The sequence below is a fragment of the Muscardinus avellanarius genome (assembly GCF_963383645.1).
Source record: "Muscardinus avellanarius genome assembly, chromosome: 1".
In the NCBI taxonomy this organism is placed as follows: domain Eukaryota; kingdom Metazoa; phylum Chordata; class Mammalia; order Rodentia; family Gliridae; genus Muscardinus; species Muscardinus avellanarius.
The window spans coordinates 226,313,455-226,457,633 of NC_137786.1; the positions used below are offsets into that span (position 1 = coordinate 226,313,455).

A 144,179-nucleotide genomic window follows, 5' to 3' on the forward strand; every position below is an offset into this window, starting at 1 on the left:
ATCATCACCATCATCACCATCATCATCATCACCACCATCATCACCATCACCATTATCACCATCATCATCACCATTATCATCACCATCATCAGCATCAGCATCATCATCATCACCATTATCATCACCATCATCATCATCAGCATCATCATCATCACCATTATCATCACCATCACCATCATCATCATCAACATCATTGTTATTATCTCTGACTACAATTAAGGAAATTGAGACATGGAGAAATTAAATAAATCTAAGGTTGCAGATAGAACCGCTATTTAAATAAATCCAAGGTTGCAAATAATGATAGAACTGCTATTTGACCCCGACTGTCTGGTTCCACAGGCTGGTCATGCAACTGCTAGCTCTCACAGCCCTTTATCACTATCCTTTGTGACCTTAGGAAAATCACCTCATTTTTATGTACTTAATTATAATAGAATGTGGACAATACCTACTCTAACTCCCTCCCTGAGTTATTGGGAGATAGCATGGAAACTATAAAAGTACAGAAAAAGATTCAGTATGGCTATGCAAACATCCGAATAGAGAAATATGCTGGATGGCTTACCTACTTAATTATGACAAGGTCAAAGCCATTAATTATCCCTGTGTCTTTCATTTGTACTTCATCAGGATTATCCTGCTGCTCTCCCCCCCGCCTCCCCGCGTTACTGGGGATGGAACCCAGGGGCCTTCTAACCTCTGAGCGAAATCCCCAGCCCTATTTTTTAATTCTTTACTTTGAAACAGGGTCTCACTGTGTTGCAAAGGGCCTCACTAAGTTTTAGCCGAGGCTGTCTGTGCACCGCGCTCTTCCTGTCTCAGCCTCCCGAATGCTGGGATTATAAGCGTGCCCACCACGCCCGGCTTACCCTGCTGCTCTTGATGTGGTTGCAAAGGTGCTGTAAGAAATGGGCAGCGGCGAGACTTCCGGGAAGATGGCGACCAAGAAAAGCGGGGCTTAAGAGCCCCGCTAACAACCAATCTCCATTACCGCAAAATCAGCGCCTTTCATAGCCAGAAAACACCATCACCAGAGAAACAAAAAACCCACCAGGGTCCAGAGAGAAAGCGGACTGAGAACAGAGCTCAGAGCCACAGAGGAGATACACCGGCCTCACACCCAAGGACGCGGCAGCAGCGCCATACTGCCGGCGGCAGTGGCGAGTTCACCGGACGGCTACAGCAAGCCGAGGTGAGCTGCTGCGGAACAGCCAGGCGGGATTTTTCAGCGCAGGGAGCATCTAAAGCTCCCAGTGGCTGAGCTCAGCACACGCTGCAGGGACTCAGAGTGGAACTCAAAACCAAGAAGAAATAAACCAGCCTCACGGCCGAGGGCATAGCAATGGCGCCATATTGCCACCGGCGGCAGCAGCAGCAGCGAATTCACCGAGTCCAGTACAGCTTAATCTGCGAACTCAAGAACAGTGAGTCAAATTGCGGGCCCTGGAGGAGAAATTCCAGTACTGTACTCACTGGGACTTGACCCAGTGGGGGAGTGGTGGTGGCAGAGATATCACACCATAGGAGAGCGTGCAACCTGGCACCCCCAATAGTTTAAAGCAGCCTCTATCGACTCCCTGGGTCGGAGACTCTGTGATACAACCCAGTAAAGGAGTAGTGGGGTCTGAGATACTACAGACTCGAGATCCAGAGCACCTTAAGTGAAGTCATAGTGACCCAAGAGAAGAACCCAGAGAAGGCACAAACTTCCGAAATCATGGGAAAGAGGAATAACACTGGAGCAATGAATGCCCACAACCCCACAACATCAGAACCCGATAAAACTGAAAATCAGAGATTTCTAGAAGATCAAATCAGGAAAATAACTGTAGAAATAATAGAGGTGCTTCGAAAAGAACTCAGAGAGAGCCAAAAAGAGATAAAGGATACAATTAATTAAGTAAAGTCCTCATTTTAAAGCACAAACAACCGATTGGACCACATGGAGAACAGAATCTCGCTCTTAGAAGATGATCATTCCAAAAATGAACGCATAGTTTCTAATTTAGAAAAAAAATCCAACAGCAGGAATCTGACATTGAAGAAATATGGGCCCATTTTAAGAGAGCTAACCTAAGAATAATTGGAATAGAGGAGGGAAAAGAAGGTGAAACCAAAGAGATCAACAATCTCTTCAAGGAAGTAATAGCAGAAAATTTTCCAAACATAGAGCAAGAGGTTGATACACAGATCCAGGAAACTTATAGAACTCCCTTTAGACAGGACCAGAGAAGAGGATCCCCATGCCACATAATTGTCAAAATGACCAATGTGGAAGCCAAGCAGAGAATCTTAAAGGCAACAAAAGCAAAGGGCCAAGTGACATTCAGAGGCAAACCAATTAGAATCACTCCAGACTTCCCAATCCAAATCATGAGAGCCAGAAGGGCTTGGAGTAACATATTCCAAACTCTGAAAGAAAACAACTTCCAGCCAAAAATTTCCTACTCAGCAAAACTTTCTATCAAATTAGATGGAAAAATAAGAAGCTTCCATGACAAACAGAAACTGAAGGAATTTATGTCTTCAAAACCAGCGCTAGAGAAAATACTCAAAGAGATTAACTACAAAGAAGAAATAGGTAACACACACCAGAACCAGAGAAACAAGATTTTTCATCCAACAGACAACTAAGATTGGTTATCTGTGGAGATTCATTATTTATGTTAGTCTTTTACCTATCTCTAAATGGTATTGTTTGCCTTTATTGTTGTTAATTTTTAGGATGTCTAGTTGGAATATTAATATACCTTCAGATGTAGCATTTGGAAATATTTTATCCAATTCTATTAGTAACTTTTAACTCTGTTTACATTGTCTTTGGATATACAATATTTTTTTATTTTTTAGGGAGTTTGTATACTCTTCTGTTGCCTGTGCCATTGAAATCATATCCAAGAAATCACTGCCAATTCAATGTTGTGAGGTTTTATGACCCAGATTTTCTTCTAAAAGTTTATAGTGTTAAGATTTATATTTAGGTCTTTTATCTATTTTGAGTTAATATTTGTATATGGGATTAGGTAAGGGTCCAATTTTATTCTTTTCCATGTAATTATTATTTTTCAACAATATTTAGTTAAAAGATTATTATTTCCACCACCAAATGTTCGTGGAAACCTTGTCAAAAATAACTTGACAATATAGGGAAGAATTTAGCTCTAGGCTTTTATTTAACTCCAATGGTTTATATATCTGCCTTTAGAATAGTACTACACTGTTTCAATTATTGTAGCTTTATATGGTTTGAAATCAGAAAATATATATCTTCTAGCTTTGTTCTTTTTCAAGATCGTTTTGGGTATCTAGAATCCATACTCCATATTAGGATAGATTTTTTTCTGAAAAATAAATATATAAATATATGATAGTTTCACCTAAAAAAATAGAAAAAAATATTGTCTGGTAAGAAAGAAAGCAAAAAGAAATATTGAAATGTTATCTTTAAGTCATCAAAAGCTTGGTATCAGACAAATGAAACTGTTATGTGAGATTATCATTTTTAATTTTGGATAAATTGCTATAATACTAGATGTCAACCACTAAGCCAAGCATGGGAAGGAGGGATGGGGAGAGAATGGGGTGGGGATCGGGTGGGGGCTGACTGGGCAATGTGTGCATGTATGTCTACAAAAGTTTGTATCCCACTATGATGTATGAATACAGTGCACCAATAAAAAAAAATAATAATAATGTTGAAAGTAAAAAAAAAAAAAAAAAGAAAAAATAGGCAGCGGCTTCTTCGCCGAGTCTTCGTGTTTTCCTTGCCAAGCTCTTCGGTGTAGTGTTTTATGCTTTAGGGCTCCAGGGATTGAGGCGTGCACAAAAATATGACACGAAGTGTGGCACAGATAATTTTATTTTTTTTGCGGGTCTGGGGATGGAACCCAGGGGCATTCAACCTCTGAACTACACCCCCTGCCCTTTTTATTATTCTTTATTTTGAAACAGGGTCTCACTGAGTTGCAGAGGGCCTCACTAAGTAGCTGAGGCTGTCCACTAACGGTAATCTTCTGGTCTCAGCCTCCCAAATGCTGGGATTACAAGCGTGCGCCACCACGCCCAGCCGGTATAGATCATGTAGCTTGAAAGTTGTAGGCAGAGATGCATGGCATGTGAAGTTTAGCGTAAGGAAGACATCTGATGAACATGATGCATAATATCTTTATCAAGAAAGTACATTATTTCATTTGCGGTGCTCAGGATTGAACCCAGGCATTCTATGTTCAAGATACCTTCCCAGCCTGATTTTATTTTATTTTTATATGGAAATGGGGTTTTGCTAATTTGCTGAGAGCCTCACTAAGTTGCTGGGGCTGGCTTCGAACCTGCGATCCTCCTGTCTCAGCCTCCCAAGTACTGGGATTAGAGGTGTGTGCCACCGTGCCTCACTACATTATTTTAAATACAATATTCAGTTCAGCGACACAAAATTCATCCTTCGTGTATGTGGAGTTGCCATTGCCTTTAGTGTTAAGAGCCAGGAGCCAGGAAAGATTCTCTTCTCCACCTGGAGAGGGGGAAGGATCCCCAAGGAATATGTATGTCTGCGGGTGTCATTAGCCAATAGTCTTTTGATTTATTCTCCAAATATCTGCAGCACACCTGCTTCATAGTTGCTGCGGCGGAGGATGCTGCCCCGTTGTTACTCTCAATGCAGTTCGTGGTCCAGACAGGGAGATAGTTTGTATGAGCAATGAAACAACATAGGGTGTGTTTTAAAAAGAGGCTTGGCCAGGCGTGGTGGCGCACGCTTGTAATCCCCATGCTTGGGAGGTGGAGACAGGAGGATCATGCTGGTTCGAAGCCAGCTGTGCTGGCGTAAGAGACCCTTTTTCCAAATAAAAAAGTATTTAAAAAATAGGTCTGGGAGTGTAGCCTGGAGGTAGAAGGGTTTCCAGGAAGTCCAGTACCACCACCACCAAAAAAAAAAAAAAAAAAAAAAAAAGAGGCTTGAACACGTTGAGGGGTTGTGTACAGAGAGACAAACATCGAGGTCGCCGGGGTGAACTGGAGAAGGTGTCTGTCTTGAGCAAGGAGTAGAATCTGCTGGCTGTGACTTGGAAGAAGGACATAGCAGGCAGACAGAGGTGAGAAGTCGTGAGAGGAGGAGTTAGGCACAGAGAAGAAATGGTGGCTGGGTGAGGCTGAGGGTACAGCTGTGTGTCTTGAGGTGAAAGTGTGCAAGGCTGGGGCCAGACTGGGCCAGATCCTGAGTGCCATTCTTTTTTTATTTATTTTTATTTTATTTTTTTAACAATTTTTTATTGAACATACATAGTATACATTTAAACTATATTTGGTGCCCTCTCCCCCCCACCCCCGTTTTCCCTTCCCCCCTCCCACCAATGGTTGTCCAGGTTAACCATGTCTTATTCATAATTTTACACATGTTCAGGTGTAGACCCTCATTAATCAAGATTGGCCTTCCTCCTCTCCTATCTTTCCATTCAAACTTAGCTAGTATTTCCCCTCTAATATCTGGAGTCCCACTGGTATCCTTTGTGTTTCCTAGTTTGGGCATATTAGAGGAAACATATGTACCTTCTCCTTCTGTGCTTGGCTGATCTCACTTAACCCTGAGTGCCATTCTAAGGAGAGAGTGTGGGCTCCCTTCTCTTTGAAATTAGAGCCACTGGTGAATTTTTAATAAGAAATACATAAGAGAGCTGGGGCGGTGGCGCACGCTTATAATTCCAGTACTTGGGAGGCTGAGACAGGAGTATCACAGGTTTGAGGACAGCCTCAGTAAGTAGTGAGACTCTCATCAATCTGGTGAGACCTTGTTTCGAAATAAAAATGGAAAAAATAGGGCTGGGGGTGTAGCTCAGAGGTAGAATGCCCAAGTTCAATTCCCAGTGACACACACACACACACACACGCACACACACACACACACGCACACATACACACACACACACACACACACACACACACACACACACACACGCAAGACACAAGAAGCCGGTCGTGGTGGCACACGCTTGTAATCCCAGCATTTGGGAGACTGAGAAAGGAGGATCGTGGTTTGCAGCCAGCCTCAGCTACTGAGTGAGGTCCTTTGCAAGTCAGTGAGACCCTGTTTCAAAAATAAAGAATAAAAAGTAGGGCTGGGGGTGTAGCTTGGCTGTAGAATGCCCCTGGGTTCTAACCCCAGTGCCAGAAGGAAAGAAGGAAAGAAAGAAAGTCATATTTGAAGAAGCTTCATTTCATAAACTTAGTAAGTACTTACTGGGTATCTAGCACCTTTGGTCCTTTGCTCAGGTCTGGGAACCCATCAGTGACCAGGAGACAAGGCTGCTGCCTTCACAGAGGCCACAGGAGGTGCAGGAGGCAAACAGGTGGCCAGGTGATTATGTAATGTGTGTTAGGGTCTGATGGAAGAATCTGATGGCAGAAAGGACCATTGGAGGGATACTTACCTCTGTCCAGGAGGGTGAAGTGCTTCTCCTCAAAGCATCTACTCTGAGGCCTGGAGAATGGGTTGGAGTTTTCCAAGTTAGATACAGGAGGAGAAGAGAGCTCTAAAAGTTGAAATTGCAAAACTCAGCCCTATCTGGCTATGAATATGTGGTAGGTAGGCAGCCACGGAGTTGCTTCCTGGTCTTCATGCCCTTGTGTAATGAATGCCCCTGCCTTGACAACCTAGTGACTTAGTTCTAATGACCGAAGTCAGCCGAAGTCATAGAATGTTACATCTGAGGTTAAGTTACAGAAACACTTTGGCTTCTACTCATCTCTCTTTCTCTACTGTGCTCACGTGTGTGTGTGTGTGCGTGTGTGCACGTGCATGTGTGTGTGGTACTAGGGATGGAACCCCGTGGCATTCTACTACTGACCTACACTCTCAGCCCTTTTATTTTTTAATTTTGAAATAGGGCCTTGCTAAGTTGCTGAGGCTGGCCTAGAACCTATGATTCTCCTGTTTCAGCTTCTCAAAAACAGGTGTGTGCCACCGTGCCTGGCCCTTTTCATCTTCTTGCTTTGATAGAAGCCATCTGCTATGTTCTGAGCTGCCCAAGACACAGGACACCATGGCAAGGAACTGAGGATACCTCTGGCTAATAGCCAGCTCCAAGACCCTCACTTGAGGGACCGAAGTCACAGCACTTGAGGGACCGAATCCTGCCAACAAGCAGGATTCCAAGTGACCTTGGAAGCAGGATCTTGAACCCTGAGAGGAGACATCGGACCTGCAGTCTTGCAGTAGATCTTGAGGCTGTGCAATCCCTAGACTGGATCCGGATCCCTCAATCACAGGTACCGTGAGATAGTACATGTTTGTTGTTTGAAGTAGCAATCAATAACCAATGCCAACCATAAGGGGGAGAAAACTGTAAGTCAGGAAGTTTATTCTCCATCTTCTTAGCAGTGGGGAAGACTTGCTGTGGGGGAAGAGAAAGGATTTTCCTCTTCAATCCTAGCTCTCTGTATCTTTTTCTACTCAGCCCTGCACCCTGGGAATTCAACCTCAGGGTCCCCCAGCTAGAAAGTGGTCTCACCCGTCCCATAGCACCCCCAGATGACCTGACGAGGTTAGGGTTTGTCATTTTCTCTAGTAGGAAAGAAACAGCATCCAAGGGAAGAAAGAGAGGAAACTGAAGCTCCCCCCCCCATTCAAGATTCTCTTTTGGGTTTCTTAGTATAAGTGAGATTAAGCATTGGTAGTATGTATGTATGTATGTATGTATGTATGTATTGTGATATTGGGGATTGAACCCAGGTTGTTGTGCATCTGAGCTACACCCCCAACCCTATTTTATGTTTTAATTATTTATTTTTGGTGGTACTAGGAGTGGAACCCAGGAGCTTTTCTATCTCTGAGCTATACTCCCAGACCTATTTTATACTTTATTTGGAAACAGGGTCTCACTAAGTTGCTGAGAGCCTCACTAAGTAGCTGAGGTTGGCTTCGAACCTGTGTGATCCTCCTGTCTCAGACTCCCAAGCGCTAGGATTACAAGCATGCGCCACCATGCCTGGCTATTTTATGTTTTATTTTAAAACAGGGTCTCACTAAATTGCCATGCACTGGCCTCGAACCTCTGATCTTCCTGTCTCAGTCTCCCAAGACCCGGGATGACAGATGTGCACCACCACGCCTAGCTTGGTGATTTATTCATGACCCAAATGCAAACATTTGACTTAATCCGACTATATTTGTTTAATGGAGAAACAGCTACACCAAGACGTAGTAGTAATACCACCACAGGGCTGAAAAATAAAAATACATCAAAGAGAAAGGATTCCTGCTGAGCCAGGACCCTTAAGAGCTGTCTATCTACGTGGAGACCCTGTAGTCCCCTTGGGCTCAGCATCAGCGTTCCTCACCAGCCTCTGGACTCTCCCTCCCAGGAGTTTTTCATGTAGTTGGTACTATTCAGCCATGAAAGGTGCTACCTTGGGAGTGTTTGAAAAAACAGAAAAAATTGAAATGTCAAAAACACGAGGGGATATTTGGTGCTCTATGGTATGTTTTTTAAGGTGGTCTTGTCTAATATTCCTTTCTGGGTTATTATTACTATTATTATTTATGCTACTGATGTAGGATAGAAGAAATAAGTAGGTAGAAAGGAGACAGGAAGGAAAAGTAAAAATATAATTTTAATATAAGAACCTGGAGCTGAAGTGCTTCAGCCTCTAGTCCACAAACCATTTCTCTTTCCCAGGCCTGACTCTACCATAAATTCTTGGGAAACCTGTAGATCCTAGAGTTAACAATATCTCTGAGAAAACCTATAATTTAGGATATCCCAGCTTATCCGTCAATCAACTAATGAGGACCCCAATCAACCCAGATAATCCACCCTAGGGCTGCCAGACCACCTGCCCTCCATAAACCGCCTTGGGACTACGGGACTGAGCTCATCCTCATATACCGTCTCTAGCCCACCCTCACAAAAGTCCCCTTAAGAACCCTGAACTCCCCAAAATGCCTTCCTCATCTCGAGGGGCCTCATTCTCTCTTGAATGTGTATTTTCCTCCCCTTTTCCCCAATAAACCGCTGTCTATGTCTCCACTGGCGCGTGCTCAAATTCTTTTGTCACGTAGCCAAGGACCCTGCAGACCCTGAGTTTCTGAGCCGAGAACTTACCCCAACACTACTAGAAATTGAACCTAGGGGTGGTCTAGGTTAAGTTCCTCTATCCCGATTTTGTTTTTATTTGGAAACAGAGTCTTGCTAAGTTGCCGAGGCTGGTCTTGAACCTACGAGTCTCCTGCATTAGATTCCCAAGTACTGGGATTACAAGTGTGCTCCACCATGCCCAGTTCAGGTTATCTGATCGTTATAAATGCCTTTAATGGTCACATAGCTATTTTCCAATTCTGTAAGTTACAGAAAATTGACAGCCATGCAAATGTCTTTTGTCCATAGAGATGCAAATGGATTTTTGTCTGGCAGAAGAACAACCAGTCTCCTACCACCCCAAACCTGTTTTACATCACTTACCATATTCATTTCCGCACTCCAGGTGCCGAAACGTTTGTCTGATTTTTGAGTTCTTCTCTGGACATGTTTAACTCCTTACTGGCGCCCTTATTAATTAGTAAGCTGTATAAAAATCTTTGATGTGTGTTAATTTTATATTTGCACAAGGGCCATGGTTTTACCCTTTCGAAAGCAGTCTGTTTTAATGAGAACCCTTGGATGTGTTCAGGTGTGTCGTGTGTGTGTCTGTGTGTGGGATAAATGACCAGGTGCTGGTTGCAGGAATGGAAAGGATTGTTTAATCCTTACTGCTATGGTCCTTTTCAGAGTTCAGAAAAAAAAACCCACCGTAGAGCATCGTTAACTTCTCTATCTAGAAGACTCAGTTTCTCTGAAGAACCAGGACCTACCTGTCCCCACTAACAAAAATTTAAGGGACCGAGCTGGTGCATAATTTCTGACTTACCCACCTTTCCCACGTATGACCAGCAGGGGGCGCGCCCAGGGCGCCCCGGGGAATCCGGGAGGACGAGCGCCGCACGTCAGAGAGGATTAGGGCTGAGAACCGCAGGGCCAGTTCAAACAGCCCAACCCCTGCCATACAGACTGTATCTTTATGACAGCCGAGAAGGTCAGCCCGAAGCTTGCACATCGCAGAAGAGGGCAAAGTCCTGTTAGAATTACGACAATATTTATAGCCTGTTGACCCGAATGTGTGGAGCAATTTCTTTTCTCATTTGAGAATAAAATCTCCAGTTGGTTCGTAAGTCTCTTTTTATCGAGAGCTCCACTCCGTTCGACTTGTCATTTGCTCCCCAAAAGATAATCAGGAAAGGGAAGAGACTGGGATGGGTGGAGAAGGAGGAGATGGGATGAAGAAGGAGCCCAAAGAGACGGACCACTGTTTTCCTGGGAATCTCTACACCGCGTGGGAAGCGAGTAGGGCTTAATGCCCCAGTGCAAACTTCTTTAGCCTATTTCCCTGCTCCGAGGGTTATGAATCAGTCACTCCTGTCCCGTCAACTCCGAAGCAGGCAGAACCAAGGAGCCACAGACACGGAGGGGCGTCCTCTTGAGCACCCGCCTTCCCACAGCTATCTGCGTCGCTACTGGCAGGTGTCTGACTGCAACGCCGAGCTGTCCCCGTGTCTGACCCCCGATGCCGACATCATGAACCCCTGACTCCTCGCCCCAGACTCACCCACCCCCCTCCATCGCGGGCTAGTTCCCCCAGAACACCCCCTTTCAGCTCAGATCGGCCGTCCTCTCGCTGGGAATGCCCTTCCTCCCGCCGAGACTCTCTTGGAGGTCATCAGAACATTTTTTCCTCCCACCAAAGCCTCGCGAGCCACAGTGTGTTAAGGAGTTGTCTTCGGGAGAGTGTCCCTACCTAGAAACGAGCCTGCTGACGGATCCCCGGCCTCATCGGCTGACCTCCCCTTCCCCCTGTGGCACTGGGGATGGAACCCAGGGCCTTTCTACCTCTGAGCTACACCCCTGACCCTATTTTAAATTTTTTAAATTTCGAGACAGGGTCTCACTAAGTTGCGAGGGCTTCTGATTCTTCAGTGTCAGTCTTCTAAGTACTGAGTTTACAAGCGCCCGCCGCCACGCCTGGTTTACTGCTCCCCTTTAGAAATAACTAAGGGTCTCCTGGTGCCTTTCCGCTCAACGCCCCTCGATTGCACCCGAGGCCACACTGCCCCCCCATCGGTCCAGTGTCGCCTCGGGGCTGTGTCGCCACTGTGGAAGAGTCGAGGGCCCCCAAAATCCCCTCGCTTGCTTTTCTTGGTTTCTGGGGCATGATCTACCAGCTTTCGCCCCCCCCCCTTTCTTTCTTTCTTTTGGTACTGGGAATGGAACCCAGGGCATTCTGCCTTCGAGCTACACCCCCAGCCCCATTTTTTTATTCTTTATTTTGAAACAGGGGGTCTCACTGAGTTGCAAAGGGCCTCGCTAAGTAGCCGAGGCTGTCCGCGAACCGCGATCCTCTTGTCTCAGCCTCCCAAATGCTGGGATTACAAGCCTGCGCCACCACGCCCAGCTTCTTTCCTTCTTTTTTCCTCCTCCTCCTCCTCCTCCTCCTCCTCCTCCTCCTCCTCCTCCTCCTCCTCCTCCTCCTCCTCCTCCTCCTCCTCCTCCTCCTCCTCCTCCTCCTCCTCCTCCTCCTCCTCCTCGTACTTGGGATTGAACCCCGGGACATTCTACCCCTGAGCCATTTTATTTTTTTGCTTTGAAGAGGGTCTCGCTAGGTTGCCGAGAATCTCGCTAAGTTGTGGAGGCTGGTCTTGAGCCTACGACCCTCCGGTCTCAGCCGCCCAGGTACTGGGGTCGCAGCGCCTCTGCCTTTCGGGGCCGGGCAGCGGAGGTGCGCTCGGAGCCGGGGCTGCGGGGCGCGGGCCCTTTAAGCGGGCGCGGGCGCGGCCAGGTAAGGGGCGGGCCGGGGCGCCGAGCGCGCGCCCGCGCCGCCCGGGAGCCGGATTTGCGCGCGGCGCCGGCGGGGCCGGAGGGGGCGGCGCGGCGGAGCCTCGGTGGCCTGCGACGCTCCTCCTCGCCCGCGCCCCGGCCCGGCCGCCGCACTTCCGGCGCTGCGAGGGGCCCGGCTCACCTGGGGCGGCCGCCTGCCCCCACCCGGGCGCCAGGATGAAGGACCGGCTGGAGCAGCTGAAGGCCGTGAGTCCCGGGGCAGCCTGGAGGGGCTTCCCTGCGCCCCCAGACCAGGCCCGCAGCATCCCGCGCCGGGGCCGCCCCTCCCGCCCCCTCCCCTGCAGGGTCATGTGCCCGGTGATTCATGGCCGGGCAGCTATTTCCCCGGCCGCCTCCAACCTTCCCGCCCCGCGGCGGGCTGGACAGCGGGCGTCCCGCACCGACTGGGACCCGCGGAGGGGCTGCCGGGGCCTGGCTCCCTCCCCTCGGCCAGGTTTCCCTCCTGGGGCGGTGACGCCCCAGGGTCCCCTCCCCAGGGGGCAGCTCCGGGAGTTCCTGGTGACCTCTGGATCTGGGAGCCGGTCGCGTGCTGGGATGGGTCCAACTCCTAGACATCAGGGGGTCTGTAATCAGCACCCCCTCCCGGGAGACAGCTGTGACCCTGAGAAGGCTCCTAAGATAAGTGATAAGTTCCCTCCGGCCACAGAGGCTGTAAACCTCAGGCCACTCCACTCTTTGAGCCTGTCTCCTTGTCTGTCAAGTGGGAATGATCTTACCTTAGATATTGGTTGTGATGACCAAATGACATCACCTGGTATTATAGAGTAGTGTTAAAGCCCGAGTGTCCCGGCCTGGTATCCATTGACTCACTCAGTAAACAACTGTTGAGTGCATTCTACCGGACAGGCCCTGTGGGCGTTACACTTTGGGGACTCTGCCACAGGTGTGCCCTTAATGGAGTTTAAAATCCAGCCCTCCTGCCACTCACAGTGTAGTGCGTTCCTGGAGAGCCGGTGAGAAGTGTCCAGTCTCCACCTACAGAGTCTGTAAAGTTTCTCAGGTGGATTACAACTGGGGTTCCCCCCCACCCCCCACTGCTGTCCCTTAACCCCAAGCCTAAGTTTTGTTATCAATAAAACCAGTAGTTGTGAAACAAAAAGGAAGCCAGCCTGTAAAGGAATCCTCCGGACGGCACATGCACAAACTATTTAATAAACGGTAGATATTATGCTAATAACTAATAAGTGCTCTTTGAGAAGTACAGATGTTGGTGAGTGTTGGGATGGTATCGCAGTTTTTTTTTTTTTTTTTCCATTCGTCACTTGCTTGGGTGAGACCTTCATGACCAGTTCACATGTACGGGGTAGTTGGGCTGCAGAGGAGGTGACAGCTAGCTCGGGAAGGGAGAGAAGCCAAGGACAGTTTGCTCCCTGTGGGAGGAAACCTCCCTGCGCCATACTTGCTTTTTGTCTTCGGAGCCTCGGGGCGTCCTGGTTACCAGGGCAGACTTTATTGTCCCTGTTTTATAGATGCAGAGAAACTGGAGCTTGCCCTGGGTAGGAGGGATGCCCCAGGCCACGGATCTGGTCTGGGCACGGCCAGGAGAGAAGCCCAGATTCCCGATGCTCACCGGGAGCTGAGCTCTCTTTCCTTTGAAGCATGCTGGCTGGGGAGGCAGAAAGGAAAGAAAACCTTACAGATTTGTCTGTATCAGAACACCCAGTAATCATAATAAGTGCCCGAAGTAAACTGTAGACTGGGGCGCCTCCCTTCCTGTAGTTAGGAAGTCTATTTAAAGAGGAAGACACTCCTTGTGGCTCCTTTCAATAGCTCATTGTCATCGGAGTGGAGAGGCTTAACTGAGCTTTTGAGTTCCCAGAATAAAGGTAACTAGCTTTCCAGGTAACCCAAGCAGGTCCCTTAGCCTATCCGCTTTCTTGTTGCTCTCTGTAAAGGTAATGATAGGCTTCCTCCCTTCGCCCCTTAGGATGTAGGGAAAGTGAGCCTGCAGACTCAGTGCTGTTATTACGGGAGGGGGGCGTTGTCGGAATCACAGGCCGGCTGGCTGCTGGGGCTCTTTGGAGCAGGGTCTTCAGCAAAGAGGTGCAGAGAGAGGCCTGGGTTGCAGGCTCAAGGCTTCTAATTGTGGTCCTGCTGCTTCTCAGCTGTGTCCTTTTGTGCTTTACCTCTCTACTTCTTGATGTGTCTTGCAAAACAAGGACTTTGGTTGACCTCAGAGGCCCCTTCTGGCCTTATTAATGGCTCCCTGAGGTTTATGTGGATTCTGGTCTTTACACCACCTCCTGACTGACTCCCACCAGGAATCCACCTTCACTGCAAGCAAGATGGGCCTCCTTCCTTCTCTTATTCTTTTTTTTTTTTTTTATTGCGGGTCTAGGGATGGAAGTTGAGCTACACCCCCTGCCCTATTTTTTAATTTTTTTATTTTGAAACTGGGTCTCACTGAGTTGCGGAGGGCCTCACTAAGTAGCTGAGGCTGTCCGCGAACCGCGATCCTCCAGTCTCAGCCTCCCGAATGCTGGGATTACAGGCATGTGCCACCACGCCGGCTCCTTCTCTTATTCTTAATCGCAATGAAAAAATATTTGTTAACCAGCCTGCGCAACATCTTTCTAAACCCCGGGGGAGGGGCGGTGATAACTGTCTTGAGATAGCAGAAGGGGCGGTCACATGCACGAGATTAGCTTTGCTCTGTGCAGATAGGAAGAGAAGATGCCGGTGCAGGAGTGGAAATCAGGAATCTCCCAGAAAGCAGTTTTAGTAGTCAGAGCTGCTCAAGTATAGAGTAGGCTGGCTGGAGAGGTTGTGAGCCCTCCATTAGGAGAGGCAGTCAAGACGCTGGTTGAGGGGAGGCTGAGAGAGGAGGATCACAGGTTCGAGGTCACCTTCAGCTACTGAATGAGGCCCTCTGCGACTTAGTGAAATCTCGTTTCGAAATAAAGAATAAAATAATAGGACTGGGGGTGTAGCCCCGAGGTAGGATAGTGGTGCGTTCAATCCTCAGTACCAAAAAAAAAAAAAAACAAAACCCCAAAACAAAAAAACAACGAAGCTGGTTGAGATGTTGACTGCTGTGGAATTTGAGCATGTTTTTGAGGAGGAGAGGGTAAGCTAAGTTAAAGGCCTCCATGAACCCTGAGAATGTGTGATTCTTTAAAGTAGTTCATTGTGAGTGAGGCTGACCTCATCTCCCTTGCTTGAGTCTGTCCTCAGGGGCCTCAGATGGCGGGGAGCTAAGATCATCCACGGCGCTCACCCACCACAGTAAGTGTGAGAGCATTAGCCACGCTCGGGGTCTGTCTGCCTAGGCTGTGGTCCAAGCCCTGGTGTACCCCATCTCCTGCATTGCCTTTCCCGGTGGGCTCCTTCAGCTGCCCGCTTCTTCCACGACCCAGGAGAGACTGGCCGGGAATGTACAGTTCCTCCAGGCAGCCTTTCTCAGCAGTTCTGATTTCTTTGTAGCTGAACTTTGAATCTGCTGAGTCTGGACAGTTCCTGGTCTTGAGCCTGGCCCTGTTTTCATTCGGCAAACCCTTATTGAGTACCAACTATGTGCCAGTACCTGCAATGCGTGCTGGGCTGTATCAGTGATCTTATATCTTTTTAGTCCCTAGGGGTCCCAAGGTCAGGTAAAGAGACACTCAAGAAATAGACACTGTGATACACCGTCCTTGCCGTAGACACAACGTTGGCCTCTGGGGGATGAGAGAAGAGCCAGGAGGCGGGCTCCCAGAAGGGATGTTTGTGCTCGGGTGTCTCCTCAAATGCAGTCGAAGCTCTGCAGATGCGTGGAGGCTTCTTGAAAAGAAAGACAAGGATCCTAGACTTTTGTTACCCACTCTCCCATTGATGAAAGCTCTGGTTATCAACCATCAGAAACATAAAATATGCATCTGGGCATCCACAGAGGCACCCGTGTGTGGTACCCACCGACCACCGTGTCAGGGCCTTTTCACCTTCATTCTTGCATCCCGCTGGGTAGGATGTGAAGCAGAATCATCATAGAAAGTTCTGGCATTAAAGAGTACGTGGTCAGATAGGAGAAAGAAGGAAATCTATTTCATGAATAGACAACAGAAATCAATTTAAAAAGTCCAAACAAACAAAGGTAGATAATGATCATGAAGACACTGATCATGTGTGGGATAGAGGTCAAGGACTTTGGGCCCCCTTGGGGACTGATCTGTGCAGGGCTAGAAATGCCTGGGGGTGGACTGGACTCTCCCAGACCAGCACCAATGGGGATACACGAGTGGAATCAACTACTGGGGCTGGCTAAGTTGCTGAGGCTGACCTTAAACTTCTTACTCTCTCTGTCCCAGCTTGTGTCTTGCTACTTCCTAATGAGTTGAGCTTGCCCTTCTTTGCTGGGAATTCAAAGTCTCTGTGAGACCAAAGTTATTCAGGATAATATTAACCTCTTCAGAATTGGGGAGCTGTATTTCCCTGTCAAGCTTAATTCATTCGCCGAACGTTTACTGCGCCCCCGACTCTGTGATAGGTGCTTTGGGTCATAACCAAGTCTTAAAATGCCATCTTCACCTGAGATCCCATCTATTTTTTTTTTTTTTCCCTAGTCAGTGCCTTCCTCGCCTCCTCCTTGTGCCTGGTAGGATTCATTTCCTGGGAGAGCTATTTTGCTGTGAGCAGACGGGGAGCAGAGCTGAGAAGAGAGAGATGCGGATTGAGTGGGGATTATGGGCCCATCAGCCGCAGGCCAGAGAGTAAATGCTTGGATGAGAGAGGGGATTAATTTTATTTTTATTCCTGTGGGTGTGCGTGGGGGAGGTTGGGCCCTGCAGGAGCCAGTCCTGGGAGAGGAGAGACTTTGTTCACAGCATCCTCTACCCCTTCCAGCGCGTCCTCCCTACATGTTGTACAAACTCATTCTTTTCAAGTAACTACTTTCGGCTGCACCCTTCAGTTCTCTCCCTCCGGTTCTGCAGCTTGCCTTGGCTGTAGGCTGCCCTGCAATGGCTACTTTCCTATTAAGTCAGTGGGATTTTTTTTTTTTTTTAATTATTGTTATCCTGAAGTGGGTTTGAAACTACCTACCTTTCCTTTCTTCCTTCTTTCTTTTTGCGGTACTGGGGATGGAACCCAGGGGCATTCTACCTCTGAGCTACACCCTCAGCCCTATTTTTTATTCTTTATTTTGAACCAGGGTCTCACTGAGTCTCAAAGGGCCTCACTAAGTAGCCAAGGCTGACCGAGAACCCGGGTCCTCCTGTCTCAGCCTCCCAAATGCTGGGGTTACAAGTGTGCGCCATCACGCCCGCCAACTCCTCCTTTTACTTTTCCCTCTCATGAGTTGGACCCTTTTGTCTTCTATGTCCCATTGTGTTCAAGATCATCGATTGTCACTGTAGCAGCTACCATAACAGTTATCATTTATTGAATAGCTGCTTCCTGTTGGACAAGAATTCCATCAGTGCCTTACTTACCTGCCTTTGGTTCTCTTGATTGTGCAAGGCAGGCAGTGTTGCATAGTAGTCCCCTTTATTATTACTATTTTGTTATTATTATTATTATTATTATTATTTTTTTTTGTGTGTGTGTGTGTGGTACTGGGAGTAGAACCCAGGGTCTTTTCTATCTCCAGGCCATACTCCCAGATCTATTTTATACTTTATTTGGAAATGGGGTTTCACTGAGTTGCTGAGAGCCTCACTAAGTAGCTGAGGCTGGCTCTGAACCTGTGCCATCCTCCTGTCTCAGCCTCCCAAGTGCTGGGATTATAAGCATGCGCCACCACGCGCGGCTAGCAGTCCCCTTTAGTAGATGAGGGACTTGAGGTTCGCACTTGACTGTGCTCCCAACTGGGAAGAGTTGTGTTCCCAGCTGAGAAGTGGTGGGAACAAGAGTTGGATATGTTTTTCTTGCTTTTTTTTTTTTTTGGCAATACTGGGGATGGAACCCAGAAGCATTCTACCTCCAAGCTATAACACCTAGCCCTATTTTTTCTTCTTTATTTTGAAACAAGGTTTCACTAAGTTGCAGAGGGCCTCACTAAGTAGCTGAGGTCCACAAACCCAGTTCCTCCTGTCTGACTCCCAAGTACTGGGATGACAAGCGTGCATCACCACGCTGGGGTGACAAGTGTGTATCTCCACGCCCAGCTCTCTCTTGCTTATTTAATCGGCCTCCCGTGCAGTGCACAGCGATCCTTTCCCCCACTGCTCTGTATGTGGCAGCAGATAATGATATTCTTCTGGGGGCCCCAGTGCTGAGCTCTTTAAGTGGTAAACATGTGTTAAATATTTGTATTGAATATTTGTGTGCTGTGTCAATGAACAATAGCTTGGCTGTTAGGCATTCCTTATCCATTAATACAATTTACTTTTCTTGCTCCATTCCCTGTGGGTGGGTGAAACTACTTTACCTGCTTGAAGTGGACATTTACTTGAGAAATCCATAAGTCTGTGAATGAAGCCAGAAGTCACTGGTCCATCCCTACGGATAGATGAGTTGCAAGACTCCTGCCTGTACCTAAATGCTCAGCCCCAGAGGGCATGGAGGGTGAACACTGATCAGAAGGAAGGAGATGATGTAGAGATGTCAGTGAAAATCTAGCCGCCTTGTTTTTCCCTGGCAAAATCCTACTTATCCCTGAAGGCTGGGATCCAGCCTCGGAATGGTAGGGATGCTGCCCGGCTGACTACACTGACCCTGCCCTCCCTTGCCTCCCACACCCAGTTTTTATTGGTGGGTAGAAACAGCCACATTGCTACTGCAGTTCCAAAGCTTTCTGCCCCAATAGGTCCAGGGATCTGGGACAGAGCACAGACCCCCTATCTCGTGTGCCTCATTCTCTCCTGTGGCTGCCTTCCCAGCCTGGAAAGCTGCAAACCAAACCACACGGTGGACAAATGGGGCTGTTCTACTGGTGGGTTTACCTGAAAAGCTAAAAACCAAACCATTCAAGGAAGAACAGGGTTATTCTGCAGTTGGATTTACCGGTGGATTCCATAGTCCCTGAGGGGCCTTATCTCCAGCCCCCTTTAGACAAGACGTCTCTGGAGCCCCCTCCCCTGCCCTGTCTCCCCTGTGAGGTCACCTGCTTTCTGCTTTGGGCAGTTTCCATGGCAACGTCCCCAAGCTCTGAGGAGACTGAGCGAAGTTCAGCCCCCTCCTAAAGAGATTAGTGAAGCGTTTACTGTCTGGGTATGCTCAGCTGTCTGGGTTAGGGCAGCCTGGCATCAGGCTTTTGTTTAAGTAACTTTTATTTTAGGCTACTTTTAGGTTTATAGAAACATTACAAAGATACTCTGCATAGTTACAGAGATACTGCTTCTGTTCATTGTTAACATCTCACTTGACAGGGTATATTTATCAAAACTAAGAAAACGGACAGTGGCCCACACCATTCACTAAACACTGGACTTTATTTGGATTCCAGCACTGTCCCTTTTCTGTTCTAGGATCCAGTCCAGGGCACCTCGTGGTGCTTCCTTGGGGCAGACTGTCTGGCCTGCCACAGTCTCCCATGACCCGTCGGCATGGCATCTGTTTTATGGCTTATTGCAAGGGTGTTTCCTGTGGCTCTTGCCCTAGGCTGCAGCTGGGGTGGGGGGAGCAGCTGCTAGGAGGCATCTCTCCAGGATGGTTGGGAACGAAGGCTCTGGGCCAGCGCCCAGCCCTCTCCTGCACATCCTGTGGGCGCCATACCTGGCTGCTGTGTGTTCACTTTTCTCAGCTGTAAGGTGGGGGAGTGTCCCAGAGGATTAGGGATTAAATGCCATGGTAAATATAAAGTCTGTGTCTTAAAAGGATCCTCAGCTTGCGCCCAGTGTCCAATGAATGCTACCTGGGAAAACTATGATTGAGGGATTCCAGAAGGCCCGGGTGGGGGAGGGGCTGTGGGGCCCAAAGGAAGGGAGCTGTTGTGAGCCATCGTGGGTTCCTTCCTTCCTCCCTCCTCTCTGTACCCTTGAGAGCTGGGTGCTGCAGAGGTGTTGAGGGGCCGGGCCTGGAAGGTGGAGGAAGGGGCGATGAGGTGAGGAAGAATGAAGAATCCTGGGGGAGGAAGAAGGGACGAAAGGGAAGCCAGCTCTCTCCAGGAGGAAGAGGATGGTGTTCTTTGAATTCCCATGAATGGCTCCCGGGATGAGAGAGAGCAGGAAAGCAGCGTGGTCTTCTGACCTGGAATGGCCTCCCTCCTTTGGGTACAGCAACTCAGTCTTCCAGAGGTCCCTGAGGAGCCGCCCCTGCAGTGTTCTCTGCTGGGCTCTTCTCTTCCCCAGGCTCCACCTTGCATGAGGTTGGGCGCCCCGTCCTCTCCCAGGTCAGCCTCCGGGGACCGTGAGGCCATCACTGGTCTGTGTTGTCGGAATGCCCTTTCGCCTGTGTATCTCCGTCTGGGACAGTGCAGAGCTGGGGTGCCGAGTCCGCTCTGGGTCCTCTTTCATCTGTACTGTTGCTTGGCAAATGCTAGACGTTCTATAAGGACTGTTGGATGAACGATGAACACAGGGCTCTCTTACCCTGCACGGAGCCTCCTCGTAGTGAGGAGGAGGGGATTGTGGGTGTGGTGGCTGGTTATCCTCTAAACTAGGCAGTCATGAACCTTGGATCGGACCAAGGAGGGATCCTTATGAGAAGGGCTAGTCTTTGTAGGCACAGATCCCTCCTTTGTGTATGGAACATCTTTCCAGAAGGCCTCCCCCACCCGTTCATCTCTGGACAGTGTTCTCTGCTCCAGCTCTGGATCTAGCACAGGTCTTGAGAAGCAAAGCTGGTGGGAACCGACACCGCATGTGGGCCTGGGATTTTGCTGATGTCTTTATCCAACGAATAGCATGCAGGTTCTTTCAAAACTCACAGAGAAGATTGAGAAGTACTGACTCTGTATGAAGACACAAAATGTCAAACTCCACAGACTCTAAGTCACACAGGGCATGTCCCTGACAGTGATGTATTAGAAAGTAACAATATAGTAATAGTCTGACCTTACCCATCTCAGAAGCTTAAAAACATTTTTCTAGCAGGATGTGGTGGTGCACGTTTGTAATCCCAGTACATGGGAGACTGAGACAAGAGGATCACAAGTTCACGGCCAGCCTCAGCTACTTAGCGAGGTCCTCCACAACTTAGTGAGGCCCTGCTTCAAAGCAAAGAATAAGAAATAGGGCTAAGGAAGTAGTTTGGAGGTAGAGTGCCCCTGGGTTCAATCCCCAGTTCTACAAAAATAATAAAAATAAAAACTTTTCTAAATAATGCTTTGCTTAAAAATAAATCAAAACAGAAATAACAAGCCATTAAGAAGTGAACAACAATAATCATAGCAGTGTGTGTCCATAGATGTGAGAATATAGCTGAAGCAGAATTCAGAGGGAGCTTTATTTCTTTGCATGCATATAGTAGAGAAATGATAAATTTAAAATGCCTGAAGTAGCCAGGCTTGGTGGCTCATGCCTGTAATCCCAGTATTCGAGAGGCGGAGACAGAAGAATCACAATTTGGAGGTCAACCTCAGCAACTTCGTGAGATCCTATTTGAAAATAAAAAAAAATTAAAAAAGGTATAGGGGTGTAGCTCAGAGGTAGAATGTCCCTGGGCTCAAACTCTTGTACCAAAAAAAAAAAAAAAAAAAAGAAAGAAAGAAAAAGAAAATTACACGACGTAATTTCTGGTGATTACTTGAATTTCCCTCTCCCTGAGATACTTGCTATCACCTTCTGAGTTCTGGCACTGAAGGAGCATCTTCAGCAGGGACTCTCTTTAGAGAAAACAAGGCCCATCTGTGCTGTAGATGGTATGATCTTGGGCATTTAATATGTGCCCAAGCCAGGCATGGAAGTGAACACCTCAAATATCAGGACTTGAGAGACTGAGACAGGTGAATTACAAGTTCAGGGCCAACCCCAGCCATTTAGCAAGGCTCCCAGCAACTTAGGGAGACCTTGTTTCAAAATTAAAAAAAAAAAAATAGGGCTGGGGGTGTAGCTTCGGTTCAACCTCCAGTCAATTCACACACACACACACACAGTGCACCCAACATTGTACTAAGACAACATTGTACTATTGTACATGTGTAATAGCTTATTTAATTATCAACAATTCTATAAGCAGATTATTCTGTTCATGTCACAGACAAGGGAACTGAGGCAGAGAGAGATTAGGGATGGGCTCCCAGGCACGCAGCTACTAAGGCAGTGTGGGGTTTTCAGTGCAGGAAGTCAAGTGTATCTGAATCTGCACACATGCACACTTGTGGGATTGCATGAATATCATTTTCACTCATGCATTTAGGTTAATCCGTCTTAGATTTTTTTTTATGTGTGTGTGTGTGTGTGTGTGTGTGTGTGTGTGTGTGTGTATGGTATTGGGGTTGGAACCCAGGGCATTCTACTTCTGAGCTACACCCCCAGCCCTGTTTTTATTCTTTATTTTGAAACAGGGTTTCGCTGAGTTGCAAAGGGCCTCATTAAGTAGTAGCTGGGGCTGTCTGCAAACTGTGATCCTCCTGTCTCAGCCTCCCAAATGCTGGGATTACAAGCGTGCACCACCACGCTCGGCTCCAACTTAGATTTATTGACAGCACCACATCCTGTGAAATAGCAAGGGCCTGTCACCTGGCCAGCGTGGAAGGAAGTGTTCCCTCGGGAAGTATGTGGAGCTCAGAGCAGGGGCCCTGGACTGCCCTGTCTGCTGTTGGGTCCTAATGATGCCATTTAGTGGCTGAGTCAGCTTGGATAAATTATTTAGCATCATTAGACAATTACCTTATCTGCCAATGGGGAAGTGGTGCTTGTCCCACACAGGGTTGATGTGAGAATCAGATAATACATGTGAACCTGGGAGGGACAAAACAGATGCACACACATTGTCTGCTGTGACCCCTGGGGCAGGAGGAGTAGTGCGAGCCCTGAGGACTCTGGCTCTCGTCCAGGTGTCCACCGACTTGCTGACCGTGGACTGATCTTCAGCGCCTTTCACCAAGGGCGAATGCCCGCCTTCATCGGCTCAGCTAGAACAACATCATGCAAGTAAAAGCAGGAGGTGCACCGAGGCTGTCATTATCTGACCATTTCCTCTTGGTTCCTCTGGCCAGGGTGTTACAGAAGATGCATTTCCCCGAAAAGGGGAAGTGTTCCCTGGGGGAGGGTTTCACTGGAAGAGAAAACACAGTGTCCTGGGAGAACCAGGCAGTGGAGGAGGGTCAGTCACTCTTTAAATGGGGAACAGAGAGCACCGGGTGCCTGCCCAGAGCCCACACGCTCACTCAGAATCGTGGCTCTTTAAGTTAAAGAAGGGGGACTGAAGTGCCAGTTGTGGGGCTGCGCTTGTGCACGGGTGTGTGTCTGTGTGCTTAGAACCCTTGTGAGTGGTGATGTCTGACTTTGGGATGCAGAAGATCTCATCCTAGAGAAGGCAGGTGGGGGTGCGCACAGTGGGGATAACAAAAACCGATCGATGTCACTGTCTTCTCTGAACCAAATCCATCATGAGAAAGAAGTCTGGGCTTATACAGAAGAGTCTTTGTTTCTGGGTGAAGAACTGTGTGTGTGTGTGTGTGTGTGTGTGTGTGTGTGTGTGTGTGTGTGTTAGTTACTGGGGATGGAACCCAGGGGTATTCTACCTCTGGGCTATACCCTCACCTTGATTTTATTTTTTACTTTGGAACATGGTGTCACTAAGTTGCTAAGGGTCTAACTCAGTTGGTGCAACCCTCCTGTCTCAGCCTCCTAGATACTGGGATTACAGGTGTGCGTCCTCACAGCTGGCTTGAAGAAGCGTTTTAATTTGGGGAGAAGGTTCAGGCATTTCTGGTCACCTTCATGTGTCAGGAGGCTCCTGACCACCAGCCCCAGTCCTTCCTGCCATCCTGGGGGATGTCAAGGGCCCTTCCCCTCTGCTAGGAGTCTGGACGCTCCTTCCTGGGGGCTCCTGGGTCTTCTGGCTTGCCTGGGGACCCTCTCATCACTGAGGCTCTGGTGCCTACAATAGGGGGCTAGCCGGGCTGCCCGTGAACGGTGTGCTCTTTATTTGGGATGGCTTACTTTGTTTTTCTTCTCTCTTTCCTCTGTCTCTCTGCTCTGATTTGTAAAATCTTTAAGGAAATGCTGGCAATTTAATTTGAGTCCCAGCCAGGTTTCCACATAGAGGTGTGAGAGATTAATCTCTTTTTCTTCCTTCTTCTTAGAAGCATCTATTCATCTACGTCCATGGCTTTCCAGCTTCCTCTCTTTCTTCCTTTTTTTTTTTTTTTGACAACAATCCACTTTTTGTTTGTGTGTGTGGTGTCTAGTTAAAACCCAGGGCTTCACACATGCGAGGCGAGCGCTCTATGGCAGAGTTACATCTCCAGCCCAACACTGGGACACTTTCTTAAAACAAAACCTTATATTCAGCTCCTGTGTATAAAGCAAGTCAAAGTCAAGCTAGGCAGATGAAAGAGGGAGGTGGGGGCCAGGAGCCCCATGTGCAGGCCTCCCCTCTTCCTGACCACCTTGGGTGGTTTCTGAGGCATGTTTGAGGTATCCTGGGGTTTCCCCAAACCACAGTAGAAAGCTAACCTTACTTGGTGAGAAAACCACCCAAGATTTAACAAAGACAGGTGTCGTCCCCATGCACACAGTGCCTGCCCTCCAGCCTGGTTCTTTCTGCAGAGCTGGGATCTTGCTTTTATGGCTCCTGGCTGCTCTTGGAGGTGGGCCAGTGTGATAAGGCCATAGGAAGGAAGACCTGTGGCTGGGTGCTGGCCTTGAAGATCCGTAGCTGGAAGGGAGACCTTTATAACTTCTCTGACCTACAGTTTCTCAACTACAAAATGTAGAGGGGATTCCTTGCCATAGGATACAAAAGGAGCTAGGGTTGGGGGGCTCTAGTCACTTAGGAGGGTCCCCGTAGGTGGCTACTGTTTGTATTAACTCTATGAGCCAGTGAACAGGGGCCACGGTCAGACTCAAGATGGTAGAGAAGGCAGTTGAAAGCCGGGGGGAGGAACTGTGGGCTAGGTGGTGTGAGGTTGAGTTCTAGACCCCTCAACTCTTTCCACACTCTGTCTGGAGAGGCAGGCAAGGTCCTGACAACTGACAACTCTGAAATTTGGGGTCAGTTTGGGAGGTGGGGCAGAGGGACACAGATCCCCAGTTCAGCATTGCCTAAGTCATTGATGGTATCTCCCATCTCTTGACCTGAGAGGCATCAGGAGGCTGGGCAGGGAGGAAGTGGGCGGCTGGGCGTGTGGTTCTGCTCAGCAGTTGTTTTTTTTTTTTTTTTTTTTTTTTTGCTGTGGGTGATCATATAAAGCTATTTTAACAGTCCCGTAACCCCATGCCGCCATTCCTTGATAATGATGCTGGGTTCTCCTCTCAGCTAGGCTCGCCTGTGCCCTCTTTGTCTTTGGGGTTCCTGATGCACCTTGGTCGGCATGGCCCACCTGTGCTGGAAGGGAAAGTGCCCCCACCAGGAATCTGGTGGAACTCAAGCTGTAGGGAAGCATGGGGGAGCTCCAGGTTCCTGTGACCCCAGATAAGTCACCCTTATGGTCACCCTTCCTTGAATTCCCCAATTTGGGCCAAATGTTGTGTTTTTTTTTTAATATTTGGAAGCAGCATGCTGCATGGGAAACAAATATACAAACCCACAACCCTATGGGAAGATGGAAACCCAGAAGCCCAAGCTCTCTTCCTGTGTGGATCTGTCTTGAGCCTTATTCTCCTCTTATTATTCACTGAGTCCCAGGTGAGGGACTCAGTGGTCAGAGCTTTAGGGTATATTCAGCTCTCAGGGAGTGGGGGAGAGTCCTGTTGCTCCCCATTCCCTTTTCTCTTTGACGATACTTAGAGCCAGGGTAGAGCTATTGAAGAGCTGACTTGGCTAGATGTTCATTTTTCTTTTTTTTTGTGGTATTGAAAAGTAAACCCAGGGATATTCTACCTCTCAGCTATACCGCCAGCCCCTTCTATTTTTATTACTTGATTTGTTTTTGTATGTGGTGCTGGGAATTTTAATCTAGGGGCATTCTACCTCTAAGCTACACCCTCATCTAGATTTTTTTTTGTGTGTGTGATACTGGGGATGGAACCCAGGGGCATTCTACCTCTGAGTGACCCCCAGCCCTATTTTTTTTTTATTTTTTATTTTGAAACAGGGTCTCACTATGTTGCAGAAGGCCTCACTAAGTAGATGAGGCTGTCTTCAAACTGCGATCCTCCTTGTCTCAGCCTCTCAAATGCTGGGATTACAAGCATGTGCCATCACGCCTGGCTCTAGATTTTATTCATTTGGAGACAGGGTCTTGCTAAGTTGTAAAAGCCTCACTAATTACTGAGGCTAGCTTTGAACTAGCAATCCTCCTGTCTCAGCAATCTTTTTTTTTCTTTTTTGTGGGTTTGGGGATGGAACCCAGAGGCATTTGACCTCCGAGCTATACCCCTTGCCCAATTTTTTATTCTTTATTTTGAAACAGGGTCTCACTGAGTTGCAGAGGGCCTCACTAAGTAGCCGAGGCTGTCTGCGAACCGTGATCCTCCTGTCTCAGCCTCCCGAATGCTGGGATTACAAGCGTGCGCCGCCACGCCCGGCTCAGCATTCTTATTCCTGGGATTACAGGTGTGCATCACCACACCTGGCTCTATTTTAGTTTTCATTTGGAAACAAGATCTTGCTAAGTTGCTGAGGGTCTTGCTAAATTGTTGAGACTGGCCTCAAGCCTGTGATTTTCCTGTCTCAGCCTCCTAAGTACTGGGATTACAGGTGTGCACCACCATGTCCAGCATGCTGGACCTTATATATGGTTACTTGATTGAGTTCTTTTTTGTGATATATATTGTATATGGAACTTTAAAATATCTAGTTTGATCTTCTCAACAATCCTGAAAGGCTGTCTTAAATGGATGACTTTCATAGGTGACGGAGGCAGGGAAGGGGACGGTGGGCCTTTTGGGGAATCCTCCCTTGTTGCTATAAAACCCAGGAATAAATTTTGTCAGTGTTGGTAGGCGTGAAGCCACACAAAATGTGGCAAGTCATTGGACACCTACTTACTCTTCATGTGTCCAGCCTTGTCTCATGTGCGCCTCAGCTAGCTACTACGACTTATGTGAGCAGGTATGGTAGTGCACACCTGTGATCCCAGTATACTTGCGAGGCTGAGACAGGAGGATCCCAGGCTCAAGGCCACTTACTGAGCTACTTACTGAGGCCCTCAGCAACTGGTGAGAACTTGTTTCAAAACAAAAAAGTCAGAGCAGGGCATGGTGGGCTCCCAAGTACGAGAATTACACATCTGTAATGGAAACAGGAGGATTGTGTGTTCAGAGACAGCCTCAGCAAGTAGTGAGACTCTCATCAACCTAATGAGACCTTGTTTAAACATAAAATATAAAATGGGGCTGGATGTGTAGTTCAAAAGTAGAATGCCCTTGGGTTCAATTCCCAGTAAAACAGACACACACACACACACACACACCCCTTATGTGATACTAGCCCTGACCTCAAGTTGCTTAAAACTGAGGTTGAAAATTGAAATTGCAGTTCATCAAACTCTTGTACAAAAATGGGGACATTTTGTGGGGAAGATGCGCCCAGAACAAGACTCTGAAGGCGGAGTTGGGGCAGCAGGGGAGGCTGGGAGACAGTCCGGCTGTGTGCAGATTAGTGGTGGTGGGGAATGAGGATGCATGGTGCTCACAGAAGGCCCAGGGCCAGGCACAAACGTGACGTGCGCAGACAACGTGCACAGGCAACAGTGAGATGGGGTGACGGGAGGAGAAAGCTCAGGTAGAGAGCCGCGTAGATGACATCAAGGCATAGTCAATATGGCCAGCTTCCGAAGGACCTTGAAAGGCAGGCTGAACCCTTGGACTTGACCTATAGGTCATGGGCAACCACCCTCTATTGAGAAACGGGGATATAATGGTCTTGAAACAGAGAGACTGAGTGGGTGGGAGGCTGTTGCAATGGTGTAGAGCCTCATACTCAGACATGGTTGAGCAACACGCTATTATTTCTGTGTTGCAGATGAAATTGAGACTCAGAGATGTTAAACCATGTGTTTAAGGCTCAGTGACTAGCAGGTGATGGGGCCAGATATACCACCCTGGTCCTCATGATGTGGTTGATATATAGACTGGAGGTCTCTCTGCTCTGTGTGGCTCTCCAGATGACCCCCAAAGAAAGGACACTGTCAACACCAGCTTATTAACTCTCCTTCCCAGAGGAAGACTGGGTTCCTCTTGTTTGGTAGTAAGAATTGCAGAGATCTTCTTGGGAGACAGTACCCCATGGAGGCCTCTGGAAGACCTGAGCGTTAACCATGCTTGACCAAGGGGACATTTTGTCTCCAGCTTTAGAACTGATGGGTGAATCCAGGCTGCTGAGCTCCATGGTAACTAATTATTTGTTCAGCTAAAATTGATCCAGTTTCTGTTCATTGCCTAGTACATGGTAAGTACTCAGGAAATATGTGGAATACGTTAGCAACAAATACAGTGCTCTGATTTAAGGGCAAGTGACGAAGCCGGTTCTGGTTAAATGAACAAAAGAACTGCACGGGAAGGGAACTGTCCGATGCATTGAAAGAATACAGGGGAAGATTCACTGAACCTGGCCGAAGCCAGGGCCACTCCCAGGGGTGCTCAGGAATAGGAATGAGGACAGCTATGGTGGGTACTGCCATTGGTTGATTGAACTCCGTTCACTTCAGAATCTGCTCACAGTTCAAATTCCTCTGGGAGCTTAGGTCATGATTAATAGTATCCCCAGATTCATGTGGGAAGGTGAGGGATGGCTCTGTAGAAAGACAGACAGACAGACAGACACACACACACACAGCAGTTACTTTAGCAGATGTGTGAGGGCACCGTGGGCCCAGGAGCCTATAGTCAGTGGGGTAAGATGGGCAAGTAAAGAGCTGAGTAGGAATAGGCTGTGATGTCACTGTGGAAGGTTGTACATTTTGCACCAGGAGGCATGGGCCAGGTGAGGTACATCAGAGTTGGCTGAGATGAATTTTAGAGGGCGAGTGGGATTTTGCCAGTTGGACAGATGCCTTTCAGGAAGAAGCCCTTGTGTGACAGCAGTGACACGGAAGAATGCCTTGTCCAGGAAACTCAAGGAGTTCCAAGTGCTGGGTCTCGGGAGTGCATCCTAGAGGGAGAAATGTGGGTAGGGCGGATCTTTTTTTTTTTCTTTTATCTTTTTCAAACAAAGCATTGTTTTTGTTGATTTTTATTGGTGCATTGTAATCATACATGGTGGGGAGGTTCAGACTGATAGAGGCATACATGCACTTGCCAGCCCTCCCCAGCTCCTGCCCCACTCCCTCCCCGCCTTCCTGTGAGTGACACTGTGATTGGCTTTGATACATTTGTACATCATGTCTACCGAGGCGTTTCCTCTTCAGGTCTTCCTCCCCCTCCATCTCCCCCAGGTAGCTCCCCTCCTTCACTCCACCAAGATTTCCCCTCCTTTGTCCGGAGCCCCTCCTGTGTCCCAGTGTCTCCCTGGCTTCTGCACAGGAGGGAGACATCCGACCTTTCACTTGTTGTGACTGACTAATCTCACTCAGCATAGTATTCTCCAGTTCCATCCACTGCAAATGACAATTTTGTTCTTTATGGATGAGTAGAATTCCATTTTGTGTATAGCCCATAATTTTGCACCTCAGCAAACCTAAGAATAACAGGCATGGAAGGGGGTGGGTCTTAAAGGGCCCCCTGGTGTGCTCTGCTAGACATTGGGACTTTTAATTCTAGGAGAGGAGCTGTCATTAAATGCCTATAGGAGGAAGAGAGACATGATCAGTTCTGAGTTGGGGGGTGACCTTGGAGGCAGTAGTTAGGCCCCCGATCCCACTCCCTTGAACGTGGCTATTAAGTTTGGGGTGCTGATTGTTCCAGACCAGCCAGAGTAGGGGAGCCAGTCAAGAGACTTCCCAAGGCTGGGAAATAAATCCTCCTTCTGTGGATGGAGGGGGAGGTAGCAGTTGAAGAGAGGAGGCCCCTGGCTGTGGCTCTGATCGCCTGCGGAGTTCTGAGTGTCAGAGAGTGATTTGCTTTGGGGTAGAGGCCATGGGCCAAGGGCCTCCGAGGGTGTGAGGACCATGGAGGGTGTGAAGACGCAGGCGCACCGGCCCACCCCCACCCTCACTGAGCGGTTTCCTCTCTGTGGTGAGAAATTGTCAGGGCGCAGCTCAACAATTGACTGGGCAGGATGTAGAAACAGCTGGGGCCTGTGCTGCTGGGTGGGAATGGGACCACTTCCTCCAGATAGCCATTTTGTGATTTTCGTGGAGGAAGGTGAGTGAGATTGAGACATCCTAAGTTTCCAGAGGTTGCTGGGATGGGGGAAGGGAGAGAACTTCCTTTTCCTTATAAACACAGGCTCTCTGACAGCAGCATAGGGCTGTTCCCTTTTTAATAGTTATCTTCTAAAACCAGGAAACGCTACTTTTTCTTTGAGGCTCTGAAGTTCATGTTTTGGGTCTAGAATTGGCTCGAATGGGGTGAAGGAATCTAGATCCAGTAGATGGGTTAGACTCTGCCAGGCCTTGTGTTTTTGCTGGGTGCTTCTGGCTAAGTTACTAAACCGCCTTAGGTGTTAGCTTCCTCAGCTAGAGTGAGTTATACCCACTAATACCATCACGGCAACAGCTGCGAGACCGGCCCGGGGCTGGCCCTGTGGCTCAGGGGAGAGCACTTGCCTGGCTTGCATGAGGCCCAAGGTTTCATCCCCAGCACCACAGGACAGCACAACCAGCCCCCACCAACAGAAGCCCCCGGCATTTCCGTGTGTGAAGCCCTGTGCAAAAGTGTTTTAGGATATCTCCTCATTCCTTGGCTCTGTGGATTAAGTGTCGTTATTACCACCATGTAACAGATAAGGAAACCTAGGCATGATTTGTAACTCGTCCCTTCTTTCTTCTCTCCCCCTTTCCCTGTTGCAGACAATATTACACCAGTTTGATGCATCATAGAGCTGTTATGAGTTTACTTGGACAATAAATATTGTGATACTCAGTTGAACCCAGGGGCATTCTACGTCTGAGCTATATCCCCCGCCCCGTTTTTATTTTGATATTAATTAATTAATTAATTAATTTGTTTATTTATTTATTTATACCTGGGATTGAACCCAGGATATTGTACCTCCGAGCTACACCCCCAGCCCTATTTTTTAGTCTTTTACTTTTTTGGGGAAGCCTGGGGATGGAACCCAGGGGCATTCTACCTCCGAGCTACACCCCCTGCCCTATATTTTATTCTTCATTTTGAAACAGGCTCTCACTGAGTTGCAGAGGGCCTCACTAAGTAGCTGAGGCTGTCCGCGAACTACGATCCTCCAGTCTCAGCATCCCGAATGCTGGGATTACAAGCATGCGCCACCATGCCCTGCTGTCTTTTAATTTTTGATTCTTTATTTTGAAACAGGGTCTCACTGACTTGCGAAGGGCCTCACTAAGTAGCTGAGGCTGTCCGCGAACCACAATTCTCTGGTCTCTGCCTTCCAAATCCTGGAATTACAAGTGTGTGCCACCACACCCGGTCTTTTATTTTATTTTGAAACAGGGTCTCACTAAGTAGGCCCTGCGATCCTCCTGACTCAGCCTCTGAGTACTGGGATTATAGGCGTGAGCCACCATGCCCGGCTGAGCTATTATGAGATTTAAGAGAAATTATGGATAAAAAGCTTAGTATCGCTCCTGAGAGTGAGTGAGCCTTTGGTCATATTAGCTACTTACTGTGTTTTTAGTCTCACCCTGCTCCTCTTGTCTCTTACAGAAGCAGCTGACACAGGATGACGACGCTGACGAGGTGGAGATCGCGATCGACAACACCGCGTTCATGGACGAATTCTTTTCTGAGGTGGGCAGACTTCCTGTGTTTTCTTCTGAAGATACATAAGAGAACACAGCTTCCGTAGTAAGAGTAAGAAGCCTCAGATATTTCAAGGCTGTCTTTTGCTGGGGTGGGATGGCCACAGATGTTACAGGGAGATTTTCTTTTTAATTCTCACTCACAAGCATCTGGAATTTTAATCTTATTGAGAAAGTCAGCAGAGGATAAATTATGTGTAATTGAAAATGTGCTTTAAAATCTTTTGCCACATGACAGCATTTCCTCAATATCTTTTCTTGCCTAACGTATTTTTTGTGGTGTGTGCTAAGGATTGAATCCGGGGTATTTTACTTCTGAGCTAGACTCTCAGCTCTATTTTTTTGTTTGTTTGTTTTTGTTTGAAACAGGGTTTCACTAATTTGCTGAGAGCCTTGCTAAGTTTCTGAGGCTGGCCTTGAATGCTACTGTCTCAGCCTCTTAAGTACTGGGATTATAGGTTAGCACTACCACGCTTGGCTCTGAAGTGCTGATGTGCATGTTTTATTTTATTTACTTATTTTTTTGTGTGTGGTACTGGGGATTGAACCCAGGGGCATTCTACCTCTGAGCTACACCCTCAGACTTATTTTAATTCTTTATGTTGAAATCGGGTCTCACTAAGTTGCAGAGAAGGCTCACGAAGCAGCTGAGGCTGACTAGGAACCTGCGATCCTCCTGTCTCAGCCTCCCAAGTACTGGGATTATAAGTGTGCGCCACCACACCTGGCTTAAGGTGCATGTTTTAAATACAGAATCAACCATGGGGTGACAGCCATGAGTGTCAAAATCATTGCATCTTTAGGCCTATGATTCAACTCGATCAAATTTATTGTTTCAAAAAAAAATAGCCCTCATTAACTTAATTGATTCTAGTGGTAGCAGAGAAGCCAAGTAAACCACTAAGTTATTTTTGTAAAGTTCAACAGTGGCAAATATGGTTCTACAAATTTTCCTGCTGTTTGCTGTTGACAGCCTCGTGGGGCACTGCCACAGTAGATAGCGGTGCAGAGACTGGAGCGGGAGGCAGTAGCTACTGAGGACAGACACACTGGCTTTGGAGCCAGATAAACCTGGATTCAAATCTCAGCCTGCTTCTCATCAGCTGTTGCTTTTGTGAACATTTCCTAACATGCCGCACCTTTGTTTCCTCATCTGTAAATTTAGCTTGATAATATAACGATTCCTTGAAGGATTCTTATAAAGATTAAAGTGAGATAATGCTCATAAAACTCCCAGAGTGGTAGCAGGAGTATCTGTTCAGCTAATAGTACTTAAACACATTTATTTTTCTAAGTTTCTGCCATTATACTATGCTTTCTAGAGTAAGAAATGAAAGCTCGGACAGGTCAAGTCACTTGATCAAGATTAGACTATGTCTCCTGGGCCAAAACTCAGTATCTTCTCACCTCTCAAGAAATTATTATAAAATTATACCATGCTTTTTAAAATTTAGTCTCCCTCCCCTAGGTTGGAAACTTAAGAGACATCAAATTTATTTTGCAGTGAGAATCCAGGAGTCTCCTACCCTCTGGGTTACAGATTTCCTCTAAGTGGAGCAGAGTTGACTTGACTGTTCTGTCCACCTATTGGCTAGAGTAATAACCAGGTTGAAGCGCAGCCCTGAGCGTGTGCTGACCTGATGGGGAAGTTGACCGTAAACCTCCGCAGATCCCCATCCAGCCGGTGGATGGGTCTGGCCTTCTGGCTGAGGTCACAGTGAGATCAAACAACACTTGGGTTTTGTGTGTCCGCTGTTAATTCTGCCTATTGCTTGCAAGGAAAATGTTCTCCATTTAGTGGTGAAGGTGAACTTAAATTTTTTTTTGTTTTTGTTTTTTGTTTTGTTTTTTGTGGTACTAGGAGTGGAACCCAGAGGCTTTCTACCTCCGGTATATACTCCCAGCCCTATTTTTATATTTTATTTGGAAACAGTCTCACTAAGTTGCTGAGAGCCTAACTAAGTAGCTGAGGCTGGCTTCAAACCTGTGTGATCCTCCTGTCTCAGCCTCCCAAGTGTGGGGATTATGAGCGTGCATCACCATGCCCAGCTTAAAGAAATGTTTGAAGACATTGTAGCTTGTCCATATAGTCTTATCCTGGAGAACCACACACATTACAAATGTCTCCGTAAGGTAAGGAATCTCCTCCAGTAGCTGTGTCCTCATGAATCAGAGGGAGGGTCCCCGAGAGGTGGGAAGCTGTTGGGTTTTGGCCCATGACGGAGTCTGATCTTGATCAAGTGACTTAACGTGTCTGAGCTTTCATTTCTTACTCTGGAAATCAGAAATGTTAGCCTTTTCCCTTTCCCTTCCATGAGAATCACCCGAATGCACATGTATCTTGCATTATCTGGACAGGACAGCACTGGGTGGAAAAAACATGTTTGTGCAGCAAGCCCTCCAGGGCTGTTTCATTCTCATTCCTTTCTCTTGGCTAAATGCTTTTTTCTCATCCAGAATCCTCCATGCAGCCCTGTCATGTAGGGTGGAGAAGGGGATAGCATGGCGGGGTGGAGGGAGCAACTCTTTGGAAACTCTATGTGGCCTTGGCCATATTCCTGAAGGGCTTTAAGTCTCAAAGGGTTTATTGTGAAATTCGGAGGAAGATGTTCACTCAGAGATTTGCTGGGGAAGGTAGAATGCCCCTTGCTTCCATCTTCAGTACTGTAAAGCAACAACAACAAAATCCCAAACAAAACTAAGCAACCCTCAAACTCACTTTTCTCTCAAATGAGAATAGTACTATGACTTCTTGGTTATTATGAATGCAAAATGCGACAGTATATGGGCGTACCTGGCACAGTGCCTGACATGATAACGGTGTGTTCAGTAAATTTCGTTTTCATCTCTGTTCATTCTTTATGTGTTTGTGAATAAGTAGACGAAAGAGTTTATTTTATGGAATGTGGTCTGGAAATCTTAAAATGGGGATAAAGTACATTTCAGATAATAGGGATTTGGGGAAACGGAGGGGTTTCCCTCTGTGTGACTAGAGAACACTGTAGGATACCGCTGAGTGGATCTCTCAGGGCGGCACTCTGTGGTGAAACGTGCCTTTTGGAATGGCTCCCTGAGGTCGCCTTTGGTTATCTGCTGAGAACGGGTAGCGTAAGTCACGGCACAGTGATAGAAGCAATTGAAAGATGCAGAGCGAGCCACAGGACTTCAGAGTATCCTTTGCACTGTAACATCTGAGTGGCCCCTCTGTGTTCTCAGTAGTTAGAGAAAGGAGCTTGCCCTTGGGACTTCAGACTACCTCGGCCAATCAAGCCAGAGCCCGGTAAATGATAAACCCTAGGCTTTTGTCTAATTTGCAGTTGTCCATTTTCTGTGATCCCTGCTTAGTTGGAAGAGAGCAAGGTGTTTGAGGAAACAGGCCTGAATCTAGAGGAGGCTGTTGATTGTTCTCATTCATCTAAATGTACAGGGCTTGCCGCCGTTTGACCGTGTTGGGTGCTGGGGAGACAGCATTCTATGTGATGAGGTCCTTGCCGTCTGGTGTCTCCTCCGGGAATATAGCCCAGAGGTAGAAAAGCCCCTGGGTTCCACCCCCAGTACCACTAAACAAACAAACAAACAAACAAACAAACAAACAAATAAATAGTGATCACAGGCTGGGCAGTGGCACATAGCTAGAACTCCAGTACTTGGGAGGCTGAGACAGGAGGATCATAGGTTCAGTGACAGCCTCAGCCACGTAGTGAGACTCTCAGCAACCTAGTGAGACCCTGTTTCAAAATAAAAAGTAAACAGGACTGGGGGTGTAGCTTGGAGGTAGAATGCCCCTCAATTCACTCCCGTGTGTGTGTGTGTGTGTGTGTATCACATACACACAATTTATTCTAGCATAATAGACGTGTCCACAGGTTCTGGGGAAGCACAGGGAGGGGCATATATTCTGCCTAGAGGAAGGCAGGCTTCCATTCTCTGCTAGACTTGCACATCAGATTGCCCCTGGGGGCTTGGGCATGCACACACATAGTTCCTGGAGAATGGAATGGCTCAAATGGTAGTTTTCAGAGGGTCTTCCAGATGGTTTTGTCACCACTCCAGTCATGAACCACTGTGAAGTAATGGGGAGCTCTTGAGGGGTTTAAGCAAGTGTCAGAGTGTGTTTTAGAAAAATCAATCTGCGCAGTTTGTGGAGGTTAGGAAACCCCAAAGCCAGAAAGACCAACGCATTGGTGGGTGCGGCAGCCCAGGGAGAACAGGGTGAGAGTGTCCATCTGGGTGTGAGGCCCTGAGCAGTGGCATGGTATGTCCTGCAGGGATGTTTGTGACCAACTGGCTCAAGCGGTAAGGAATTTATATGAAGAAGTTTGGAGTTAGGGATGGCACAGGGACTCGGAGATACTAGAGCTTCAGGCTGGCATCTCTGTAATCCTCTGGGCCTTTCTCTTGGTACTGAGAGATCATGTCTGCTCTGATTGTTGCTGTATAACAAACCACTCCAACATTCAGTGGTGTAAAACAACTTTGTGATGCTGACAGGTCCTGTGGCATAGGAATCTGGACAGGATGCAGTAGGGGTGGCTTATCTCTGCTCGGTGTGTTCTCGGGGGCCTTGGTTGGGAAGAATAGAACCACGGGGGTTAGAGTCTTACAGAAACCTCTGTATTCTAGTGCCAGGTGCATCAGGAAAGCTCAGAAGACTGTCAGTCAAAGCACCTGCACTTGGCCCATGTCTGTGGCTTGGGCTTCTCCCGGTGTGGCCCAGTCAGGGGCATCGGTCTTGTTCCTGGGGCTCAGGGCTGTAGGGCAGTGTTCTGGCAACCGAAGTCAGATAACACATCATTTCTACTGTGCTCTTTAATGAAGCAGTCACAGCCCTGCCAGATTCCAGAGAGAAGAACGCAGATTTCACCTCTCCATGGGAGGAGCATTAAAGAATTTGTGTCTATGTTTTTTTTTCTCTTTTCTTTTTTTTTCTTCTTCTGGTGGCATTGAGTATTGAACCCAGGGGAATTCTACCTTGGAACTACACTCCCAGCCCTGTTTGATTTTTATTTTGAAACAAGGTCTTGTTAGGTGGGCGAGTCTCACTACTTACTGAGGCTGGTCTTAAACCAGTGATCCCTCTGTCTCAGCCTCCCAAGTACCAGAATTATAAGCATGCACCACCACGCCCAGCTTATGCCCACATTTCAAAACTATCACAGAGTTTCAGCTCCGTTAGACAGCACTTTGCAACAGCATCACCAGTAGTAAAAATGGGAGCTGCTAGAAAATCCCTGGATTTCCGTATCAGGGAGGAAAACTACCTACCCTTGAAGCTGACTTCCCCTGTGGCTCACTGGCTGGTCTGTGGGTCGTATGGTCATTACCGTCCCTAGCTGGAATGGAATGCCAGAAAAATGAGTACCACAGGGACAAGATTGCCAGGATCACCACAGAATAGATCATGATTCATTCTCGGGGGTGGCAACATTGCTGCCCAAACAAAATCAGCATTCTGTTAAGCAGAAAAAGGGCAGGGGCCAGGGTGTGGCTATTTGGTGGGTCGAAGTGCCTTCTCTGGATGGCAGCGTGGGATGCAGAAAGCCTTCTGTGATCAAGTCCGTTTGAGAAATTCCCATTTTTCTCTCTTGGAAATGTGAGACGGCACACTAACCTGTTAAGAGGCTCCAGGAAGTGTGACTGCGAGGAACCCTGCTTATCTTGGCAACCACAGCAGTTAGTTTTATACAGACCCCTTCTGACATGGGCTTCCATTCATAAGAATGAATGACTATGCTTTGGAAAAGCTATGAAAGGTTTTCTTTTTGGGCTCCTGCTGTTATAAAGTACCATAGACTGGGTGGCTTATTTAAAAAAAAAAAAAAGCCTTCATTTTCTACATTTTTGAAGCCTGGGTGCCTGGGCTCAGGGTGTGAGCATGAGGACCCGGTTGAGGGCCCTCTTCATGGCTAGCCATTATCAGCTGCTCGTGTCCTCACATGACAGGAAGAGAGGAAATCGAGCTCTTGACACACTGGTGGAGATCAAGTACTCTGAGATGAGAAGTTCAGCTCTTGAAAAGATGGAGCCAGGGCTAGAGCATGGGGAAAGCGAGGCAGAGCCTGCGTACAGGCCAGGGGTAGGGCGGGGTCTGGAGCCATGCCCAGCTAGAGGAACTGCAAGGGAGCCAGTCTTGAAGCAGTGGAACCTGCGAATTGGCTTGATTTCTGTGTTAGAACTAAGAAACCTCAACGTGAATGTAACCTGGAAATCTAGCATTAGGCGAAACCCAGCAAGTTAAATAGTTCTCAACTTTTTAAGTAGGATACGAGAACGACGGGGACCTTCTAGGCCAGTCTGCACTTCTGGGCTCTTTCAGTAGTGCAGGCAGGATGCCCTGGCCCATCCTTTGCCCCTGTTTGCACTTAGGCGCTTTGCCACCCTTCCTGGGCGCTGCATTTTCGCAGGGAGCTGCATCGCAGGGCTCCTTGCCACTGGCTCTTGGTACGTTTGGTGGAGGGCAGTGCCTTGGAGTGAGTATCTTCCCATCCCCTTTCATATGTTGAAGCCTAATGTAGATCTAGGATTTCCCAGCCTCTCTGGAACTAGGAGAAATATGTGCTTGCTGTTTAAGCCACCCAGTTTAGAGTATCGTTGATACAGGAACCTGAACAGGCGGATAGAGTTATTAGCAGAAGAGTCTCCTGGGTGACTCCTCTGTGTTCTCGGCACACACCGTAGGCCCTGCCTTCCGCCGTCCCAGTTCCGGGTCAGCTCCACCGTGGTCTAAAGCGGGGAGCCTGGGCTTTTGGTTCTGGTGACCCGCCTGGCTTCTTCATCCCCTCAGCTCACTCTTGCTCGTTTTCAAAATGTCTCTCCGTCCTTTGTCTGGCATCTTGCCCATCCATCCTTTTATAATCAGTTCTGTGTATCATACTACTTTGGCTTAAGTAACTAGAGGCTTTTTTTTTTTTTTTTTTTTACTGAATTTTGAGTGATTTAGAGCCCAGATACACTTAATTGATTTGAGATCATTGTCTAAGAAAAGTTGTTTTCACTGGCATTTTACCTGGAGAGCCTTTTTTTTCCCCCTGCATAAAAAGAGATTTGGAATGCTGGTGCCGGTCTTTATGAAACTCCTCCAGGACTGGCCGGCTGTTGCCTGGTTGACCAAGGTCACTTCTCTCTCCTTCCTCCACAGTGCTTGTTTTCTAAAGCAAAGATGCAAACAAAGCAGGGGCCTTGGCCCACAAGCTCTAACGTGAGGACAATTTCACATTATGCCATTTTGGAGGAAAAGTAAAAGATACATAGTTTATGAAAAGGAGGAATCACGTATTTGGCCGTACAACCACACTGGTCTGTCACATGAGAACGCTGGTACACGGTAGGTCTTTAATGACTAGGAGTGTCTGAATTAATGCCTAACCAGAGGCACAAGGTGCAGGGGAGGCGAGGGGAGGTGGAGACTAATTCTTAGGGAGAAGAAACAAAGCTTTTTGCTCAGTCAGTCTTCGGCCTCACGCCACGGTAGCCTGCCAGCTCTCTAAGTGGCACCTTGTCTGCTTTTTATTTTCTACTTAGATTCTACTTGCTAATTAAGTCCAGTGGGAAGGGGCTACCCATGCCTTCAAAGCTACTTCCTGTTAGTGAGATGACAGTGGTTAGTGTAAGATGGACCTTATCATTGGCAGCACCAACAGGAAGAGCAGTTGACCTGCTCTCCCTCGATCTCCTTGAGTGGCGTCTGACCACAGCAGAGTGCTTTGCTGTAAGAGTTAAAAGAGACAAGCCTGTGCCTGGCATATACTAACCATGCAGTAATTGCTGGCTGTTTTTCATATTTATCAGTCATCAGCTGATGTTTATTGAACATATATTTTGTGGTAAGCACTTGAAGACTGCTAAGAGGCAGAAAGAAACTTGAACTTGACCTGTATAATGCTAACTTGTTTTCTTAATCCTCTATGATCTGGAGTCCCACATTATGGCAGATCGTTCAAAATTACATGTTAGAAAGCAACATATAATAAGGTGGCATCGAAGATGGATTAGCTGCAAACTTAGCATGGTGATTAGAAAACACTTTTGGAGTGACGCCCTCTGTCAGCAACAGTGAGAGGGAGGGAGCAAAGCAGCGAGGCCCGTGGTCTCCGTGCAACACAGCTGAGCCAGTCTCAATACATGCAGGTTGAACGCGCACTAGCCTTCTGTGGGCTGAGTGCACAGTGATGCGGGAGAGACGAGGCGGGACCCTTCCATAGTGGCTCTTGCATGTCTGCCAGTTTAGGAGATAGTTTGGGTTAACAGCTGCCCGAGTTCAAACCTCAGTTTTGTCTGTTTCTGCAACATAGCTTGGAGTAAGTTCTTCCTCCTCCTCCTCCTCCTCCTCCTCCTCCTCCTCCTCCTCCTCGCCGCCTCCTCCTCCTCCTCCTCCTCCTCCTCCTCCTCCTCCTCCTCCTTCTTCTTCTTCTTCTTCTTCTTCTTCTTCTTCTTCTTCTCCTTCTCCTTCTCCTTCTCCTTCTCCTTCTCCTTCTTCTTCTTCTTCTTCACTGGGGTTGAACCCTAGGCATTCCAACTCCGAGCTACATCCTCAGCCCTTCTTATTTTTTTCCCCTCTATTATTTATTTATTTATTTTGGTGGTACTGGGGGTAGAACCCAGAGGCTTTCTACCTCCGGGCTATACTCCCAGACTTTTTTATATTTTATTTGGAAACAGGGTCTAAGTTGCTGAGAGCCTCACTAAGTAGGTGAGGCTGGCTTCGAACCCGTGCGATCCTCCTGTTGCGTGCGCCACCACGCCTGGCTAAGCCCTTCTTATTTTAAAACGAGCTCTCACAAAGTTGCTGAGGGTCTTCCTAAATTGCTGAGGCTGTCCTTGAACCTGTGATCCTCCCAGTCTCCCAAGTACTGGTATTACAGGTGTATGCCACTGTGCCTAGCTCCTCCTCTTCCTTGAACCTCAGTTTTTGTGTATAAAGAGATAATTATGGTGATCTCACAGAAGTACTGTGAGGGCCCAGCATCTTTTCTTACATAAAAATACATTCAATCAATTTTAATTCATAAATATATGATTATATGGGGTCATGTCAACATGCTTAACCCCAAACACACATATACAGTAGCTCATAAAATTTTATATTGGGCATGTGTCAATTTCCTACTAGGTTTCCCTCCTTTCCTTATAATTTTCTTTTCTTTCTTTCCTTTTTTTTAATGTAGTACTGGGGATTGAGCCCAGGGGCATTCTACTTCTGAGCTACATCTCCAGCCCTATTTTTTATTATTTTTTATTTTGAAACAGGTCTCACTAAGTTGTGGAGGGTTTCACTAAGTAGCTGATGCTGGCCACAAACCCAGATCTTCCTGTCTCAGCCTCCCAAGTACTAGGATTACAAGCGTGCACCACCGCACTGGCTTCCTTATAACCTTCTAGTTATCCAGCAATTGCTCTAAAGGAATTCACATGTAGCTGCCACCATTTGCAATACCTGGAAAGTCATCTTTGAGGAAAACCAACACTTCCAAGAAAAAGTAACAACACTAAGTTAAAAAAGAAAGAAAGAAAGCTCTGTGATTATTCACTTGCCCATCCTGAGCCCCTAAAGGTGTTTGTGAGTATTTGGTGAGGTCATCAAAGTGCTTTGAGAACCAAGACCCTGAAATGCCTCCAGATGTAATGTTGATGAGGCTTGGGGAGGGAGAGCAGTGAGGGTGGGTGGGAGTGAGATGCGCGTGTGCCCTGGGCCTGGGACATCAGGAGGCAGGTTGAGGCCTGGGCACACAGGACCCAACTCTCCTGGCATAAGGGCAGATCAGCACCTACCATCCAGCCTGGCGTGACTGAGAACTGGTGGCCCTGTGACCCATTCTAGCTCCTTCCCACGTCCTGTCTTCTGACCATTCACCAAAGTTTGGGTTCTTCACTTCATGTAATTTCCTAGAAGAGATTTCCTAAGATAATTAGTCTATCAGCCATCCAAAATCTAAGTTCTACGTCTTGTTAAAATTTGTTAGTGCATTTTATCCTAGAAAGCTTTCCCCCCTCAATTCCTTTAAATTGTAGTTCCTGCCGGGCGTGGTGGCACACGCTTAAAATCCCCGCGCTTGGGAGGCAGAGACAGGAGGATCGCGCTGGTTCGGAGCCAGCCTTGCTGGCTTGAGACGACACCCTGTTTCCACATTAAAAAAAAGTTAAAAAATAGGTCTGGGAGTGTAGCCCATGGGAGTGTATCCTGGAGGTAGAAGGGCTTCCAGGAACCCCAGTACCGCCAAAATAAATAAATAAATAAATAAATAAATAATAAATTGTAGTTCCTTGCATTTTATGAGCTATAGGAGAAGCCAGTATTTGAATGGCAGACAAAGGGGAAGGTGGAGGGCAGGTGGCAGTTTCTGGAGGGCAGTACACCTCCAGAGACCACCAGTGTTCACAGGTGGTAGCCAGGCCCTCCATATAGTTGAGCGGGCTCCAGGTTCTACTACATGTGGAGAGATTAGAGCGCACTCTACTTTCTATACTATGGAGTGCATTGCCACTTTCTACATTTCCCAGCAAGTCATTCTCCTGTCAGACTATGGCACATCTAAGCCAACATATTTATAGAGGGGAATAACTTCATACTCCAATGGTAAAAATACTAATTTAGGGTTAAAAAGCTCAAGTTTTATTTCTCCTATTTTCTGTCCAATTCGTTGAGTTGTATCGAGGGCTTTTAGAAGGGGGCGAGTCGTCCACTGGATGAAGGGGGCAAGGAAGCTGTGTATACGCTGAGTGGTGGTTCTGTGGCTTCCAGGGTGTTAGCCTGTCTGGCATTTTTCAGGGTTTCTGTTCATTAACTGTTGCAGGGCAGATGTGCCGCTCATTCTGGGATGAGGTGGACAGACACTGTGGGCGTTAAGGTCTGTTCTTCAGGTGCCATGTCTGTCCATCTGCTTCTACCACAGCAGGGGCCAGGGTGTCTGGGCAGCTTTGTCCCCCTTTGAAGAGGGAGCCGATGCTGCATTTTCTGTGCACACCATGTTGCCTTGTGAGGGTGTTCTGCTTGGGGATGACATGCTGCTGGAAATATTTCATGATGCCCAACACGTACAGTCCAGAACTTTAACACATGCAAAAATGGTGTAGAGCTGCCGGGTCTAGTGGTGCATGCTTGTAGTCCCAGTACTTGGGAGGCTGAGACAGGAGGAGCTGGGTTCACAGCCAGCCTCAGCTACTTAGTGAGGTCCTCTGCAATGCAGTGAGACCCTGTTTCAAAATAATTAAAAACAGGGCTGGGGGTATAGCTGGGAAGTAGAATGCTTGTGGGTTGAATCCCCAGTACCACAAAAAAAAAAAATTTTTTTTTTGGTCCAGAGTTCTAGTCTCTGAGTCCCGATGATCTGCAGGAATCAGCTCTTGAGGGATCTTTCACCAGAACATGTGTCCAAGAGAAGCTAAGATGTCTCCTGAGATGGCCATCGCTCAGTCTGTCTCTCTCCTTCTCATTTGTCTTCTCTTTCTTTTTCTTCCTCTTGTTCTTTTATTTTTCAGTCTCAAAGTTTTTTTCTCTTTCCTTGCACATCTCTCCTTCTCCCCTACTCTCTCTTCTGTTCTCATTTTTGGGGGCTCTGGGATCTGCCTGATACGGTTCGCTGACACCTTCCTGCTCATCTTTCTTGATGGGGTTTCCTTACCTTCTTGGCTCTGGTCCCATTTGAGATGGGTGAGTGGATCTTTCTCATGTTGAGATTAACTTCTCTGACTATGAAAGGGTGCTCACTGGGCAGCTAAGACTGTGAAGTCCTCAGCTTCTTCCCCAAACCCAGAAGGTGGGAGGCTCTCGCCAGCAAGCCCTGCTCAGCATCCATCATCCTAGCCGTGGGCACAGTCTTCCTCTTTGACAACGCAGGTTATTGTCTTTCTGGCTACAGATTGAGGAGACTCGGCTCAACATTGACAAGATCTCAGAGCACGTGGAGGAAGCTAAGAAGCTCTACAGTATCATTCTCTCTGCACCGATTCCAGAGCCAAGTGAGTGTGTCCGGAGATTTGAGTCACCCAGTGCGACTCTTTGTACTGGGCCTGGCCAGCCTGGTTTTCCTCGCTGTTGTGAACAGCAGGGGAGTGTACACATGACCTTGCACTAGTGCACACATCACATCGCCTCCTTATCTTCTTCACTGTAGCTGAGTTTCCACTGCCAGGATACCATCAGGTCTCCTTTTTTACCATCCCCCTCCAACCATGGAGCCAGACATTCCTCGGCTCCCGCGGGTCCCTCCCGAGACTAGCAGTGGCCTCACTGCCTCCTCCGGGCCCCATTCTCTGCCCACCTGGGCCTAGTGTGCACCCTGTTTCCCTCCCTGACATGTGTCCCCAGTCTCCTTTCTGAGTCCTACCAGATGAGGTCCATCTCGTCCCACAAGGCCACCAGGTTGTCTCAGATGGTTCATTTTCACAGGAATCCATCCCTCTGTCCCTAAAATGACTTTTTTTGTTTGTTTTGGTGGTACTGGGGCTCCTGGAAACCCTTCTACATCCAGACTACACTCCCAGACACCTATCTTTTATATTTTTATTTGGAAAAAGGGTCTCTTAAGCCAGCGCGGCTGGCTCGAACCTGCGCGATCCTCCTGTCTCCCAAGCGCAGGGATTACAAGCGAGCGCCACCACGCCCGGCTAAAATGACATTTTTAAAAAACCATTATTGAGGCTAACTTTTGCTCCCCTACATTTTGAGAGTAGAGTTTAGGGCTGTATTTTTCGTTCCTTAAGAACAGGGAGTGAGCCTGTTTACATCAGTTCTACTCTACCCCCTACCCCTGTGACCCTCTATTCTCTAGATTGTTCTAGCAGAGCATATGGGGATCGTCTCGGTCACGTTCCTGTCTTCTCCACCACCTTTTCTCCTGATCCCATGCTACCTGCACTTGAGCCAGCTTTCACTGGTGCGCTCCGGGCACTCTATTCCCTCCTACCTTTTGCACATGGTCCCCCCCCTGCTCCCCCCCCCCCCCCACACACACACACACTTCTACGCCTCCAGCTCTCAGTCTTGTTTGCTGCCTGGTTAACCCTTAGTCCTTTGAGGCTCAGTCCTACTGTCTGTGTCTTCAGAAGCTCTCTCCTGTCCCTCCAGGCTGCGCGGGCCCCTCACAACCCTCCGCCCCGTGCACGCCTGGACCAGAGCTCAAGCGCGCTCCCCGCTGCATGTCAGCGCTCCCGGTTTGTTACCTCCACCTTCAGGACAGATCTGTATCTTCCCCTGGGATTCCTTAGTTTCTAGCTCGGTTACAAGCTTGCAGTAGTTGCTGAAGGGCGGTGTGAATCACTGGTTGCAGCTAATCCTTATTTGCTCCATACCTCCCAGGACAGCTCAAGGCACGTAGCGGGCGCATCAGAGACATTTTACTTCATCCTCAGTTGATGAGTCTTGCGTGAAATCTAGTGCCCTCAGAACTCCTAGAGAAGCCTCTCCCAGCTTCTGACATGAAACCCTCATGCTAAACCAGACCTTGCTCGCAAGGCTCGCAAAAATTACTTGGGGAGGCTCATCAAAAATGGAGATTCCAGCTGGGCATGGTGTTGCATACTTGTAATCTCAGTCTTGGGAGGCTGAGACAGGAGGATCGTAAGTTCGCCACCAGCCTCAGCTACTTAGTGAGGCTCTCCACAACTTAGTGAGACCCTGTTTCAAAATAAAGAATAAAAAAAAATAGGGCTGGGGGGTAGCTTGGAGGTAGAACTCCCCTGGGCTCAATCCCTAGTACTGCAAAAAAGAAAAAAAAGGGGGGGAGGGATTCTAGGGCTCCAACTCTAGGTGTCTTTATTCTGTAGGTCTGGGGTGGGATACCTGGGAAATGCCTTTTATTCTAATTAAGAATTTATCTTAGGTGTGGGAGATTGAACCCAGGACTTTGTGCCTGCTCGGCACATGATCTACCACTAAGCTACACACCCAGCCCCAGAGAGCCTTCAAATGCAAGCTCTCTGTGACTGTAATACCAGATTCTGGGGGGCACACTGGATGAACGCTGCTGTGGGCAGAGGTACCCGGGAAAGCTCCCGTCCCTCTCCTGACTGCTGAGGCTCACAGAGCGGTTAATGTTCTCTTTTTAATTGGTTCTGCCTCCTCCATTAACCCAGAAACCAAGGATGACCTCGAGCAGCTCACCGCGGAGATCAAGAAAAGGGCCAACAATGTCCGGAACAAACTGAAGAGTAAGAAGGGAGCCCCCACGCCGCCCGCCGGCCTCAGCTGCCGGCCGCCCCTCTGAACTGACGCTCATCTTAGCAGAAGGGCGCCCCGTGTCCCAGCTTTGCATGTGCTTTAGGCCCTGTCCCTGGGAGGGCCTCTGGTGGCCTCAGAAGTTTGCCTTCTCTTGGATCCTGACGAAGCTGAGTCTGTCATTGAGGTTGGGAGATGGGAGTCGGGATGCGCTTTCGGCCTCCCACTTGGTCTGTAGCCCGCTCCCTCAGCGTGCTCTTCCTGGTTCTGTTTCCCCAGCACCTACATTCATTTGAACGGTAATTTTGGAGATACACACAGACAGGGTTTATTACTCGGTCTACAGGTATTTTTTGGTGGGTGCCTTTCAACACTCCCCCCTCTACTTATTTCCTCTCTCCCTCTCTGGAGCAGGAGCACGATACCTCTGAGCTACACTCACTGCCCTGTTTTATTTTTTATTTTGAAATAGGGTCTTACTAAGTTATGGAGGGTCTCCCTAAGTTCCTGAGGCTGGCCTTAAACTTCTGATCCTCCTGTCTCAGCCTCCCAGTTACTGGGATTACAAGTGTGTGCCACCATACCCAGCCCTTTCCACTTTAGAGCATAGATTCAATTATCTTGGGGGCTCCAAAGTTTTGCTTAGTTCATGGTTATTGTGTATATTCTTGCCCAGAATATTTGGTGGGTCCATGATTGCTCAGGTGAGAACCCAGTTTATCATTTCTTCCCCCCAAATAAATAATAACTGTTTTAATGGGCACAGACAGGGCATCATTAGTAGCAGCTTCTAATAGTAATAATGACAGTGTGGCTGCCACGATGGTAAACACTTTATGTGCATTTTCAGTCTTCACATTGGTATTGTGAGGTTAAGCATCCCTATTCTAAAAATACAAAACTCTGAAATGCTCAAAAATTTAAAACTATTTGAGAACTAACATGATACCACCACATGTGAGGAATTCCGTACCTAACCTCATGTGATAGGTCTCAGTTAAAAATCAGGTGCACTAGAGGCAGGAGGACTGTAGGCTTGAGGCCAGTGTATTGTAACTTTGTAAGATCCTGTTTCAAAATAAAAATAAAATAGGGCTGGGTGTAGCTCAGAGGTAGAATGTCCCTGAGCCCCATCCCCAGTACCTCACAATAAAACAAGACAAGCCAAAGCCCCCCATAAGCAAAACAACAGCAACAAACAAACAGAAAACAAAAGCATGAAAGGAGCAGGAACACTAAAAATATGAAATAGAATCACCTTTAGGCTATGTTTATATACATATATATGAAACATGAATGAATTTTGTCTTATCCCCAAGATATTTTATCGTGTATGTGTAAACATTCCAAACTCCAAAAAATGTCTGAAATCCCAAATACTACTAGTCCCTGGCTTCTCAGTTATGGGGTATTCATCTGGTACTGTTATAGGTTCCATTTTACAAACCAGAGAACAGAAATGTCAAGGGAATTGAAGTGGCCTCCCCAAGGTCACACAGCTGGCGAGTGGCAGGACAGGGATTGGGGCCAGGTCTCTTGGCCGCCAGGACCTGTACTGCAAACTGTTGTGCTCAGACCTGGCAGTGAACAGAAAAGGCTGAGGACAGTGAGCCTGGCTCATGTGGGCTGACGGCCGAGACGGCAACTCCCTGTGCTCCAGTGCACGGCCCGTGTGGAGGAGGGACCGGGAGGTGTCAGTGATCGCTGTGTTACGTGGAAGGAAGGGCAGCTGTGTTGCTGGAATAACCTTTCTCTCATTGCAGGCATGGAGAAGCATATCGAAGAAGATGAGGTTCGCTCATCAGCAGACCTTCGGATCCGGAAATCCCAGGTAAGGCGGTCCTGGCCTAGCAGTCTTCTCCAGTCTCTTAAGTTGTCTCCTCCACTTCTTCCTTTTCCTTGCCATGGAGATTCTTTTCTCTTTTCTTTTTTTTTTTAAGCTCAGTTTGAAGAACTAGTAAAAGGACTGTCCGGGTCGAAGCAGAAGCAGGGGTCAAGCTGGAGGTAGACCTTTAGCTCTTCTCTAAGGAGGCCCCTGAAGAACTAAGACTCTCCACAGTGTAGTGTTAGTCTCTCCTGGTTTCACAGGAGAAACTGTGAGAAGGAGGAAATTGAGGAGAAGAAATTGATGTCCTTTAAAGATTGTTAGTCGTTAGCTCTCCGCTTTGGTTGTCAACATTATCCTTGTCCTTCGAGAACTGACGTGACGTTCAAGTGCCCATGACGCATGTATTAGGCTGGAGAAGAGACAAGAGGCTGGTAGATTTCTAGTCAGATTCTTATAATTATTTTTGTCTGCATTTGCTTGTTGATAGTGGTTTTGGAAAAAGTAACTGGTGATTTTACAAAGGAGAAACAAGTAGAGTTTGGTGCTTGAGAGGTGGGCAAGGAATAAGTTATTCTAAAGGGTTGAGTGTAAGTGCCCAGCGCGAGGGAGAGACTGGATCTACTTATAAGCAAGACTGGTTGGGGAGATCAGTTAGCGTAAAAACTCAAGGGTATTTGGCAAGGATTACCTATGGGAAGGGAGGCTGACAGCTTTAGGAAGCAAAGTAGGAGATCATTACATAAGATGAGGTAGAACAGTGTAAGGAGACAGAATTATACTCATGGTGCCCTTGGCATGGGGGAAGGTCACAGGAAGAGCTGGGGGTAAGCTGGGGATAGGCAAGAGTGCCAACGTTGGCAGGCAAAGGAGGTAGTTTCCCTGCTTTGAGAGGGGTGGGTGTGGAGCATGTATGTAGTACACACACACACACACACACACACACACACACACACACAGCATCAGTGTTGTTGTTGTTGGTGGGGTGAGATTGAGAGCCAGACGAGAAGAGAACAGCCTGTCTGGAGGAGAGTTTGTAGTGGGTTAGCAGATGCTGAGTTTGGCAGATGATATAGAGCTACATTTCAGAGGTCTTTGAATACCAGTCTAGGGAATTTGGATCTGGTCCAGTAGTTTATAGCCATTTATTTCAGGCCGTGGGATATTGGGAGGACACGGTGGCTGTTTGAAAGCTGGCTTCCAGTGGAGAAGAGGCCAGAGGCTGGCAGATCTCCAGTTGGGTTTTCACAGTGATTTTGGTTTGAATTTTACATGTTGGTAGTAGGTTTGGAAAAAGTAAAGATACTGGTGATTTGGCAAAGGAGAAACAAGTAGGGCTTGATGCTGAGAGTTGGGCAAGGAATAAGAATTATTATAATTATTGTGAAGGTTTGGTCTTTTGAAAGACTCTATCTCCTTGAGAGCAAGAAGAGTTGGGGAGATCAGGTAGGGTAAGAACTCGAGGATCTTTGGCAACCTTTACCTGTAGAGGGGAGGCTGGCAGCTTTAGAAGGCAAGCCAAGGGTTGTGCCGAGAAATTCTCCAGTCTAAGAAGGTGCATGGTGTCAAGATCTCCAGAGATGATCTCCTTTGCCTCACAATTACCATGTGAGGTCAGCTGGCAGGTAAACCGATACTTGAAACCACACTTTGATGCTCGATGGCCGTGGGCTCTCCTAGGGACTCAAAGCTAGCAAGTAAAGTGGAGTCTTACCTTTGGTCCTTTTGGTTCCCAGCCCAGTGCTGCATGGGCCAGGCTAGGTGTGTGTGGGGGGTTCTGCCAGTTATGGACCTCTCCCCTCCCTCACTTCCTGGGGGCCTAATCACTCCACGTTGTTCCCCCAGCATTCCGTCCTGTCTCGGAAGTTTGTGGAGGTGATGACCAAGTACAACGAGGCTCAGGTGGACTTCCGTGAACGCAGCAAAGGGAGAATCCAGCGGCAGCTCGAAATTAGTATGTGTTTGGGGTTTGGCCTGTGCCCCTCCTCTGCCTCGTCCTACCATGTTGTGAGACTTTGGGGAAACAGCAGCAGCCCTGCTTTGACTTCTGCATTGTATTTTATGCCCAAGGCCAGAACAGAGGGTCTAGCCTTGGCACTCCCTGAATGCTGCATTTTAGGCTGGAAGGTGGCTCGTGGTCTAGCAGGACCAAGGCATTTTATTCCTGTGGGATCCAACACTTCTTCATACCGAGGAGGAAACACCTGGTTAACAGTTGCTCTCCCATGGACTTGTAATATATTTTTTCTGTCTGTTAGATAGTAAAGCATATTTACTAAATAAAAGTGCAGTGCTAGTTGCTGTGAGGAATAAAGAAATTAATAAAGTCATGCCCTTTAGCAATTTAATGCCATAGAAGGCAGAGTCCTGTGGGGGGAATGTGCTTTAAGTGGGAGGAGTGGTATAAACAAGGCTGTAAGCAGGAAAAAGCAAGTGTCAACAGATGAATAGATGAAATGTGGTACATATCTATGTTGAATGAAATTATGTCATTTGTAAAGGTGGATGGGTTTGGAGAATATCATGTTAAGTGAAATAAGAGACTGAGAAAAAGAAGGGCCACATTTTTTTCTCTCTCTCAAATGTGGAAGCAAGAGAGAAAATCGGAAGGAAAACAGACCTCATGAAAATTAAGAGACCAGTAGGGTGGTGGGAGGGAGTGAAAAAGGAGGCTTGGGGAAGGAAATAGACAAATAGACTAAATAATGTTATGTGCATATATGGATGTGACATTCTGAATTTTGCCAGCATGTACAATCACAACGCACCAATAAAAATAAAAGGAAAAGACAAAAGCAAGCGAATCCAGGATTGGCAGGTTGACCAGGGACTGGGAAGACGATGTGTTTGTAGCAGCAGTGTACAGTTAGCATGGTTGAGGGAGGGCTGTGCATGAACCGCTCACTGTAGTGAGGGCCATGGGTTCTATGGTGCAACGTAAAGGGCCTATGGAGTCCGAGCCGGGAGGTACTGTCACTCTAATATGTGCCCTAGGAAGAAAATTGCTGATATGGTTAAGGACGGGTTGGATTAGGGGAGCGGTCAAGCCAGAAGTCAAGTGGCTGTAGTGGCAATGCGGTAGAAGCCTTCGTCTAATGCAGTGCAGTCACCATATTCCTAATTTTTCATGAAACTTGAAATTGGGGTTGTGCTTTGATCTTATATTTGATGCTCTACTTCTCTTGATATAAAGCTGGCAAAAATACCACAGATGAGGAGCTGGAGGAGATGTTGGAGAGCGGCAACCCTGCCATCTTCACTTCGGGGGTGAGTGACTTGGGTACCATGGAAGGGAGGCTGAGCTGCGGTTGCTGGGAGCCAGCGGGCCGCTGCGGGGGCAGCCCTGGTGGCCGGGGTGGCTGAGTGCCTGTCTCTCTGTGGCCTGTCGTAGATCATCGACTCCCAGATTTCCAAGCAAGCCCTCAGTGAGATCGAGGGTCGGCACAAGGACATCGTGAGGCTGGAGAGCAGCATCAAAGAGCTTCACGACATGTTTATGGACATCGCCATGCTGGTGGAGAATCAGGTAACTGGCTGTGCGTCCCAGTGGGGGTGGGGGAGAGGAAAGCTCAGGTGAACCTGAGAGCTGTGAGGAAAGGAACCGGAAGTCAGGCGGGAGAGTCGGGGGATGTGCAAAATGGAGTCAGGAATCCCAGTATCCTGAGGAGGCGCGCATGCTCACTGGGTGCTGCTGCTCATGTGGTGCTTGCCTGTCACTGTGGTCTCACTGTGCCCGCAGTCCTTTCTGTAACTAGGAAGGGCTTGCTGTGTTATGTCAGGTACCTAGTTTACCCAGCCACAGGAACGTTTTTCCTTCTGTTCCTTCTTTTTGTATGGGTTCTTAATGATGTCAACTGAAAACAGTCTCACTACTTCACTGATAATGTGGAAATATGTTTTTTTTTTTCTCCATTTGATGGTGACAACTTAGTAGAGCGTAAACACAGAAGATTTTGTTTTCCTTTAGTTTTGTTTTGTCACCTCTGTGTTTTAAAAAATTTGGCACCTTTCGGTAAGGAACAAGAGCAGACATGAATGAAGATATAGTAAGGGATATTTACAGAAAAACTCAAAACACTCCTGGTGCTTAGTCTGACAGCATGCTTGTCCCAGGCACACCTCAGGATGGGATTCTCTATTGCCTGCATATGAGGTTGGCTTCGCATTGTCACTTGGTCCCTAGTTCTCCCGATGCACTTAAATACGCCTCAGGGTCACAGTGCCAGGAACTTCCAGCTGCTCTGTCCCCTGGATAGGACTGGAAGTGGCTTCCTTAGACTACAACACCTAGTTGAAGTCTGCGTACTGCTTGCCTGCTTCCTGACATCAGTCCTCTGCTCGTTCCTGAGCGCCTTCCCCCGCCCCACTTCTGACATTGAGACCATTTCTCAAGTCTCTCCATCCCCATTTTTCTTTTTTTCCCTCACACTGCCTGGCCGAGGAACTGTTTTGAGATTCAAGTGATGGTAAGTACTTTGCTCTGTTTATGGAGGGCCATAGAGTGACATAAAGTGATGGATTTAGGGTGAGGAAGGCCTGGGTAGATGACGGTAATTTCAAATTTTCAACATGTCCAGGAATTAATGAGAGAGACCAAACTACCCTGTTAGGAAGTAATAGCTGGGAAGCAATTGAGAATCCTAGAGAGGAAGATATTCCCAAATAGCCTGATATCAATGAAGAGGACTAGGAATTTCTCTTGGAGAAAGTTCCCAGCCTTGGATACTTACAGTGAATACCTACTGTGTGCCAGGTGCTACTCTACGGGAGTGAACAAACTCACTGTAGGCCGAGTGAACTTAGGTCTGAGGACAAGAAAGGCCATGCTGGTGATCCTCTGAAAACAGTATTTTGGTTCCTCCCCATGTGCTTATGTTGAAAAAAAAAAAAAAAGATGGGAGGGCGTCTCTCAGTGTATACTCATCTGTAGTTAACAAGCATCTAGACAGGCTATGGTGGACGTTCAGCATGGACGTTCAGCATGGTTCACTGATCCTTGACCAAGTGCCATCAAGGATTTGGGAGCCGTAGATAGTCACACAGGAGTTGTGAAGAGTGCCCTACATAGCCACATGTGGTGCTGCACACCTGTAATCCCAGTTCTTAGGAGGCTGAGACAGGAGGATGGGAGGTTCAAAGACAGCCTTAGCAACCTAGTGAGACTCCCAACAAACTAGCAAGACCCTAAGTAAAAAAAAAAAAAAAAAAAAAAAATTAAAAAAAGGGTAGGATTATGGCTCAGAGGTAGACCACCCCTGAGTTTAACCCCCAGTACCATACACACAAATAATAATCGTAAAAGATAAAAAATAGAAAGAAAAAAGGAAGTGTGCCCTACAGAGGCAGAAGGCTGGGCTGCAAGGTTTCTGGAGGCTCCTCTTAAGCTTTATATGGGAGAATTCCTTCCCCATATTAGCTAGGACTGCTCTGGATGGGCTGTGCGTGACTAGTGTCTTGTTCTTCGCAGGGTGAGATGTTAGATAACATAGAGCTGAATGTCATGCACACAGTGGACCACGTGGAGAAGGCTCGAGATGAAACTAAAAAAGCTGTGAAATATCAGGGCCAGGCCCGGAAGGTGAGCGCCCTCTCCTGCTGCCTTCAGAGAAGAGTCCATTTTGTTTGCTTTCTCTCGCTCTCTTTCCTTCCTATGTGTGTCTCTTTCCGCTGCCACCACCTCTTACATCTGGGGAAAGGGAGCCATGATTGACCGTATTGAGAACAACATGGACCAGTCGGTGGGCTTCGTGGAACGGGCTGTGGCAGATACCAAAAAGGCTGTCAAGTATCAGAGTGAAGCGCGGAGGGTGAGAGCCTGAGTTCCCCCTAGTTGAACTTGCTTCTCCTCTCCCTAGCCACCTCACCTGTGTCCTTAAACCATGCCTTCCCTCTCTGTCCTAGCCATCCAGACCCTTACCTCAGTCTTCCTAGAAATTGTACCTCTTTCCCAGGATGCCTTGCGTGGATCTGGCTCACTTGTTCTCTACCTAAGAACCCACACATGAAAGGCAGTTCAGTTGGGCAGCTGTGTGGCCCAAGTGTTCCTATGAATCCTCTCCTGGATACTGTAGCTCGTGAACTTTTCAAATAAGATGATACACTTGATTCTTCCATTTTTGGAATCTTTCTCTTTACTGTCTTCTACTCTGGTAGCCCAAGCCCTGTCCCCCGTCTCTTTTTCTCTATTTTATACCTAGCACTGTGCTAATTACTATGTCAATATTGCCTCATATCTATGGAAGTGCCTATTTTTCCTGTACTTTTCAATGAAACAATTGAGAGTCAGAGTTTAAGTCATTGGCTTCAGGCCACCTAGTAACTCTAGGAGCCTGGGATACAAGCCTAGACCCCAGCCATGCTGTCCACTGCACCTTTGTGTCTGCTCACTCTTCTCTCTTCTATACTCTGTTGCTCCAGGACTGCTAAGCTTTTCTACTCGTTGGCCATGGGTATCCAGCTCTGGTGACTTCTGTTTTTAACTATGCTTATTTATTTCCTTCTGGCTCTAATATTTTTGTTATTCAGTGCTTTTTCTTCCAGTGTACCTATTGCTTATGCAGGTGTTTAAGGAGCTGGGAGGTTATTTTACATGATAAATTTGCTCTGGATCATACATACAGTATCTCATAGGTAGGAGTGGACTTTAGGGGACAGATGAACAGAAGTTGGAAATCAGAAATATAAAAAATAGAAATTATGGCTATAAAAATATAAAATTTTTTTGAAAAGGAGAACTTAAGTTTCTTCATATCTTCTGGCCATTGCTGCTTGGAGACCCCACTGTATGCCTCTTATTATTACCTGTCCACATAGGAAATACTTTAATGTGAGCTGAGAGCTGTCAAGAAGTAATTTAAAAAATGTAAACTGTCCTAAAAGGATGTCATCATATAGACACATAAGCTGCTTCTTTGGATTGATAGAATGCTTCCTATAAAAGATGAGAGAGGTGGTGTTTTGGATGTATTTTTTCCCTATAATAACAAATCGCTTTTGTCTTATTCCCTTCTCCAGAAATTGATAATTATCATTGTGGTAGTAGTTGTGCTGCTGGGCATTTTAGCCTTGATTATTGGACTTTCCGTTGGGCTGTAAGTGGCCTAAGGGGCTGCTGCACTGAAATGTAAGTAAATGAATGGCTTTGTGGGACTCTGGATTGGCTTCTCCTGAGGCATGTAGCTGGGCAATTCAAATCCTATTTTTTTCCTGTAATAACTATACTTGGGCATAATGCGCTTTCTAAAATTTTGGTAGCCTGTGTGGATTCTCTCATCTTCAAATTCCATTATTGGGTTCTGGCTGCAAGACTTGGGCCTGGTCTCCTGTTACATCCTGTCCTCTGAACTGTCCCATGTTCTCTCTTGTCCTGTAATCTCTCCTGACATACCTGAGCACCTTATTTTGACTCTCTTTACCTGGGACGTGTGGGTGGACGCCGGGTACAATCTACGCCCTGGATCTGGGATCCATCTTTTGGATTCCTGCAGGCAGTTTTGGCTGTTTGGCTTGGTTTTCCATATCTTTCTTAGTATGAAAGAGCTTCACTTTCAGAGTGAAGCTCTGTACTGGGTTTGGAGCCTATGGGGTTTTGTTTGTGGTTGCCTGGTTGGATCTTGAATGAACTAACAGCTAATACTTTTGAGTGTTGAATTGTGGCAGATAATCTACTGAACACCATACATGTGTATCACTGAATCCTCACAATATCTTTATGGAATAAGTGCTAGTATTTTAGGCAGAGAAATTCAGCCTTAAAGGGAAGTAAAAAGGCCAAGTTCACACAGCTACTAGTGGACCTGCGAGAGTTCTTTACTACACTGTAGTTTCTCTTTGTAAAATAAGGTAACTATTTATCATTGTCTACAAAGTCTAGAGAACTTTAGAGGACAGCGACTTTAAAATTTAGGCTATTAGTTTTATTTCAAATTTGTTTAAAAAGATAGAGCTGACCACTAAATTGGGTTTAATAGCAGTTAGCGTAACAAGTATGATCTAATTATTGGGACCTGTAAGGCCTTTGTGACATAAAATATTTTTCTCAATAAAATATTCATGTATAGTTTTCTACAAAGGCCTGTAAAATACAGAAAATGAAAATAATTAGCTTTAAGACTATTGCTAATAACGTTGTAGCATGTTCACATACACATCTATAGTTTTATGTGGTCCAGACTATTATCTACAGTTTCATACTCAGCTACTCAATGCACACGTACGTCCATGTTGATGCCCTGAGCTGATCCTTCAGTTTATTTTTGCTCCAGTGTATCTCTTCATTTCTCCTCATTCCACATGACTGGACGATCTGAATGTTTATTCTACCAACAAGCATTTAGCTTCTTGAGATGAGAAGTACTGAGGTGGCCAACCTCTCAGAAGCACTGTTAGTTTTCTTTTTCTTCTGGAATTGGGAATATAGTCCTTGATGGCTTTTTGCTTGAAAAGTTTGAGTTTTGGTCTGAGTGTGAACTACATCATTGGAAAAATTTTTTAAAGAACAACTGTATCTTTTTGTATCCTTGGGTGAAAGATGTGGCAAATTCATGGTGCCCTTTAACATTCACTGCAAATTCCAGGAATTCAGAATGTGAAGGAGTAATTCTTGAGGGGGGGACTCTTCAACACGAAGAGATAACATATTGTTTTGAGTGATCCCATCTCTAAGGTGTTACATTGCTGAGCAGTTAAGTTGCTTGTCATAAGTTTGTTCCATATCCCTAATGTAGTAAAAACTGAGTATTACCTAGGTCTGGACTTCTTTCTCCCTGTCACCCAGAAAGGCAAGGTCTCTGAAGAGGAGGGAGAGGGGTGATCTGTGATCATATTCTCTGGAACTCTAGGATACTATTAGCTTCTCCAATTTACAGATGGGAAGCTCTTTTTTTTTTTGGTGCTTGGGAATGGAACCCAAGGGCATTCAACCTCTGAGCTACACCCCCAGCCCTTTCTATTTTGAAGCAGGGTCTTGCTCAGTTGGCTGAGGCTGGCCCTCTACCCACTGATCCTCCTGTCTCAGCTTCCCAAGTACTGGGATTACAGGTGTGTGCCACTATGCCCAGCTGATGTGGAAGCTCAATGAAGTTGAAGAAACTTGCCCAAACTTATATAACTTATAAGGTGGAACCGATATAATATGAGCCCCAAACTTGTTCCCTATTTTTTATTGTGCCCTTCTGCTTTCTACGAGAAAGGTGGGTTCATTAAGCCTTGAGTACCAGAAAGCTTCTGAAGCCTGTATTCAAGGGAGGTGCTGCCACGGGCCAGGCAGAGAACAGGTGTTTTCAACCATCAATAATCCCCTCCGCTCTCAGTCCTTGCATAGGCGTGTGACACCCTGTGTCACATAGGCTCATGAAAGGCCTAGAGGCTTTTTGGTTCTTTTTACAGTGGAATATTTAATTCTAAGTCGTGCCTCAGGTTCGTAGGTTGGCCTTTCAAGTTGAGCATTGACTTTTCTATTCTCCTTTTTGCAGTTGTTTCCGATCTTTCCTCCCCACATTCTGGGTTTGTGGCTGATTCCTCCTGCTGCTCCTCACCATCGGCCCGTACACTGACCAGCTCCTCTCCCCGCCTCTCTTAGAACCTGATTTCACTCCAGCTTTGTGGCACCACCCTTTTCTTCAGATGGCAGTGGAGTTTGAAGGGCCTTCCTGAGAGCGAGGGAAGACCTGTTCCTTTGTTTCCTTGTAACCACCCTTGGACCTGACTCAGCAAGCAATCTAGCACTGGAGGACCGCGGCCTACCTGATGCAGCCCTGAGTTTGCAAAACCACCTCCTGCCCCAGCACCTGATGTACCTTCCCTCCTGGACTCTAAGAACCAACCCAGCTTCTCCTTCCCTGTGGTGTGTGTGAAATTGTGCCTTGCACCTTGGAAGCCCATGTGAGACCATCCCAAGGTGTGGATTTTCTACCTCATGGAGTACTTTTCTCCCAGAAATTGTAACTATATTTTTTGGGCGGGGGGCTTAGAAGTGTCTTTAACAAAACAGTGGGATCTTTTTTTTTTTCTTTTGACAGCAGTAGCTCAGAGTTTTCTATTGGCAGGATGCCAATCCCGTTTGTTGTCCCGATGTCCTGAAAACATCAGCATTTGGCAGATGAGATTTTGGTCTGCAAAGTTGACTTGTGTGAAATTCAACCTTAAATTAAGATCTTAGTGGGTTTGGCTTGGGGGCCAATTTGGCTTTTCTCTATGTTGTATTCTCACGTTTACTCAGAGGGGCTTGGATGAGTCATCCGAGATTACCATTTGCAAAAGCTGAGGGTATAGGATATGTGTTTCCACATGTGAGTGTTGGAAACTGGATGCTCGCTGTTCAGATTCTTTGTGAAGGCATCACCTTGTTGCCAAAAATAACCAGGATTCAAAATTGGGCCGGGGACAAGGTGCTAGATTCTCAGGATCTGGAACTGTTTCATGAGGCTGTGAATATTCAGTCTACTCGTGTTTTCAGGTGTATTTTTATAATTTTATGTAATGTATATCTACATATACATGTCTGCCTCTCAGGAAGTAGGAAAATAGAAGTGGAAGATACTAGGACCTCAAAACCAAAGCAAAAATTTGAGTTAGACTAAAAATTAAGTAAGGAATATTTGCTTATTTGTAAATAAATCATGTAGAAATATAATTTCCTTATGTCATCAAGAAACTTGTTTTCTGGATGAGTGCCTTTGGACTGAGTTGACTGCCATTATTTTTCTGTATAGCAGATGGAAGGTGGAATGTTTTGACACCTTTGCTCATCTGCTGCCTACACTTGACTTTTCCTGAGAACATTCCACAGCAATCTGATTATCACTCACAAGCCCTATGGGATGCCCTGTCTCTGCAGTTGAGTTGGTTGGGGAGACCAGAAACTATAGCTGTCTCTGCTGTTGGGCTAATGAGCTTGAAAAGTTCTTAAGTCAACCCTAGTTCTTACATAAGAGGAAGCAACAGCCAGGAAATCTTCATGGAGTGACTGCTAACCCAGTGGTGAGCGCCTTAGATCCCTGCCTGTCTTTGACTGCCTCCTTGATTTTGAGTATGAGCCGTGGTTCAACTTTGACCACAATGCCATCTATGATATGGTGAGCGCCCTCACCCAGGCACCACCCATTGGCTTCCTCTGCAAAGGCTTCTCAACCCTGGTCATCACCAGCACTCAGACAGAGCCCCAGGGCCGCCCTTCACCCTGTGGCTATGATGTCAAACAGGATACTGGCCTGAGCAACAAGGCGAGTCAAACTGTAATTATAGGCCTTTGCTGTCCCGAGATGGAGGCCTGTGGCCTAAGGTGTGGAATACAGTGTGTGAAGGGTTTCTGTTTGTATTTTTTAAATGTAAACTTGATTATTTTATTGCTAACTTAAAAAATAAATGACTTTATATTGATTGCAAACAGTTACTTGGTGATCTGGTGCCCCCCTGTGGTGACATTTGTTCAGGCTTTGAAATGGGCTGAAAACAGTTTTAAAAAGGCCAGGGATCGGAAGGAAGTTCAGTTTCTTGAAAATGGTTTAACTCCCACCGAATGCGATGTACCTGTATTTGAGTTTCAGAGTTGAGGTGCTTCCCCGAGAGGCAGTGGTCGGCTCCATTGAGAGCACCTGCTCTAGAAGGAAGTGGGGTTATGTAAAGGCAGAATAATAGGATGACATCCAGAGATCTCGAGTGGCACTTTTGACTCTCAGGCCTGGAAGCAACCTCCATCTGAACACACCATAGGTTCTGGAAGCCAGATCCAGCACTTCTCCCGCTGTTCCCTTCCCGCCCCCCACCTGTAGACACTCCTGTCTCCCTGTGGTGCGCTGGCTAGCTGCACGGCGACATCATTTCTCATGTGCTTTTTCTCTCCCCATCTGGATTGAGCAGAAGAAGATCATGATCATGATTTGCTGTGTTATCCTTGCCATCATCTTGGCATCTACCATCGGGGGCATATTTGCCTGAAAAAGGTGAGTGGTCCATGGGAGGAGGGTCAGGCTGCTCTCGCCTGACACACGGTGTCCTGGGCCTTCACTGTTTGTCATCAGCTGCCCTGATCTGGGGGCAATAAGGTGCTGAATCAGGTACAGATTAGAGGTGCTTTAAAGGAAGGGGCGCGTTAGAGAAAAACAGTAAAGAATGAGTTAGTACCAGGTAATTATCTGGCCTATAACTGGGTCTGGCAGCAGAATGCCTTTTCAGGTCAAAGTTACTGATCTGCTGCAAAATTTGAGTGTCTTGGTATTGGGATTGATTGGCAAAGGAGCAAGAATGAGTTCCTAGGCCAGGTGGACCCTGCCCTCTTTGGAAGAGGGCCACACAGTAAACCTGCATTGAATAGATGTCTTCCTTTGAGGTTAGGGTTAAGTTAGCCCAGCCTTGTGAGAACTCTTACCCACAGAGGAGGGAGCCAGTGATGCTTGCTGCAAACACCTCACTCTATAATCTATGGTTTCTCCTCCTAATTCTCTTATCTCCTCCCACCCTCACAGATGGATCCTCGACTGGCATTTCTAACCCTTCTACTTCTGTGGTGCCGTGACTTCTCCACTGCAGATTCCTCATCAGCTACGCCTCTCTCCATTAGGAAATGTCTGTGCACAGGGCACCAGTCAACTGCTTACTAAAAGCCACAAAAGGGAGAAACAATTTAGGCAAACATGGAATCGGGAGGGGGCAGGGGTGAAGGAACAGAGCTGAGCAACACACAGATGGCTAGGCAAATGGTTTGAGGAAGGGCATGCAGAGCTGGGCAGCAGCATGTGGGCACCTGTGTAGGGGTAACACTTAGAGCCTGCACCGACAGGATGGCTGTGAAGAGGCAGTCAGCTGTAGCACACCCCGTTAACAGGGTCTTACCCGCACTTCTCTGAATTGATCAAGAACAGGACACTTGTTATTTTGCTCTCAAGGCTTTCTTAGGCCTCACCCTTGGTCAACTGTGTACCTACTACCTTCTTCAGGGTCTGATAGTCGTCTTCAAATGGGATTTAAGGATAGGCTGCACGCCTTCCCACTCACTGCTGTGTCCCCAAGGCTTAGCACAGTGCCTGCCACTCCTAGGTGCTTAATCTGCTGACTTTATTACCTATACTCAAGCTGCAATTTTGCTCATGGATGAGTGCTTGGGTTTGACTTTTGAGTTCTTTAAAGGCAAATGGGAAAAGGGTTTACTGCCAGAGGTGATATAAAGCTGTCTGGCAGTGGGCTGATCCTCTTAAGCAAAAATGCTAAAGCAGCCCCCCATTACCACAAAATATACTTTCAAGTGCTGCTTCTGTGGGTGGTGATGGTGGAATCCCATCCACAGCCTCTCGTTCTGTGGAGAAGATGGTTAGTTGCAGGACTGTGGCTCGTTAACTAAACACAGACCTCCAGAAAAAGAAATAGGTTTAAACTATGGTTGAATTCCCAACAGTCAACAGTACCATACATCTATGACCCCAAACAAACAGGTGAAGGCATTTGGTGGGAAAGGTGCTGTGAGCTGCTGCTTGCTTTAGCCTGCACCTGATTTCATGTGGCTCTCTGAAATGTCTGGTCAGAGATGCATGGGCATCAAAGTGTTCCAAAGAGCACTCCCAACTCAAGGTTCAGCCATGTTCACCCTGAATACTAGCTATGTGTATGAGTTCTGATACAAAATGATTACACTGCCAAGAGGGTCAACAAAAATATATTTAGAAAAAATCACGGGGCCACTTAACTTTGCAAATCTGTACCTTTGAAAGTAAATTAAATTCTTTCTTTCCTGGAGACCTTATAAGAAGTGGGATAAAAATGACATTTTTATTAGTGTGTAGTCTTCTATTTTCAAAGCAAATGACTTAATATTTCTGTCAGTTTGTGCTTTCTTTTTTATTTGATCAGGGGATAGAACAGCTGGCTAGCTCCAAAATAGGTTCAACTTGTTCTAGGCAAACAGGGAGCAGGAACCATGAGGATTTGAATCACATGGCCCTCATTCACCCAGCAGTGATAATCTGTGTGCTGCTTGGCACACGGCACTGTACTAATCCTGCAGGGACACAAAGAGCCAAACACTCTCCTCCCTCTCAGAGGAGTTCAGACCCAGGAAGCACCACAGTTTGGACTTTTGCTATCAGTTCCTCTGGCTAAAAGCTATGTTCCTTGTCACACTGTCCCATAGCTCCCCTTCAAGACTGAGAGAAGATGGGTAGCTGGGCACCAATAAATCTCTCTTAAATCTAGTAACATATGAAGTGTGATTTTTATTGTTATTCCAAAAAAGCTTGTTTGTTAACTAGGAAAATATCATAGGAACTCACTCCTTAAGTATACGCATAAAGGGCTGGGCAGACAAGTCAAGTCTAACTTGTGCCAGAGGTATGAGATGCAAACATCTATTTCAACCCTGAAGACATTTTCTTTACAATCCAGGAGAACCAAGACCTCCTAATTCATTCTCAATGTCTTAAGACATTAAAGGTGAGAAGTTATGCCCTGAAGTGATTCTCAAGTTTAATTAAAAAAACAACAGATAACACATACTTTTCTGGTCTACTCATGTGCTCCACCTTAGTTATGACCTAAGAGCCACCCCAAATCTTTAAGGGAAGCATAGGAAAATCAAAAAGCAGACTCCTCCTCTCAGTGGCCTGTGTACACATATTCCTTGTGCCCTAGCTACACCCTCTTGGGCATGTAGAATTTGCCCCAGTACCGCCCCTTCTGGGTCAGGTCGTAAGGGCTCAGCACTTTGCGTATCCCTAGCATGTTGGCCCTGGCTATCCGCTCAAAGGTCCAGGGGTTTTGGTTGTTGCGTTCTCTTTCCTCTTGATCTTGCCGCATCTTCTCTAGCGTCTCACGGCTCACAGCCTTTGCTTCGAAGGGCAACTTGTGGGCAACCTGGTCCAGGAAACCTTGCACTTCTTTGAATTCACAACGCCCACCCATCTCGACTATGAGACGGCCAGTCTTCACAGGTGTCACGTAGTGATCAATGGCACCTTTGCCTCCCCCCATGCGCTGCCCAATACCTTTGCGGGTGATGGGCTTGAAAGGGGCTGGTACCCTCCATATGGCAAACATGTTCTTTGGGTCCATAGAGCGGTTGATTGTCAGGCGCATCATCTCAAAATGGCCCCAATGGAGGTAACCGCCTCCTAGTGCCTAAAAGTGAACGACAGAAACACACGTAGACTTTGGTTATCTTTTCTAGGCTCTATGATGTCTCCCCTCCTCTGGTAACTGTGGCTTCAATGATAGACATAAAAATATTAAGTTCTGCTGGGCGTGGTGGTGCACGCTTGTAATCCCAGTGCTTGGGAGGCTGAGACAGGAGGATCGCACAGGTTTGAAGCCAGCCTCCGCTACTGAGTGAGGCTCTCAGAAGCTTAGTGAGACCCTGTTTCCAAATAAAAAGAGTATAAAATAGGTCTGGCAGTATAGCCCAGAAGTAGAAAAGCCCCTGGGTTACCACTTAAAAAAAAAAAAAAAAAGTTCTAATGAGTACTGTGGAAGAAAAGCCTGGGGTACAGTAGTGAAGGAGAGCAAGGGTGCAGCAGTTCTGATGGACAAAGAGGAGAGACTTCTAGGAGGAGGAACATTTAAAGCAGAGGATCATAGAACTAGCCAAGGGAAGAGAGCTCCAGGCAAACAGTTTACGTAAAGGCCCCGACAAGGCAGAGGGCTTGCTGAGTTTGCGTAGAAGTTTGTGTGGCAGGAGGAGAGTTAGGGAGGGGGAGAGCGGGCAAGAGGTTCTGAGGGCTCAGCAGAGGCTGCTCACATGGGCTGTGGGAAGAGGGCAGGACAACGCCACTCCGCTGTCTGATGGGACGGAAAGCCTAGTGCACACCCTTTGTGGAATGATGACACTAAATCTTTATGAACTACCCAACAGTCCCATAAGAAAACGGTTGCCCATAGCCTAAGTTGTGGAGAGTTTTGTTTTTACTAGAGGGTTGAAGAGATCTCACTGTCTTAACTGGGTAAATTGGGTAGCCTTTTTCTTCTGCTTTGATAGAACAGTTTTAAACTGCATGCTGTTTTGAGTAACAAGATGAAACCTCATGTTACAGCTGGGTGTGGTGGCTCATGCTTGTAATCCCAGCACTTGGGAGGCGAGACAGGAGGATCGCGCAGGTTCGAAGCCAGCCTCAGCTACTTAGTGAGGTCCTCAGCAACTTCGCAAGACCTTGTTTCCAAATAAAAAACAAAGTAGGTCTGGGGGGTATATCCCCTGAGTTCCACCCCACTTTCCAAAACCAAAACCAAAACCAAACCTCATGTTACACCACTCGGCTTTACCTAGGGATGAATTAGCTTTGTTCAGTGTATAAACATGCTGTATAGGCCATATGCCTGTCAGTCACTCAGGAGCCATCAAGGTTATTAGACTGACATCACAGTATCACAGTGCTTATATATGGGGTTAGGTACTATCCACAGTCTCAAGCATCCAGTGGGGGACTTGGAACATATTTCTTACAGAAAGGGCGGAAAACTACTGAATTTTCCATATAAAAAAGGTATGTACTTCATATGTTTACTGAGTACCCAGAAGCCTCTGTGAACTCAGTTCAAAGAGCAACTGGTATAAGAAGCAGTTCTGACAAAAACTGTGGAGGAAGAGACGAGAAGAACATTTAATTAATTGTGTTAATCTCTCCTCCATTACTCACCAAAATCCCAAAATTGCCTTCTGTGAACCCAGTGGCTTCAGTGGAAGGTCCCCGAATGTCTCTCAAGTTTCTGGGTTCTCGCCTCACTTTTGGTACGAGTGGCACCCTTTCCACAAATTTAAGCTTAGGTCTTTCAGGTATAGAAACATCTAAAAAGAGCACAGATAACCATGAGTAAGTAGAGCCATACAGCTCAATGGATCAACTTTATTCCTAGAATTTTAACAATAAAGCAAAAAAGCCTTCAGGTTAGCACTGGACGATAATTCCAGTATATTATATTCTTCTTGTGGATGCTTTTAGTGACACTGGAGTCTTCTGGCCTTGACAATGTAAGTTAGTACAGATGGCAACGTTTTAAAATTCAGATCAAACTGCATTTATTAAATCCCATTCTGTGTTTAACACCTACCACAGGGACTAGAAATCATTGTTTCATTGAATCTTTAAAACACATTTTAGTCTCAGTATTTTTTTAGGGCTTTCTTTTTAGAAAATGTGGACTTTTAAACTTGCAAAACACATCAAAGGGCAAAGTTAAAAATATGTAACTCAGTGGATTAATTGAAAGTGAGTTCATGAACACATACGAGTAGTGTTTTTAATCTCTATTTTGTAGAAAAGGAACCTGAGGCCTAGAGATATTTATAATTTGGTCTATGCCATCCAGTAAACACAGAAAAGCCAGGCAGCATGATTCTTTTTTAAATTTTGAAATAGGGTCTTGCTAGTTACTGCATGCTAGCTTCAAACCTGCAATCCTCTCTCAGCCTTCCACATATTAGGATTACGAGTGTGTGCAACCATGCTCAGTTCACGATTTTTTTTTTTTTTTTTTTTTTGTGGTACTGGGGCATGAACTCAGGGGTGTTTTACCTCTCAGGTATATCCTAACTCTATTTTATTTTGAAACAGCGTCTCACTGAGTTGCCGAGGGCCTTGCTATGCTGCTGAGGCTGGCCTCGAACCTGTAATTTTCCTGTCACAGCCTCTCAAGTACAGTAGTGTGTGCCACTGTGCCTGCTCATGATTCCGTTGTGTGTGTGTGTGTGTGTGTGTGTGTGTGTGTGTGTGTGTGTGTGTTAGCAGGATTGAACCCAGACACATTCTACCTTCAAACTATACCCCAGCCCAATTTTATTTCTTATTTACAAATAGGATCTCACTAGATTGATGAGGGTCTCACTACTTGCTGAGGCTTAAACCTGTGATTCTCCTGTCTCAGCCCAGTCCAAATATTTATTTTGTTTTTGAAACAAGGTCTCACTGAATTTCAAAGGGCCTCACTAAATAAATGAAGCTGTGCTCAAAGTGCAATCCTCCTATCTCAGCCTCCCAAATACTGGGATTACAAGCATGTGCCACCAGGCCCAGTGCTCATGATTCTTTTTGTAAAAATTTCACTGCTTCTCTGGATGTTACTAGGGGTAGTGGAAAGAATATTATATTGTACATAAAAACATATTAAAGTCTGCTACATTTTTGTAGGTAAACATACAAACTAGCAAACTTCTTACCAATGCACTTTTCTTTGCATAAGCGGAGGCTTTTACACTGAGCCGTGTGCCATTCCTACAGTGTGCAAATGGGTACTGGGTGAGGGTGCATGGGTATAACCACAGGACATTTTTCTCATCTGTACTTGACAAACTGAAAAACAAAGCTTGTCATTTGTTTAAAAAATTTCTAAGCCAGGCATGGTGGTGCACACTTGTAATCCCCACGCTTGGGAGGTAGAGACAGGAGGTACTGGTTCGAAGCCAGCTGTGCTGGCTTAAGAGACCCTGTTTCCAAATAAAAATATAAAAAAATAGGTCTGGGAGTGTAGCCCAGAGGTAGAAGGGCTTCCAGTAACCCCAGTACCCCCCCCCCAAAAAAAAATCTAAAGCTGGGCGTGGTAGTGCATGCTTATAATCCCAGCATTTGGGAGGCTGAGCCTGGAGGATCGTGGTTTGTGGACAGCCTCAGCTACTTAGTGAGGCCCTTTGCGACTCAGACTGTTTCAGAATAAAGAATAAAGAATTGGGCTGGGGTGTAGCTCAGAGGTAGAATGCCCCTGGGTTCTATCCCCAGCAAACCCCCCCCCCCAACTCTCTCTCTATAGTGAAACAAGTATGGTTCTAGAATGGGAACATAAAACAGGATGCCTGAAGGAAACAGCAAACTGTCAGTGGAATTACAAAATTACTATTCCAAGTTACAGAAACTATCACTCCACTTCCACATGTAGCTAGAAACTTGGTGCTTTTCTTTTGTCTATAAGTCAATATGGAGTATATAGTAGTTTAACAATTATATGTAAAAGATAAGATCTTCAAAGATCCCTGTACTTTTTTTTTCCCTTGGGAGATTTCTAGTGTATTAAAAAAGAATGGTTGAGGGAAGAAGGAGAATCAATGAAGGGAACATTTCCACTGATGGTATGTACATATATGAAACTGTCTATGCCAATCTTATTATCATGAATAGGGAAGGGGGTAGTTCACACCAAGTGTTGTGTTCAGGTATGTCCCTATCATTCAGATCTACGTTATGATGTGAGACTACAATGCACCAATAAAATAGTATTTTAAAAATTGGTAAATTAACGCTGGGTGTGGTGGCGCACGCTTGTAATCCCAGTACTTGGGAGGCTGAGACAGGAAGATCAGAGGTTTGCGGGCGGCCTCAGCTACTTAGTGAGGCCCACTGAAAATAAGACCCTGTTTTAAAATAAAGAATAAAACATAGGGCTGGGGTGTAGCTCAGAGTTAGAATGCCCCTGAGTTCCATCCCCAGTATGCAAAAAAGGGTACATTAGATTTACAAAATAGTGGTGTCATAAATGTTCTTATTTAATAAGTCAGTACTTTTTATATGATACGAAATCACTGCATCCGTGTCATTTTACTTGGAGAGAACGTCAAACGTCCAAACTTAAGGCCAATTAGCTTTGGCTGAGTGGGCCGTGGGCCACAGAGCCAGTCAGTGGTAGGCTGTAAGGGAGCTATCCCATTACACTTTTGCTCGACAAGAACAGGGAAGTTTTATGGTGTCTTGTTTTTTACCTCTAGTGCTTAGAACAATGGCAATATAGTAGCTGTCAACGCAAGTTACTGAACGGGATAGAAAGCACAAGAACACTCTTGTCTTCTACTCTCTTGGGTTGCACCCGATAAAAGACAAACAGGAAAACGAAAGGCAAGCCCTCACCTTCAAAAGTCGGTACGGGGAGCAGCGTCTTTAGGCCAGCACGGGTGGGCACGGTGGCCCAAGAATCTACAAAGACAAACGAAGTTGAACGAGGCGACCAGGTACACCCTGGGTCAAAGGTACCTACTTCTGACTTACTTCTAGAGGGTCCCGCTAAATGTGCTCACAGGCTCAGGCTCCCGAAGAAGCCAGCCGGGTCCCCGGGCCCCCCTCCCTCGACTGTGACCCTTTGGCATAGATCCCTGGGGCGGAGGGGCCGGTGGCCCAGCGCGGCCGCAATCAGGTCTTGAAGCACAAGCAGGGCCGCCTTTGGGTTTGGGAGGCACAGCGCTGGAAGGTGGAGAAGCGTGAGCGTCGTCTTTAAGGACCGATCATGGCCTTCTGACCTGACAAGGGCGCCCGCAGGAGCGGGGCCCCGGCGCGAGCCAGCAGCCTCCACATGGTCACGCGCGGGGATCGCCACAGCGGCGACCGCGCTGCGGTCCCCCGGCGTCGGAAACAGCGCTGCGGAGACCGGCAGGAAGCCACACCGCCCTGCCGGAAGTCGTGTCACGCCGGTCCGTCCCGCCGAGGGTCCCGGCGGAAGTGGAGGAAACCCGAGCCTGCGAGCTTCGTTCCGGTGCAGAGGTCTTTGGGTGAAGGACAGCACCAGTAGAGGCACGCCCAGGCGCCCTTCTGTGTCAGGCTGCAACCTCGCTGGGTGGGGGCTGCAGGGCGCCGAATTTCCTCCTCCTAGTACAACACCGGAACCCTGAGGTTAGCTTAGCAAGTCAGGCTCTTACCTAGCGCTGCATGACGCCCTTTTTCGAGGAAAAGCTCATTAGGAAAAGACCCCTGATTTGTCATTACCTTATTACTTAGGAGGCACTAGCCCTGTACCTTCTTCATCTTATTAGTCCTCCCAGGAAATCACTGAGACAAGTAAGTCACACTTCCTTTGCTGATTCCATCCTTAGAGTCAAAGGATTTATTTATTATTTATGGTACTGGGGACTGAGCCCTGGGGCATTCTGCCTCTGAGCTACACCCACACCCTTTTAAGTTAATTAATTTTTAAAAATATTTGAAACAGTGTCCCAGTTGTTGAGGGCTTCACCAAGTGCTCAGGCTGGTCTTGAGCCTGTGTTCCTTCAGTCTTAGCCTCACAAGTATTGAGATTATAGGTGTGCAGCACCACATCTGGCTAGGATTTAACTTTTTTGGTGTCGTACCACAGGAAAACGGTAGAGTTTGAGCACAATCTGTGTGACCCCAGAGATATCACTGAATGGACAATACCTGAAGTTAATATCAGGTTAAAATGAAATAATATATGTTCTAGGAGCATGTCGGGCAAGTCATTTTTATGAGCCAGGAGCTTTCTAACAATTAAAATGAGAGGACCTTTAATCCAAGCTTCTAGGACACAAATTGGATTAGCAAATTGGGACTGATGAGTGTTGTGATTAAATCATACTAAATCTGTGTGATACTAAATCTGTGTGACCTTTCCCCAAGAATTAATTTCATAAATGGGAATAAATAAAACCTGTCGTGCCTGCAGAGGTACTGGGAGAATTCTCAATATTCACAATTGGATGCATCTGCACACTGACTTGGCTTCCAGAGAGTTCATGTTTTTTTTTTTTTTTTAGTCATCCTGGGGGCCTCATTTTAATTTGATTACCTATGTAAAGATCCAGTCTCCAAATGAGGGACTAGGGCTATATCCCCATCTCTATTTTTTTTTTTTTAATTTTGAGACAGGGTCTCGCTAAATTGATGAGGGTCTCCTTAAATTGCAGAGGCTGGCCTTGAATCTATGATCCTTCTGTCTCATCTTCCTAAATACTGGGGTTACAGATATATTACCACTTACAACTTTATTTTTCAGGTTTGTTTGTTTGTTTTGGTGGTACTGGGGGTAGAATCCAAGGGGCTTTCTATCTTCAGGCTACACTCCCAGACCTATTTTATATTTTATTTGGAAACAGGGTCTCGCTAAGTTGCTGAGAGCCTCATTAAGTAGCTGAGTCTGGCTTCAAACCTGTGTGATCCTCCTGTCTCAGCCTCCCAAATGCTGGGATTACAAGCGTGGGACATCACGCCCGGCTAGTTTTCAGTTTTTTAGTGATGAGTAATATCAAGTTTTCCCCCTCATGTATCTGGCTTTTCTCCTTTCTTTTCTCTCTCTCTCTTCCTTTTATCTTTTTTTTTTAAACTTTTGTGGTACTAGGGATTGAACCCAGGGCCTGGAGCCCACTAAGTAAGTGTGTATCACTGAGTGACATCCCAGCCCTGATTTCATGAGCCTTTTTCTTTGTTTTCTGCATCTGTGATTTTCTCACTTGTGTACTTTTTCAGTCATAATGTTCATTTTTTTCTTTTCAGTTCAGAACTCCTTTTTGTATATTAAGTGTATTAACTCCTGTCTGGTTCTACATATTCCAATTATTGTTCAATTTGCTGTAAGTATTAGGTTTTTCTCCTTTCTCCCCCCCCCTCCTCCTCCTCCTCCTCCTTCTTCTTCTTTGCAGCATTAGGGATAGAACCAGGGCTTTCTACTTCTGGGCTACACTCTGAGACCTATTTTATATTTTATTTGGAAACAGAGTCTCATTAAGTTGCTGAGAGCCTCACGAAGTGGCTGAGGCTGGCTTTGAACCTGTGTGATCCTCCTGTCTCAGTCTCCCGAGTATTAAGATTACAAGCGTGCGCCATTACTCCTGGCATAAACATAAACATTATATATATATAATTTGCAGTCAAATCTGCAAATAACTTCTAAGAGTTGTTTCCCCCATGCCTCTACAAACATTACAGGTTTTATTTTATTGACATATAATTACACAAATTTATGGATTGAGTAAAATGTTTCGAAACATAGATACACTATGCAATGATTTTTTTGCTCTTTTATAATATATTTATTAGGTCCAGAGGTAGAGATCTAACATAGTTCTGTAAGTTGAAAATGATCATTTAATATGTGACTATATTGCGCTATATTCTTATTTTTTGGTGGGTCCTTCTTGATATTTTATTCTATTACCATGTTCTGAGACCAGTGCTTCCCAGTTTTAATTATTGTCACTTTGTTATTACACATTTTATATAGGTTTGTCAGGTTCTTAGATTTTGCATTCTACTTTTCAAGAAATATTCTGGCTATATTTTGCACGTTTGTTTTTCAAGATGAAATTTAGAATCATTATGTTAAGTTCAGTGTTTCCTATTCTTATTCTCATAGCTAGAGTTCTTACTCCTCTTCTCCCCATCCTATTGTAGCGGAAGGACTGTTTACACATCTGAGATTTGAGGTTTTTTTCTCTTTCACAGAATTATAAGACCTGGAGATTTTGTCTATTAGCAACCAGTGCCTTAACAGTGCATTATCTTTAGTCACGACACAGGTCATTCACATATACAATTATAGACAGTCACAGCAGTTGTTTACATCTTTTAAGTGGAGGAAAAAGTATTTGCTAGCAATTTTCTTTTCTCTCCTGCATCTTTATTTACAAAAGTAGTTACGCATAATTGACTATACCCCTTAAAAAAAGTTCAGGGTTTACCATTCATGGCCAGCAGAGGGCACTAAAGTGTTTTCTCGTGTCACTGAAACCTCATTTTCGGTTATGATGGGAGGGGACTGTTCCACTTTATTTCTTTATTATAGCCAGGACATTTGGAAGGGTAACTTATTATAACCAATATAAGTATCTTCAGGAATACAGTTTTTTTAAAAACTTTTCAGAATTAGGATAATATTAGAGATGATTCTAGACCAAACTCCCCATTTCATAGGAAATTGGTCTTTTAGTTCATGAGAGACTTGGGCAAGCCACTCAGCTTGTTTACAAGCATATCAGAATGACGGCTCAAAACCTTTTGATTCCAAGTTTATATAGTCTGCTCACACTATATCTAAAGACTATTCTTTCCTCAATTTGAACTTACCTTTTTTTCTGAACTGAAATAATGAATATATTTTTAAGCTAGACATGGTGACACACATCTGTAATCCCAGTACCTGGAAGGCTGAGACAGTAGGATTGCAGGTTCGAGGCCAGTCTCAGCAACTTACTGGGACCCTGACTCAAAATTAAAAAATAGAAAAAGAGCTGGAGGTAGAATGTTCCTAGGTTTAACTCCCACTATGTCACAAACAAAACAAAACAGAAAAACCAAATATGTATAATTATGCACTGTGCTAGTTCGTGGTCATATATTGGTAAAACAAAGTGCTCTTTGCTTGTGAGATCGTGAGAAAGTGTGAGTCAAACAGCAAAATAATAGGAACCTCAGAGTAAATGTTGGGTTTCTCCCTTGTAAAGACTTTCTATGTATGTGCATCTAGTCTTGATTTTGGAGCTGGGTGCGGCGGTGCACACCTGTAATCCTAGTAGTTGGGAGGCTGAGACAGGAGGACTGCAGGTTTGAAATCAGCATGATTTTTGTTTAGTATTTTTTGTAATTTTATGTTATCATACTGGGAATGGAACCCAGGGGCATTCTACTTCTGAGCTACACCCTCAGTCCTATTTTTTATTCTTTTTATTTTTTGAAACAGCATCTCCCTGAGTTGCGAGGGACCTCACTAAGTAGCTGAGGCTGTCCATGAACCATGATCCTCCGGTCTCCGCCTCCTGAATGCTGGGAAAATATGCGTATTTTATAAATTAAATGTATGTGACTTCCTGCCTCAAGGTACTCACAAGGGAATTTATTTTACAATTTTTTTCCCTCTTTCGTCACTTAGGGCAGCCACCTTTCTTTTTTTTGTAGTGCATGTACACAGAAATACACTCTAAGGCACTTTCCCTAAGCAAAATGGCAACTTGTCATGGCAGCTCCAATGTCAACTCAATCCTCTGTCCCCAGTCTTGTCAATACAGAGTTTTTTAAAAATTATACAATTTATTGCTAAGCAAAAAAAAAAAAAATCTCTTTGCTTAAACATTTTTTGCAGTATCTAGTTGCTTAGTTATTATAGGCCAAAAGGATAAAAGTTAGAAAACAGTGAAGCAAACCCGAATCCCAGTCCCCAGTACTGTGTTCGCACAGATAACCACTAACACGTGATTGGCACTGTGGTGCGGTGTAGTTGGCTTCATTCACTTGGCTGTATTATGAATGTCTTCATCCACTGAGAATTTTAGTAATGTCTAAATACCTCATTGAATGGATAGATTCAGGGTTTAATCTGTTCATTGCCCTAATATGGACATATAGGTGGCTTCTACAATTTTTCATATTATAAACATTATATAAGAGAGCACTTTCTTCACTGCTTCTGAGATTTCTTTCCATTACAACGACCTGTATCCTGCCTTTTTCTGTGATGAAGTGGTTTACCTAGCAGGTATGCTTGGGATGGGCACCTGGGTCCGTGTGGTTCATAGTTCTTTTTTCTGGGAGTAGTCAGACTTGTGAGTGGGTCCTTGCTCTGAGATGCCAGGACAGGAGGACTGTGACTGGGGAGTTCAGCCTGACTAATTTGGTCTGATGTGATTAAGAGTGAGAAAAAATCTGTACATGTTCAGTGTAGATCCAATTTTTATTTTTTGTGGTGCTAGGAATTAAACTCAGGGGCATTCTATCTCTGAGCTATACTCCCAGATCAATTTTATTTTTTATTTGAAAACAAGATCTTTCTAAGTTGCTGAGGCTGGCTTCGAACCTGTGATCCTCCTGTCTTGCCTCGCAAGTACTGGGATTACAGGCAAGCAGCATCACCCCTGGCTCATTTTAAATTTTCTTCTCTTTTGTGGTATTGGAATTAAACTCAGAGGCATTTTACCTCAGAGCTACATCTCCAGACTAATTTTATTTCTTATTTGATAACAAGGTCTCACTAGCTTGCTGAGAGCCTGACTAAATTGCTGAGGCTGTCCTTGAACCTGAGATCTTCCAGCCTCAGCCTCCCAAGTACTAGGATTATAAGTGTGTACCATCATGTCCAGCTTCACATTTAATTTTTTGTTTGTGTGTGGTACTGGGGATGGAACCCTTCTATCTCTGACCTATTTATATATCCCTTCTATCCCAGACCTATTTTATATTTTATTTGGAAACAGGGTTTCTTAAGCCAGCGAGACTGGCTTCGAACCTGCATGATCTTTCTGTCTCCACCTCCCAAGCATGGGGATTATAAGCATGTGCCACCACGCCTGGCTTCACATTTAATTTTTAAAAAATATTTTCAATCTAGTTTATTGAATCTGCACATTTAGAACTGTAGAAAAAGAGGGCCAATTATATAGTTTAGGCTGTTTTTTTGTTTTGTTTTTTTTTGGTGGTACTGGGGTTCCTGGAAGTCCTTCTACCTCCGGGCTACACTCCCAGACCTATTTATATTTTTTATTTGGAAACAGGGTCTCTTAAGCCAACACGGCTGGCTTCGAACCTGAGCGATCCTCCTGTCTCCGCCTCCCAAGCGCGGGGATTACAAGCGTGCGCCACCACGCCCGGCTTAGTTTAGGCCTTTTAATACAGATTTTTTTTCTCTAGAAATGTAACAGTACTGACTACTACTATCAAAGAATAGAGTCGTTTACATGGTAAATGCATAAGAAATATATTTTAACTTGAGTTTACCTAGTACAAATATTAGAAATAAAAGGAGGAATTATGGCGTCATCTGTCTAGTTCTGAACCATCTGAGAGTTTCCATACATAATAATTTTGTCCATTTTATGTATAGATATCTGTACCGATATGTGTATGTTTCCGTTAGGTGATCTGAAAAGTAGTACTTGGTGTAAAAAACACAAAAGTTCAATGATTTCACTTGTAGACATAGGGAGTGCATTAATTAATTAATCATCTACATCAGAATGATCTCCTAAAATATCAGTGGTGCACTTTTTTTTCTCCTGCCCCGGATCTTGTTGATGACTGACAGTGATCAGATTTAGCAAATGGAGGTTTTATTTTCATGAGTCACATTTATTCTATGGAGTGGTTTTTCTGTGCTTTAAAAAAAACCCAGGAATAGGTTAGCATTGTAGATAACCACTTTTTTGCATAGATTTGAAACAAAGTGGAAAAAAATTCCCTAGTCCTTTGGAGGTGTTCAGTAGAAGCTGAAGCCCTCTCCTTCTCAGTACTGGGTGAAATTGGCCAGGATGTGCTCGTTGTTGAAGGGTATGTAGTCAGCGACTCCTAGAAGAAAGGAGAATAACATGTGGTGATCGTCATGTCTGCAGTCACCCACCTTCCAAAGGCTCAGCCCGGTAAATTTATTGGAGGAGTAAAATCTCCCTAGAGAGAAATGAGCCGTTTGGTCTGGAAGAAAAATGGAATTGGGATTTAGGGAGTTCTTGTTTACAGTCGCTGGGTCGTCATAATGGGGAGCATCCCTTTGGGTTAGCCTTTTAAGATGTGCCAGCTGTTTTTCTTTACATAGAACATTTCACTGATAATATGTCCTCTGAAGAGCTATTTTCAATATTAGAAGGAATGACTGCTGAATGTCTAATACAGTCCCCTGCATACAATAACTGTGTAATAAATGGCGATTGAAATGGCTCAGGGCAAACTTAGGGCATTCAGGAGAGAATCTCACTTTTAATTTTGAAGACTATAAAAATAAGGAAGTGCAATGGGTTGAGAATCTTGCCTTTCAGAATGAGAACGATAGATGATGACGATATCCATCGTCTACATGTAATTTAGTCAACAGAGAATGACAGTATCAGGTGAAGATCCTCTGATTTGGGAAAGTAAGTAATTAGAAGACACGAGGATGAGAACCGTAATTTAAGTTCCCAAGGTATTTTCTTGAGATAAAGGTGGTATGAGAATTAATAATAATAATAATAATAATAGTAATTAGCAGTTTTGAACACATGTCATACATAAAGGCACCGTACTTAATTTAAAATACATTATTTCTAATCTTTACAAAAACCCAATAAATGGTTATCACTGCTTTCATTTTGTATCTGTGTAGACTGTGGCTCAGAGAAGATCAATGAGCCGCATTATGTAAATACAGATCATAGCTAAGAGAGCGGGCTTGTTCAAAGTCTTTATTACACATTTTGCTGGCTGGCCAACTTTGTTAACTATATGACAGAGGCTAAGAAAACGCCTCTCCCATTGCAGTGGGTAACAGAGCCTCATCACCAAGCCACAGCCTTGGCTCTGCTGCAACTCTATTTGACTTTACATTCCTCTGCAGGATGACAACTAACATCAGCCTAGCATCAACTAACCATCATTCTTGGGCAAAGCCAAATGCCGGTGCTCTTTCAGCCTGCGGGATATTCTAGTATTTGTGGAACACTTTTAGCAAATGTTATGATTTTGCTGTAGTCTGAGTATTCTCACTCTTCACACAAGCACACAAGCACAGCTGTGCTTTCATCAGAGATTTGTAAGAAAATATTTCACTATAAAAGGGCAAAGGATGAATTTTCAGTGAAAATTGGGGAGAAAGCACATCTGTCCTAGAGTTCGGAAACCTGGTTTTGATTGTTCTATCGCATGCCTTGTACAAATTCCTTTAATATTTCTGAGATTAGTCTCGGTAGAAAGAGTCTTTGATACTTGAGTTATCTGTCTAGTGACCATGTATATAGATATGCAGATACATCTCTCTGCGTAATTATTGTATATATAATAATTATAAATGCATATAAAGTCTCATAATTTTTATTTATTAAATGAATACTAGATGAATTAAATAAAAGAATCAATGAAAGAATTAGTATAGCCTTCAAGCTATGAAAACAATGCCTACTCCTTTTCTTCTCTCACCTTCATCCAGAGGAGTTTTGTCACTAAGGAACTGCCAGTATGTCTTGTGATTTACGTTTTCAGCAATATTGTTGATAGAAGAGACGATAGGACCCCAAGCGGTCATGGTGGTTTCAAATCTGAGAATAAAATCACATGGGATTGAGACTCCACTTTAGGCTAGGCCACAGGGGGTTAAGATGAAAGGGACAGAGTATTCTAAATCCTTGTAAAGATCGGATGAAATTCTTGCCAAGAGGAAAAATGCAGCCGACTTAATCAGTATGAACTCCACTTAGAATTAATGAAATCAAAATGGATGCTTTTTTTTTTTTTGCGATACTGGGGATGGAACCCAGGGGCTTTTCTACCCCCAGGCTCTAGTCCCAGACCTATTTTATACTTTATTTGGAAACAGGGTCTCACTAAGTTGCTGGGAGCCTCACTAAGTAGCTGAGGCTGGATTTGAACCTGTGTGATCCTCCTGTCTCAGCCTCCCAAGCTCTGTGATTACAAGTGTGTGCCACCACGCCCCTGGCTCAAAATGAATGGATTTTTAAAGCAATTTAAAACAGTTTAAATATCCAGCAACAGGTAAAAACGTAGACAAGTGATAGAATGAATATCTGAGATTGAATATTTGAAAGTTTTTAGAATGATATTTTTCAACAAGTTTCAGTAAAATGGAAAAACACTTATAATGTTAAATGAAAGTATGAGATGCGAATTTTATAGAAATATCTGTCTCATGCCAATGTCAATCACAATGATTTGTAATGTGTATAGGAAAAAACACTTACCCCAAATCATGAAAATGTTAACCAGTTGTATTGTGGATGGGCTGCCGACAATTTGCTCGTTGTTTTTTTCTCTACAAATTTTTAATATGTATATGTATTGTACTGATAACCAGTAAAAGAAAACTCAAGCAATGTTAAATAAAGTAAGTTTAGAGAAGTGAAGAATATCTGGAAGGCTTTAAAATTAAACCTCTTTTTCCTTCTCTGGGTTGGCACTTTCCCCCAACTGTTCCCCTGCTGAGACTTCTGCATGTTTCTTTACTGCTTTCTCTTTTTTGCCAAGTATAAGCTTTACCCAGAGTTTGATTTAGTTCATGTGCTGCCCTTCCGGAGGCCTGGGAAGAACGCGGGCTTCAGGGCCATCAGCTCTGTGCTCAGCTTCCAGCAGTATTAGCTACGCATTATACAATCCTAGGAATGCTCCTTAACTTCTTTGGGCCCAAAGGTTCTATTTGTAAGACTGGAATTATTAGAACTGCCTCGTTCTATCTTGGAGGAAGGGGCATGTATCTGCCACCTCTGCATGGTTCCGTAACTTTGCTCATTGTGTCTCTCTAATTACTTTCTAATCTCTTTTGCCTCTCCTGACCTCTTTTCCAAGGACTTCTTCCAAAAGGCTCTAATGTTTCTGCTTTGGACAGCCACAATTAAGCAAGTCCAAGGAATTGAACATCTTTTTCTGGAAAGACATCTTTCCCCGTGATACTCCTCTCACTGGTTTGGAAGCTGCAGGCTCCTGACCCTACGCCCACCGCTGTGGTGCCTCCTGGGTGTGGAAGTCCTCCTCCCTGCATGCTTTCATTACGGTAGGCAGGCCTTAGCTTTTCTCTTGGTCGCCTATTCTTACAATCCACTTAACGCTTTACAGCATGCATTTCCTTACTCGAAAACTTGCAAAGCCTCCCTGCAATGTGAGGGCTAATCTCCTTAGCCTGGAATTGAGTTCAGGCTTTTGATACTGTCACCCAGCCTACCCTTTCAGGTACCGCTCCATCCATCTTGGTATTCTCTCCTCTGGTAAAGCTGGCCTGCTCGCTGACCTAAACTTCTCCATTACTCCTGTCTCGGTGCTTCCTTATAGCTGTTTATTCTCCCTAGCTTGACCCCTTCCCACATCTTCCTAAGTAGTGTCTATTCTTTGTGGTCCAGACCCATGGAGCATTCTTTGACTGTGTGTGTGTGTGTGTGTGTGTGTGTGTGTGTGTGTATACTGGGGTTGAACTCAGAGGTGTTCTATCTCTGAGTTAGATCCCCATCCCTAATTTCTTTTCTATTTTTTTTTTTTTGGTGGTACTGCGGTTCCTGGAAACCCTTCTACCTCCAGGTTACACTCTCAGACCTATTTTTATATTTTTATTTGGAAACAGGGTCTCTTAAGCCAGCACAGCTGGCTTCGAACCTGCACAATCCTCTTGTCTCCGCCTCCCAAGCGTGGGGATTACAAGCCTGCGTCACCACGCCCGGCTTCTTTTCTATTTTGAAACAAGGTTTCACTGTTTCTGAGATTGGCCTTGAAATGGTAATCCTCCTGTTTTGGTCTCCGAAATATTGGAATTACAGTTGTGTACCACTGCACCTGACCTCTGTTCTAATCCACAATCTACCCTCTCTCCTTGATTTTCTATTATTAAAACTTCATCATATATTGACTTGTATGCCTTTTTAATTAGCCTTGTCTATTTATTAGATTGCAAGCTCCTTAAGGGGGGCTATTAGATAAACATGTGTTAAACTATGCGAAAGGTTTTGTTGGGCGTGGTGGCACACGCCTGTAACCACAGTACTTGAGAGGCTAAGACAGGAGGATCGTAGGTTTTAGGCCAGCATCAGCAATTTAGCCGGGTCCTCAACAACTTGATGAGACCTTGTTTCAAAATAAAAAAGTAAAAAGGGCTGAGGGCGTAGCTCAGAGGTAGAATACTCCTGGGCTCAATTTTCAGTAGCAGGCAAAATGAAACAAAATGTGAGCGTGTACACACACACACACACACACACACACACACACACAGAGCCCACCACAAAATTATGAGAAGGGAGGGAGGGAGGGAGGGAGGGAGAGAGAGAGAGAGAGAGAGAGGGAGAGAGGAAGAGGAGGGAGGGGAATATGAGAGTAAGAATTTGGGGTAGGCCTGGGGAGGGTGGTGAGCACTTCTGAGACTCACTTAAATATGGGGTTTTTACGCTGTGCTTCTTCTAGAACAACGAGGAGCACGGATCCACTCCGCACGCTGACCTCGGTGGTCACGTTGAAGAGCAGCTCCACCCCCCTCAGCTGGTTGTTTATGGTATAGATGACGGTGATGTTGGACGCTGAGGTGGGGGGAGGGATAGGGTAGCTGGGCAGACTTGGTTGTACCTCATTGTCTGTGAAGAGCAAAGAGGCCAAATTGGTCAAAGATGATGGGATTCCTATGATAGGTGCCAGCAAGTAATAACTTTCAGACCATTTAACAAGGTACTTGGACACAAATAGTATAGAATCTTGGTGAATACTCCATGGCTAGTTTGGAAAGCAGCCCAGGGAGTTAGGGGACTCTATAGTGTTTGATGTGCCTGGGACTAGTTTGCTCGATTCTGGTATCTGTAGATTCTATATTGAGATAGAACCTCAATATAGAATTAACCTCCTGTCTAAGGAGGTTAATACAGTATGAGAGAGTAATACTTCCTATTACTATTTGATTAAAAAGAGGAGTTAGAGAAATCACACTAACACCAGTTATCTCTGAGTGATAAAATTTTTATGTAAGATCCCCACTTTCTAACTGTGTATACCTTTAATATTCAAATTCAAAGTATTTATGTATTTTATTTATGATCGGATAAGAGAAAGATATTTTAAATTTTAAAAAGTAGCATGCCAGGTTTCTACCCCACTCTTTTGGTGTTTTTTAAACATTAAGTAAAATAACGAGCTCTTTAGGGCATGGAGGAAAGGCCAGCTGTTCTCCTAAGCCTCCCAGATAACACCGACAATTGTTCATTATTTTCTTTGCTTTTGTACTGTGTACAGATTTTTTTTGAGGAAAGTTTGAACTCAGGAGTATTCTATCTCTGAGTTATACTCCAAGCTCTTTTTAGTTTTTTTTTTGTTTGTTTTAAAATAAGATCTTTCTAGTTTGCTGAAAGTCTAGGTAAATTGTTGAGACTGTCCTCTAACCTGTAGTCTTCCTGTCTCAGCCTCTAAAGGACTGAGATTACAGGTGTGCACCACCATACTATGCTATGGATTTAATTTCTATTTAATACTTGTTCCATTATTCAAATATTGCAGTTTTTGTGTACTTATCTCTTGTTTCAAATATAGAAGATATAAGATATGTGAAATGCTTAATGATATATCTGTCAAATGGATGAATGAAGCTGTTTGATTGTTGGGATTATGGGCCTCTCTCTCTTAGCATCCCACAAAATATTTTGTCCACAGTTAGTGCCCAATAGATGGATGCTAACTAAAGTCGACGTGGACCTAAATTCTGAGGGCTGAATGGTATGGCTGCGTGCTAGCACAGACCCTTGGGGGATTGTAAGTCAGATGTGGCTCTGTCCGTGTCGGAGAAATAGACATAAGAAGCCTATACATATCACTTAACATTTATCCAGGGTTCATTATTGGCAGAATGTGCTTTATCATATAAGAAAGGCAGATGTTAAAAGTTCTTACCAGGGCCACAGGTCACTTGGGGCACATCTAAGTATGTCTTGCCTTTCAGAGAAGGGAGGATCTGGGCGATGGACATGGGGTTTTTGAATTTCCCCTGCTTAATCTCAGCAAGTATCGTGTCCATAGTCTTCTCACAGTCCCACTTGTTGTTGGGTTGCTCGGGTGTCACAGAGAGAGCCTGGGACAGGAAAAGAAGGGGTGGGGAGGCATCACTTAAAAGTTGGCCCTTAGCTGCCTTGGGAGGGTTAGACTAGACAGTCAACTTTGTGATCACCCACTATCCAGAACCGCACAAGGGTTGAGACTGTTTGTCCTCCTCAGTGCTACGTCTCCACCAGTAGTACAGTGCCTGTCATGTAGTAGTCGCAGAAACAAATAACTGTTTACACTAGTAAAATATTACACTAGTAGGGCCACCATGTTTTTGAACAGTGTTTGTAGAGTAAGGGCAAGACTGGGCAGAGCAAGGTCAAAGGAAGCTCCAGTCGGGAATGACCTGGCCATAAGCACGTGGTAGATGTCCTTTGTTTTCTGTTGTCAGCCACATTGTTTTGTGGCTGCATCAGGACTGCCGTCAGAGGCTCCACAACCCTGGCCACGGGGGTGGGCTCATGGCCTGGGCTGGGCTGATCTCAGTGCACCATGCCCTCGGGGACAGTGACGGTGGACACGTGCACTAACCAGTCCTTTCCTGACATAGGGACACTGGAGTGAGAAGCATCTCTCATCTCTCTTTGCTGCTGAGGTTATACAGCAGGGCCCGTGTGAGTAAGTAAACACTGGCCTGCTGGTAGCCATCTTTCTTAGCTGTGTTGAAGAAGCCAGGCAGTAGGAGAGAACGAGGGAAACCAGGACTGAGAGTGGCCCCTGATAGCATGGTCCCAGCCCTGTATTCCAATTATTCCTAAAACGAATAACTTTATCCACATACTTCCTAGTGTATGTAAAGTAGCAAATTCTCTACTTTTTTCTTCTTCAGCAAAAGTGATTGGGGCTTCTGTTTCTTACAGAATGAATTTTGATTAATACAGCAAGCAATTTACCCAACATTGATAAGTTTTATGTCTGGTGGGTGAAATAGAAATCAGAATTCTACAGACCTTTGGGGGTTGCCACTTGGAGTTCTGATGGGCTACTAGGTAGAGGCATTCTGTAGAGCACAAGTGGAAGCTGTCATTGCCCCCTCCCTTCCTTCCCAGTGGTGCTGACTGGGGCCACAGGAGCACGTCAATGACTGGGGCTACAGGAGCATGTTAGTGACCGGGGCCACAGGAGCACGTCAATGACTGGGGCTACAGGAGCACGTCAGTGACCGGGGCCACAGGAGCATGTTAGTGACCGGGGCCACAGGAGCGCATCAGTGACCGGGGCCACAGGAGCACATCAATGACTGGGGCCACAGGAGCACGTCAGTGACCGGGGCCACAGGAGCACGTTAGTGACCAGGGCCACAGGAGCACGTCAGTGACCGGGGCCACAGGAGCACGTCAGTGACCGGGGCCACAGGAGCACGTCAGTGACCGGGGCCACAGGAGCACGTTAGTGACCGGGGCCACAGGAGCACGTTAGTGACCGGGGCCACAGGAGCATGTTAGTGACCGGGGACACAGGAGCACGTCAGTGACCGGGGCCACAGGAGCACGTTAGTGACCGGGGCCACAGGAGCGTGTCAGTGACCGGGGCCACAGGAGCACGTCAATGACTGGGGCTACAGGAGCACGTCAGTGACCGGGGCCACAGGAGCATGTTAGTGACCGGGGCCACAGGAGCACGTCAGTGACTGGGGCTACAGGAGCACGTCAGTGACCGGGGCCACAGGAGCACGTCAGTGACCGGGGCCACAGGAGCACGTCAGTGACCGGGGCCACAGGAGCACGTTAGTGACCGGGGCCACAGGAGCATGTTAGTGACCAGGGCCACAGGAGCACATCAATGACTGGGGCCACAGGAGCACATTAGTGACCAGGGCCACAGGAGCATGTTAGTGGGCTGTGATTGCTGATGACTGGTTTGCCTGAAGCCGGGTTGGGGAATGGGTGAAGACTGAGGGGAGTCAGAAATGGCTTTCTCAGCTGGAGAGAGTAGCATGGGCACCTAGACGGTTGTGACCAGCCTGTTGACTTCGGCAACCATGGTTTTGCTAGAGGCCACTTCACAAGGGGGTTTGGCTTAAGGAGGTAGATATTCCTCAGCCACAGTGTCCTTCCAAATTCCACTAAACAAGAGCAAGATGTTTTCTCTTAGGACGAAACATTACCCATGCCATCACTCTAGAACACTAGGCTACTAGAAGTCAGTATGAACTCCACAGGAAGAAATGATCAGACCCCCTTTTCAATGTAAATTCTTGTCTGGGGAACCTTGCACGCAGTGGCCGATTGATGGAAGAAAGAGGTTTTGGAAGAGAGGAAGTGTCTCAAGGGTGTCTTTGGGAAGGGTGACGTGGCTTGGGCCATGACAGTGAAGGTCACTGACTTCTCAGAAGAGGCTGAAGAGGGGCTGAGAAGACTCAGTAGTGCTGCCGCACTGCTAGGAGAGACCGCGGATGGAGTGAGCATGACTGTGAGCCTGCGGGGTTTGGGGTTCTTTTGACCATGATATTTCATTAAACCTAAATGCAATCTGTTACTGTGGAGAAAATGCAATTCAGAGAACATCAATATTTGTTCAAGATGGTGGCAGATTTGAGATTCAAACCCAGTTTGTTGTATCTCCAGAGCACTTTGATCTCAACACCAAAACATTTTAGATTAGACAAAGGTTATATACTAGATACCTGCTGAGTTCAGCTTTCAGGCTGCCTGAGTCAACTCCAGATATGGGCAGTTAGGAGGGGAAGCAGAGGTCATGTATCAGAACTAACAAGAAATCCATATGGTCTGAGGTAGCTAGATAAGAATGAAGTCCTGCCTTTTGATAGGAAAGGCTTTACTTTCCACATACAGCTTATCAAAATGTACCTAGCAGGTGATAAAATCCCAAACGAATCCACAAGCCAAGTTCACAAAAGTAAACACTTCTCTGGCACAAAGTTGAAGCCAGTTTTTTAAAAAAATAAATTGAATTTTTATGGCACTGCAGATTGAACCCAGGGGCATTCTATTTCTGAACTATGCCCCCAGCCCTATTTTATTTTATTTTTTTAAAATTTTGACACCAGATCTCACTAAGTGGCTGAGGGCCTTGCTAAATTGCCGAGGCTGGATTTGAACCTGTGACCCTCCTATCTCTTTTGCCCAGGTACTGGGATTACAGGTGTGAGCCACGACACCCAACTAAAGCAAGGCTATTTTAAGTGAGCCATTACTCTTTCCTCCCTCCCCTGAAATCTCATATTCATTCTTGCCAGACTGCCAGTTTTCTTCCATAGAATTTTCTAGACCTAAGCTATTGGGAATTCTCATGTGTGATCCAGCCACGGGGAAAAGCAAAACACAAAAAACAGGGCTTTGTTCTGTGCCAAAAAATCTCATTAACTGTGACACAGAAACTGACTTCATTCTTATTAGTCACTTGTATACATGGTACATTTAAGTGGAGATTTTGTTTTTATTCTTATATTTAACATTAAGTAATGCTTAGGCTGTTTATGCCCTTTGTATATTTTTGGAGGGAGAACAGGGGATTGAATCCAGGGGCATCCTACCTCCAAGCTACACCCGAGCCCTATTTTTTAAATCATTTTTATTTGGAAACAGGCTCTTGCTAGGTTGATGAGAGTCTCACCATTTGCTGAGGCTGCTATTCAACCTGGGGTCCTCCTGTCTCAGCCTCCCAAGTCCTGGGATTACAAGCATGCGTCACCACACCTGACCCCTTTGTAATTTTTAATGTGTAGTGTTTTGCTGCAAGAGCCAGCTTCCTTCTGATACCTGTCCACAGCTATATCAGGATTAGGGCCGGCCTCATGACTCAGGGTTCCCCCTTTCCTGGGCTTTCTGAGTTGGGGAGTTCATGGTGCATTTTTCTTTTAATTCTATGACATATTTTCAGACTCTATCCATATTTTAATTGCCTATAATGATTACTAGTAAACTGGTCATTATTAATAATAAACCAATAAACTTCTTGGATTTGTTTTATTTTTCAAAAGGAAGGAAGATGAGTTTATATGGATTTGTTTTCACACTTTATGAGATAGGAAAGAATTAGCACTTACCTGCAGTTTAACAGTGGCGACCCTGAGGCACAGGCGACACAAGGAACCTACCTCAAGTCGTGCTAGTTGGAGTTTCCCAGAGGTGTCTGTTCTCTTGGCCTACGGTCCAGGATTGTGGGCATGGACTCAGTCAGGAGCATCCATTACCTGCATGGCGAGGCCAGTGCTATAGATGTTTCCGATGATGCCATCGCCTGTGATCCTGGCGCTGATCTTCTCCACAGTATCCTTTAGGACTTGACCAAATAGGTCTCTATAGCTTTCGTCGGAACCCACAGGGATCTTGTTGTACATGCAGGTCAGAGCCAAGGTGGCCACGGCTCCCGTGTCTGTGAATCACAGGGGAGCAGGCCCACCACCATCATCACCACCACTATGATAGAACAGCTAGCATTTGTCGTGCTTATAGTAATCTAGGTACGTGATCTCATTTGGTCCTCAGGACACCTGTGAAATGGGACCTGTACTTATCTTTCACTTAAGAGATGAAGAAATGGAGGCTCAGAGCAGTTGAGCAAGTGCCAAGGCTACAGAGCCCAGACCTGGAACCAGATGCATGCAACTCAACAGCTCACACTTTTTAACCAGTGTAGACTGGCAGTGTGTTCAGTTTCTCATCGCTTGTCCTGGTGTTGATCTTTCAAAACATCAACAGTTTTTTTCCCTTTCTTTCTTTCTTTCTTTCTTTCTTTCTTTCTTTCTTTCTTTCTTTCTTTCTTTCTGTAGTGCTAGCAATTGAACCCAGGGCCTTCTCCCTTCAAGCTATAACTGTAGTCTTATTTATTTATTTATTTATTTATTTATTGACATAGGACCTCGCTAAGTTTCTGAGGCTACCTTCACACTTGTGGTCCTCCTGTCTCGGCTTCCCAAGTACTGGGATAATAGGGCATGCACCACCATGCCCGACACAGTCTCTTAACTCCTTTAACATTTGTTGTTTATACCTGCTTGGCATTTCTCAGCACTCTCTGCTGTGTTTTGTGGTTGTGCTCTGTGAGCTGTTTGCAAAGGAGACCTCTGCATCTCACATTCTTCCCAGCACAGGGGCTTTTTCATTTATTTGCATATGATAAACAAGTAAAATGAGCAAGCTCTGGGAGGACATACCAGAACATAGGAACAACTTTTTTTTTTTAAATTTTTCCAGAGGAAGGAAAATGAGTTTATATTGATTTGTTTTCACACTTTATGAGATAATCTTCCCTCCCACCCTAATCTCCACCTGAAAGTTGTGTAACTTCTCTCAGGGTGATAATGTTACTGGAACCCAAAGACAAAGACGCTTAAACTCTCTAAACTGGCCGAGATGCCCCAGCAGTGTGTGAGTTCCCAGTGGGAAAGGGAGACCAGTATGTCCTTGGCCCCCAGGGAGGGTATTAGAGTATAATCACCCGCTTGCTTGGTGCGAACTGAAATGAGAGAGGTTGTTGAAGAGGCACGAGGCACGTATCAGGGAGTGAATGCATGTGACAGGCTACTGCTTAGAGAGTGGCAGAGGGCCACAGCAGTGAGCGCTGAGGTCCCACAGAGAAGTGATCCCTATGCACACAAGCAAGGCCTGAGAGAAGGAGGATGTGCTATCTCAGGACGGAAAGCTTCCATTCCCAAGCAGCCAGGAGATTGCAGAATGAAACAGTAAGTAAGGGAAGCATCATGGGCTAGGGTTCAGACTTAGCTGTTTAGTAAAAAGGGGATATTTGGATATAATAAGAAGAAACACTGAGAAAAAGAGAGCATGGAAGCATTACAGAGAGGGTGGAGGAAGGGCTAAGGCAAGGAATCACTCTGACTTGGAAAGAACTTCTAAGTCATCCCTGCTGAACTTGGAAATAACTTGGGTGACATGTCTGTTGTTCCCAGTGGAGGTTCTGTAGCTGCCAGACACTTCAAGTATCCTTTTTTTTCTACACATTATTGCCTCCTCTTCTTTCATGCATTCTTTAATTCATGTGTACAACAAACGTGTAAGTGCCTCCCACCCACCCTCGCTTGTGTGGTTCTCGGATCCTCCTTCATGGGAAGGTCTCCTCCCTTGCTCCACCTCCACCGCTCAGTGCACAGTGACTGGGAGGCTCCAGCTCAGGGCCGTGTCTGATGGCAGTGGCCTACTCACCCACGCTGAAGGGAGAGGAATTGGCCATCAGGGACTTGGCGAAACGGACCGCTATTGGCAAGGTTGTTTCTGAGTTCTTCTGGCACAGCGCCAAGATCGCCAGACTGGGCCCATAAAAGGCACTCGCTTGGTCCTCATTGGGGCCTCAGAAGGGGATAGAGAATCTTCATTATACTAACATTCATCACTCCAGGGACATTTGTAAAGAAGGAAAGGATAAACCTTTTAAATAGAAATTCTAGAAAGCCTGTCCCCAAAGAAAGACACAGTGTTGGCAAAGGATGATTTTAGTTTTTCTTGGAGTAAGAATGCCATCCAGCCGGGCATGGTGGCACACGCTTGTAATCCCCACGCTTGGGAGGCGGAGACAGGAGGATAGCTCTGGTTCGGAGCCAGCCTCGCTGGCTTAAGAGACCCTGTTTCCAAATAAAAAATATAAAATAGGTCTGGGAGTGTAGCCCGGAGGTAGAAGGGCTTCCAGGAACCCCAGTACCACCAATAAATTAAATAAATAAATAAATAAATAAATAAATAAATAAATAAAATGCTATCCAGCATTTGTATAGAATGGAAGGGATGACACTGTTTCCAGACAGGTGGAGGTGGTCTGACCGGGCTATGTACCTGGGGTGGTTGGTTTTTCTAATTCATTTTGGCTGGGGAGTGACTCAGTAGTGGTATTATCACAGCAGGAGTGACATTACATCTCTTTCTTAATTTTACAATCACCTTGCCTCTGCCTTTCTTTTCTGGGTTTAAAATTCTCAGGAAGGGGACCCTGTGACTCACCCTCCCCTCCCTTCCCACGAGGTCTTACTTGGAGGTTTCCAATTCTCCATTTGTTTTTGCAGAATGGCCACTTTACTCCCAGGGTCTCGGCAGGAGGAGGTGAGGGCCATAACAGTGAGGGCGAGGTCTCCCAGGGTCGGGTCTGCAGGAGATAGAACGGGACACTGGCACCAAGACATTCCCAGCGGAGGGATCACCAGGGCCCAAGACTGAGCTTTCTGCTTCTTTTCCAGATTATTTTGATTTTTAAAATAATATACTCACATAATTATTTGATCTATCTTTCCAAAGAAAGATACATGGAAAAAGTAAGGGAATATTGAATCTAGTATCTTCTGTGTGGTTGAGGGCTCCATCAAGAATCCCTGGAGCAGGGCGTGGTGGCACACACTTGTAATCCCAGCATTTGGGAGGCTGAGATCAGAGGATCCCGGTTTGAAGACAGCCTCAGCTACTTAGGCCTTTTGCAACTCAGTGAGACCCTGTTTCAAAATAAAGAATAAAAAACAGGGCTTGGAGTGTAGCTCAAAGGTAAAAAGAATTCCTGGTATCTAGTTAGAAAAGCAACAAGAACACCCACCCAGGTTGACCTGTGGAAATATATACCCACAGCAAGGTATACATTAAATCATTAAAATAATTCAATTAATTAACCTAATTAATAATACCTAATTAAAATAATACCCACAGCAAGTATTTAAACTTTGTTATCAGATTTGAGGCTCAAGGCAACTCCTGTGAAGAAGGCCAAGAGAGAGATCTGACTGCCAGCTTCATGGCTGTTAGTTGTGGAATTTGAGGCGTTGTTCGAGGATGAGGCGAGGGTCCGCTAACAGCCAGTTAGCAGACCCCCACAGAGTTGGGAAGTGGTGGATTCAGTCCTGGAAGCCCGCTCTTGTACATGCCGTGGGCGCACTTTCTCTCCCCTGACCTCCTCTATGCATGCTTTGACTTCACACACGTTTCTTTCCAAGTTGTTGGTTTTTTTTTTTTTAAATTCTTTTTGCAGGTGTATGAGGAGAGATGATGAAGGCACATTCAGGGGAAGCATTGGGGTGGGTGACCCGGGGCTGAATTGGGACCTGGGCGTGGCCGGCGATGGGGAGGACTCTGGGGTCTCACCGGCAGTGTCATGGCCGAGGAGCTGGTATGTCAGGAGCTTCTGGGCCTCCAGGTTGTAGGCTCCGGCCAGGTTCATGGCAATCAGGATGCTGGGGTTTGGGAGGGTCGACGAGGCCACTGAGGTCTCCATGACCACTTGTAGGCCGTCGACCCAGGACTGCTGTGCTGAGGGGACAGCTGAGAAGAGAAGAGGCGCTTCCTGAACCCTGACCCTCATCCCCGCTCCTCAGAAACATGATTCTTGCACCTCTTAGGCCTTAAAAAATACTTTTATTGGCGCACTGTACTACATCGTAGAGAGGTCCCTAGTGATATAAACATACTTGCCCACAGTGTTTGGTGCGTTTCCCTCCCCATCCCACCCCACGTCCACCTTCCCCTTCCCATATACATTAGTGACACCTTCACATATGGACTTGGCAGTGTTTGCACTGAGTCCTTCGTCAGCTCTCCTTTTCCTCCTCTCTATCTCCCTCCCCCAGTCTCCTCCCATCACTCTACAGGTCTCCACCCTCATTTATCTGCAGCCTCTCGTTTCCCAGTTTTTCTCTAGCTTACACATATGAGAAATAGCATGCAGCCCTTCACTCTCTGTGACTGGCTGATCTTACTTAGTGTACTGTTGGCTAGCTCTGTCCATTTTCTTGCAAATGACATAATTCTGTTCTTCTTTATGGCTGAGTAAAATCCTATTGTGTGTACATACCACATTGGATGCTTTTATATGCATTTATCTGTTGGTAGACACCGAGGCTGGTTTCCTATCTGGCAATTATGAATTGTGGTGCAATAAATATGTATCTAGAATATATAAAGAGCTCAAGAAGTTAACACATACACAAAACAGCCCAATCAAAACCTGGGCAGTTGAAGCAAATCCAAACTTTTCTTATGCCTTTTAACCAAATACTTGATCGGCATTCGTATCCTAAGTGATTGGAGAAAAATGCAGAAAACATTGATTTATTTTGAGGCCAGCTCTTTAGAGCTTTTCAAATAACCCATATATTTAAGAAAGTTATTTTTCATTGACTAACTTTAAGCAATATGGCTCACAAATATTTCACACAGTTTCTAGTAAATTTCTTAGAAATTGCCAGTTTCCTTTCATCCCTTTTTCCCTGTCCATGAAAAATATGAAAAGATTTGGGACGTAATTTGTGCTGAGCAAGTACCAAACCCTCCCACTTGTGAGCCTCCTGGTCTCAGTGTCCACCTGTTGTCTCACGCCCGCAGCCATTATTCCTGCAATAGTCATCCATTTCTCTTATTACAACTGCATGGACTTGGCTTTCAAAGAACTCAGGATGTTGAGTCAGGAATGATGACCACCACCTCGCATTATGACTTACTCACTTTGGAACTTCTACGGCGATTGCTATCGCACCCACTTTCCCATCAGCACACCTCAGCTTCTGAGGTCTCTGCCTCTCCCAAGGACAGCTGCTGCCCTGGCCTCCGAACAAACTCTGTACTCACAGCATGAGCTTCGGGGCTGAGTCCTGGTACCATCCACAGTCCAGAGAAGGTTCAGGAGGCAGAGAGCAAGCCAGGCCATTTCGCTCTCTTCTGTTCTCTCCACAGACACCAGTATTTGCAAATAGAGTGTTTCTGACCTTCTCTTATATGTTCTTATCTTTGTAAACAGTCTGTTCCTTATCAAGCCATTCTTTGTGTGTGTGTGTGTGTGTGTGTGTGTGTGTGTGTGTGGGGAGATGGAACCAGGGTTATTCGACCTCCAAGTTACACCCCGACCCTATTTTTTTTTTTTATTCTTTATTTGGAAACCAGGTCTCACTGAGTTGCAAAGGGGCTTACTAAGTAGCTGAGGATGTCCATGAACCATGATCCTCTGATCTCAGCCTCCCAAATGCTGGGATTACAAGCGTGTGCCACCATGCCCGGCTCCAGCCATTCTTAACTGCCTATGCTGACCTCTCCTTCTGTTTCCATTTTTTAATTTAAATTTACCTACTATATAGGCCCTTGTAGGTAGCACAAAAATATGAGAAGCTTAGGACTGTAGATGGCGCAAAGAAAATGACAAGAAAGTAGACTTTACTAAATTTCCTGGTTATCATATTGAAAAGTTTGGCTAATGTGAGAGAATAAACAAGACTTCGTTCAGGCCTTACTATATCCAGTCAATTAACCAACTGGATGTTTATTTGCAAACATTTCATTGAGAGTTGGGCAATGGGTAGGCATGAGCTCATTTTATGGTCCAAGGCACCCTTTTGGGCTCTCAGGTAGGTATCTTCCAGGTAAAGTCTAGATTTATGCAGTTAATTAAATTAACCTGGACTTGGTTATGGCGCAGACTTTTTGAGGCTGTTGGAATTTAGGCAAGAAATGGGACTTCCCACCGATACTGTTTTATTTGATTTCTATTTCCTTATCCAGGGATAAAAAATAGTCTGCAACACCTGAGGCCATCAGAGACTATTATCGTTTACAGTAAGCAATTAGATAACACAGGATTGGTTACCTCTAGCATGTATACACATTTTGTTTGCCAGAAACGTAACTATATTACATAGCAAAGTATATATGCCCCTATACCAGAGAACTGGAACTAGAATTCTGAAATTATGAAGGAAGGGGCCAATTCTTTTCCTGCATTTTAAGTAGCTCCTTTTAGGGGGAAATTGTCCAGTGGTTCCCATCTGAGAATAATATTCAGTGTTCTTTTAATGATCTACAAGGCTCTACAAGATAGGGCTTCTCGATTCCCTTTATACCCTCACTTTCAACTCCCTTCTCCCATGCCCACTCTGCTCCAGATATGGAGAATTTCTTGTGTTCCTTGAAAACTCAAGTCATCTTTACATTCGAAGTCCCTTCTATCCAGGGCACTCTTCCAAGGATCCCCATGGTGGATCTTTGCTTTCTTGATGTCTTTGCCCAAGGGGAAGCTTTCGGGGAGGCCTTCCGGACCATCCCATAGTAGCCAGGGATGCGTGCCCTCCATGCCTCGCTCAGCACTCTCCCTCACACACACCATGCATGTCGTTGCTTCTTGTCTGTCCCTCCCCACCAGATTGCCTGCTCCCAGGAGGCAGGAGCAGTCCTTTGTCCGTCGTTCTCACTTCTTTATGCCCAGCACTGTGAACAAGTGAATTAATGAACACTCAGAAGACACGGGCTCTGAAACATGCTCTTCTTCCTCCGGGAACGTTGGTGTGGTGAGGTGAGAGCACAGGGTGCACTCTAGGGTGTGGTGGACAGTTTCCAGCATGACCCATGTCTCCACCTTCTGCTCTCCTCCTCCATGGAGTGGCCTTCTATAGGGTGCCTCACTTCTGCAGGGAAGGCCATGCAGGGAAGCGACGGGTTGAAGTTACCGACTGCCCTTCTGCCCACACTCTCTCTCTAGCTCTTCTTGCTCCTTGCTCTAAAGAAGCTGGCTGCCATGTTGTGAGCTTCCTAGTGGAGAAGCCCATGTGGCACCTCGAGAGACAAGACTGCTGCCAACACCCCGGTGAGTGGAGTGAGCTTGAAGCAGGTCCTTTGTCATGGGTGCTTTGAGATGAAGGCAGCCCAGCTGACATGCTGGTTGCAGCCTCATGAGAGATCCTAGGCCAGGGGACCCAGTTAGGGCTTCCCTGGATTCCTAACCCACAGGCATAGTGCGAGAATAAATGTTGTCTTAGGCCCATTATGCTTCGGGGTAACTTGTTATGCAGCAGTGTATATATCTAATACATTGCATAGGGTGAGAGATAAGACCAGAAAGACAGCTTGGGTCTACATGGTGGAGGGTCTCATATGCCAGGTAAGGGAGTAGCGGGCAGAATAATGCCTCTTCCTCTGCATTTTAGAGACGCTACTGGCTAGGAGAAATGCTGCTCTTTGTTAAAAGTGGAAAAGAAGATCTGGGTGTGGCGGTGCACGCTTGTAATCCTAGTACTTGGGAGGCTGAGTCAGGAGGAACACAGATTCATGGCCAGTCTCAGCTACTTAGTGAGGCCCTCTTCAACTCAGTAAGGCCCTGTTTCAAAGTAAAGAATAAAAAATAGGGCTGAGGGTATATCTTTGAGGTAGAATGCCCCTGGGTTCAATCCCTGGTACCAAAACAAAACAAAACAAAAAATGGAGGAGGAAAAGCGGAAGTTAGCACTGGGAGGAGTGTTATAAAACATAGATGCACAAAGTCAGACTTGATGTTCAATCTGATTAGCAGAACTAAATGAGAAATGCAGGGGAAATCAGTTTTGATTAAAGATTTTACTTTTAAGAACAGTTTTTGTTTTACAGCAAAACTGAGAGGAAGTCACAGCTATATTCCATATGCTCCATTGGCCTCACACAGCATAGCCTTCCCTGTGGTCGGCATTCCCACCACAGTGGTACTTTTGTTAGGAATGACTAACCTATACTGACCTATAATGTGTCAGCATTACATGGGAGTTGCAAAGGAAGTTGTTTTAAAGCTTCTTGTATTTAATAAGTCTGCATGCATCTCATTATCATTACGAGCTACGTTATGATGTGAGACCACGATGCACCAATAAAAGCAGAAAAATAATTAATGATAATGTACTTTTCAGAATTGCTGAGTTTAATTTCTTACACAAAAAATAAATGAAGTGATGGGTGTGTCAATTAGCTTGATTTATTCACTTTACCTTGATTTCTTTTTTTTTTGTTTGTAGTACCTGGAGTCGAACCTAGGGATGCTCTACCTCTGAGCTGCACCCCTTAGCCTTTTTTTTTTTTTCAAGTCTTAAGACAGAGTCTTGCTAAATTTCCCAGGCTGGCCTCGAACTTGCAACCGTCTTGCCTCAGCATCCTAAGTAGCTGGGATTACAGGCATGTTCTGTTGTGCCCGGCTCCATTCCACATTGTTGAATTGCATAGACTTAATCTATTTTTCTGGCATAATCACTAGCAGTTTTACTTTCACTCTTGTTCTTTCTTTGCAGTACTGGGGATTGAACCCAGGAGTGCTCTACCGCAGACCTAGATCCCCAGCTTTTAAAATTAATTAATTACTTAATTTTGAGACAATTGAACTGCATGGAAGTGAACATCAGAGTTTTTTTTTTTTTTTTTTTTGCCTGTGCATTTTGATTTGAATATCAGGATGATCTTATGGGGAAATAAAAGGGAAATAGATATGGGAGAAGAACAAGTGGTGTCCAAGGGAGACAGGTGGAGGAGGAGATGATATTATTCCTCAAACGATGGACTGACTCTGTGTCCTATATTTCCCCCTTTCTTCCCCAAGCAGTGTTTTCCTCTCTACCCACTGCCTGTATGAAGTCCATGTGGCAGCTGGGTCCTTCCCTTCCCTGCCTCAGAGGGCTGTCTCCTATGAGCTTTCTGCTGATCTCATTGGCTGCTGCTGCAACATCAGATCCAGAACCATATCTCCATCTTCCCCAGTCGCCCAGGGGCCCAGAGAGCAGGGACCCTTGAGGAGAACCCAGTTTGTTAGACGTGTGATCCAATATCTTCTCACTTCTCTTTTTCCTGAGGTGATTTCCCCTCTAATAATACATAAAATCCTTTACAGAAATGAGCTGATTAGTACAAGCTATTTTTTTGAATAATTGTTGATTGTTTATTTAACAAGCAGACAGAAGGGGAGGTTGTAGGATTGGGATTGAGATGAGTGAAAAGGAGGGCATGAGCCTAATTTCCGCATGGAATTCCACTGCAAAAGGTCATCTATATCAGAAAGGTCTGGGCTTATTAGTATTTGCTCCAGCAAACCTCCAAGTTTTCTCCATTATGAACAACATAACTACTAACTCCTGAAAAGAAGAAGAAAGAGAGTTGGGTCAAATGATTTGACCACCGAGTCACAAAACAGCGGGTACCCCTCACTCAACCTTTGGCACGTATCCCACAAAAGCTTGTACCTCCTACCTGAATGCGCTGGACATCTTCACTCTGTGGCCCTTGTTGGCACCTCTCCTCCTTACCTTGGCTCAGTGATTTGCCTCCACTCAGAAGTTCCCAGTAGGTTCTGTCGTTATTGTTGGCCTGCAGGCCCTGCACAGAAGTGATATAGGGGCCCCACGAGCTCTGCTCCATCGTGAAACTGTGGGAGACAGTGAGCAAGTTGCAGGAGTTTAGAGTTTTCAGAGGAAACCATTTCATGTTTCTCAGAATCACTCGGGAACATTGCAAAGGGTACAGACTTTCTGAGCCTCTGACCAGGTCCGTTGCTTCTCAGGTCTGGGCTGGGGACCAGGAATCTGCTTTATAAACAGTCACTCCAGGTGATTCTGCTGCAGGCCCGCCACATTCCACCCTAAACTGATGGCTGTGGCTTCTTCCTTTCCCATACTGCTGCTGTTAAATACTTTGCAGTTAACAGTTCCAACTTTCCACCCCAAGACAGTGACTGCTGATGCCACTAAAGCAGCAGAAGGAAATGTTGGCCTCGTGCTCTAGAGGCACCATGCCTTAGTGGGGTTTTCTTTGGGAAAGAGGATCCGGAAATGATAATTTTGTGTCTCATGTTATGTTTGTTAAAGAGTGTCCAGGTTATAGTTTATTTCCTATTACTTGGTCATATTTCTCTACTGGCCTGGGAGAGTCCTTCAAGTCAGTCTTTGTAATATATTAGACTTTTTACTATACACGTATATTAGTTCTGATTTTTTCCCTATAGGATTGTACGCCATGTTGTTAGACACAATAAATGATTTTCAACTAGATTTAAGGAACCAAATAAAGCATACTTTTCAGAGGCAACAGGTAATCTCCTAATTTTAATATCTGACCTTCCTAGGCCAGAGAACCTTAACTCAGGAGACCTATGCAAGCCTGTTTAAACTGTGTGTGTATGTTCATGTTTCTGAAATGAGTTTTGTTGTATTCATTTGAATTTTTGTAGTAATTGTCTCATAAATAGTTGAGAACCACTCTTCTAGATACAAAGTGTCTAATTTAAAAGGCTATATTTATTGAAGCTTTTTTGGAAAAAAAGAGAAAGAGTGAGAATCTTGGGATTTTTTCACTCATCAAATGAACATTAAATTAGTAAGTATTATGAGCTAGGAGATGCTATGTCCTCTTATCTTTCACTTTGGCTGTGAGATGTGAGTAGCAAAGAGGTATTGTAGGTGTACTTTGTATTCTGGGGCAGGTGTATTCTTTTTTTTTTTTACATTTTCTTTTTTTTTAATTTTTTTTATTGGTGCACTGTATTCATACATCATAGTAGGATACATACTTTTGTAGACATACATATACATGCACACTTTTCCCAGTCAGCCCCCACCCAATCCCCACCCCATTCTCTCCCTATCCCTCCCTCCCATGCTTGGCTTAGTAGTTGACATCTAGTATTATGGCAATTTATCTAAAATTAAAAATGATAATCTCACATAATAGTTTCATTTGTCTGATACCAAGCTTTTGATGACTTAAAGATAACATTTCAATATTTCTTTTTGCTTTCTTTCTTACCAGAGAATATTTTTTTCTATTTTTTTTAGGTGAAACTATCATATATTTATATATTTATTTTTCAGAAAAAAATCTATCCTAATATGGAATATGGACTCTAGGTACCCAAAACGATCTTGAAAAAGAACAAAGCTAGAAGATATATATTTTCTGATTTCAAACCATATAAAGCTACAATAATTGAAACAGTGTAGTACTATTCTAAAGGCAGATATATAAATCATTGGAGTTAAATAAAAGCCTAGAGCTAAATTCTTCCCTATATTGTCAAGTTATTTTTGACAAGGTTTCCACGAACATTTGGTGGTGGAAATAAAAATCTTTTAACTAAATATTGTTAAAAATAATAATTACATGGAAAAGAATAAAATTGGACCCTTACCTAATCCCATATACAAATATTAACTCAAAATAGATAATAGACCTAAATATAAATCTTAAGACTATAAACTTTTAGGAGAAAATCTGGGTCATAGGTGTATTCTTAACAAGTAAAAAATCATAGTAAATATCTTAGTCTTAGGTTATGTTCAGGCATACCCAAATATAGTCCTATTCTTCTTTTGAGCTTCCTCCATCACATCTAGGAAGACAGAACCACTTGGCACAGTGATGTTGGTGGAATATGTTTCATCGATTTTCACAGAGTAACGGACGGAGATATTTGAGGGTGAGTTAGCAGGTGTCACAGACTTAGGCGTGTGAATGGAGACGTTGAAGGTTCCTGGCAGTGACAGAAAGTCAGAGATGAGTATTCGGAATAATAAAATGATGTCAGAGTTGGCACACTCATCCAACCCCTAGCTGAGGACTCTTTCTTTGTGCAGAGATGGGTTTTCTATTGGGAGCAAATGCCATCAATCAAGGGACAGACATCTCATCTGACTAAAGCAGAAATGGAAGCCAGGGCTCACTGGCTTGTGAATGATGGGCTTAGGCTCCACTCCCAGCTGTTAAAGCAATTCAGGTGCCCTAATGCCCATTTTCTCATCTAGGGTCCTGAAATTTTATTTTTATTAATTTTTTGCTTTGATATTCAGTCCATTAATTCTTGCTCTCCCCATTCTTATTTCTTAACATTTACTGAGAACCTATTAAGTGCCAGACACTGTGCTAATTATTTTACACGGATTATCTCATTTAATCCTTACTAAAACCCATGTTCGACACTGTTATTTCCATTTTCCACCTTAGAAAACGGAAGCTTAGATGTTAAACATTTTGTCCAGGGTCCCTAAATCTGTATGAGGCTGAGCCAGAAATGGACAAAGACAGAAGGAAATGCCTCTTATTTCTTTCCACCTTCTTGCCAAATCATTTGTTTGAATAAGCGATTCGTGCCACATTTATCTTAGAACACTGACATACTCCTTCCACACAGATGTCTTATTTCCCAAGGCACTAAGTCAGTGTGAAAGTCAGAAGGATAATACCTATGGTTGATACTTTGCTTAGAACTGGGTTGATTTCTGGATATTTTAATATTCAACAACCAGAAAACACCCCTTTGCAGATAGTCATCACTTAATCAAGTTCTACCTTGCATTTGAGCCCAGAGTGAGGCCTGTAACCCTAAGAGCAAATTCTCTGGTGGATATAATCTCCAGTGATGTAGCGAATTCGACCTGGGAACGGTTGTGGTCACTTCTGGTCCCTAAGAACTCCCGCATGTCACATACTGAAAGGCAAAACCTGTCACTCTTTAGAGCTTATACCGAAACCAGAGACACAAGGAGAGTCTTTGTTAACATCCAAATAGGTCTTTCCCATCAGGGCAGGTAAGATCTGGGCTGCAGCAGTTGGGATATTAAATGCTCCCTGAGAAATCTCCTTGAGTATTGTATCCAGAGTCTGTTGGCAGTCCCATTCACTTTCTCTGTAATAGTCTGATGAGACCAAGAGGGCCTAATGAGAAATAGAGAGGGAGAATGAGAGACATTTCAAATAAGGGAAGGGTACATCTAACTGATTCATTGAGTTTCTATTGGACAGGGACTATGTAGGAGGCACCCTGTTCGCACCATCAAGAAGGTTATACATTAGTTTGTGTTGAGAAATAGGGAATTGCTTAATAACACAACCTACAGTGGCTCCAGTGAAGATGGGCTTTCTCTGCCATCTTCACTCTATCCCAAGACTGGAAAAATACCTCTCATATAGCGGGCGCTCAATAAATGGCCTTTGCAAAGAGGAGAGGAGCTTACAGACATTTAGTGAGGCCGAGGGAGGGCTTCATTGGAGAACATGGCACTTGCGGTGGGTTTTGGTGGTAGGATGCCATTTTAGCAGGTGGGATGGGGAGAGCTCTGTTCTCAGAGGGGACAGCATGAGCAAAAGCCTCAGGGAGGAATGGTAAAGGCATGGCCTTGCAGCAAGGAGAGTATCTGATTTTAGCAAAATCCCCAGCAATTTCTTCCTTGTTCAGGAGGTTTGGTATATAGGGAACACTTGGGAAGCCTGTGGAATGACAGGCTGGATGAGGAGGTCAGGCCAGATTTGTAGCTGCTTGAAGCTTAGGGTGAAGTGTGTGACATTATTCGATTGAAAATGGAGAGCCTAATAGTTTGTCGAACACATGACAGTATGTAAGCTTGATTGAAGGGGAAGAATTCTGAGGTCATAAGGTTGGGAGGATGCTGGAGTGGCCAAGACACCAGGTAAGGATGCTGGGACGAACATGTGGCCCTGTGGTTTCCCAGCGAACGAGAATCTTTCTTTTCATATTTTCTAATCAAGTAGTCATTTGCATTATAGGAAGAAAAAGAAACCTAGATATTAACACACATCCTCTTTCTATTTTGCAAATACAGGCATTTGCAATATAGGAAGAAAAAAAAAAACCCTGGATATTAACACACATCCTCTTAAAAACTATCTTGTAGACAAGTATCCTGCTGTATATTAGCATCCCCTGGAGAGCTCTTAAACAAGATGAAGGCTCGAGCTTCACCCCTCAGTTTCTGTATTAAGTGGCTGGACTGGGGTTTAGGTATTAATGTTTTTAAATATCTCCTACAGTGATTTGAACATGCAGCCCAAATGGGAAACCACTATTTTGTATTAAGTTCAAACTTAGCAAACAATCTTGGACCCTTGCTTACAGTGCCAGCTTCATCTTGCAATGTTTCCCAAAGATCCTATGCTGGCCATGCTGAACACCTTGGTCTTAAAATATATAATATGATATATTTTAATATATTTTGTGCTTTTTAGCTTTGTCTTTGTGAACCTTTTCCCCTAAGTTCTTTTACCTTAAGTCAGTCTGGCAAACAGCTATTCACAGTAATGTTCCGTGATTTTTATTTCTTATACACCTCCTTTGCTCTTTTCTTGTCTCTGTCCCTTAGAGTTGAGTAAATCAATGAATGAATGCAGCATTAATGTGCCAGACCTCAAGGGATGTATGGTTGATGGTGTAGATGTGAATGTGAGTTTGAGAACCGCTGTTGAGGTCCATCCGTCTGTATTACTTTCTAGCTTTGTAAAATTAGATATGCCACCGACTCTCTAATGCTCTATTTTAGGACTCAGAGGTAATAATTCTTCTCTCATTAGGTTGTCATGTGGGTTAACAGTGAATAGCACTCAACAAATACTAGCACCTGTTACTATCACTAGTACTTAATACTTCTATAATAATAGTATAATTTTGAAATAAAGATGAAGGCACAATGTATGCTTGCTCAGGTGTGAAATTGCATGCGATAGAACAGGATAGGTTGTAGTAAACTTTCACATTTAATAAATGGCAGTTAGGAAACGCTTCCTAGAAACATTGGATATGAGGAGGTAAAGACTGGAGCTGAGAAGAGAACATTTCAGACAGGAGAAGGGAAGTCAAGTTAATGCAGGATGCAGAATGGGTAATAAGATCCTAGGGGACCCATAAGACAGGGTCCCGATGTTGCCTTTCTTCATGACTCCCTTCTATCTCCTGCCTTTACCCTCTGGCTTACCTGCATAGCTACTCCTGTACTAAATGTGTTTCCAATGAGACCATTTTCTTTTTTCTCTGACAGAATCTTTTTTACCAGTGACTGTAGATGACTATCAATTTTCTTTAAATCTTCTTTGGCTGCCTTGGTCTGCCCATTCATCAGACTCTTCTTCACACATGTCAGAGCCAGGACAGACATTGCACCAGTATCTGCAAGGGAGCAAAACATTAGTGATAAGTTGACCAACCATTCCAGCATCTCCTGGGCTGAGGGGTTTCCCAGGATGCAGGACCTTTAGTTTGTTAAAAGAAGGACAGATTTGGAAAACCAGGATATGTCTTTTTAGTGCTGGGGGATTGAATCCAGGGGCACTCCACCTCCAAGCTACACCCCTTGCCTTTTTTATTTTGAAACAGGGTCTCTCTAAGTTGCTGAGGCTGGCTTTGATCTTGCGATCCTCCTGTTTCAGTTTCCCAACTACGGTGCCACCATGCCTGGTTGATCATGCTAATGGATGAGGAAAGAAAATGTCAAGATATAGCAATTATTCCTTCAACACTAACCACTCAAATATTTCAAGGTTACTTTGCTACATTGAGTTGTCACTTGCCCCATTCTTAATACTTTCTATTGTGGCTATAAAAGCACACAAGGACTTGAAAGTGTGTACACATGAAAAGCCATCCACTTTTAGATCTTGGTGCTCTCATCTTTCTTGATCTTCCTTCAATCTTTCAGCCACACTGGCAAAGGAATTGAGAAAACTTAGGAAAATAAATCAAATATAAATGCATTTGTCTGTTCCTAATTAGTCCATTACATTGATTCCATCGGCACTGAAAATGGCACCGAGTCCAACTCTCCCCCAAGAAATCCCCTTAGGGGTGGGGTTGGGACCAGAGATGGGAAGAAGAGGGGATAGGGACTTTTTTTCTGGCTTGATTACTTGATTGCTCTTTAGGATGGCACCTTTCCTCATATAGGTAAAGGAGTATGAAAAATACTACATTCTCTGTACTTTCTAGAAATACTGAAAGGTGACTTGCTTTCACTTCTTAGGTCAAGGTGAGCTTGTGTATCTGGGTCCATAGGAGCTGAACATCAATGCTAATTATCTAGAAGAGACTTTCTGGATGTTTAAGCTGACACAGTAGAAAATTATTTTTTCCATCCATGGTGAGTAAATACTTAGCTGATCAAAAGACTGGATTTTTGCAACTAGGAAGGTTGTGTTGTTCACGTCAACCAATATATCCAAATTGTCCCAGTAAATTAAAGAAAGAGGCAATAAGTTAAATGAATTGCATTACTTATCCTTTCTTGAACTCTTACTCTTTCTAAATGTTTTATATGAACGTTCGCATGCTCTTCCCTTACTTTACAGATGGGAAGATGGAGCTGGGGAGCAAGCAGTATTTTTTTTAATGGCATCACACATCTGGAAAGAGACTTAACTGCTACCCACTATTACTTTCCCCAAAGTTATCTCTTGCCCCACTCTCTTCTGAGGGTAAAGCAAATAGAAGAGAACATCCAAGTGGTCTAGGTGGAAAAACACAGAGGGCAAGAGCCAATGGTGACTGTATCCTCTGTACCAAGGGAATTTGGTTTAGTGATTTACCTACAAAGAAGTGGTCACCAAAATAATAGTTTTTATTGTCAGGAGCAAAGATTTCAGCAACTTGGGTGGTTGAGTAGCTCCCGCCGAAGAGACACAAGGTCAAAACGTCCAGGCTGAGCTGGTAGTAGTTGGTCAGTGGACTGCCATCGTGTGCTCCTGGCAGAGAGAAGAGAGTGAACACTTTACTCATATATGGCACTGGGGTAGTACATGTCTCCATCAATTACAACTTGCTTTATTTCTACTTTTGTATCTCTAAAGAGAGGTAAGTCATAGAAGGTAGAGGTGACTCATGGCATTGGCAAACCTGAGAAACTTAGGTTTCTTAACTTTATGACACCGAGTCCATAAAGAGCCATAAAGTTGAACTCAACTTCTTTTATTTTATTTTTATTATTATTTTGTGGTACTGGGGATGGGACCCAGGGACATTGTACTTCTGAGCCACACCCCCCAGCCCTACTTTTTAGCCTTTTTAAATTTTTTTGAAACAGGTCTCACTGAGTTGTGAAGGGCCTTGCTAAGTAGCTGAGGCTGTCCTTAAACCAAGATCCTCCCGTCTCAAGCCTCCCGAATGCTGGGATTACAATTGTGCTCCACCACGCCTGGACATCATTTTAAAACTGGGATGATCTAGCACTAGAGGGTTAAATTACTACCCAGATATTCAGGTGGCTACAGAGCTAGGATTAAGACATAAGTTCCTACCTTCAACAGTAAGATTGAAATTATAAGTGGAAACGGGCTGGAGGCATCTCAAAGAAGATGGGATTATAGGAAACCAGTAAATAATGGGATAAATATTAGTTGGGAGTTGAAATAAAAGTAATGCACCTCACTAGCAGCCACCAGGGTCAACCTGTTTTTCCAAGTCATAAAATACTTGGGTCCTCTTTAGCTCTCGTATCAGCAGTGGACTCTTTGGTACTTGTGATGCTGTGTCCCATTGTTCATCTGTTTCTGGTTTCACTATTTGCCTAACAGGCAAGCTCCTGGAGGACTAAAGAACTCTGTGAGTGAGTGAGTCAGTGAGTGTGTGAGTGTGTGTGTGTGTGTGTGTGTGTGTGTGTGTGTGTGTGTTCATAAGTAAAACAGTACTTTACATAGGTCAGTGCTTGGCTGAACATAATTTAACAGGAAATCAAGATGCATGGTGAAAGGGGAAGGAGAGAAAGTGACCTGTAGAGGTACAGTGCAGTGCCTTGGCTGTAGAGGACAGAGTGGAGGGAAACTGTAAGCAGTTTTAAATCAGGGGAGAGGACAAGGCCATACAGGGCTTCTGCATACTTGATTCTTACCCATGTTTTCAATTTCTGCTTGGAATTTGGTCTCTAGATGGCCGAGCAGGTGGTTGTCATATATGAATATTTCATCAGGGCTGTAACATGCTCCTAAAGCCAGGATAATCAAAGCAAGCTGCCCCGAGCTTAAATTTATCTCTGAAAAGTTCAAAAGAAAAGCTTATGAAGGTGCATACATGTGAATTTTTTTGACCTCCTGTCTTCCTTGTGATTGACATTGCCTATCACTTCTCTGGTCTTTTCCATTCTATACTAATATTTATCCACTCTATAATAATATTTTATCATTCTATTCTATACTAATACTTTATATACTATGTTTTATTCCACAGTATATTAATATTTTAGCGTTCTCTTTCTGTATCTCCAGAAAGGAGACTTTTATGCTGTATCAATGCAAGCTAGGTCTTAAGTCTTTTTGTTTTTTGGTAAAATCATGGGATCTTTTGTAAATCATTAATGTTTATAAAATGAGAAAATAAGAAAAAACAGATTAAAAAAAACCTTTGTATTTCTTCTCTTTGTGTCACCTTCTTGCTAGAACAATAAGAACTGATTTTATATTCTGCCTTTAGAGGGTACCAAAACTCTCAGGCTTAGTACTTGGGAGACTGAAGCAAGAAGATCTTAAGTTTGAGGCCAGCTTAGGCAACTTTGTGAGATACAGTTTCAAAATAAAAATAAAAAGGGCTAAGGATGTTTTTCAAAGGCAGAATGTTCTTGGGTTCAGTCTCCAGTAGTGTACCAACCAACCAACCAATCAACCAACCAACCAACCAACTTACCAACCAACCAACCAACCAACCAACCAACTTACCAACCAACTTACCAACCAACCAACCAACCAACTTACCAACCAACCAACCAACTTACCAACCAACCAACCAACTAACCAACCAACTTACCAACCAACCAACCAACCAACCAACCAACTTACCAACCAACCAACCAACCAACCAACCAACCAACTTACCAACCAACTTACCAACCAACCAACCAACCAACTTACCAACCAACCAACCAACTTACCAATCAACTTACCAACCAACCAACCAACCAACTTACCAACCAACCAACCAACCAACCAACCAACCAACCAACCAACCTTCAGGCTTCTCATAACCTAAAATCATATGAGGATGGAAGAATAGCTTCTTTATTTCTCTCTTGTATTAATTCAAAAACCGAGGCTTGGTATATGACTGGCTCAAGGCTGACCCTGGATTCAGACCCAGTCCAAATCTCTTTTGCTCCATGGATGCCTCTATACTCTAAGGTTTCTTAATTGTGGTCCCTATGCCCATGTGGTTGTGAACTTAGCCAACTTGAAAAACAGTGTCAATTGGCAAGAGCACATATCTTTTTTATCCTTGTGGCCTCTAGTAGCAAATTTAATTTTAGGATCTAAAGAAACATGACCCAACTCTAGAGTGAGTAACAGGAGACTGATATTTCAAGATGCTGCTCTTTTACCTGAAGTCTTATGGAACTAGGATTGATGTAGGAGAGGTACTCTGGACACAGAATTTTCAGGATTATTTGGAGGTCATCTTTTTAGATAAGGAGATATTTTCCTAAATCTGTTAGAGAATATAGGCACTCACCTTTTGTTGCCACATTGTCTCTGACTTGTTTGAAAAGCTGTTGGCTTAGGTCTTGGCTCTGGATCCCAGCAAGTCTGAGGGACAACAGGACATTTGCAGGTTGGGTTCTACTAGTATATTCTGAATTGATCATTGTATTTAACAGGGGGTCCAGACGGGAGTGGCTTTCTTCACTTATCTCTGTGGCAGAGAAAGGGAGAAATAACATGATAATACTATTATGAGGTAGATCAGTATGGCTTTACCTCCTCTTAAAGGACTGAAGCTCTGTGCTGGCAAGACTTTCTGGAGGCTGACCCTGGACTCACACACAGTCATGGATCTACTGCTCCATGTATCTACCATCCATGGATCTGCTGCTTCTAAAGCTGCTTCTCTATCCTCAGCTTTAGAAGTTGTGGTACACACGTTTTTTTACCCCAATATGATGTATGAATATAATGCACCAATAAAAAATTAAAAAAAGAATTTGTGGTACATATCTTCTGGTGGTTATGAACTCAGCTAACTTATATGATAGTATATTTTTAAACTTTTATTGGCATATTGTAATTGCATATTATAGTGAGGTTCAAGTGATAAAAACACGTGTGCCAACACCACTTGGTTTATTTCCCCTCTCATACCACCCTCTTCATCCTCCTCCCTTCCCACACCATACATGTTAGTGAGATTGGCAGTGATACCCTCATATATGAACATAACATTAATTCAACTGTTTCCTTTATCAGTCCTCCCTTTCTCCTTCCCCAACTCCTTTCCCCAGTCTCCATCTACTATGCTACTGATCTCTTTCCTCATTTATCTGAAGTCTCTTTTGTTTTTGATTTTCTTTCTAGTTTACACAATATGAGAGAAGACATAGGACCTTTGACTTTCTGAGCCTGGCTGAGCTCACATAGCACAGCATTCTCTAGTTCCTTCCATTTTTCTGCAAATGACATAATTTTGTTCTTCTTTATGGCTGAGTAAAATTCCATTGTTTGTACATATCAAATTTTCTGTATCCATTCATCTGTTGACAGATACCTACGTTGGCTCCATAATTGGCTGTTGCGAATTTGTGCTGCTATAAACGTGGCTATGCACATGTTACTATTAATATTCTGACTTTAATTTTTTTGGAAAAATACTGAGGAGTGGTATCTCTGGGTCATATGGTGGCTCCGTTTCTAGTGTTTTGAGGAACCTACTCATTTGCAGTCCCACAAATAGTGTAGAAGTGTTTACATTTCCCCATATCCTTGCCAGCATTTATTATTATTTTTATTATTGATGATTGCCATTCTACCTAAAGTTAGATGGAATTTCAGTATAGGTTTGACTTCCATTTCCCTAATTGCTAATGATGCTGAACATTTTTTTTATCTATTTATTGGACATTTGTATTTATTCTTCTGAGAAGTGCCTATACAGTTCAATTGCCTTTTCCCCCCCTATGGTACTTGGAGGCGTAGCTCACAGCTACACCTCCAGACCTATTTTGTTTTTTATTTGGAAACAGAGTCTTGCTAAGTTGCTAAGAGACTCACCAAGTTTCTGAGGCTGGCTCCAAACCTGTGATCCTCCTGTCTCAGCCTCCCAAGTACTGTGATTACATAAGACAATTTCCCAACTTACTTTGTCTACAATTTTGAGAAGTAACCTGGAATCCAACCTTCTTTGGATTGTCTGCTGGGCTGGTGGGAGAGTGAGAAGCACATGAACCCTGTATCCACTCAGAGTTGGGTGGATTCTGTGCTTCTTCATCTATGGCTATGGGGAGTTATGTAACATACTCAACCCTCGGCTTCTTCATTTAAAAAGTGTAGATATTAACGTCTATCTCACAAACATTGAACAATAGATCACCCAAGAAGTTGTGACCTGCTGTATGTGTTAGCACTTCTAGTAGTGACATTGGAGTTTCTATTGCTATACAGAGAGAATCCAGAAGATATGGTTTTCCTTGTCCACTATAAAAGAAACAGTCAAGAAGATCTGAGTGGAGTGATTATAGGGAGGTCATGGTTTGTCACAGGCACAATAGAACAATTGTGAGTCATTTTCCTGAGATTTTGTCAAACCATCCAGTTCAGCAGATTTTCTGGCAGTAAGGCAGACTTTTTAGTTCCTGGTCAACTACTCAAATCATCTTCCTTGACCATGAATACAAACTTAATTATTGAACAATGAGTTAAACTTCAAAACTTCCATAGAAATCTCCTGTTCTCAGGATCCAACAGGAAAAATGACAGTCCAGGAAGAAAAATTTGAGTTGGAAGATTCTGTGCTTTCGCCTGTTGAATACAAGTCTATCTTTTTGTGATGTTGGCCACAGAGTGCCAGGAACACGTAGCCACTGTTAACCCCATCTAGTCATCTTTGGCTGGTTTAAAGCTTAATTCCAGGTTACAGATGCACAAAAGAGACACCACATTTCTGCAAGCTATGCCAGACTACAGGAGATCAAGTGCTCTAACTCTCTCCCCTGATTATCCTCACTGATGAATGAATAGAAATAAATTCAGAAGCATCAAGTCATCTGGGTAATAAGGGGTCAAATTAGACCCAAGCCTAGTGCACCATTTTTACACATACTATAATAGAACCACACCATCTCTAGAGCAAGCACTCACAGAAGAGAAGATGGGGCTCTCATCTACACTTCATGGGGAAGAGATGAAGGGAGGGAGATTCAGCTTGAAATATCTGAACTTAATAGTGACAGGATAGCGCTCTATATTGTCCGAAAGAGCTTATTATCATTTTCCTGTGAAGTTACACAAAACCCATGAGTTGAACTGTACCTCAAAAACAAAAGTTAAAAAAAATTTTTAAATTTAAAAATTTTTAAAAACAAAATCTTTTTATTTAAAAAAATAAATTTTCATATCCTGACGTTTTGGGGAGTTATGAATTTTCTATCATCGGAAATGAATGAAATAGGTGGTTGCTTGGTGGGGGGGGGATGCTGTGATAGGAGTGGAACATAGGAAGACCAGTTAGGCAGGTTAACAGAGAACCCGTGACCCCTCTTAAATCAGTACTTATTGTGGAATTTTTCTCATCATCACTTGCTACCATTCCCATCCCCAGTGCAGTCCAAACACTTTCTGAACTGACATGGGGTCTTAGTGAACTCCACACAGAGTGCTCTGCTCATAGCTTTCAGGAGGCTGTCACACTAGAACAATTTTACCTCAAAGTGTACTCACCACAGATCTTGCATAGCTGGGTTGGAATAAGAGAAAACAATAGGATATCCACTAAGAGCAGCTTGTGTGATGGTGTCATCTCTCCAACAGCGTACTGGAGCACTGGGGGCTTGACGGGTCCAACGGTGTCGAGGACTTGGCTTGAGTGATGGGCAGAGGAGAGAAGCGCTCCTCCTCCAGGTTTCCTCAGCCCCTGTCACTCAAGCAACTATTGGGCAACATCAAGAAGTGTGGTCAAGTGTGGTTGTCCAAGTAATGTGACAGATCAGGAAGAAGACTTGAAAGGGGTGCTTAGGAGAATAAGGAAGTATTTTTTGTTGTTGTTGCTGTTGTCGCTTCCTATCCTGCACCTTCAGGATTCACATTAGTTATTTGACTTTAGCTCAATGCATAAATTAGGCGAATGACTGTTTTCAGTGATGTTTTTCTCTTTTCCATTCTACTTTGGATATGTTTAATTCATATTTCCTGAGAATTTAGATTTGATGGAGCAAGAGCATGCAACATTAAAAAAAAAAAAAAAGGAAAGTAGAATTTTTTAGTCTGAATTGAAGTAGGCAGGATTAGGGAAGCTGCACATGGGAAAATCTTTGGCATGTTGGTTTTTGTCCTAAACTTTTCTCCTAAGATAGATGATGCCCGGAGAGCTTCTTAGCCTATGAGAAAAAAACAGCAGAGAAATATAAATAAAATATGAGTTTCTGCCATGCCAGAAGAGTTGCTACATACTACAAATGGAAGTGGTGTCTATCACAGTTCTTTCAAGAACTATTAGAGAACACTGTCAGTCTAGTTAAAAACTTTGCCATGATTTACGACAGGCTTTTTGCATTGAACTTATGTGATTCTTAACTTTTTGTGTCAACTTGGCTGGCCATAGGATGCATAGATGAAATATTATTTCCGATGTGCCTGCGAAGGTATTTACAGATATCTTATTTGACATTTTCACTGATATAATCCAAAATCAACTGACCATATCATGTAGAAGAAGGAAGATTTATTTGCTCACAGTTTTTTGAAGATTCCAAGTTTAGTCTACAGGGTCTTTGTATCGTAGGGCATGGTGGCAGGAAGGAGAGAGAGAGAGAGACAGACAGACAGAGGCAGAAACAGAGACAGAGACAGACAGACAGACAGAAAGCAATGGGATTCCGAACAAAAGCGTAGTCCCTAAGGCCACACCCCCAGGAGCACACCTTCTCCAGCCACACCCCACCGGCCTAACTCACCACCCAGGCCATAGTAAATTCATCACAAAATGGATTTATCTACTGATGAGTATAACTCTCATGACTTAATTATATCAAATCTGAACATTAACATATGAACTTTTCAGTGTACATTTTCTATCTAACTGTAACAACAGATAAGATTAGAATTTGAACCAGTGAATTCAGTCGATTTCCCTCTACAATGTTAGGGGACATTATGCAATTTGCTGAGAGTCTGAATAGAAGTGGAGGAAGGAGGAGTTTATGCCTTCTTGCTTTCTGTCCTGTGCTTGATCAGGAGCATCCCATCTCAGCGTCTGTAGCCCTTGGATTAGGATTTTAACCTCTGGTTCTCAGACTTTCAGACTCATATTGAATGATACCACTGGCTCTCCTGGGTCTCCGGCTTGCAGACAGCAGATCAGAGGGCTTCTTAAACTCCATAATTGGGTGTATCAATCCCTTGAAATATGTCCTCCACATTTCTCTCTCTTTTCCATACTCTTTCTGGTTATTTTTCTCTGGAGAATCCTAACTGATATCACTTCTTTTTTTGTACTTTTTAAAATTGGTTCATTGTAGTCATACATCTTAAATGGGGCACAAGATGGTTGGGCATACATGCACACATCATCCAATTAGCCCTTGCCCAGTTCCCACCCCATTCCCCTCCTCCTCCCTCCTTCTCATGTTTGGCTTAATGATTGACTTTGATATGTTTGTTAATGTGCATCATGAACATTAGAGAACTTTCCTCTTCTCCCTCCCATTCCCTTCTATTATCACTCCTTTACCTAACATATTGTCTAATCTATAGAAGGCATTCAGGAAATACATATTTAACATAAAGTATTAACAATAGAAGCCAGAGAATACCAAGATAAGATGAGTATAACAAAAATCCTAGACCCAAGTGTCTTAAAAGTGGCACGTATTAACATTTTGAGCCAGGTAATTTCTTGTGCTGTGCATTGTAGCTGTCAGTAGTCTTGGCCAGTAGAACTACCCTCCCCTAGTAATCTTGACCAAAAATTGCCTTCAGACATTGCCACAAGTTCCCTGGGGGGGGGGCACAAGTGTTCTGTCCTATCCCAGAGATGGAGAGTATTTTTCAAGTCTTTAAGTAGCATAAGTTTTATGTGGGGATAATCTCATCTTATAATTTTATCAGTTTAATTCAGCCCCACCAAGTATAGGAACAATGCAATGCCCCCTTTTAACTGACTCTTAACTGTGATCACATTCTCGGTTTATTCATATTTAGATGATTTCTCAGAATTCATCATTACAGTCACCTCCTTGCATATACTCTCAGTTACTTGGTCTCTCTCCTGCTTTCTAATATTTTTTATTAATATTTTTCCTATTTATGCTTACTTCCAACTTTCTGTTCTCTCTCTGAACCCACACAGCTCAATGGAATTTGTGTTCTATTTGTGTTTCTTTGCCTAAATTCTACAAACATATATATATATATATATATATATATATATATATATATATATATATATATATTCTTGTTCATCTTTTCCTCCTTGGCTCATTCCAGTTAATTGCTGTCCGTGGGTTGCTCTTGTCCATTGCAGTGCACAGACTGGCAACCCTTTCTTTCCTCTGACTCATCCAGGCTTCATTGCGCCCATAGCTTTCTGATAGCACTTCTTAATCTGATCCAGCAATCCACTTGGAGACATGCTACACTCCCATGTTTTGCTTCTCTCTCCATGCAGATAAGGAAGAGCTATGAAATTCTTATTTGCTTGACTTACTGAAAGTGAACACTGGGGAGTGATCTAAGCACCAAGATGTTTAGTAAAATCTAGGTTCCTTAAGGCTTATTGGCAGAGCAACACAAGGCTCTACTTGGAGGATCCCTGAGGATGTCAGGAGAGACCTCCCAAGACAGGGCCCTCTGAAAGACTGAGCTGTGCCCACTGGGTATATTCAGGGTCTACAGCAAGGGAGCAAGTGAAAGGACATATCTGAAAAAAATTATAAATGAATAGAAGAAACCATTAAACAAGATAACTTCTGCCTTTCTATATTTGACAAACCAACTTTCATAATTAGCTGGAGTTTGAATTCCATTTGTGCTCCAGGACATTGCAATGTAGTAACCACTAAAATCTATTTTACCTTGACCCCCTTCTCCATCCATGGCCCATAGCCACGCCCATCCTCTCTTTCTAACCCACCCACCTGCTTTGTCTGGGGGCCTCCTGTACAAGGTGCAGACTCTCCAGGTGATTCATCCAAGCTCCATCCAAGCACTTTCCAGGAGGTGACTGTCCCTTGGCCCCCACTCAGGGTTACACATACCTGCAGGTCTCCCTTGGGGAGGGGCTTGGGCAGGCCTTGCATGTAGGTTCAGGACATTTGGGCAGGGAATTCTGGGGGCTCGAGATCTGGGTGGCATGCCTCCTTGGTCAAGCACACTTTCTGCCCCCAGAGAAGTGCACCGCAGAGAAGACCAGAGCAAAGCTGCCTATGGCAGGTCCCTGAGCAGAGCTCCTTCCTTCCAGATCTGGGGGTGAGAGAACCTGGCAGGCCAGCAAACTGACCCGTCCCCACCGTTTTACCTGCTATAAAGTGTGAGACTTCAGGGAGCTGAAACTGGGAGAGAAATGTGAAGTGCTGCCATGGGAGAACGGGTTCTTCCCTCGCACCTCGTCTAAAGAGGCTTTGTTAGCCGGGCGTGGTGGCGCACGCTTGTAATCCCCGCTCTTGGGAGACGGAGACAGGAAGATCGCACAGGTTTGAAGCCAGCCGTGCTGGCTTAAGAGACCCTGTTTCCAAATATAAAAAAGTATAAAATAGGTCTGGGAGTGTAACCCAGAGGTAGAAGGGCTTCCAGGAACCCCAGTACTACCAAAAAAAAAAAAAAAAAAAAAAAAAAAAAGAGGCTTTGTTCACACTGCAGATTCTGGAGCCTGGCCCAACACCATGCTAACTGGACTGGTTTTTTTGTTTTGTTTTTTTGGTAATTCCAGACCCTCAAAATCCATGACAAGTAGCACAGATAACATGAATACTTTTTTTTTTATGGTACTAGGGATGGAACCCAGGGGCTTTCTACCTCTGGGCTACACTCCTAGACCTATTTTCTATTTTATTTGGAAACAGGGTCTCACTAATTTGTGGAGAGCCTCACTAAGTAGCTGAGGCTGGCTTCGAACCTGTGCGATCCTCCTGTCTCCACCTCCCAAGCGCGGGGATTACAAGCGTGCGCCACCACGGCCGGCTAACATAAATACTTTTATGTTGTATGACAAGAATAGGCTTTGGGTTTATCATTTTATTCTTCCTTGATCCATCAAAAATACCATGTAATGAGTAATCCCCAAGGCACATTGGATTCTTTGTCTAAAATCATGATCTTACACTTTAAATGAAAGAAAACTGAGAGTTTATAATACAGGTGGTTTTCAATCTATTGTAAACCAGATGAAAATAACTGAAGGGGAATTGGAAGCCCACCCTCCAGTCTGCAGCCCTGAGGACTTCTGCTCAGGATTTCTCAGAGCATGAGATCCAGGACGCACCTGGGGTAATTGTTAAAAATGCATATTCCAGGCCCCCACTCCGCTAAATTAACTGTCAGAACCTGCAGAGCCTCAAGTGTACTCTAAGCAACCAGCTACGACAGGTCTCAAGGGATGAGGACTGGGACGCTTGTATTTTAAAACAGTGCAGCCAGATAATTTTGAAAATTAATTTGAGGCATCCATTGAAATAGACACCCTGTATGTTTTCTCTTATATGTGGAAGCTAGAGAGAAAAAAAAAGAAAGGGAAAAGATGTCATAAAATAGAAAGAGGCCAGGGAGAGCGGCAAGGAAGGAAAGGGGATGCACTGGAGCAGATTATGTGCACATACCAGTGTGTGGTAATGAGTCCCACTGATACGTTTAATCATAATGAGCCAATAAAAATTGTATACACAAAAGAATGTTAAAAAACAGGCACCGTGAAAAGCAACAATGTCTGACAGAGTCACAGAGTGACCATCAGTGGTTGTCACACTGCAGTCCTGGACCAGCAGCATTGGCGTCACCTGGAAGCTTTGGGGGAATGAAATGACCAGCCCTCCCTCCCAGCCCCGGGCAGTAATCAGTGCTTTAACAAGTTCTGCAGCTGATTCTGAGGCTGCTAAATTTGGAAATCACTGGCTTAAACCATCTCCCTGAGTATCAGCCTCCAATAACTCATCACAACAGAACATGCAGTGACACCCCTGAACGTCCTGTCCTCCCAGGAACTTTGAGGGCTGGGGAAGGCGTAGTTCTCAACGGTTGGCCCGGCACTTCACACTTCGTCTGCACCCCTGATGTCAGTACTGGGGAGGTCAGGAGAGTGGCTCCAGGTGGCAGCAAGTTGAAAGAAGTCTTTCTCGGGGGGGGGGGGAAGTGGTGGTTTTCATAAAGAATTTTATTTTTTTCTCTATACTTTGTGTATTTTTCCAAACACAAAGCAATATAGATAGGCATCCCCCAATGCATTTCTGAAAAATAGAAGCTATTGGGGGGGGGGTGATTTGTGAATGCTGTCAGCTGGGTTTGGCTTTGGGCATAAAATTACCCAAAGCGAGACGGCAGTTTCTGACTTCCTCTGTTTTCAAGGGCCATTGGTTGGCAGCTGACATCATGAAGGGTTTCCTGGTGTTGCAATCCTCCTCCTTCCTTCTCGGTGTGATTTTGGCTCTTTCTAAGCAAGCACCAGGTACAAGGGTAATCTTTATGTCACATTGTTTGCAGGGTTAGCTCAGAGGTGGCCGGGCCTTGTCTCACCAGTCCATTTTCCTGAGTTCTGTGGTCATGCTTCTTTCTCTCTTTTGCCTCCACCTCCCTCCAAGATAAGCCACTTATCTCGTTTATCCTTCGGCTGGGGGAAGAGCTTTTTAACATTCTTCTTCTTAGCTGCCGGTGGGTGTTTCCTTTGAGTTGCAGGGGAAGGCGATTCCTCTACTCGAGGTCTCCCCTGGCTCTTCCCGCCCTGCCCCAGCTACTTATCATCTACCTGCCGGCCTCCTGCAGGCCCTGCTGCCTCCTGACAGATGGCCTGGCCTCTTGGCTCTGAATCAGGTTGTGGAACAAAAGCTCTTCTTTCTTTTCTTCATAAGGTTGTTATCTTTAATATCTGTTTTATTTGCTTACCATTTATGCTGTCCATGTGTCTTACCTGTCACGTATTTTACAATGTTAGTTATTTCACAATTGTAGTAATCCATTTCTCACCTAAACTGCATATTTTTTCTTTTTTTTGATATATATTGTATTTATTGCTTCACCTTTTAAAATATATTTTTAAATTTTAGCTGGGTGGGGTTGGCACACACTTGTAATCTCAGCATTTGGGAGGCTGGGACCAGAGGATCACAGTCCACGGACAGCCTCTTACTTAGTGAGGCCCTTTGCAACTCAGTGAGACCCTGTTTCAAAATAAAGAACAAAAAATAGGGCTTAGGGTGTAGCTCGGAGGTAGAATACCTATGGGTTCCATTCCCAGTACTGCAAATATGAAAAATATATATATATATATATATTCTCCCTCTCTCTCTCTCTTTCTTTCTTTCTGTTTTGCTGGTCTGGAGATGGAACCCAGGGACATTCGACCTCTGAATACCCCTGCCCTATTTTTTATTCTTTATTTTGAAACAGGGTCTCACTGAGTTGCAGAGGGCTTCACTAAGTAGATGAGGCTGTCCTTTAACCGTGATTTTCCAGTCTCAGCCTCCCAAATGCTGGGATTATAAGCGCGCACCACCACACCCATCTCCCTTCTATTTTCTTGAGAGCACTTCTTTTCTTTTATTTCTCTCTGGCAACCACATATGAGAGAAAATGTACCCTTGACTTTATGAGTCTGGCTTATTTCACTTACCAGTCCTCAGTTCCATCCATTTGCCTGCAGATGACATAATTTCATTTTTCATGGCTGAATAAATCTCCATTGTGTATATATGCCAGATTTTATTTATCTGTTCATGTCTCTCTCCTCTCCACTTCTATGAGACAAACTTTTTAACTCCCACATATATGTGAGAACATTCAGTATTGCGTCCCTAAGGCTCTGACTAGCAGAGCCTAGGGAAGAAACAAACGAACGCCGACTCTGTTGATGAAGCTACATGCTCCTTCTCAATAGTAATAATGCTGCTGCTGCTGCTGCTCTGCCAATGCGCACAGCAGGCAAATATATATCAGTCTCATAACCCCTCCCTCATCACTCCACCAACCCCAAGCTTCCCACAGCTAGGGCATGCGCATTTCTAACCCTCTCATAGGCGGGCTGGTGGTAGCACGAGGCGCTGCGTCACTGATCATCCGTAGGACGCCTGATAGGGCTCACTGCGCAGGCTCAGGGCACCGCCAGCCTCGTGAGCCTCGTGACTTGGCTGCAAGCCTAGGCGCCATCTTGAGTCCATGCTGGCAACAAGCCTGGGTGCCATCTCGGTCCAGCCGAGTGGGCCCCGACAATTCAGTATTTGTCTTTTGTGTCTGGCTTATTTTACTGTTTTTTAGTTCCAATCATGTTGTTGCAAATGACAGGATTTCATTCTTTTTTAATTGCTTAATTACAGTGTATGATAATTCCCTCATATCTGCATCTTCTCCAGCATTTATTGTGCTCTTTCCTTTCGACAGTGGCCGTTCTCACTGGGGTGAAGTGATGCTTCATTGTGTTTTTGCTTTGTATTTCCCTTATGATGAGTGATGGTGAACATTTTTTTTTTGTGTGTGTGGGTCTGGGGATGGAACCCAGGGGCATTCGACCTCCAAGCTACACCCCCTGCCATGTTTTTTATTCTTTATTTTGAAACAGGGTCTTACTAAGTTACGGAAGGCCTCACTATATAGCTGAGGCTGTCCGCGAACCGCCATCCTCTGGTCTCAGCCTCCCGAATGCTAGGATTACAAGCGTGCGCCACCACACCCAGCTGATGGTGGACATTTTTATATACTTATTGCTATCCTCTTTTGAGAAATGTCTACTCAGTAGGCCATTTACCTCCTTTACAATCATTGTCATTATCATGTGCTGTTGTGTTGAAGGTGATCTTGAAAGATGCTATTGTCATAGTCCTTTATCAGATGAATAGCAGCATCCTCTCTGCCACGCTGTAGGTTAGGTCGCCTCCCTACCCTGGTGTTTCCTTTGCTGTGCGGAAGCTGTTTAGTTTGCTGCAATCCCACTTGTCAGTTTTTGCTTTGTTGTTTATGCTTCTGGGGTCTTACAAACTCTGATTAAATTTCCTTTATGTAAGCCAGTGTGGTGATGGTTACACTTGTGATCCTAGTACTTGGGAGGCCGAGACAGGAGGATCTCAGTTGGCAGCCAGCCTCAGCTACTTAGGGAGGCTCTCCACAACTTAGTGAGACCCTGCTTCAAAATAAAGAATAAAAAATAGGGCTAGAGGTGTAGCTTGGAGGTAGAATGCCCATGGGTTGGTTCCAACCCCAGTAACACACACACACACACACACACACACACACACACACACACACACACAATTTTTTTAAATTTAGACTTCAGCAAGAACAACTGACCTAAAGAAAGATAGGGCATTGAAACAATTTGAAGGGATAGTTTTGCTTTGTATCAAGTAAATCACTGACATCAAAATAGCAGAGTTAGCTCAGGTTCGTTCGCCCCGTGAGCCAATGGTCCTGGTGAGAGTCCTTTCTAATTCCCAAACCCGGATGATATGTATGTCCTCAGGCCAACTACTACATTGGAAACCAGAGGAACCACGGTGCTCTGGCTTTCTGCTGGCCAAATTACCATCTCACTGTAAAATTTGACATCAGATGGGAATAAATGCCATTAGTCAACTTGACACTTGTGCAATAGAGTGAAAAGTGCGCTAAGTACATGACTTTACTATTTCTGTGAGAAAAGAACAAGAAGAAACTCACCATGGTATGGTATGCTAACAAGAGCTCTTTTCAAGATCCGCTTGGTCCGTTATGTGACATGGCTCAGTGTACGTTCAATAGCTTTCCAAAGCAAAGGCCAGTCTTGTGTTTCTTGCTCAGATCAATTCCATATTTTTCTTTATTTATAAAGTTACTGGATAGAAACACTACATAGGAAATAAACTTAACACTTGGCTGTTTCTAGTATTTCCTTATCATAAACTAGTGAAGGATGGCTTTATCTGTAAAACACATCTTTTCATATTAGCCTAGAAACTTCTTTCCTATATATTCCTGGCAATAGAATGAATGGGAAGAGGGTAAAAAAAATTAGCTATTGTAGCACCAGTGTTGTGGATAATGATTCCAGTTGACACACACAGCAGACATGCATAGGGTTTAACTTAAGACTGTCTTCGTTTCACTTTCTAGAAAGGTGCAGGATGGAGCTCCAGCAGGTAGAGCTTTTCATTTCATGAATTTACTATTTCTGTGAGAAAAGAACAAGAAGAAACTCACCATGGTGTGGTATGCTAACAAGAGCTCTTTTCAAGATCCGCTTGGTCCGTTATGTGACATGGCTCAGTGTACATTTAATAGCTTTCCAAAGCAAAGGCCAGTCTTGTGCCCAAGTATAGTTTCCTTTGTCTCTTCCCTCACATGGGGGATATATATACCAAAGATGAGAGCCAGACGCCACGGAGCCACCAGTCAGCTACACTGGCCTAATTATCTAAGGCCAGATCACGAGCTGGAAGGTCTCCACTCCAGGGGACCATTCACACAGCAGCAAAACAGACACAGCCCTGCACATTCAGCTCAGTGCTGTAGTGTTAAGGAAAGGTTCTCCCAGAAGGACCTGCATGGGACAGATTGAATGTTACTCCTCCATTCACAATTGTTACCGTTTTATCTAATGATCCATTGTATTTCCCAAGGATGTTATGAGGACATCTTTTTAACAAATTTAACACATAAAAATTGTGCATGTTTATGGGGTACAATATGATGTTGGGAAATATGCGTATGTTATATAATGATCGAATCAGGGTAATTCAATCTGCGTAAACATTTAACATTTCTTTGTTTTGAAGACATTAAACATCCTCTCTTCTAGCTTTTGCACTCTGCAATGCATTATTGTTAGTTGTTGTCACCCTACGGTATGGCTTTTCTGAGTGTCCTCTAGCATGAGATTACTGTCTGAATATTTTTTTCTCTCTGACTTTTCCAACAGTGTCCGTAGGATGCACTCTCTCTACGTTTGGGGCTGTAGATGAGCCCACTCTATTTGGTCAAGATAGCTTTTTGCATTCTGATGAAGTGCCCCTGGGAGTTGGCTGTCTGGTAATCAACATAACTGAGAAGGGATACGTATTTAGTTACCCGGTCACCAAGTATGGGAATCAGAAAGAGGTAAGAGCACTGGTGAGTACAAGTGCAAATAATAAACTCTCACCCCGTCCTACCTTGGAATCTGACTGCGTACACAGTCAGTGCAATATAGGTACAGCCAAGACCAAAACTGACCCTGCTCATTCTTTTGACACAAGTTTGGTATTTTCAGAACAGGTCAATGGGGACCTGATTTGGCAGTGTAGATCTCATCTCCCATGAGAGGGGGGGGGATACTTTGATGTATTATGATTTTTCAAAAACTCTTGTCTTATTTTCCTTACATCTTCTAAGGTCTACAAACACCATTTGGAAGCTGTAATTCCCAGTTTTCATATGGAGTAACTTGGGCTTAAATAGCTAACAGATCCTGCACCTGTCCAACAAATATGTGACTGGAGCATATTGGTAAATTGGGATTTGCATTATTTCTTTGAAGAGGAAGGCAGTAAGATAGAATGGACAGTACTTCGTTAAGAGTTTTTGCATCTATAGTCATCAAGGGCATTGGTCAACAATTTTCTTTCCTTCAGGTATCTGTATCTGGTTTTGGTGTCAAAGTGATACTGGTTTTGTGGAATGAGTTTGGAAGTATTCTATATCTTTCTACTTCATAAAATAATTTGAGGAATATTGGACTTACTTCATTCTTTTTTTAAAGGCAATCTGCCTGGTCCTGGGCTCTTCTTTGTTGGAAGGATTTTTATTGCTGCTTCAGCTCCTTTGATTGTTATTGGTCTATTTAGATTTTTTTTATCCTCCTGGTTCAATTTAGGTAAAGTTGCTGAATTATTTTGTGTCTAACATTCATGCGGTATGTTGATATATAGTATGGTTTTGGAATCAGGATAACAGTGGCATCATAAGATGAGTTGAGTAACATTCCCTCCTCTTATATTTCTTGGAAGAGATTATAAAGCATTTGTATTAATTCGTTATATGTTTCGTAGAATTCACCAGGGAGGCCAGATGGAGTTTAGGCGTTACTTTGTTGGTAGTTTTTGATGAATAATTCAGTGTCTTTACTTGTTACTGGACTATTCAGATTAAGCACAATTCTGAGTCATGTTAAATGGCTAGAATTACAGGAAAATCGTCAAACAAGTCAAATAATGGCAGTTCCCCAAGGATGAGGCTTTTGCGAGCTCTAAGCCATTTGTTCCTTCTGGATTTTGCTAGGTGGTTTTATTTGTGGCTACTGTGAACTGGGGAGGAGGAACTGGAGTAGAGTAAGTTAAAATGCCACAGAGTTCACTGTTCTCACTGAGATTCTAACAGTTTTCTTGATAACTGCCCCTTGAATTGGTGCAAGCCAAGAGTTTATATCAAGAGATTTGCAAAAGCCAAATTGGACTATTTCTGCCAATTTTGTTATTTTAATGGAGAAGTGGGTTTTTGTTTTTTGCTTTGCCATACTGGAAGTGACTATTGAATACATATTTCATTAACAAGAGAAGCAGGTTAGTCTCTATTTTCTACATTTTATTTATAGCTTATACACTCGGTTAAAATAACATACTCAATAGCAATACAGTGGGACAGTTACCACATTATCAAGTGCCCCTCCCCATAAATTTTCTTTGAAAATATTTAATTTTCATGAGAATATTTGTTGTATAAATTAACAGGCTGAAAACTGGTAAGTTGATACATTTTTTGAACAAAGTAATATAAAAACAAACACTTAAACATCTTCATAGAAGTTACCCATGTTTTGACCATGGATATTTTTTTTGTGTGTAGTAATGGGGTTCCTGGAAGCCTTTCTACCTCTGGGCTACACTCCCAGACCTATTTTATATCTTTTATTTGGAAACAGGGTCTCTTAAGCCAGCTGAGGCTAGCTTCGAACCTGTGCGATCCTCCTGTCTCAGCCTCCCAAGTGCGGGGATTACAAGTGTGCACCACCACGCACAGCCAAGACCATGGATATTTTTATTTGGCCATAAGATATTATTTTTTAATGTCTCTACAATAAGTATGTATTCAGAAAACACAATCTTCTAGTTGCTGTAATATTATGAGAAACCTGGAATCTAGCAGTGAGTGTTTGAAGGACAAGGCTCAGAAAAAAATCTCCTAAATTATAACTGTTGGTTCTAGCCTGGCAAGTCAGTATTTCAACTTTATGACTTGATACAAATGTTTGCTGGTTGCTCCAATGATCAAGAACCTAGCCTGGTGTTCTGTTTTGTTTTTGTTTTTAAAAATTCTTCCATGGAAATAATAGTCATTTGGGCTCTGTGCAGAGAAATTTTAGCGTAAAATTCTTATATCTTGATTTGTTTCTTGTTCAAATTTCTTTCTCTTCTTTTTTACTTTTTGTTGTACAAGGGATTAATTTTTTAAATTTTTTTAATTTTTTAAATTTTTTTAAAATTGGTGAAATGTATTCATACATCATAGTGGGATACAAACTTTTGTAGACATACATGCACACATCGCCCAGTCAGCCCCCACCCGATCCCCACCCCATTTCCTCCCCATCCCTCCTTCCCATGCTTGGCTTAGTGGTTGACATCTAGTATTATAGCAATTTATCCAAAATTAAAAATGATAATTTCACATAACAGTTTCATTTGTCTGATACCAAGCTTTTGATGACTTAAAGATAACATTTCAATATTTCTTTTCACTTTCTTTCTTACCAGAGAATATTTTTTTTTCTATTTTTTTAGGTGAAACTATCATATATTTATATATTTATTTTTCAGAAAAAAATCTATCCTAATATGGAATATGGACTCTAGATACCCAAAACGATCTTGAAAAAGAACAAAGCTAGAAGATATATATTTTCTGATTTCAAACCATATAAAGCTACAATAATTGAAACAGTGTAGTACTGTTCTAAAGGCAGATATATAAACCATTGGAGTTAAATAAAAGCCTAGAGCTAAATTCTTCCCTATATTGTCAAGTTATTTTTGACAAGGTTTCCACGAACATTTGGTGGTGGAAATAATAATCTTTTAACTAACTATTGTTGAAAAATAATACTTACATGGAAAAGAATAAAATTGGACCCTTACCGAATCCCATATACAAATATTAACTCAAAATAGATAAAAGACCTAAATATAAATCTTAACACTATAAACTTTTAGAAGAAAATCTGGGTCATAAAACCTCACAACACTGAAATTGGCAGTGATTTCTTGGTTATGATTTCAATGCACAGGCAACAGAAGAGTATACAAACTCCCTAAAAAATAAAAAAATATTGTATATCCAAAGACAATGTAAACAGAGTTAAAAGTTACTAGTAGAATGGGATAAAATATTTCCAAATGCTACATCTGAAGGTATATTAATATTCCAACTAGACATCCTAAAAATTAACAACAATAAAGGCAAACAATACCATTAGAGATAGGTAAAAGACTAACATAAATAATGAATCTCCACAGATAACCAATCTTAGTTGTCTGTTGGATGGAAAATCTTGTTTCTCTGGTTCTGGTGTGTGTTACCTATTTCTTCTTTGTAGTTAATCTCTTTGAGTATTTTCTCTAGCACTGGTTTTGAAGACATAAATTCCTTCAGTTTCTGTTTGTCGTGGAAGCTTTTTATTTTCCCATCTAATTTGATAGAAAGTTTTGCTGAGTAGGAAATTTTTGGCTGGAAGTTGTTTTCTTTCAGAGATTGGAATATGTTACTCCAAGCCCTTCTGGCTCTCATGACTTGGTTTGGGAAGTCTGGAGTGATTCTAATTGGTTTGCCTCTGAATGTCACTTGGCCCTTTGTTTTTGTTGCCTTTAAGATTCTCTGCTTGGCTTCCACATTGGTCATTTTGACAATTATGTGGCATGGGGATCCTCTTCTCCGGTCCTGTCTAAAGGGAGTTCTATAAGTTTCCTGGATCTGTGTATCAACCTCTTGCTCTATGTTTGGAAAATTTTCTGCTATTACTTCCTTGAAGAGATTGTTGATCTCTTTGGTTTCACTTTCTTTTCCCTCCTCTATTCCAATTATTCTTAGGTTAGCTCTCTTAAAATGGGCCCATATTTCTTCAATGTCAGATTCCTGCTGTCGGATATTTTTTTCTAGATTAGAAACTATGCGTTCATTTTTGGAATGATCATCTTCTAAGAGCGAGATTCTGTTCTCCATGTGGTCTAATCGGTTGTTCATGCTTTGAATTGAGGCCTTTACTTCATTAATTGCATCCTTTATCTCTTTTTGACTCTCTCTGAATTCTTTTTGAAACACCTCTATTATTTCTACAGTTATTTTCCTGATTTGATCTTCTAGAAATCTCTGATTTTCTGTTTTATCGGGTTCTGATGTTGTGGGGTTGTGGGCATTCATTGCTCCAGTGTCATTCCTCTTTCCCATGATTTCGGAAGTTTGTGCCTTCTCTGGGTTCTTCCCTTGGGTCACTATGACTTCACTTAAGGTGCTCTGGATCTCGAGTCTGTAGTATCTCTGACCCCACTACTCCTTTACTGGGTTGTATCACAGAGTCTCCGACCCAGGGAGTCGATAGAGGCTGTTTTAGGTATTGGGGGTGCCAGGTTGCACGTTCTCCTATGGTGTGATATCTCTGCCACTGCCACTCCCCCACTGGGTCAAGTCCCAGGGAGTACAGTACTGGGATTTCTCCTCTGTGGCCCGCAATTTGACTCACTGTTCTTGAGTACGCAGATGTAGCTGTACTGGACTCGGTGAATTCACAGCTGCTGCCGCCAGTGGCAATATGGCGCCGCTTTCACGCCCTCAGCCGTGAGGCTGGCGTATTTTTTCTTCTCTGGTTTTGAGTTCCACTCTGAGTCCCTGCAGCATGTGCTGAGCTCAGCCACTGGGAGCTTTAGATGCTCGTGCGCCGAAAGATCCCGCCTGGCTGTTCCGCGGCGGCTCACCTCGGCTTGCTGTGGCCGTCCGGTGAATTCGCCGGTGCCGCTGGCAGTATGGCGCTGCTGCCGCGTCCTCAGGCGTGAGGCCGGTGTATCTCCTCTTTGGCTCTGAGCTCTGTTCTCAGTCCGCTTTCTCTCTGGAGCCTGGTGATTTTTTTGTTTCTCTGGTGATGGTGTTTTCTGGCTATAAAAGGCGCTGATTTTGTGGTAATGGAGATTGGTTGTTAGCGGGGCTCTTAAGCCCCGCTTTTCTCGGTCGCCATCTTCCCGGAAGTCCAAGGGATTAAACCCAGGGACATTCTACCATTGATTGCACCCTCCTTTCTTTTTATTTTGCAACATGATCTTGCATCTGCAATCTTCCTGTCTTAGCTTCCCAGGTGCTAAGATTACAAGCAGGCACCATCACTGCATCAGGCTTTCGATGGCTTTAATAATGAACTCCTGTGTGACATGACATACTTCAACTTAAAAGGCCTTTTGGTTCCATCAGGTTTTCTCATATGGATCAATATTTTATTCATCCCTCCGCTACAGCAGGATGCACAAAGGAGTCACTGGGGAAATTCCTTTGATGTTCATTGTATCTCAGTGAGTATAATGGACCAGGTGATGTACAGTTGACCTTCTAAAACCTCCTTGTTAAAAGTAAAACACTTGGAAAATAAAGCTCTGCCTCATCTGAAGCCTTCAGTGGTGCCAGTTTGCACAGTCCCCGTGCAATGAAATGTTTACCAAGGCCATTTGGTCAGTGCAGCTGCTTTGCCGAGATCTCCTGGGCCCAGCTCACTGTTAGCGTGTCTCTCCCCTGGCTTCTGTGTGGTTCAGTTTCTCAGGACCCCAACTGGGCCTGGAAGTTCTATAAAATGCTCCCCAGCTCCATGATTAGGGGACGTGGGAATGTGAAAGCTCAGGTTTGTCACCTGAGTTGGAGACAAATGTGGAGGTGGGGTTTAACGTGAGAGCGTGGAGGAGGGCCCGTGAGGTTGGGAGTCTGCCCTGAGTAGTTAGCATCCTTGTGGCCCTTTACTTTCCATGTCCTGCTCCACATCCCATTACTGGGAACACTTCTCTAGGAGATCAGCCGCATATAAATTTCCCTTCAAGTTCAGCTTTTGGGAACCCCAACCAAGACTCAGTAAACGGTTTAGACTTCACAGGCTAGCATGCCCATGATCATGGGCTAGGAATGGAAGGCACACCTTGAACCTGACTGTGCACACGGCTTCTGCCTTGTCGGTCAAGATCAAAAGGAGTGGAAACCGCAGAAGTACTTAGGTTTTAACTCTGTAAGGTAAAATAAAAAGTCACCTTGGCTTAAGTCCCGCTTTTTTATGGACAAAACATTTTTCATTGGTAGCATATATAAAATCTTGTAAAGTTGAATGGGCATAGGTGTATTGGAAAAATATATATATTTAAAACAGTAACTGGTTGTTTTCTTAATATTAATATTATGGCCTTATGGCTTTTGGGGAAATTTTCTAGACCTTGTTATAGCTTCATTATCCATGTAAGAATGCTGTCACCCTTGCAGTTGATGACAGCTTTTTAAAGATCCAGAACCCTGCTTTATACTTGTAAGGGGTTATCTCTCAGGCTTCATACAGTTTATTGGAGCTAACAAGCTCTGCTTAGAATATCTAAGTTATATGGTGAGACGCTAAAGGTTGAGGAAGGGTTATTATCACCCCCAAATAAATGAGGCGACAGGCCAAGAGGTAGCAGTGGTGGTAAATCTACTTCAAAACTGGGTGGACAAAAAAACTGGGTTAAGTCAAAATGGGACTTCATGGTTTATTTCTAAATTTAAATCTGATGTGCAGTTTTTTTCTTTGAAACCTGTAGCTCATCGTCTGGGGATACCCCTCTAAGCACTACCACCAACAACAGTGCAAAGTTCAGAAGTGGTCCTGCCCCTGCTAATTCTCATCCTCTCTGGAGCTTAACCAATACTTTGCCATTTGGACTGTCTTGGACGCCATACCTCCAAGACTCCTCGGTGAGGATCCTTAGAAAAGACAGTACAGGACAGTGTCCCTGCCGCACTGAGAGGAAGCAGCAAAGAGCTTAGGTCCCTGCAATGGAGGGTTGTTGTTTATATTATGTCTAGCTATGTGATGAGTCCTCCATTACAGTGGCATAGTAGAAAAAGTGCTACTTCAATATGTCTGTGTTCTAGTTTTGTTGATAAACCCCCCTTTTGTCTTTCCCCCCTTTGTGTCAAATTCACTACGTCTTCAATAGTGTTTAAATTTAATCTGAGTTGGTAATCAAACCACTCACTTTAAGTAGTGTTGAGCCACTTGGATGAGGTGTCTCAACTCCCTCAGCCATTTTCTCTACTCCCCGGCATACAGAAGATACCTTATGGTCATTGGTCAGTGTGTTAGAGTGTTTTCTGTGCCATATTTGTCAATGGTACATTGGAAGCTTTTCATTAAATGCCCTTCTTTCTTTCTCCACAGGTACAGTCATCCCTTTTATTCCTCAATATGCCTCATTCATTAATCCACGAAAGTGCAAACCTGGCTATCTTCTAGACTATTCTCTGGCAGTCTTGGTAACTCTTTTGGGATGGCTTTCTTGTAATTTAACATTATGCCAATTACCATGGATTTTAGAACTTTAGATTCTGTGTCACCTCTTGAGAAGACACTTAGAAGTTGGGGTTGGGGTAGTTAGTGCCCAGTGCTGGGAATGTTTTTAAAGCATATTCCTCTTAGACAAAGCAGTCATGGTGTCTTTCCATGTTCTCTTGTGATAAGATTATATGATTTTTATGTGGAGTTTACTTTACAAATAAAATTTTCTATGTCTTTGACTATATTTCTTGATGACTGAGTGATACCTCAAAGTAGAGCCAAAGTTGGGCGGTCAGTATGGAAGAGCCACTGTGGCTTACCCTGCTGTTAGTAGCTGTTCAACAAACCATTAACAAAGGTAGTAATAGATTATGCCTGGTAACACATCAGAATTCTTCTAGTTGAGTAGAACTTTTTGGCAGGGGATAGAAATGAAGTTGGAAAAATTGATAAAGAATTTGCATAAAAGTAAACGACTATTTCTATACCTACTTCTTTCTTAAGGACACCTTTCCACCCTGAATCCTCCTTGATTTTACCTTTGTAGTCATCAGCTCCACTTGAACCAATCTGGGGCCATGAACCTTTGTCTCAGAGTGTGATTCTACTCAGGTTCACACCTTCCTAGCAGTGTAGCTCAGGGCAAGTTATTGAATGCTTAGGTGTATTATGTATTACGGGATCAACTGTAAAATGGGAATGAAACAGTATCCAGCTCTTAGGGCTGTTTCAATGACTGAGTTAATTTATGAAAAAAAAATTAGAATAGCAAACATTAACTCTTATGCAGCAGATATATTGAATAAGCCATACTCCTTCCCTACCATGCTACCTCATCCTCCACCATCGACCTTAGCGACCTGACCTCCTTGCCAGTCATCAAACTGACTCCCACGGTCCTGCCTTTCTCCATGTTCCTTCTGCCTGGAATTCCAACTCCCCCCAGGCTCCATGACAATGTCAAGTTCTCTTCCTCAGAGAGGCCTTCCTTAACAGAAAAAAGTAGTTAAAATTCTACGTCCTATACCACACTAAACCTTTTACCAGTCTTATTCTTTCACCATCTAATAGGATAGAAGTTTTGCTTATTTGTTATTGTCTGTATCCATTTATTATGATGTCACCTACATGAGATTACTACTGCTCTAGCAAATACTTCTGCCTCTCTGGTGCCTGAAACAGAACAGGCACATGATGTATTTCATCCATTCTAACAGGCACGTTTGTTTCACACACAATGACTCAGAGTTTCAGACTTAAAATCAACAACATATTGAGATTGGCCCGGTGTGCTGAAGCGATCATCACCTGCACGTGGAGAACTTGGGCCGAGACCAACTGTGGATACCTCTCCACAACCGGAGAAGTGGAGGCACCAACGTGCGGGCGACTGGGGAGATTGAAGTGGAGCATTCTGCTAAGAGAGGCGGTGCCATCCATGTTCCAGTGGCTCAAAAGGTGGTAAGTATGTTGGGAAATGGGCTTTACTGACGGTGAACCCAAAAGTGATTTAGGAGAGCAAGACTCACTGTGATCATATTTTAGGGTTCCTTGAAATTACTTTTGTTTGTAGTTGTTTTTCCATACGCACCACAAGAATGATATGGTGTAAAAGGTCCATAAGAGCTTTCAGTGTTTATAAAATGATTCAGACTAAATGGTAGTGTCAGATTAATCAGTAATTTATCTATAACCTAAAATGATTAAGGTTTCTTTAATCTTGGTAAAAAAAATTGTGTAACTAAGGTTGATGGTCTCAAGTTCAATGGAAAGAGGGAGCAGATGCTTAAATATTTGTTGAATGAGTGAATTGGATGTTCATCCCTCTAGCCAAGTGACCCCCCACCATGCAGCTCCTTCTAAACCTGTTAAACAGCGCCGCCTGCAGGGAAGGTGGCTTACTTTTATTTTTGCCATGCCCAGTGGAAAAGCAGCTTATGACAGCTTGTTTAGATGTTGAATAGCAACTTGAGCTCTTGAGCTTTTTACAAAATGCTTTAAAACTTATACTTTTTTTTTTTGCAGTACTAGGGATTGAAACCGGGGCATCGAACCACACTCCCAGCCCTATTTTTCCTTCTTTATTTCGAAACAGGGTCTTACTAAGTTGTGGAGGGCCTTACTAAATAGCAGAGGCTGGCCGCAAACCTACGATCCTCCTGTCTCAGCCTCCCAAGTACTGGGGCAAGCATGAACCACCATGCCTGGCTCCTTTAAAACTTAGAGAAGCCCATTTTTCAGAAGACTCAAACTTGAAAAGTCAGGACTAGCACTCAGCTTTGAGTTCTTTCTGTTCTACTCTGCTTCCTGTTTAAACATTAGAAGAATGAAAACAAGGCCAGAAAATGGTTAAGTCACCATTTTTTAGGTGAAGAATATTGATACTTGGGAAGTTTAAATACTTAAGGTTAAATGAGATTACCAGGGCGAGCCCTAATCTAATATTACTGGAGCCCTTATTAAAAGAAGAGAGTAGGACACAGGAGAAAGACCAAGCGGGGACACAGGAAGAAGATGGCCATCTATAGCTGGGAGGGAGACTGCAGGAGAAACCCACCCTGCTGATGCCCAGTCTCCAGAATTGTGAGAACAAAGACATTTGCTTAAGCCGCCCAGTCTGTGGTCCTTTGCTGTGGTCATGATAGCAAACTAATGCAGTGTGAACCTACTCTTTATTCTGTTATGAAATATTTAATTATGTTCACTGCTTAGAAACATTTTTCTGTTATTTCGACAGTGGATAGTGTGAAAATATTTAGAGAAATCTCAGATGTGACTGAACACATATCACATCTGACAGGCCACCTTTGGAAAGAGTTACCAACATAACCTAAGAAGAGGCATACTGCCAACTCAGGACCAGTTCTGACTAGAGAATGCTGAAAAGATTTCAGTTTGATTGAGGAACTGGTGGTGCTGTTGGGCAAGTTGGAATTACTGCCGACACTGGCCCCTCAGTTTGACTTAGCAATGACCACCTACTTCGACAGTCTAGTATTAAACCCTTCTCATACTGGATACCTGGACTCTTGTCAGTAAAGTCAGAATACTTTCCAGGTGTCTTCCATCTCTGTTTCCTCTCTTTGGAGCTGAATAGCATGGGATAAAGTAAGAAATTTGAGCTCACGGTGCCGCATTTGTTTCCAGCAGTGCTTCAATAGACTCTAACCCGTTCTAAATAGATGAGCAGGATTTCTAGTCTAGGCTCTTCAGCATACCTAGGATTAACCTTTGATTACAGGCACTAACCAACTAATGAAAACATAGACTTGCATATATCAAGTTTTGCAGATAGCAAGTTACCTTAGCAGAGTTGTTTTAGTTCATTCAGACTGCTAAAACAAAAAAATCATAAACTGGGCAGCCTATAAATAATAGAAATGTTTTGCTCCCAGTTTTGAAGGTGGGGAAAACCACTTCAGGGCAGTGACACATGGTGCCTGGTGAGGGCTTGCTTTCTAGTCCACAGATGGCGCCTTCTTGCTGTGCCTCCCATGATGAGAGGGGCAAATAGGCTCTTTGCCCTGGGCTTCCTTTACAAGGACACTAATCCCATTCACAAGGAATCCACCCTCATGACCCATTCACCTCCTAAAGGCCCACCTTTTAATACTATCGCATTGGACACTAGGTTTCAATAAGTGAGTTTTGGGGTGGGGCAGAGATGTTGAGACCATAGCAAATGTGCTAATAAGGAACAGATAACCCAGTTAGAAAAAACATTTTATTACAATTTCTCATGGAAGAGCAGCAGACCCTTCTAGACAAGGGAGCATAAAACCACAACGAACCATTCCATTAAAAAGCAATCTCTTAAAACAGTATAAAAAGGTAAGGCAAACAAGATCCTTTGGTAGAGTGCCAGCCTTTAAACAGGTCATGCGGAGAGCCACAACTTCCGCAGATTGTACCTGCTTCTGAAGTCTGGGGTGGAGGAAGATGAGCGGTGGCATTTTTAAAGCAGTGACAGTTGTTCTGCAGAGAGAAAAGACCATAAATGGACACAACACTGCTTCCTGACTTTGTGCCCCAGAGGACCTGGTGTTCCTAAGTCTTGGCCACAGTGGGAGAGGGTAGGAAAAGCAGAGGTCATGTGTGAGGTCACATCCCGTCCTACAGAATTAAATGTAAGAGCCCAGGTGTGGTGGTGGTGCACCTCTGTAATCCTAGTATTCGGAGGCTGAGACAGGAGGGCTTCAGGTTCAAGGCCAGCCTCAGCAACTTAGTGAGACCCTGTTTCAAAAGAAAACATAAAATGGGCAGGGTTGTGGTAGCTCAGAAGTAGAATGTCCTTGGGTTCAGTTCCTAGATATGCAGTATATATCTGATTTAATGAAGCATGTAGAACACATCCAAAATTGAGAGAGGTACTTACCGTCTTTCTAGTACACAGCTCTTCTTTGTATCTTATTTTTAAATACTTTTATTGGTGCATTGTAACTGTACATCGCAGTGAGGCATGGAGTGAAGGAACATCCACACACACAGTACTTGGTGTCGATCTTAGATCATCTGTAGTGGGCAGTGTCTAAATGAGCCAATAAAAATCCTATCACAGCTATCAGGATCATGAAGGTAGTTGGAACATTTTATTCTTTAAAACTAGTATCCTAGCCGGGCGTGGTGTCGCAGGCTTGTAATCCCTGTGCTTGGGAGGCTGAGACAGGAGGATCACGCAGTTAGAAGCCAGCCTCAGCTACTTAGTGAGGCTCCCAGCAACTTAGTGAGACCCTGTTTCAAAAAAAAAGAATAAAAAATGGGCCGGGCATAGCTCGGAGGTAGAATCCCCCTGGGTTCCATCTGCACTGCCGCAAAAATCAAAGAACAACCTCCCCACCCCCGGTATTCTAGCATGCTTCTCTTCCCTCCCTTTTCAATAAGTTTATAATAATAAAATGATTACTTCCATCTTATTGATTTATCCCATGTCTCTAATATTCCCAATGGGTATTAGATTAGAGATAAAAAATAGATTTTGTTGCCAGGCACACTGGGGCACACCTATAATTTTAGGACTTGGGAGGCTGACAAAGGAAGATTACAGATTTGAGGCCAGCCTCAGCAACTTAGTAAGACCCCTTTTCAAAATAAAAATAAAAAGGACTGGGGGTGTAGCTTGAAGGTAAGATGCCCCCTTGATTCAATCCTTAGTACAGAATGAAAGAAACAAGGAGAAAGAATTTGTAATACAGACACTAATTATAACTAAGGAAAACTGAATGGTCAATCTAAGAGCTACTGGGTATCTGGTGGTTAGTCTTATAGTCTTACACGGAGCTTCACACCACAGTGAAGAGAATCAACTGGCGCAGAGTAACAATGGTACCAGTCAATATGTTCTGCACACATTTTGAATTCAGTGTGGCTCTGTCCATCCTTCTACGTGCATCATCTCATTTAATCCCCACCACAAACCTGTGGCGCTGGTAGGATGGTCTCCACTTTGAAGCTGAGTAGCTGAGGCATGTAGTTATTAGGCCATTTCCTCAGTCAACCTGAGAAGTAGCTTAGCTCAAGAATAAGGAGGAAAGACCTTAGAGAGGTAAAGAGGTGGCCTAACTGAAGGGAGGCACGTCAGTGGGCATGATGCACCTGCAGGAGCTCAAGGTCAATCACCTCAAGGTCAATCACCACACTCAACACAGGGAGGAGGGGAGGAAGAGGGGATTTGCTGGGAGCTGGGGGAGGCTTCAGTGAGTGCTGTGTGCACGATTACAGTGCATCAGGAAAGGAGGGTTCTCCTGGGGACGCGGGCAGCCCCGGCACAGTGGCCTCATTCCTCAGCCTCGCTCCTCTCTACACCTCTGGCCAGTTAGAGATGATTTGGAGGGTCTGAAATGAGGCTCATCGAGGCACGGTACAGGCCACAGGTATTGAAGCTTCAGTTTCTAAGCACATTGATAAGAAGATGATTTTAGATAAGAAAAGGAGCCAGTTTCCTGGGAGAACCTGAGAACACAAAAGGAAATGTCTTAGTTGACTTAGAGATTTTGTCAGAAAATAGTGGTTCCGTCAATATCTCTAAAACACACCCAAAGGTCCCTTCCCAGTGGGCACGACAGAAGAACTAACACTGAGCATAGAGCGTGGTCCACAAGAGGCCAGAGTACTCACCACCAGAATTTAAGTCATAGTTCCTCCAAGAAATTATTCATTATTCTCAAAAAAGTGTTTAAAATTTTTTCTTTTGAGAATTTTTTTTTTTGTGTGTGAGAAGATTCTTGGAGGCCTTGAAATACAGAGAGTGGCCTCAGAAGACCAGAAGAATAAAAGATAAATCTAATTATGAAGAAAACTTGAAGTAGATTTATATGTTCTTCAGAACATCTTAAGGTCTTAAAAACTTAACATAAGATGAATGTTTTCCATCTAACATAAAACTTATGTTCATCTTATGTTAGGAAAAATGTTGTATAGAAAATATGAAGATTTTTTCACCTCATCATCTTGACACTGCCACAGAGAATTTTTATGTATATTTTGTTTTCATTATTCACTTAAAATAAAACTCCACTATCTTATCTGGGCTTGTCACGAATTCTCATCAATGGCCTAATGTTTTATATTGTGGCATGAACAAAATATTAAAATCAGTTTCAAAGGTTCAGTTTTTAGCTGGGCATGGTGGTGTATATCTGTAATCCCAGTGTTTGGGATTCAAAGGCAGCCCCAGTAATTTAACAAGATCTTGTTTCAAAATGAAAAATAAAGTAGGGCTGGGGGGTGTAGCTCAGAAGTAGAAACATTTTATATATAGTCCTCTATCACCATCATCTAGCTAGTGAAAATGTTTCTCTCTTCAAGACTTATTTCCAGATTAGATCATTCTTCTCAGTTGACAAGACCACTCTTGCATCTGATATATATATTCTCTCTAATCAGCCATCTCCATTCTCCTTATAGAATTACAAGCTATCCTTAAAGAGGGAAGGGATTATGTGGGGTTAAGGAACCCACCAGCGGTCAAACCAGAAGGTGTTCCAACTTCAATCAACAAAAGCAGGACATTTAGTGCAGACCCTTAGCTGGTCTCAGTGATCAATGGATTGAAATGTTCAGATTTAGAAAGCCAAGAAGAAGCCTCCTTATTAATATTATTATTTATGGTGCTGGAAATGGAACCCAGAGCCTCATGTATGCCAGACCGGTGCTGTACCACTGGGCTGTAACCCCAACCTCATTGTTGATTACCAATTACCCACCACCTCTCTTATTTGTAAATACCTGGCTGTTGTCCAGAGCAAATCCTAATCAAAGACAAAAAGAGAGGCAGCCTTCTGAAGCCCACAGAAACCTTCAACTGGCCAGAACCCAGGCCAACATCCACTCAGGAACAGGAAACAGAGACGAGGACCATCTGCCGTGCCTGGTTCTTGCTGAAGCCCATCAGGTGTCCACAATAATCCATCCCTTGGGGCAGCTTGGAGACAGCCTTTACTCGCTGTAAGTAAGCACAACCTTCTTAAATTTAATGTTTTACTCTGACAAGTGCTAAAGATCAACAAGGTAAACAGAACGCCATGCATCATTTGAGCGTCTCCATGATCTTCTGTGGGTCTCAGGATGTATCTGGGATGCCCATCATTTTCAAATGCTGTTCACTGTATTCCAGAGGGCTGATCATGGGGAGTTAATTTGAAAAGCACAGGGAGGCTCATGCTTATTGCTGATAACTCTGAATCTTTATGGTTCTTGAAGGTTTCTGTTTTAACATCTCTGTTTCTGAATACACATATTTCTAGGTCATAAGGAAACGAGCAGTTTCAAGGAACATTACACCTGTCACATATCCACAAAGCAAAGCTCTGAGGACAGGTGTGACCTGTCAGTTTTACTCCCCCCCCATATCTCCTTTGCCAGAGCCTTTGTTAGAGCTTACTCTGTGTGTGTGTGTGTGTGTGTGTGTGTGTGTGTGTGTGTGTGTGTGTGTGTTACTGGAGATTGAACCCAGAAGCATTCTACTTCCAAGTTACCCTCCCAGCCCCAATATATATTTTTATATTTTATTCTTTTAATTTTTTGCGGGTCTAAGGATGGAACCCAGGGGCATTCAACATCAGAGCTACATCTTCTGCCCTATTTTTTATTCTTTATTTTGAAACAGCATCTCACTGAGTTGCGGAGAGCCTCACTAAGTTGCTGAGGCTGTCTGCGAACCACGATCCTCCTGTCTCAGCCTCCCGAATGCTGGGATTATAAGAGTGCGCCACCACGCCCGGCTTGCATTTTTATTTTGAAACAGAGCCTAATTTTCTGGGGTACTCGTTGAGTTGTTGAGGCTGTCCTTGAACCTGTGATTCTACTGTCTTAGCCTCCCACCTACTGGGATTACAGGTGTGCATCACCATGGTCAGCTCACTCTGGGACTTGAAGTGTAAGATACTGTGCCAAATAAAATGCAATTTGTGAGTCACTGTTAGAAATATTTTTTTCTTTTGGTGGTGCTGAGGATGGAACCCAGGACATTGCAAGTGATCTACCACTGAGCTACACAGCTGGCCCTAGAATGTCTTTAGAACAGGAGAAGCATCCAGGTGGGTGTTTTTGAGTATGCTGATACAGTGGTTTCCAAAGTGTGATTCTCCAATGTAGCAGCATCAACATCTCTTGACAACCTGTTAGAAATTCAAATTCATAGTCCCACCCTAGAAATGAGAGCCCAGCAGTTTATATTTTCACAGGCTCCCGGGAGGGGGTGGGGAGAGATTCTCATATGAGCTAAAAATCTCAAGAACTGCTTTTTGAATGTTGCGTGGGCCACCCACATGAGATGATTTTAGGATGCTGAATATTCTGGCTGAATTGGTGATGTACTGTCGGGGCCCACTCAGCTGGACCGAGATGGCACCCAGGCTTGTTGCCAGTGTGGACTCAAGATGGCGCCTAGGCAAGTTGCCAAGTCACGAGGCTCACGAGGCTGGCGGTGCCCTGAGCCTGCGCAGTGAGCCCTATCGGGCGCCCTACGGATGATCAGTGTCGCAGCGCCTCGTGCTACCACCAGCCCGCCTATGAGAGGGTTAGAAATGCACATGCCCTAGCTGTGGGAAGCTTGGGGTTGGTGGAGTGATGAGGGAGGGGTTATGAGACTGATATATTTGCCTGCTGTGCTCATTGAGAGAAAACACCGGGGGACGCAGGGGAACGCCGGGGAAGCATTAAAGGGAAGCATTAAAGAGGAAGCATTGTCAACAGACTCGGCGTTTGTGTCTTCTTTCTTGGGGCTCTGCGGGCCGGAGCCCTAGGAACGCGACATGTGGTGCCGAAACCCGGGAACACCGTGGAAAAGGTTCGCAGGTAAGCGACGTAGGGACGGGATAAGTGGCGCCGAGACGCCAGGAAAAACAACGTAGCAAAAATTCGCAGGTAAGCAACAAAATAAGATAAGGCTCGCGGATAAGCGAGGGACAGCGCTGTGAAGGTTCGCAGGAATTTGCGACGATAGGTTCACAGGAATTTGCGATGAAGTAAAACTTATCATGGGGTCTAAGGGAAAGGAAAATAAAAGACTGAGAAAAGGAAAGGAAAGGAAAGGAAAGCAAAGCAAGGGAAAGGAAAGGAAAATAAAAAGGAAAAAGAAAGACAAGGAAAGGGAACGTGAACAAGATAAAAGAAAAGAGAAACAAAAAAGGGAAGAAAAAGATTTTAAGTTCAGTAGTCAGGATGATAGTTTAAAAAGGAAACAAGAAAATGAAAGAACATTCTCTAGGAGCGGTTCTATATCTGTAAAAATCATAAGACATGATTCTAGACAGGATAGTAAAAAAGTGCTACCAAAGATAGTAAAAAGCATTCAGGCTCTGATTCTAGTGGAAGGAGCAGTTCTGATTAAAGCTGGCATATTAATGGTAAATCAAGGAGTAGACCTGTTACAAGAACAGGTTGACATTCTGGGGCAAATGGCCATGGTACCATGTATTCATAAATTATCTGGATTATGTATAACGTATGTGCAGTATCAAGATTTCTCCCATGCAGGCAATTTGTCTCGTCAATTAAGCAAGATGCTTCTAGGAACTTGGAGCCGTGAATTTGAACGCACCATGATTGAGCTTTGAGCATCTATCATTGCAATTAATTCTACCCGCGTGGAAGTCGCCACAGTACAACAATGGATGGACTTGATACATGGAACATTGGGTTTCTTAAAAGATTGGGGTGGCATGGCATTCTGGGCATTCTTGCTGGTGGTAGCATGCTGTTTTCTGGTTGGATATATCAGGCGAACTCGACAACGCACACTGCAACAACAGCGCATATTGGTGCAAGCTATGGCAGCCCTTGATGTTGGCTCATCTCCTCAGGTTTGGCTCAGTATGCTGGATAGGTAGTCAAAGACGGGTAAGATCGTTCCCGGGATCATATCAACCTAAGACAGGGAAACAATCATGCTATTGTTCTCCCAAAGACGGGTAAGAATGATCCTTGAGGTTCGCCAACCTAAGACAGGCACGATCCCGAGCCTTATTTTTAATAAAACAAAAAGGGAGATATGTCGGGGCCCACTCGGCTGGACCGAGATGGCACCCAGGCTTGTTGCCAGCGTGGACTCAAGATGGCGCCTAGGCATGTTGCCAAGTCACGAGGCTCACGAGGCTGGCGGTGCCCTGAGCCTGCGCAGTGAGCCCTATCAGGCGCCCTACGGATGATCAGTGTCGCAGCGCCTCGTGCTACCACCAGCCCGCCTATGAGAGGGTTAGAAATGCACATGCCCTAGCTGTGGGAAGCTTGGGGTTGGTGGAGTGATGAGGGAGGGGTTATGAGACTGATATATTTGCCTGCTGTGCGCATTGAGAGAAAACGCCGGGGAACGCAGGGGAACGCCGGGGAAGCATTAAAGGGAAGCATTAAAGAGGAAGCATTGTCAACAGACTCGGCGTTTGTGTCTTCTTTCTTGGGGCTCTGCGGGCCGGAGCCCTAGGGATGCGACAATGTACTAATTATTAGAGTTTCTCCTTGAGAGTTATCCTTTCAGATTTGAAGTCTCTTACTTATCTGGGAAAGTTTAGAGGACTAATTTAATCTACTTCAAATTTTAAATCAACTCTAGATAGGGCTGTTCTCTTTAGACGGATTTCAAAATTGAGGTAATATCCACATTACGATCATTCACTAATTCAAGATCCCTCTTCAGACTGAATTGACCAACTCTCTTCCATTACAGGCCCTTTCTTCCTTCTTTCTCTCCTTCCTTCCTTCCTATTTTGGTGGTACTAGGGATTGAATCCAGAGTCATTCTAACTTCAAGCTGCACCCTCAGCTCATTTTTTATTTCTTATTTGGAAACAGGGTCTCACTAGGTTGCTGATAGACTCCCTAAGTTGGTAAGGCCAGCATCAAACCTGTGACCTCCTTTTTCAGTCTTCCAAATCCTGGGATTACAGGCATGTGCCACCATGCTCAGCTAACAGGCAACTATTCTAATGTACTTAATATCTTTTTGCCCTAATGAAAAATGTACACTAGTGTTTTGTGTGAATGAGTTTTTAATTTACTTTTATTTTTAGGAATTTTCTGTATTAGATCACGGTTAGTATACTTGCTCATTTAATGGACACATTCACATTTTCTGTGTGCATTTATTCAAAACTATTTTAATGGGTATCTAATGAATTACTGACAATAGATGCTGGACACTGATGATGTATATAAAAATACAACTTTTCGAGATTGATGCCATTTGATTGTATGGGACAGTCTTGTAATGGGCTGGGCCCCTTCTAGTGTGTAAATCTGAGAAAACCTATGTGCTTTTGTATACAGAATCTATCCATGTATGTATGACTTTCTATGCACCATTATGAATCTCTTGTCTTCACAGAGATTCAACTTGAGTGTTTCTATTTTTTATATACTTTTATTGGTACACTGTAATGGCATATCATGATGAGGTTCACATGAATGGAAACATATGTGCACACAGCTCTTGGTGTGTTTCTCTTTGGATCCTACCCGTTTCCCTCCCCTTCCATGTCTGTTATTGAAATTGGTATTGACAATTTCATATTCATATGCAGCATTATTTGCTATTTTAGACACCCCATTCTGGTCAGGGACACCACCTTAGCTATTCCTCTCTGGATGTCCACATGGGCACTTAATCAATTTCTTCATATATTTAGTCAACACCATCTCCTCCTTGAGTCCTTTCTTCCTCATACCATCTAAATTCTCACACATGACACCATTTTACATTTTTCTGACTTTTTTCTTTGAGTATACTATATATTCCACTTATATATTTTGTTTGTTGATTTTTATCCACTTGGATAGAAGGTGAAGAAAGGGAGAGACTTTTATTATCTTTTCTATTAGTGAATATATCCCTTGGTATATATAAACTAATATTTTGCTCACAGAAATCTCAATATATATTAGTAAACTAAATGAATGGCATATTGTCAATGTGACATGTTAAACCATGGACACTGATGTTGTATATAAAAAGACATCTTTTCGAGATTGATGCCATTTGATTGTATGAGACAGTCTTGTAATGGGCTGGGCCCCTTATGATGTATAAATCTGAGAAAACCTATGTATTTTTGTATACAAAATCTGCCCATGTATGTATGACTATCTATGCACCATTATCCATCTGTCCGTCTTTCTATATACACTTTATGGCGGGAGGGCTTTATTTTAGAATCTTGACTCATGTTCATGATTTCTTTAGCTTTTGAGGGGCTTGATTGCCCCCTCAACAGCTACCGCTCTCACGTACCAAAACATTGGCAAAAGCTGTACAACATATAATAAACTATCATTATAAACTGAGCATGATTGTGCACACTGGTAATCCAGTATTTGGGAGGATGAAGCAGGAGACTTGCAGGTTCAAGGCCAGCCTCTGCAATGTAGCATGGCCCTTAGCAATTTAGGGAGACCCTATTTCAAAATAAAAACGTAGAACTAGGGGTATAGCTTGGAGGAAGAATTACCTAGGTTAAATCTTCAGTACTACTACCACCATCCCCATCACCACCAACACACACACACGCGCGCACACACACACACGTGCACACACACTTAAGAAAAATCTAACAATTTTAGGGAGATGACAGATAATACTAGAAGTGGAAAAATAATATTTTAAATGGGAGTTTCAAAGTTACCTGGTCAAGTAGCTTGAACTCGGTACATGGTGACTGCCATTGCTTGGGATTAATTGATGGAGTAACATGTCAGTATAGACAAAATCCAATCCTTTGAATTCATAGTACAGGATACTTTAGTGATGAAGGATCTCTCTCTCTCTCTCTCTCTCTCTCTCTCTCTCTCTGTGTGTGTGTGTGTGTGTGTGGTACTAGAGGCGAAACCCAGGGGCTTTTCTACCTCCAGGCTATACTCCCAGACCTATTTTATACTTTATTTGGAAACAGGGTCTCACCAAGTTGCCGAGAACCTCACTAAGTAGCTGAGGCTGGCTTCAAACCCGTGCGATCCTCCTGTCTCAGCCTCTCAAGCACTGGGATTACAAGCGCGCACCACCACACATCCTTCCAAGCTCTGCTTCTAGTGGGTTTCAACTTCTATTCACATTCTAAGTAAGTGTAGCTGGCCAGATGACTGCATACAAGTAGAACCTTTCCCTCCCATTTTCAGTGTTCTTATCGATGCATTGTAATTATGCATCATAATGAAGTGTGGAGTGATAGCAACAGACATACACACCACACTCGGCGTGTTTCCCTCCAGATCCTCCCCAGTCTGCACACATGTTGCTGAGATTGGTATTGGTTTTTAACAGTTGGGTATGAATACCTACTAAAAACAAGATGGGTAATCACTTTACCACCTGTTCCACCTTCTTAGTGATTCATCCCACCATCTTAGAAGTTAGCAGTTCAGTTAGAAATGTAGTGAATACAGATATACAGTAAAATATGTCAAAATTTTATTTATGAATTTTGAGTCATATTTAATGTTAAAACATCAGTAGCCTCTTAGATGCATCATCAAGGGGGTTACAATAGATTAAAATGAATTAAAAACATGCAAACCTATAAAAATAAAAGACTACATCATATACTAAAAACAGTTACTTTGTGTTGCAGCTGAATGTCCAAGGGCAGGAGCCTCTAAAATTCAAAACCAAATTGATGAACTGGATGGCCTCTGAAGTGAGCCATTGTGTGCCCCATAGAAAACAGTTGACTGTGGAAGAAATCAAGGTTAATGAGCAATAGGATAATATTTGCTATTTATGGGACCCAAAGTTTATGAATGTCATTCAAAAGATGAGCTCATACCCATATGAATGAAACAAGTTAATTTTAGAACATGGTACTTTCTATAACTCTATGATATATGTCTTGGGATAGTCCAGATTTTGAGGATGGGAGCAACACTGACCTTTTCTTCTAGAAATCTTATTTTAATATACTTTATTGGTGCATTATTGTCTCACATCATAGTAGTTCCGAGTGATAAGGACATACCTGCACACAGTACTTGGTGAGCTTTCTAGAAATTTTAGAAAACAAAAAAGTGCTGGGAAGATGGTGACTGAGAGAAGCAGTACTTATGAGTCCTGCTGACATTCTATCTCCATTGCCTCAAAACCACCACTCTACAAAACCATAAAATGCTATCAGTAGAGGAATAAAAATGATAAATATAAATAAGAAAAAGAGAAAAGATGAGAAGACCACCACAGAGCAGAAAAAAAACCCACCCACCTTGCAGCGGTGGGCACCATGCCAGTGCCATCTTGCCTTACAGCACCATACTTCAGAGATGAAAAGGCAAACAAGGACCTGAAGTGAACAGCTGCAGATAGTTGGTTGTAATTCATCAGTTTTTCCTGCACAAAGATCTGATACAACATCCAGCAGCTGAGCTCACCATGCCCTCCAGGGATCTAGAGCGGAGTTCAACACCAGAAAAGAAACCCGCCAGCCTCATGGCCGAGGGCACCTTGGCAGCACCATCTTGCCAGTGGTAACCGAGCTCACCATGCCCACCAGAGATCCAGACCAGCATGCACCAGTAAGTGAAACTGTGGTCCCCGCAGGAGAACTCCCAGTACTGTGCCCCCAGGGACTCGCTCAGCTGTGATAAACTCCCTGGATCTGAGATTTTGCAGTTCAACCCAGTGAAGGAGTTGTGGTGGCAGAGATTACCACACTCTCCAGAGATCCAAAGTGAATTTGTGGTTCTCGTGGGAAAATGCCCAGTCCAGAACTTAAAGGCAACAAAAACAAAAGGCCAAGTGACATGCAGAGGAAAACCAGTTAGAATCACTCCAGACTTCCCAAACTAAGTCATGAAATCCAGAAGGGCTTGGAGTAACATATTTCAAACTCTGAAAGAAAACAACTTGCCGCCAAAAATTTCCTACCCAGCAAAACTATCTCTCAAATTAGATGGGGAAATAAAAATATTCCATGACAAAAACAAGCTGAAGGAATTTATGTCTTCAAAACCAGCACTAGAGAAAATACTCAAAGAGATAAACTACAAAGAAGAAATAAATAATACATGCCAGAAACAGAGAAATAAGAATTTCTATCCAGCAGACAACTAAGAACAAACAGCATTTCAAACAGAAGTAAAATCTCAACATGTTAGGAATTAAAAATCATCTCTCAGTAATCATACTGAATGTAAATGGCCTCAACTACCCAATAAAAAGACAAAGTGGCAAAATGAATTAAAAACCAGAACCCATCTATCTGCTGCTTGCAAGTAAAGATAGTGACAAACTAAATTAAAAGGCTGGAGCAAGGTAATCCATGCCAATGGAATTTGAAGACAAGCAGGAGTAGCAACTATGATATCAGACAAGTTAGACTTCAACTCCAAGCTTATTAGAGACAAAGAAGGTCATTTTTTTTTTTTTACTGGTAAAAGGAACAATCCAGCAAGAGGAAATAACGATTACCAACATTTATGCCCCAAACATAGGTGCAGCTACTTTCATAAAATCTTTGTGACATTGAGTCACACATAAATTCCAATATAATAATACTGGGAGACTTGAACACCCCTCTCACACCATAAGACCACTTTTTCTAGACAAAAGGTCGGTTAAGATGCCTCAGACCTAAAGAAAACCATTAATCAAATGGACCTGTTGGACACATATAGAATATTTTTTTAAAAAATTTTATTGGTGCACTGTATTCATACATCACATATAGAATATTTCACCCAACTACAGCAGAGTTCACATTTTTCTCAGCTTCTCACAGAACCTTTTCCAAAATAGATCACATCCTGGGCCACAAAATGAACACTAGCAAATTAAAAAATTGTGACATACTTCCCTGTGTCTTTTCAGACTATAATGGAATAAAACTAGAAATCAACTATAAGAAAACACAGAGAAACTACATAAACATGTGGAGACTGAACACCACACTTCTAAATGAAGAATCAATCATAGAAGAAATAAGGGGTGAAATCAAATTTCTAGAAACAAATGAAAATAAGGGTATAACATGTCAAAACCTCTGGGACACTTTGAAGGCAGTATTAAGAGGAAAATTTATAGCACTGAGTGCTCACATAAGAAAAACAGAAAATCACCAAATAAATAGCCCAGTGACACACCTCAACGCCCTTGAAATCAGGAACAATTTAACCCCAAAGCCAGTAGAAGATAGGAAATTATTAAAATCAGAGCAGAAATCAATGAAGTAGAGAATAAAAAATACAGAAAAACAAAACTAAAAGCTGGGTTCTCAAAAAAAATTAACAAGATACATAAATCACTAGCCAACCTAACTAAAAAAAGAGAATCAACCCAAATTATGAAGTTAAGAGATGAAAAAGGAGATATCACTACTGACAGTGTAGAAATACAGAAGATTATCAGAAATTACTTTGAAAAAACTATACTTCAACAAAATGGAAAATCTGGAGAAAATTCACAACTTTCTAGATAAATACAACCTTCCTAAATGGAGTCAAGAAGATATAGAAAATTTAAACCAACCAATCATAATCAAAGAGATTGAAACAGCAATAAAGAGCTTACCATCAAAGAAAAGGCCAGGACCAGGTGGTTTCCCAAATTAACTTTATAAAAACTTTATAGAAGAAATAATCCCAATATTCCTCAATCTATTTAATGCAACAGAAAAAAACAGGACTCTCCCAAATACATTCTATGAAACCAACATCACATTAATACAAAATCCAAATAAAGACAGTTCAAGGAAGGAAAATTACAGGCCTATATCTTTGATGAACTTGGATCCAAAACTGCTAAACAAAATATTAGCAACACACATTCAAAACCACATCAAGAGAATCATACACCATGATCAGGTAGGGTTCATCACAGGGACGCAAGGCTGTTCAACATATGAAAATGAATCCACATAATTTATCATATAAACAGAACTAAAGTTAAAAATCACATGATTGTTACAATAGATGCTGAAAAAGCATTTGATAAAATCCAAAATCCATTTATGATAAAAGCACTGCCAAGAATCAGAATAAATACCGTAACATCATAAAGGCAATGTACAATAAGCCCACAGCCACATCATACTAAATAGGGAAAAACTTTGAGAATTCCCCCTAAAAACAGGAATAAGACAAGATGTCCATTATCGCCACTTCTCTTCAACATAGTACTTGATATTCTAGCCAGGGCAATAAAGCAAGAAAGGAAAATCAAAGGAGTACACATAGAAAAAGAAGAACTCAAACTTTCACTATTTTCAGATGATATGATACTAAGAATACCCAACAAACTCAACCAAAAGGCTTATAGAACTGATCAACAAATTCAGCAGTGTCTGGATACAAAATCAGTCTTAAAAAGTCAGAAGCTTTTCTGTGCACCAACCATAAATCCACTGAAAAAGAAATTCAGAAAACACTTCCACTCAAGATTTCCCAAGAAAAATAAAATACTTAGGAATAAATTTAGCCAAGGAGGTAAAAGAGCTCTACAAAGAAAATTATAAATCATTGAAAAAAAGAAATCGAAGCTGGATGTGGTGGCACACGCTTGTAATTCTAGTGCTTGGGAGGCTGAGACAGGAGGATATCACAGGTTCGAAGCCAGCCTCAGCTATTGAGTAAGGCTCTCAGCAACTTAGTGATATCCTGTTTCCAAATAAAGTATAAAATATGTCTGGGAGTACAGCCCAGAGGTAGAAAAGCCTCTGGATTCAACCCCCAGTACCACAAAAAGAAAAAAAAGTAAAAAAAAAAAAAAAGAAATTGAAGAAGATCTTAGAAGGTGGAAAGATCTTCCATGTTCATGGATAGGCAAAATAAATATCATCAAAATGGCCATACT

At 44.2% G+C, this 144,179-nt stretch overlaps 4 protein-coding genes across 5 annotated transcripts; 1 reads left to right on the forward strand and 3 right to left on the reverse strand.

The window, feature by feature from the left end:
• Positions 1-12,077: 12,077 nt before the first annotated feature.
• Positions 12,078-59,621, forward strand: STX3 (syntaxin 3; the record flags this gene model as incomplete). Of its 2 annotated transcripts, none has more annotated exons than XM_080696789.1 (10): positions 12,078-12,107; positions 31,613-31,696; positions 43,563-43,662; positions 45,778-45,852; positions 47,623-47,690; positions 49,530-49,638; positions 50,878-50,951; positions 51,076-51,210; positions 53,381-53,491; positions 59,544-59,621. In XM_080696789.1, the coding sequence occupies 10 exons, from the start codon at positions 12,078-12,080 to the stop codon at positions 59,619-59,621; spliced, it is 864 nt and encodes a 287-aa protein (XP_080552915.1). The 2 variants fall into 2 exon arrangements, with proteins under 2 accessions (XP_080552915.1, XP_080552914.1); XM_080696788.1 differs by lacking the exons at positions 53,381-53,491; positions 59,544-59,621 and adding exons at positions 53,152-53,262; positions 54,699-54,779.
• Positions 59,622-62,303: 2,682 nt separating this feature from the next.
• MRPL16 (mitochondrial ribosomal protein L16) lies at positions 62,304-67,933 on the reverse strand (the record flags this gene model as incomplete). Its single annotated transcript, XM_080719759.1, has 4 exons — positions 62,304-62,789; positions 64,301-64,449; positions 67,493-67,558; positions 67,879-67,933. The coding sequence occupies 4 exons, from the start codon at positions 67,931-67,933 to the stop codon at positions 62,304-62,306; spliced, it is 756 nt and encodes a 251-aa protein (XP_080575885.1).
• Positions 67,934-74,576: 6,643 nt separating this feature from the next.
• Positions 74,577-90,424, reverse strand: CBLIF (cobalamin binding intrinsic factor; the record flags this gene model as incomplete). Its single annotated transcript, XM_080693372.1, has 9 exons — positions 74,577-74,638; positions 76,238-76,356; positions 79,179-79,380; positions 80,681-80,858; positions 84,987-85,168; positions 86,956-87,099; positions 87,773-87,886; positions 88,867-89,043; positions 90,346-90,424. 9 exons carry the CDS (start codon positions 90,422-90,424, stop codon positions 74,577-74,579), a joined length of 1,257 nt encoding a protein of 418 aa, XP_080549498.1.
• Positions 90,425-94,563: 4,139 nt separating this feature from the next.
• On the reverse strand, positions 94,564-108,034 carry TCN1 (transcobalamin 1; the record flags this gene model as incomplete). Its single annotated transcript, XM_080691727.1, has 10 exons — positions 107,953-108,034; positions 106,376-106,510; positions 104,756-104,935; positions 103,149-103,289; positions 101,851-102,006; positions 100,248-100,438; positions 98,007-98,196; positions 96,832-97,015; positions 94,797-94,915; positions 94,564-94,625 (listed from the first exon to the last, which is right to left on the reverse strand). Exons 1-10 carry the CDS (start codon positions 108,029-108,031, stop codon positions 94,564-94,566), a joined length of 1,437 nt encoding a protein of 478 aa, XP_080547853.1. The 5' UTR covers positions 108,032-108,034.
• Between the last annotated feature and the right edge of the window lie 36,145 nt (positions 108,035-144,179).